This window comes from Salvelinus alpinus, chromosome 30, assembly GCF_045679555.1.
Source record: "Salvelinus alpinus chromosome 30, SLU_Salpinus.1, whole genome shotgun sequence".
Lineage (NCBI taxonomy): Eukaryota > Metazoa > Chordata > Actinopteri > Salmoniformes > Salmonidae > Salvelinus > Salvelinus alpinus.
Genome location: NC_092115.1, coordinates 8,840,141 through 8,984,319, shown reverse-complemented (window position 1 = coordinate 8,984,319; position 144,179 = coordinate 8,840,141). Strand labels below are relative to the sequence as shown.

Here is a 144,179-nt window from a genome sequence, read left to right as displayed (position 1 = left end):
AATATTTATAATCATGCAATCACAAGTGAAATATACCAAAACACAGCTTAGCTTGTGTTAATCCACTTATCGTGTCAGATTTTGAAAATATGCTTTGCAGCAAAAGCAATCCAAGCTTTTGTGAGTGTATCAATCAATGCTACAACAGCTAGCCCCAAATTAGCATGGTCACGAAAGTCAGAAAAGCAATAAAATGAATCGCCTACCTTTGATAATCTTCGGATGTTTGCACTCACGAGACTCCCAGTTACACAACAAATGTTATTTTTGTTCGATAAATATTACTTTTATAACAAAAAAACGCCATTTGGGTTGTGCGTTATGTTCAGAAAACCAAAGCCTCGTTTCGTTCGACGAAAATTCCAAAAGGTATCCGTAATGTTCGTAGAAACATGTCAAATGTTTTTTATAATCAATCCTTAGGTTGTTTTTAACAAACATAATCGATAATATTTAAACCGGACCGTAACCTATTCAATAAAAGAGAGAAAGAAAATGGAGAGCTACCCCTCTCGCGCGCAGGAACTAATCAGAGGACACCTGACTAGTTTTGAAAAATCTCGCTCATTTTTCAAAATAAAAGCCTGAAACTATGTCTAAAGCCTGGTCACAGCCTGGGGAAGCCATTGGAAAAGGAATCTGGTTGATACCCCTTTAAATGGAAGAAAGACGGGCCAGGAAACACAGATAAAAAAAATAAAAAAATCACTTCCGGGTTAGATTTTCTCAGGTTTTCGCCTGCAGAATCAGTTTTGTTATACTCACAGACAATATTTTGACAGTTTTGGAAACTTTGGAGTGTTTTCTATCCTAATCTGTAAATTATATGCATATTCTACGATCTGGACCTGAGAAATAGTCCGTTTACCTTGGGAACGTTATAAAAAAATAAAAAAATAATCTGACCCCTAGCGTCAAGAGGTTTTAAACAGTATTTAGATCACATAGCCCTCTTGGTGCTGTCTGGCTGTTTTCGAGGCTCAGTATTCAGCAAATCACAATCGATTCATCGCCTTTTGTTTTCCCTCAATCTAACTTCCTCTTTTGGTTAATGTTTGTAAATGACAAAGACGAGACATGACTAATGTCTTTGAGCCCCAAGATTACTTGGCGGTGAACAACGTTGCATAAAAAAACCCTCATCCATATTGGAACTGAATTAATAACACTGAAGCTGTCAAAAAATAATTCTCCAAAACATCACATGAAATCAAATTGTATTAGTCACATGTGCTGAATACAGCAGGTGTAGTAGACCTTACAGTGAAAGGCTTACTTACGAGCCCCTAACCGACAGTGCAACTTCAAAAAATACGGATAAGAATAAGAGATAAAAGTAACAAGTAATTAAAGAGGAGCAGTAAAAAACAACAATATATGCAGGAGGGTGCCGGTACAGAGTCAATGTGCGGGGGCACCGGTTAGTTGAGGGCCGTTATTGACATGAGTGGGCCTGACATGACAAGGTCGTTATTAATCCTCAAAACAAAAAATCACACGAGGTCCATTAGTATTGAAAGCGTCCAAGGGCCAATAGATTATGATTCATCCCTTTTCCCATAGATAAAAGCCATGTTGTGTTTCCTCGTGTTCCTCATTAGACGCAGTGAACTGCTGATTCGCTATCTGTTCCTGGTCTAGCAGGGTGTCAGCGTCACGTCTACCGTTGGTCTATCCGCAGAGTAATGGAAGCCCAGACACTTTCCATGGCTAGAGGTGAATTTACATATGGTAAGAGAGTAACAGAGACTTTGATGAATGGCCGTGTGGCAGTCCGATGACTTCGGTAGATGTCTGCACCACTTGTTCTGGCCCTATTATATTTAAAGCAGAGTAGAAGTATGTCTGGGTCTAGATACACCCGGGAGATACAGTGCAAGTGCCCACTCTGAGTCGAGGAAATTCTCTTTGCTCATCCAGATAATGACCTGTTTTTTCCTCTGAAAATGTGTGTCCACAGTCTACACACATGTCCTATGTATCGTATTGGAATAAAATGTATTTGAATATGTCTTTAGATTGAACATGCATGATGAATGAAGCTGTCTGCAATTCCAGTGTATGTTGGTTTTCCCTTCTCCTTGCTACATAACCAATCATTTATTTTATCGTCACTCATCAACATTATAATTATAATTCCTAAAACCAGGTCTCAAGCATGGATTACACTTGAGGCCCATGCGATTTCCACAGAGTTGGATATGGCTGCCTTTTCCTGTTCCACTCCTTGCCTATGGAATAGCCTGCAGACCAAACTTAAACTTGAGACTCTTGTCCCCCTTGCCAAATTTAAACATTTATTGGATGATTTTTATTTTTGTATTGCTTGTAACTGTTTCAGGTAATGCAAGTTCTTGTGCTGTTAGGGGAATAACCTGTTTGTAAATGTAATAATCTGCTGCTGTATTTTTGTGTGTTATCTGTGATCGTTTTGTTTGTCTTGTGTAATTTCTTAATCATTGTACCGTAACTGTATGTGTAAACATGTATACGCAGGGCCCAGCTGTAAAAGAGACCTCCTGCGGGGACGGGGGATGAGATTAAAAATAAACAAATTAAAATAATATAAATATAGGACAAAACACACATCACGACAAGAGAGACAACACAACACTACATAAAGAGAGACCTAAGACAACAACATAGCAAGGCAGCAACACATGACAACACAGTATGGTACCAACACAACAAGACAACAAAATGATAGCAACACAACATGGCAGCAGCACAACATGGCAGCAGCGCAAAACAGGGTACAAACATTATTGGGCACAGACAACAGCACAAAGGGCAAGAAGGTAGATATAACAATACATCACGCAAAGCAGCCACAACTGTCATTAAGAGTGTCCATGATTTGAGTCTTTGAATGAAGAGATAAAACTGTTCAGTTTGAGTGTTTGTTGCAGCTCGTTCCAGTCGCTAGCCGTCTAAATAAGTAATTTACTTAAGTTAAAATACAGCAGGGCTATGAGACGTCGCTGCTCTTAAGGAGTGGAATTGTGTGCCCCCTATATTATTAAACAATAGGTGAAAAACATGATCAAATGGGACATAGTAACCCACGGCTAAGACTTGTGAGTGATAAGTGGAGTATCCAGGTCTTCAGAAAGCAGCATCCATTTTAAGCAGCCTGTAGCTGTACCGTATATATTCTAGTCATGCAAATAGGGGTTATGCTAGACGTACAAATGTTATTCATCAAGCTTCCTCCATATCTGACCTTTAACCTTTGACCTGTAACCCCTTCTCATTTAATCCAGATTCATATCAAATCAAATGTTATTGGTCACATACACGTGTTAAGCAGATGTTATTGCGGGTGTAGCGAAAATGCTTTGTGTTTCTAGCTCCGACAGTGCAGTAATATCTAACAAGTAATATCTAACAATTTCACAACATATACCCAATACACACAAATCTAAGTAAAGGAATGTAATTAAGAATATATAAATAATTGGACGAGCAATGTCAGAGCGGCATAGACTAAGATACAGTAGAATAGTATAGAATACAGTATATGACAAGTAATGAGATGTAAGATGAGTAAGATGAGTAATGCAAGATATGTAAACATTAAACTGACTAGTGTTCCGTTTGTTAATTAAATTAGCCAGTGATTTCAAGTCTATGTATATATAGGCAGCCTCTCTGTGCTAGTGAATGCTATTTAATTAACAGTCTGATGGCCTTGAGATAGAAGCTGTTTTTCATTCTCTCGGTCCCAGCTTTGATGCACCTGTACTGACCTCGACCTTCTGGATGATAGCAGGGTGAACAGGCAGTGGCTCGGGTGGTTGTTGTCCTTGATGATCTTTTTGGCCTTCCTGTGACGATGTCACGCTCCACCACATCAAGTTCTCGATAGCACCTTTGAAGATGGGATGTACTACAAGATTTATATGAAGTAGACGTTTGAATGACTAATTATGAAATGTACGTTGTTCCTGTTTATGTCACGAATGCGTGTCATTCTGTCAGCAGTAATTGGGGAACAATAGCAGCTGTTATGTGGTTGCTAGACATGGTCTCAGGTATATGTCTAAATACATGGCTCTGGTTTCAGTGTAACTCTGGCATTAATTTTCTCATCTTGTCTCATTTGTTCACATTCTGTCTGGCTTGATAACTGATTGCAACACGGCCAGAGGTGGATACAGGCTTGATGACTGATTGCAACAAGGCGGGGGCTGGCAGAGGCCAAAGGATATTATCGCTGGCTACGATTGTTAAGACGGGAACTATGGGAACTCTTTGTCAGGCCCACTCATTAAGATTATTTTTCTTGGTGGGGGGAGGGGGGGGGTTTGCCCTTATTTTACCAGGTAAAGTTGATTGAGAACACATTCTCATTTACAGCAACAACCTGGGGAATAGTTACAGGGGAGAGGAGATGAATGAGCCAATTGAAAGCTGGGGATGATTAGGTGACCGTGATGATATGAGGGCCGGAATGGGAATTTAGCCAGGACACCAAGGGTTAACACCCCTACTCTTACGATAAGTGACATGGGATCTTTAGTGACCACAGAGAGTCAGGACACCCGTTTAATGTCCCATCCGAAAGACAGAACCCTACACAGGGCAATGTCCCCAATCACTGCCCTGGGGCATTGGGATATTTTTTTTAGACCAGATGAAAGAGTGCCTCCTACTGGCCCTCCAACACAAACCTGCTTAGTTTCAGACAGAAGCCAGCAGTGGGATGCAGGATGGTATGCTGCAGGCATTTTAACGTCAGTGCCACTCATTCAGAAAACTCCCACTTACCCAAAAGTATCATTCAGAAACTCAGCATAACAGAGGCACACCATTCATACACTCCCAGACATAACACTGTCAGACATTCACAAAGTAGACACTATGGAACAGTAATGTAACTTTGCCATTGACCCCAGGAAACACAAATGTACCATTCCGATGAATAGCCAAACTATCAGTATCACCTATTCATGGGCTCCTATTAAAGGTATTCAAGTTTCTTCACAAACTTCGCTTAACTAGACCTTTTCACTTCTTATTGGCTGTTATACCCTTATGTATCAGACCGTGATAAGTAGACGAGCTGTTGCGTTAACGTCTGCTATCTGCCATAAGAGAATTCAGCTCACGCTCAAAGTAGGAAGCATAATGAACCGGGTCTTACTCTTTTCCATTCCTTTCCTTAGGAGACGGAGGCGTAATGTAGATGTAAACAAGGTCGACAGAAGAGGTCGCGCCCACTCTCAATCACAAGCCTCCACCGCACCTTCCGGACTCCTCAAATCAAATCAAACTTTATTTGTCACATGCTCCGAATACAACAGGTGTAGACCTTACAGTGAAATGCTTACTTACGAGCCCCTAACTCACAGTGCAGTTTCAAAAAATCCGGATAAGAATAAGAGATAAAAGTAACAAGTAATTAAAGAGGAGCAGTAAAAAAAAAATATATATATACAGGAGGGTGCCGGTACAGAGTCACCGGTTAGTTGAGGTAGTTTTTTTTACCTGGGAGGGTAGTGCGAACGGCCCAGTACACCACTGGGGCCAAGTTTCCTGCCATCCAGGACCTCTATACCAGGCGGTGTCAGAAGAAGGCCCTAAAAATTGTCAAAGACTCCAGCCACCCTAGTCAGACTGTTCTCTCTGCTACAGCCCGGCAAGTGGTACCGGAGCGCCAAGTCTAGGTCCAAGAGGCTTCTAAACAGCTTCTACCTCCAAGCCATAAGACTCCCGAACATCTCGTCAAATGGCTACCCAGACTATTCACATTTCCCCCCTCCCCTCTCCACACTACTCTGCCATCACGCAGCTGATAGGGCGAGTTTATTTGTGTCTTTCCTTCATTGATCACGGCGAAAAAGACAACGTCATGCCCCATAACTGACAAAGGTTGTGCCAACGTATCGTCAAGACCTCATTTGGCCTTGAATGCTAGGGCTCGTTCAGCGCTAGAAGAGGAGCTGTCTTTATGTAGCTTCTACACTGTGTAGGATAGTAGACCCTTTGATAGTAACAAGCTGGGTCATCATCCTGTTGCTTTAGATACAAAATCTGTCTTGAGAACAGAATACTTTTTTTTTCAAAAAGGGACCTTCAGGGTATATGCTTTGACCTAACTCAAACATTAGTGTAAATCATGCTTTTGTTGTGGAGGTAATTCATAGACAGCTAAATAGGGTAAGGTAATAAATAACAGCTAATAAATAACAGCTAAATATAAACAGAACAAGTTTTACTTGTCATGTTTTGTCATTTTTAAATTGATTTTACATGGTGCCAAAGTCAAGGGACAGCATTTACCACTGCAATTCAAGAATGACTCGGAGGTCCTTTATATAAAGAGTGGCCTTGTGCAGTGGCATCCCATGAGCAAATTCCTAGTTTTCAGTGAAAGTGTATTCATGGTTGAGTGCAGAGTGCAAGTAGATGAATGTGGTTGAATCCTTTCTTGGTTTGGGCTTTTACTGACAATAGAAGACTTTCACAAAAGTGTATGTAAGGTGCTTATTTTTCAAGTCAGAATTTGGCCTCCAAGTGTGCTTGATTGACCTTGTTGAGTATAAAACTGGATGCTGCTACCATACTGTATATTGTCCAAAGTTAGCTGACAATCAGAAACCCTTAGAACCAGTCAAACACTCCAGCTTGTGAAAATCACATTCTAAAGGTTTACAAAAGCTGTGATGCATACAGTACGTCCTGTTATCCTAGCTAACAAAATGACGTCCTGTTACCCTAGCTAACAAAATGATGACGTCCTGTTACCCTAGCTAACAAAATGATGACGTCCTGTTACCCTAGCTAACAAAATTAGCTAACAAAATTACGTCCTGTTACCATAGCTAACAAAATGACGTCCTGTTACCCTAGCTAACAAAATGACGTCCTGTTACCCTAGCTAACAAAATGACGTCCACTTACCCTAGCTACTATAATTAATTAACCGGAATGTTCTATTGCTGTTTAGGTTTGTCACTGACTGTTGACCTAATAGGGTGGTTCCCTCTCTCTGTTTTACTATCTGTCTGTTATTCCCTTTATTTTTGTCTCCCTCATTCCATCCCTCTGTCCCTGAGGACATGATTAAAAGTGTCAGTGGTCCCAGGTGGGAAATCACCCATGTCACTGCATGGTGCGTCGGTGGTGGACAGGTTCTCCGGCTCACTGCGGGCTAACTTACTGTTCAGAATGGGGTGGAGGTGGAGGACGGATGCTAATTTAAAGAGCTCAAAATATAGAACTGCACTAAATGCTTAACATTTCTCCGTTCCATCTCTCCACCATGTGCCCCTCCAAGGAGATTTTGCATGCTGGAAATCCTTTTAACAGTGTTTCTAAATTTGAATTCCGTGAGGTCTTTGAGTGCATGTCTGTGAGCGCTGTAGTACGTCGTGCCATAAGGGAAGTTGTGAAGCATATAAATTGGGCCTGCTTATTAAGACCGATTAAAATGTTGCTCTTATCGCCAAACGCCTAAGAAACTGTAAAGACTAAGGCCCGGGATTCAATCCAAACTGTGTTATAGCGCATATAGACACTTAAAGGTAATTTTAATTGAGCCGACAACTGCAGCATTCATCCTTGAATGTGATTTTCGACTGAGAATACGAGAACATCCCTGAGGAATGAATCCCTGCGTTAATGTTGTTACTAGCTCACTCACTAGCTCACTAACTCACAAGCAAGATATAGGGGGTGTCTAAAGCGCTCAAGGGAAATGATCAGCTTTAAGTACATTGTAATAAGCATAATGTCACTCATTCAGTATAGGGTGTATAGTGCAGCAACAAAGCATGCACATTTGGCACAGAGTTAAGGGGAAAATACCAACTTGGGAAAGATTTCTTTGCTTTTTCTCTGGCCTTTAATAAATCCTCTTAAGGATCCGCCCCTTTTTTTCAATTTTCACCTAAAGTGACAAACCTAAGTCTAACTCCCTGTAGCTCAGGACCTGAAGCAAGGATATGCATATTCTTGGTACCATTTGAAAGGAAACACTTTGAAGTTTGTTGGCCTTGTCACGCCCTGACCTGAGCGAGCCATTTTATTTCTCTATTTGGTTAGGTCAGGGTGTGATGTGAGGTGGGCATTCTATGTGTTGTATTTCTTTGTGTTTGGCCGAGTGTGGTTCCCGAGGCAGCTGTCGATCGTTGTCTCTGATTGGGAATCATACTTAGGCAGCCTGTTTTGCCACCTTAGTTGTGGGTAGTTGTCTTTGTTAGTGGCCTGTATAGACCTAGTAAGCTTCATGTTCGTTTTTGGTGTTTCTTGTTTTGTTGGCGACATTATTAATAAAGGAAAATGTATGCTCACCACGCTGCACCTTGGTCCGGTCATTTCCACCCTGACGACGTTCGTGACAGGCCTTTAAAAGGCCCAGTGTAGTGTAAAAAAATATGTTCATGTGTTTTATATATATTTCGACACTATGAGGTTGGAATAATACTGTGAAATTGTGAAAATTATGATAATTCAATTTTAGTGTGAAAGCTGTTGGAAAAGGTAGCCTGGAATTCCAGCCTGTTTTGGTGGGATGGAGTTTTGGCCTTCGATGATGACATCATCAAGCGATAAATTAGGTAATAGACCAATAATAAATTAAATCATCAAATCAAGCTTTATTTATTCTGCACATTTCAGACATGGAATGCAACGCAATGTGCTTTACAGGAAAACACAAATTCAAATCATTGAAAAGAAAAGAAAAAGCTGAAATATTTACTACACAACAAACATTAGATTATAAAAAACAATAATGACACAAACTGAACAACTAAAAAGTACCCTAAGGAAAAGCAAAGCTAAAGAGATGTGTTTTAAGATCTCCACAGTTATGGAGTCCACAGTGTCCACAGTTTCAGCCCCCCTCAGGTTCTCTGGCAGGCTATTCCAGAGGGCTGGGGGCATAGTAACTAAAGGCTGCCTCTCCATGCCTTTTGGTCCTAGGCTTTGGGAAAGTTAAAAGGCCAGTGCCAGAGGACCTGAGGGACCTACTGGGTACATAACTTAAAAGCATGTCTGACATGAATTGGGGTGCACAATCATGGATTGATTTAAAAACCAATCAATATCAAAGAGACTTCCAAATCTCTCTGCCAATAACAGCTGGTTTTCAGTTTTCCCCTCCCGACTCAGACCACTCCCAGACAGTCCTATCAAAATTCTTGCTTGAGAAATTGTTTTTTGCTAAGAATATTGTTTTGCCCATTTTAATTGTTACCCAGAAATTATTTGATATTGATATAAAAATGGCTGCATTGGGCCGTTAATAATCAGGGTGTTTTGATGCTTGTGTTTATTTGTGTCCAGAACTCCCTTGAACTAACACACTTTACTTAAACATGATTTACTAGCTCTGACTTTGCTACTTTATTGAGGAAAAATGTACTTACTATGACTTTGATATGTGTTTGTGCCACCTAGCTATCTTAAGATGAATGCACTAACTGTAAGTCTCTCTCGATAAGAGCGTCTGCTAAATGACTAAAATGTAAAATGTAATACATCACACCAGACCAGACTGCCACCCAACACAAAACTCCTCTTCCAAAGATTTATTCTCAGGGCCGGCCCTAGGCGCATAAGCAACCAAAACAAGTAGCATACAGTGACCTGACCTACCAGGTACAACTGTAAATCCATAACCATGGGCACCCTCCTAGATATCATCCTGACCAACTTGCCCTCTAAATACACCTCTGTTGTCTTCAACTAGGAAGTCAGCAATCACTGCCTCATTGCCTGCGTGCCTAATGGGTCCGCGGTCAAACGACCACCCCTCATCACTGTCAAACGCTCCCTAAAACACTTCAGCGATTAGGCCTTTCTAATCGACGTGGCACGGGTATCCTGGAAAGATATTGACCTCATCCCGTCAGTAGAGGATGCCTGGTTGCTCTTTAAAAGTGCTTTCCTCACCATCTTAAAAAAGCATGCCCCATTCAAAAAAGGTAGAACTAAGAACAGATATAGCCCTTGGTTCACCCCAGACTTGACTGCCCTTGACTAGCACAAAAACATCCTGTGGCGTTCGGCATTAGCATCAACATCGAATAGCCCCCGCGATATGCAACTTTTCAGGGAAGTCAGGAACCAATATACTCAGTCAGTTAGGAAAGCTAAGGCTAGCTTTTTCAAACAGAAATTTGCATCCTTTAGCACTAATTCCAAAAAGTTCTGGGACACTGTGAAGTCCATGGAGAATAAGAGCACCTCCTCCCAGCTGCCCACTGCACTGAGGATAGGAAACACTGTCACCACTGAAAAATCTACGATAATCGATCATTTCAATAAGCATTTTTCTATGGCTGGCCATGCTTTCCACCTGACTACCCCTACCCCGACCAACATCTCAGCACCCCCTGCAGCAACTTTCCCAAGCCCCCCCTGCTTCTCCTTCACCCAAATCCAGACAGTTGATGTTCTGAAAGAGCGGCTAAATCTGGATCCCTACAAATCAGCTGGGCTAGACAATCTGGACCCTCTCTTTCTAAAATTATCAGCCGAAATTGTTGCAACCCCTGTTACTAGCCATTTCAACCCCTCTTTTGTATCGTCTGAGATCCCCAAAGATTGGAAAGCTGCCGCGGTCATCCCCCTCTTCAAAGGGGTGACACTCTAGACCCAAACTGTTATAGATCTATATCTATCCTGCCCTGCCTTTCTAAAATCTTTGAAAGCCAAGTTAACAAACAGATCAACGACCATTTCGAATCCCACCGTACCTTCTCCACTATGCAATCTGGTTTCCGAGCTGGTCATGGGTGCACCTCAGCCACGCTCAAGGTCCTAAACGATATCATAACCGCCATTGATAAAAGACAGTACTGTGCAGCCGTCTTCATCGACCTGGCCAAGGCTTTCGACTCTGTCAATCACCGCATTCTTATCGGCAGACTCAATAGCCTTGGCTTCTCAAATGACTGCCTCACCTGGTTCACCAACTACTTCTCAGATAGAGTTCAGTGTGCCAAATTGGAGGGCCTGTTGTCCGGACCTCTGGCAGTCTCTATGGGGGTGCCACAGGGTTCAATTCTCGGGCCGACTCTTTTCTCTGTATATATAAATGATGTTGCTCTTGCTGCTGGTGATTCTCTGATCCACCTCTACGCAGACGACACCATTCTGTATACATCTGGCCCTTCTTTGGACACTGTGCTAACAAACCTCCAAACAAGCTTCAATGCCATACAACACTCCTTCAGTGGCCTCCAACTGCTTTTAAATGCTAGTAAAACTAAGTGCATGCTCTTCAACCGATTGCTGCCCGCACCCGCCCGCCCGACTAGCATCACTACTCTGGACGGTTCTGACATAGAATATGTGGACAACTACAAATACCTAGGTGTCTGGTTAGACTGTAAATTCTCCTTCCAGATTCACATTAAGCATCTCCAATCCAAAATTAAATCTAGAATCGGCTTCCTATTTCGCAAAAAAGCCTCCTTCACTCTTGCTGCCAAACATACCCTCGTAAAACTGACTGATCTTTGACTTCGGCGATGTCATTTACAAAATAGCCTCCAACATTCTACTCAGCAAACTGGATGTAGTCTATCACAGTGCCATCCATTTTGTCACCAAAGCCCCATATACTACCCCATATACTACATATTCGTTGCCAAACCCACTGGCTCCAGGCCATCTATAAGTTTATGCTAGGTAAAGCCCCGCCTTATCTCAGCTCACTGGTCACCATAGCAACACCCACCCGTAGCACGCGCTCCAGCAGGTGTATTTCACTGGTCATCCCCAAATCCAACACTTACTTTGGCCGCCGTTCCTTCCAGTTCTCTGCTGCCAATGACTGGAACGAATTGCAAAAATCACTGAAGCTGGAGTCTTATATCTCCGTCTCTAACTTTAAACATCAGCTGTCAGAGCAGCTTATTGTACTGTACCTGTACACAGCCAATCTGTAAATAGCACACCCAACTACCTCGTCCCCATATTGTTACTTATCCTCTTGCTCTTTTGCACCCCTGAAACTCTACTTGAACATCATCACCTGCACACCTATCACTCCAGTGTTAATGCTAAATTGTAATTATTGTGCCTCTATGGCCTATTTATTGCCTTACCTCCCTACTCTTCTACATTTGCACACACTGTACATAGATTTTTCTATTGTGTTATTGACTGTACGTTTGTTTATGTGTAACTCTGTGTTGTTGTTTTTGTCGCACTGCTTTGCTTTATCTTGGCCAGGTCGCAGTTGTAAATGAGAACTTGTTCTCAACTGGCCTACCTGGTTAAATAAAGGTGAAATAAAATGAAATAAAAACAGTAAAATACACAAAGTACAATTTTCGAAATGTGGTTGTGCATCAGCAGTTTTTATTATGTCTGTTACAGACAGTCACTGATTTAGCCATGCAACCGGGGAAAAAATGGATTGGTAAATTAGTCTAGCCAGCTATCTAAACTCATAGTAATCATGGTTGAATTATCGATTGGACATGCAGGGCATGTGCTCAGGGGCCCTGACTTCCAGGGGGGCCCCATTCATTTTGTTAGTCACTCTCCCTCAGATATTATATTAAGTCATGGTAAAATTAGTAGAATTGCATGAAATCAGTTATAAAATTGCCATTTAGGGGGGGGGCAAGAAAATTTATCTTAGGGCCCCCAAAAGGCTAGGGCCGGCCCTGCTTCTTCTTGTTTATGTGCTTCTGAAATGGCATTGGCTCCCTGAGGGTAAAGTCAGAGCAGTTCCGTTAATTGCTACATATTGTTTTGCCTTCTCCGCTGTGACTTTAACGTTGCATTGTTTCTAATTCCTCATTTCCCATTTCTTTGACGAAGAGTAATGACTAACCGTTGGGAGAATGATGCTCGCCACTCACCGCTCATTTGAAACGGGCTCATATCATATGACACATTTCAGGTGAAATGACCAAGTAAATAATTCTATGTCTATAGGTGACTCTTATGGGCTGTTACACACAGGACAGACTTGATCGTATACTCAGTATTGTGCAATTCTTGTTTTTACCTCATAACTGCTGGTACAGCAAAGGCACACACACACACACACAGTAATACAACAATGATAATAAATCTGTTTTTGTTGGACGCTTTGATGAGATTACACCATCAACAGAATAAATGTATCAGGTCTTGAGACAATGCTGTACTTGGGTTTACAGTAATATCCCATCATAATTTGATTATTAGTGTGATAAGCAATAGTGACCTTGTTGAAAACCCTGGCAAAGTGATTCTTTGCAGTGGTACCCAATATATATTTCTGCTTGCTCAGCTTTGACAAGAGAAGCAATGACTATGGGTATTGAGCCTTGATTGCACATTGATTCCAATAACCTTAACTTCAGTTTCACTGGTGATGAGTGATGGCTTTAGTATTTTACTTCCATAACAGAAGTATCCTTTGAGACATAAAATGGCTGTCAATGCAGTGACCTTGTTGTAACAGACAGGCTTGTGTTCCTGGGTTGAATTCTGACTTGAGATTCATGTGCAGGGACACAAATTGTTCTGTCAATCATGAATTGACACCCATGAATTACACACGTGTATTTGAAGTCAGGATTTTGGCCCATTTTTGTCAACACATAGAAGACACACTGTCATTACCTCTTAGATGTAAAGTCCTCTGTTTTAGGGACCTGCATGGTTCTTGTACCGGTTCCGACTGACATTTTGCGCTTATAAATTGATCTGTGGACATTATAGATCAAAAAGGCTTGCATTGAGCGGTAGCCCTGATTCTCACAGACACAGGAGTATGTCTCTTTTTGTAGCGCAGCAAGAGAGAGTGGTTTCATCACTGTAGCACATTCAGATCAATTTATAGCCATTAATCTAAAATAATTAATAGATTATTAACTAATTTGTTTATCATAGACGGACAAGATTAATATGAGATGAAAGGCGAGTTCCTAACGAGTTCAGGAAGCCAAGCTAGAGCTCTGTGAGAGTTTCACAGATTAATATGAGATGAAAGGCGAGTTCCTAACGAGTTCAGGAAGCCAAGCTAGAGCTCTGTGAGAGTTTCACAGATTAATATGAGATGAAAGGCGAGTTCCTAACGAGTTCAGGAAGCCAAGCTAGAGCTCTGTGAGAGTTTCACAGCGATGGAGTTAGACGTTTTGATCAAGAGAGACCGTTGGAAAATAAGCAAATGTTCTCTAACACTAAACACACAAGAATGTATTTTGCAGTTATAAGGTAGACCAATATCTTATTTTAAGCCTTATTCATACAGTTTTATTGAATAGGAAATACATCATAAAATATTGAATATTTTCATATTTTTATCATATTTGTACTGTGTATTTGAGCTTGTGTCCTCAAAAGTGACTCCATCTCAGCAATGTATAACTATTTTTACTATAAAGGTGAGATTTTAATCTTTCTTGGAGAATGTAGCATTATTAGTTATTGTTTATGGCCTCTCTGATGATAAATAATAACTTTTGGTAATGACGTAGATTACATTTTCTATTAAATTTAGATTACATATCCTATTACATTTAGATTACATTTTCTATCACATTTAGATTACATTTCCTATTACATTTAGATTACATTTCCTATTACATTTAGATTACAATCATCTGAAGCGATCTATCCCACATTTGTCGAAATGTTGGAACATCACAGGTTCAATCACAGACTTGAGACTAAGTTGAGCCAGGTGTTTCAAAATGTGGTACCTTCCAAATCCACTTTATTTCTGCATTCACACTGCGGACTCAAAATGGGTTTCTAAATGACTGGTGAGACAGATGTTTAGATAATGACAAGTCATATATATATATATATACTATTTTGATAGCAATGCCACTTGTTTTTGTTGTTAAAATGTCTGCCTCTGAGCTATGCCTAAGTGGCTATTTGTCCCAGGTCCTGTATGACTATGCCAGGTACAGGGCCTATAGAAGGTCTACAGCCCCTTGAACTTCGTTACAAAGTTGAAATGAAATAGATTTAATTGTCATTTTTTGTCATTTAACTACACCAAAAAATCCATAATGTCAAAGTGAAAATATATATATATATATATTTTTACAAATTAATAGAAATTAAATAACAAAAATATAGTTGTTGCATAAGTATTCACCCCCTTTGTTTAGGCAATCCTAAATTATTTGAGGAGTAAAATTTGGCTTAACAAATAACATAAGTCTATGGACTATGTCTGTGTGAAATAATAGGGGTTGGCATGTTTTTGAATGACTAAACCTTCCTCTGTCCCCAATACATACAACATCTGTAAGGTACCTCAGTCAAGTATTGAATTTCAAACACAGATTCAAATACAAAGACCAGGGGGCTTTTTCAAAACCTCATGAAGTTGGGCAGTGATTGGTAGATGGGTAACAATAACAAATTATACATGGGATATCTCTTTAAGCATGGTCAAGTTAATAATAATTATGCTGTGGATGATGTATTAAACCACCAAGACACACCATAGATACAGTCGTCCTTCTGAACTGAGCTGCAGGACAGGAAGGAAACTGCTTAGTGATGTCACCATGAGGCCATTGGTGATTTTAAAACAGCTACAGAGTTCAATGGCTGTGATCGGAGAAAACTGAGGATGGATCAACAATATTGTATTGACTCCACAATAATTACCTAAATGACAGAGGAATAAAAATAAATAGAATATTCCAAAACATGCAACTTGTATGCAACAAGGCACTAAAGTAATACTGAAAAAAAAAAAAACATGGCAAAGGAATACACTGTTTTGGCCTAAATGCAAAGCCTTATGTTTAGTTGCAAACCAAACACAACACATCACTGAGTAACTAACTGCCTCCTTATTTTCAATCATGGTGGTGGCTGCATCATGGTATGAGTATTCTTGACATCGGCAAAGACTGGGGAGATTTTCAGGAAGAAAAGAAATGGGATGGAGCTAAGCACAGGCACAATCCTAGAGGAAAGTTTGCTTTCCACCAGACACTGGGAGATTAATTCACCTTTCAGCAGGACAATAACCTAAAACACAAGGCCACATCTACACTGGAGTTGCTTACCAAGAAGACAGTGAATGTTCATGAGTAGCCGAGTTACAGTTTTGACTTAAATCTGCTTGAAAATCTATGGCAAAACCTGAGAATGGTTGTCTAGCAATGATCAACAACCAATTTGACAGAGCTTGAAGAATTAAAAAATAATAATATCGGCAAATATTGCACAATCAAGATGTGGAAAGCTCTTAGAGACTTACCCAGAAAGACTCACAGCTGTAATCACTGCCAAAGGTCCTTCTACAAAGTATTCACTCAAGGGTGTGAATACTTATGTAAATTAGATATTTTTGTATTTCATTTGCAATACATTTGCAAACATTTCTAAAAACATGTATTCACTTTGTTATTATGGGGTATTGTGTGTAGATGGATGAGAAAAATTATAAATGTAAATTCAGGCTATAACACAACAAAAGGGGTATGAATACTTTCTGAAGGCACTGTAGATAAGAAATAGGGATCAATCCATGTTCCTTTCCCAAAATGACATTCAATCATCTGTTCGGTTATCAATCATCAACTCTATCAAAGTTGTAATATGTCAGACAGCTACACTCCTAGAAATCCACTAGCACTTTTTAAACATTTCATTTCAACTGTCTAACACATGATTGCTTCCAGCGAAAATACTTCTAATACTCTATGTATTTCCCTTTGTTACTTTATATCCCAGCAATCAGCTGATATGTAGTCCTCTCAAGTGTTACTTGACAAACTGCACACCAAGCCTTTAATACATGAGCTCAGAAAAACATGAGTGTCCAGATAAACTGGGTGCCGTGTTGATCCCATTTATTAGGGGTGTTGACGTTAAAATCTATATGCTCCGTGGCACTTTATCCGTGCGTTCTGGCCCCTGACCCCTAGTCCCTGAGGCAAATTAAGTTGCAGCTACTCGCTGGAGTGGTGATGATTTTTCAACAGAGGGAAAGAGGTGAGGAGGTCAGGCAAACTTATTGGAAATGGACTCTATTGTCTATCGGTCTATCTCCCCATGTAATGTTCATACACAGGATACGCTCTCTTTATACATGTTAGTCATTTAGCAGACGCTCTTATCCAGAGAAACCTACAGGAGAAATTAGGGTTAAGTGCCTTGCTCAAGGGCACATTGACAGGCTCAGGGATTTGAACCTTTCAGTTACTTGCCCAACGCTCTGAACCTCTAGGCTACCATACCAGGCGACCACACCAGGCTACCGTACCAGGCTACCGTACCAGGTTACCGTACCAGGCTACCGTACCAGGCTACCGTACCAGGCTACCATACCAGGCTACCATACACACATTCTTCTGTTCGTCCATGCAGTTGGACTGGTAATTGATAATGCACAATTATCTACATATACTTGCTTATATTCGGTAATGTGTAATGTATGTATTGCGTTGAGTGTATAATGTAATGTGTCTATTTTATATACAGCAGTACTGGGTGTCTAAGACAATTCTCTCCTTGGGTCCTTAAAGTTCATCCTATCCTACCATTATCACTGAGTTAATCCTATACTGCTGCTACTCGCTGTTTATTATCTATGCATAGTTACTTACATGTACAAATGACCTCAACTAACCTGTACCCTCGCACACTGACTTGGTACCGGTACCCTGTGTGTATAGCCTCATTACTGTTATTTTATTGTGTTACTTTTTATTATTTTTTACTTTAGTTTATTTGGCAAATATTTTCTTAACTCTTTTTGAACTGCACTGTAGGTTAAGGGCTTGTAAAAGTAAGCATTTGACGGTAAGGTCTACACTTGTATTCGGCGCATGTGGCAAATAATGTTTGATTTGATTTGATTATACAACATTCCATGATCCTCCCCGAGCTGATACACACACAGCCATGTGAAGGCCTGGTTGCTGTGTGTTGTTAATGACTAACCTCTATGTGTTCCCCTCTCTGTCACTCACAGACGCAATATCTCTGCCTGTTGTACTCTTTACGTGTTCTCTCTCTCTTCTCTCCTGCTATTTGTTTCCGCTGACCCTCTCACCTTGCCTCTGTTGTGACATGTTATTGTCTCTGACAATATGGCAACGGAATGCCCACATACATACAGAGATCCAGAGATCATTTAAATGAAGTGCAACATCAACGGGTGACACTGTACCTTGAGTAGGCCTCTACTTCACAATGCAAGTACAAACATGCCACGGCTGCCACAATATTTTCCAGCCATGGCTAAAACAGAATTTTCATTATAATTAAGTAAATAAATGCCTAAAATAAGCAAAGTAAACCAGAAAAATATTATTTTTATTCAAACAACATGAGCTGCCCGGAACGATCATAAGAGGAATCATAGCAATCACTTATTACGGTATCATGGCACCTAAATATAGCCTAGCAGTGTATTTTGTGGTGTATTGGGGTTGTGCTGCAAAGCATCATAGCTATGTGTTAAGACTGAGCATAAATGGTTGAGCTGATTCCTGTCTGATTCCTGTCTCGTGTCATTATTGAATTGATATTAAGATGTGGTTATGAAACCCACGAGACATAACAAAAGATTGGTGACCGGTAAGTCTGAACCTACAGGAACAATTTTTACAAGTATAAAAATGTTATTTTCCATGGTACAGTGTATTGCTAGCTAAGAGAGAAAGAGTTAGCATCGTCATGGACGGCAGAAAAGGATTTGAGAAGGACGTTGGAGCGGGAAAACAACGTGATTAAAAAAGGAAAGGACAGTTATTCAACTTTGAACTTTGGAATTTAAAACTGCTAAATGAGTTTATGGATGAAACATCAGTGACTGAAGTGAATGAAGATCACGTGACTGAGGAAAATATTGTCATGGTTGAGGACAATACAATCAGGAGCCTATTGAGAAACAAAAAATGTCTGGTAATGTTGAAAATATTGGACAGTTTGATTTATTGAGCAATGGAGCTCATATACAGAACGGTTTGAGTATTTTGTCCTTGACATTGATGAGGACAAAATTGCGGCTACATTTTTTTTTTGTGTTATTTTTATTTATTTTATTTATTTCACCTTTATTTAACCAGGTAGGCAAGTTGAGAACAAGTTCTCATTTACAATTGCGACCTGGCCAAGATAAAGCAAAGCAGTTCGACACATACAACACAGAGTTACACATGGAGTAAAACAAACATACAGTCAATAATACAGTAGAAAAATAAATCTATATACAATGTGAGCAAATGAGGTGAGATAAGGGAGGTAAAGGCAAAAAAAAGGCCATGGTGGTGAAGTAAATACAATATAGCAAGTAAAACACTGGAATGGTAGATTTGCAGTGGAAGAATGTGCAAAGTAGAGATAGAAATAATGGGGTGCAAAGGTGAAAATTAAATAAATACAGTAGGGGGAGAGGTAGTTGTTTGGGCTAAATTATAGATGGACTATGTACAGGTGCAGTAATCTGTGAGCTGCTCTGACAGCTGGTGCTTAAAGCTATTGAGGGATATAAGTGTTTCCAGTTTCAGAGATTTTTGTAGTTCATTCTAGTCATTGGCAGCAGAGAACTGGAAGGAGAGGCGGCCAAAGGAAGAATTGGTTTTGGGGGTGACCAGAGAGGTATACCTGCTGTAGCGCGTGCTACAGGTGGGTGCTGCTATGGTGACCAGCAAGCTGAGATAAGGGGGGACTTTACCTAGCAGGGTCTTGTAGATGACCTGGAGCCAGTGGGTTTGGCGACGAGTATGAAGCGAGGGCCAGCCAACGAGAGCGTACAGGTCGCAGTGGTGGGTAGTATATGGGGCTTTGGTGACAAAACGGATGGCACTGTGATAAACTGCATCCAATTTATTGAGTAGGTTATTGGAGGCTATTTTGTAAATGACATCGCCAAAGTCGAGGATCGGTAGGATGGTCATTATGGGGCCAAATACATTTAATTTACTACACGGCCTGCTACAGCCAGACATGCCAGGTAATAAGACGTATGGGGATATTGTGGAAATACTGAAAGGACCCTTTTCACCAAAAAACACTAGTTATTGCTGAAACGTTCCACAGAAAAAACAGGAAGAATGAGAATCAGTGACAATGTTTGCTGCTGCGTTCAACAAGCTATCAGAGTACTGTGAGTTTAACGATGTTCTAAATGACACAAATTTTGATACAGACTATTACATGGGCTACGGAGTGAAGCTACACAAGAGACTATTGACTGAAAGTAATATGACTTTGGCGAAAGGCCATTGAAGTCAGTGTGTCCACGGAACGAGCTGCTGAAGAGGCTCAGCAGTTGAGTTCATCAGGAAAAGTGTTGCAACTGAAAATCAGAGACAGGCAAATCAAGGCACAAGCTTCCACTGTGGCAAAGTGGGACATCAGGTATCTACATGCTGGTGTAAGGACATGGATGGCCCAGCCAGTGGTAAAGGACATTAATGGCCCAGCCTGTGATAAAGGACATTAATGGCCCAGCCTGTGATAAAGGACATGTATGGCCCTGCCTGTGATAAAGGACATGGATAGCCCAGCCTGAGGTAAAGGACATGGATGGCCCAGCCTGTGATAAAGGACATGGATGGCCCAGCCTGTGATAAAGGACATGGATGGCCCAGCCTGAGGTAAAGGACATGGATGGCCCAGCCTGTGATAAAGGACATGGATGGCCCAGCCTGAGGTAAAGGACATGGATGGCCCAGCCTGTGATAAAGGACATGGATGGCCCAGCCTGTGATAAAGGACATTAATGGCCCAGCCTGTGATAAAGGACATGTATGGCCCTGCCTGTGATAAAGGACATGGATAGCCCAGCCTGAGGTAAAGGACATGGATGGCCCAGCCTGTGATAAAAAGGGTCATATCGAACGAGCCTGCAGATGAAAAAAAATCCTCAGAGAAAACGTCAAAGACTGTAAACAAGAAAAGAGTAATTCCAATGAAAGAAAAAGAGACACGTTCACGTTGTTGATCAGGAGAACAGAGGTGAGTGGCTCATCAGACGAGGAAGTTACACTGAATATACTGACTGCTGCTGGGAGGCCACACTGCCACTATGTCTCTCCTTTACTAGAGGGGCAGCCGGTGCCTATGGAGATTGACACAGGGACAGCTGTATCTCTTGTGTCAGACACAGTCTACAAAAAGACACTGAAACACCTTTCACTTCAGCCAGTTAAAGACTTACACAGGTGAATCTGTTGCCGTGAGAGGCATCACTGAGATCAGAGTTCAGTTCAACGGAAACAAATTGAAAAGCTGCCACTTTACATTGTGAAAGAAGACTATCCATCACTACTGGGACGTTCATGGTTGGAGAAAGTCACCCCTGGACTGGTACAATGATACATGGAGACACAGGTCTAACCTCCATCTTAAAGAAACATGGAGGAGTCTTTCTGTTGTTCTGCTCCTGAACAAGGCAGTTAACCCACTGTTCCTAGGCTGTCATTGAAAATAAGAATTTGTTCTTAAAACTTCTTATGGCTGCAGGGGCAGTATTGAGTAGCTTGGATGAAAAGGTGCCCAGAGGTGCCCAGAGTAAACTGCCTGCTCCTCAGTCCCAGTTGCTAATACATGCATATTATTGGTCTATGTTGGATAGAAAACACTCTGAAGTTTCTAAAACAGTTTGAATGATGTCTGTGAGTATAACAGAACTCATATGGCAGGCAAAAACCGGAGAAAGAAATCCAACCAGGAAGTGGGAAATCTGAGGTTTGTAGGTTTTCAACTCATCGCCTATCAAATACACAGTGGGATATGGTTCATTTTGCACTTTCTAAGGCTTTCACTAGATGTCAATAGTCTTTAGAACCTTGTCTGATGCTTCTACTGTGAAGTGGGGCCGAAGAAGAGGGGATTGAGTAAGGTCTATCATGAGCTGAACATGCGCTGACAATGCGCATTCATGTGAGAGTGAGCTCTGTTCTATCTCTTTTCTGAAGACAAAGGAATTCTCCGGTTGGAACATTATTGAAGATTTATGTTAAAAACATCCTAAAGATTGATTCAATACATCGTTTGACATGTTTCTACTGACTGTTACGGAACTTTTTGACATTTCGTCTGCTTTTAGTGAACGCGCTTCGTGACTTTGGATTTGTTTACCAAACGCGTAAACGCGCTAGCTATTTGGACATAAATGATGGACATTACCGAACAAATCAAACATTTATTGTGGAACTGGGATTCCTGGGAGTGCATTCTGATGAAGATCATCAAAGGTAAGTGAATATTTATAATGTTATTTCTGACTTCTGTTGACTGCACAATATGGTGGGTACATGTATGGCTTGATTGGGCTCTGAGCGCAGACCTCAGATTATTGCATGGTTTTTGCTTTTTCCATAAAGCTTTTTTGAAATCTGACACAGCGGTTGCATTAAGAACAAGTTTATCTTTAATTCTATGTAAAACATGTATCTTTCATCAAAGTTTATGATGAGTATTTCTGTTATTTGATGTGGCTCTCTGCAATTTCTCCGGATATTTTGGAGGTATTTCTGAACATGGCGCCAATGTAAACTGAGGTTTTTGGATATAAATATGAACTTTATCGAACAAAACATATATGTATTGTGTAACATGAAGTCCTATGAGTGTCATCTGATGAAGATCATCAAAGGTTAGTGATTCATTTATCTCTATTTCTGCTTTTTGTGACTCCTGTCTTTGGCTGGAAAAATGGCTGTGTTTTTCTGTGATTTGGCGGTGACCTAACATAATCGTTTGTGGTGCTTTCGCTGTAAAGCCTTTTTGAAATCGGACACTGTGGTGGGATTAACAAGAAGTGTATCTTTAAAATAGTGTGAAATACTTGTATGCTTGAGGAATTTTAATTATGAGATTTCTGTTGTTTGAATTTGGCGCCCTGCACTTTCACTGGCTGTTGCCATATCAATCCCGTTAACGGGATTGCAGCCCTAAGAATTAACTGACTTGCCTAGTTAAATAAAGGTAGAATAAAAAAGCCTGACAGCAAACCAACATTTTTGAAAAGCACAACCAGTACCTTATGCTATCAGAACGAAAGTTGAGAATGACTTGTACGCTTTACTCAAGAACAAAGTACCGGAGACGGTCAGTGTGAGTGAAGGGAAAACATCCCTCATACCAGTCCTTACGAAGGATGGTGGAATCAGGATATGTAGACCCTGTGTTGTCCGCTGAGCAGCATCCGCTACCACGCATCAACAACCTTTTTGCGGGCTTAGCTGGGGGTCAAAAGTTCAGCAAAATTGACCTCTGCCACGCCTACTTGCAGATGCACGTGGATGAAAAGTCAAAGGAGCTGCTGATCTTCGTCGTGACACACAAGATGCTCTTCAGGTACTGTCGTCTACCATTTGGAATCACAAGTGCGCCCGCGCTGTTCGATGGAGCAGATCTTGAGTTGATGGCTAGGAGAACAATGCTATCTGGATGACATCCTTGTAACTGGAAAAGACCAAGAAAACCATCTTCGAAACTTGGATGCGACCTTACAGATGTGGAAGGACTACAAACTGTGAGGTCGTAAGGACAAATGTGCATTTGGGGCGCTAGTGGTTAGAGCGTTGGGCCAGTAACCGAAAGGTTGCTGGATCAAATCTGTCTCGCTATAACGGATTCCTGTTTCCGGTCTCATCGTTATTGAATTGTTTGAAAGACGAGGTTATGAAACCAACGAGACATAACAGTATTCAACAACTTACATCATGGGACTATACATGTTCTTTATGGTCCGTTTCTATATGTGGATACAGTGTACTTTCCATTTCTCATAACCTTCAACACAGCTTTTCTGGATAGACGGCTTTCATCCTTTCACTAGACAGGCACAGAACCTAGGAGAGAAAAGATATAATCAAGCAGAGTAAAGACAGCCTTGTGTTTTACAAGGTAAAAATCTGTTGTTCTGCCCCCGAACATTGCAGCTAACCCACTGTTCCCCGGTAGACCGTCATTGTAAATAAGAATTTATTCTTAACTGACTTGCCTAGTTAAATAAAAGTTAAATAAAAAATTATTTCAATCAGCGGTTGAATACCTCGGACACGTCATTGACACCACAGGCCTTCATAAGGCTATCTTGGATACCCCAAGTATCGCAAGTCAGAGTTGCACTGCAACAATGATGGACTTTCCAGGTTAACATTAATCAAATCAGAGTCAAATCAGAGTCACGTCAAGTTGACATCTTCTACTTCAGACAATTGGAAAACGCACCAGTCACTTCAACCCAAGTTCAAAGAAACACCAGAAACAACCTGGTTGTTATCTGAAGTGATGGACATTATCATTAAAGGTAAAGTCGTAGGAGATGCTCCGGAACTGAAACCTTACCTTTCCAGGAGAACTAAGCTATCAGTACAGTTGTCTGCTGTGGGCGAGGAGAGTTATCATTCCGCCTTCGCTGAGGAAACCAGTGTTGCAACAGCTACACTCAGGTCATTGTGGAATGGTTTGCATGATGGAAATCACATGAAGCTATTTCTGGTGGCCTGGATTGGATGGAAGCATTGAGGAGAAAGCGAAAACATGTTACTCATGTCAGAAGGTTTGCAATGTACCTCAACTTGCACCTCTTCATCTGTTCGATTGGCCTGAAGAGGTGTGTCAATGCATACACATCAACTTCACAGGCCCATTTGAAGACAGAATGTTTCTCGTGCTCATAGCAAGTGATCAGAGTTTGTACAGACTATGAAACATGCCTTACAAATGTCCTAGGGTCAAGGGACACTGCAACAAGGCTTGAACAGCTTCTTGCTATCCTACAGCAACACGCCTCACACAACCACCAAGGCTTCGCCTGTATCGCTATTCAGGAAGAGAGAGCTATGCACAAGCGTTGACCTACTCAAACCTCCAACCGCAACGGAGACAGTGCGACGTCAACAGACGTCAAGTCAAACGTTGTGAACTGAAAAGCAAAAGACAGAACTTTCAAGCCATGACAAACTGTCTTAGCAAAGGACCAAAGTGGGTTCCTGCTACAGTCATTGGTCAGACTGGTCCTGTATCCTACACTGTCCAGACTGCAGAGGACGTCACCTGGAGAAGGCACACAAATCAGTTACTGTTGAAAATAGCCAAACCGACAGACCCCCCAGTCGTGAGTGGTCCAGAACTTTTCCTGGGTGACACCCTGACCCAGCAGTCGACACCTAGGGCCTCACCGTCACCATCTCAGGGCTGTTGTTCATAATGGTGACAATTTAACTTCTTCGGGAGCGGTGTCTCATCCACGCAACGGTTGAGATAACGTAGGCTAATGCGATTAGCATGAGGTTGTAAGTAACAAGAAAATTTCCCAGTACATAGACATATCTGATATTGTCAGAAACATTAAATTCTTGTTAATCTAACTGCACTGCCCAATTTACTGTAGCTATTACAGTGAAAGAATACCATGTTATTGTTTGAGGCGAGTGCACAATTTTGAACGTGAAAAGTTATTAATAAACAATTAGGCACATTTGGGCAGTCTTGATTAAAAAAAAATTGCAGATGTGCAATGGTTCATTGGATCAGTCTAAAATTTTGCACATAAACTGCTGCGATCTAGGGGCCAACATCTAAATTGCAACTGGGCTGGAATAATACATTATGGCCTTTTTCTTGCATTTCAAAGATGATGGTATAAAAAAAATACAAAAGAACGATTGGTTTTGTCTTTGTATTATCTTTTACCAGATCTAATATGTTATATTCTCCTACATTCCTTTCACATTTCCACAACCTTCAAAGTGTTTCCTTTCAAATCATACTAAGAATATGCATATCCTTGCTTCAGGTCCTGAGCTACAGGCAGTTAGATTTGGGTATGTCATTTTAGGCGAAAATTGAAAAAAAGGGTTGGATCCTTAAGAGGTTTTAAGTAGGGGGAGGAGATGTGATGTACTGGAGTTGTGTCGCAGAGCTTCATGAGGGTTCTATGTACTAAGACTGAGCACGTTCTATATAAATGGTGGAGCGGATTCCTGTTTCCGGTCTCATCGTTATTGAATTGTTTGAAAGACGAGGTTATGAAACCAACGAGACATAACAGTATTCAACAACTTACATCATGGGACTATACATGTTCTTTATGGTCCGTTTCTATATGTGGATACAGTGTACTTTCCATTTCTCATAACCTTCAACACAGCTTTTCTAGATAGACGGCTTTCATCCTTTCACTAGACAGGCACAGAACCTAGGAGAGAAAAGATATAATCAAGCAGAGTAAAGACAGCCTTGTGTTTTTTATGCAACCCACACAACTAGGCTCAGAGAATAGGTTCTTGAATAAACATTTACAATTATGAGACCATGTTCCAAGATTCCAGGAAATTGCCACGTAATCAGAAAACTAAAGATTGGGGACTCTAGTGTTTCTTCTATAATAACAGCTGGTTTTCAGATTACATATCCCTCCCATTTGGCCTCGCCACCGCTTTGGTGCCCTTCCCCTCCCCACTCAGACCATTCCCAGGCAGCCCTAGCAAAATTCTGTCTTGAGGAATAGTTTTTTTTTGTCTAAAAAGCTAAATGTATTATTATTTATTTTACCATTTTAATGGGAAACTATTACAGAAAGGTACTTAATTGTTACCCAGAAATGATTTGATACTGAGATAAATATGGCTACATTGGGGCCTATAAAGATCTCACAACTTCATATAGGTAGTGATTTAAGAGGCATACAATACTATTTCTAGCCACAAGAATGTAATCTGACCAATTTGAATAGTTGGACTACTGTTTTTTTTTTGTGTGTGACTAATTATTTTCAATAAGAAACACAGGAGAAAAACACAGCAGGACATTATTCCACCAACTCCATGGGCCTTTTCTACAAGTTGGTTTACTGGTCTACGGTGGGTCTACAGTGGGTCTACAGTGGGTCTACAGTGGGTCTACAGTGGGTCTACAGTGGGTCTACAGTGGGTCTACAGTGGGTCTACAGTGGGTGTACAGTGGGTCTACAGTGGGTCTACAGTGGGTCTACAGTGGGTCTACATGAACATACTGTCAATGGTCACACTGATTAGACTAATAATAGCCTAAGGTTTTGTTATTTGGGTTCTCATTGGACTCACAGACATGACACTGATTAATGGAACCACCCAACATCCAGTTGAGAATGTCCTGGATAAAGGTTAAAGGTTAAAGGTTAAGCCCAATAACCTTGTGACTTTAGTAAGGCCTTCTTGTACAACGATAGCTCTCTGAATTCTATCTACACTATTGACCTGAAAACCTTGTTGAAATACCACGGAAGGCCCACTGAGATTCAATGGAAATGATATTCAGCAGAGGACCTATAATGTCTTAATCCAACCCAATTAGAGCTGCATATTTGTCATCTTAAATGTCGCCATGCTATTTTCAAGGGTAATTAAGCTTTTTTTTTTATAAAAAAAAAAAAAATACAACGGAAGTGTGGATCCAAGGGAAAGTACTTTCCTTAGTGCAGGGGTAAGAATAGGAAAGATTATGGCCATGCATGTGACGATAGAATAGTGTTACATTACATAACTCCCAAACCACTTAGCGTAGTCTGTAGGCTACATGTGCAACACCGATGCACGAAATCTACTGACATACAGTATGCACATATATGCACAAAGGAGGAGAGGCCTGCCCGCAATGAATTTGTCTCATACTGGCGACATCTGGAAAGCGTCAATGCCATGTAATTCGGGAGTACTTATGTCATTATCAGCAGTTTCCAAGTTTATTAAGGAATATAATAGGTTCCTTTGAGTTTATGCAAAGAGCCACGGAAATGTCAGAATGTTGGCAAATAGAACTCACAGTTCTATTATATAAATATAGTGATGCATTCTAATTGTATGTGTTCTGCATGTTAGAGAGTGCTGTAGGTGCCATTCTAAATGCTGTGTTCTAAATGCTGTGTTCTATGCGTTCCGTCATAGGGCCCTTGACGCTAAGTGTTGCTTAATTAACACACCATTACATGCATATTCCTTTACTGTAGAATATCGTTTTTTTATGAGTGAGTTGTAAAATTAAGAAAATCATACATTAGTCATCAAGTTGCCATTTCTGCAGTTTTTCCATTATGTCGTCAAATCAATAGGCTACTAGGGGCTATATTTAATCTGCATCGCGGAAGTTCAGTTTTACAGCATGCTTGAAATGTAAAGGATTTAGCGGAGACTGCATTCACAGTAAACGTTGCATATGTCAGCTCAATGGGAAATGACCTTACATTTCTATCGCGGAATCCGCTTCCACTTTACAGACTGAATAGAGCCCTAAGGCTGGTTTTTTAATGTGTGTGATATATATTTTTTTATTATTGTAATGACCTGATTAGATCATAAAGGAACAATTGTCCAGAAAGAGGTTTGAGTTTACGCAATTATGGTTTATTAATCCAACTTCACACAGGCTACTGTTGGCGGTAGCCCACGCCAAATAAATGAAGAATACCCTGTAAAACAACCGTGACCTTCTCTTGTGAAGACCAAACGTAAGAGAGAGAACAATGGCTAAACCTGGTCCCAATCCCATCCCCCTGCCAGACCCCCCACACGCCACTCCACCAACCACCAGGATACCCGGCATCAGAACATTCCAGGCATTCACGTGATTGGCAGATAGCAGGTTGATTGGTATGGCGGACCCCGCGAACACTGGGTACTGGTAAGTACAACACAACCAACTAATCGCCTAACACATAACACACAGCTGTCTGTGCGGGTCACTACATTATTAAACATATCAATAAAAATAGGATTTAGACAGACAATAGGCAACATGCTTTTCAAATGTAAATACTGACAAGGATAATTCAAACAAATGCAAAGAAAGTAGCAAGGAATTCACAGCTCTCTCAGAACAGGTCAATTATAACTGTCCATGACATGAGAGTCGTGCTTCGTTCTCCATGCAGGCTAGCGGGTAATCTTTCAAGAGAGGCCGTTTTTTTTCTTCAATTCACAAGTCAGTCAGGGAGTCATGCGATTCCATTCAGAAATGCATTATGCCCATTATAGCATCAGTGGCTTTGAGGGAAACAACAAGGAATCCAAAGGAACTGTTTAAATCAAGCCTGAACCACCAAGTCTGCTCTGCCACTGTCTACAGTATATCTCATAAGCATCCTTACAACTCTACTTGTATGTCAAGTAAGAATGTACACAGAAACAATGGGATGCGACTTTGGAGAAATACAGCTCAAAATGGAAAACAAAAAGTTCGCAAATAATGTAATTGTGCACCACTGTGTGTCCGTGAGCTGTAAAAACAGTACGTTGTTAAGACCTGGTTGTTAAGACCTGGTTGTTAAGACTTGGTTGTTAAGACTTGGTTGTTAAGACCTGGTTGTTAAGACCTGGTTGTTAAGACTTGGTTGTTAAGACCTGGTTGTTAAGACCTGGTTGTTAAGACCTGGTTGTTAAGACCTGGTTGTTAAGACCTGGTTGTTAAGACCTGGTTGTGCATTCGGAAAGTATTCAGACCCCTTGACTTTTTCCACATTTTGTTACATTAGTATTTTTCTCAAATGTATTAATAATTGTATTTCTTCATCAATCTACATACAATACCCCATAATGACAAAGCAAAAACAGTTTTTTTCAAAGTTTTGCAAATGTATTACAAATAAAAAACAGAAATACCTTATTTACATAAGTATTCAGACCCTTTGCTATGGAGACTCGATATTGAGCTCAGGTGCATCCTGTTTCCATTGATCATCCTTGAGATGTTTCTACAACTTGATTGGAGTCCACCTGTGGTAAATTCAATTGACTGGGCATGATTTGGAAAGGCACACACCTGTCTCTATAAGGTCCCACAGTTGACAGTGCATGTCAGAGCAAAAACCAAGCCATGAGGTAGAAGGAATTGTCCGTAGAGCTCAGAGACAGCTCCGAACTACCAAGACTCTTCCAAGAGTTGGCCGCCCGGCCAAACTGAGCAATCGGGGGAGAAGGGCCTTGGTCAGGGAGGTGACCAAGAAGACGATGGTCACTCTGACAGAGCTCCAGTGTTCCTCTGTGGAGATGGGAGAACCTTCCAGAAGGACAACCATCTCTGCAGCTCTGCAGCACTGCAGCAGGCCTTTATGGTAGAGTGGCCAGACGGAAGCTACTCCTCAGTAAAAGGCACATGACAGCCCACTTGGAGTTTGCCAAAAGGCACCTAAAGGAATGTCAGACCATTAGGAACACGATTCTATGGTCTGATGAAACCAAGATTGAACTCTTTGGCCTGAATGCCAAGTGTCACGTCTGGAGGAAACCAGGCACCACTCATCACCTGGCCAATACCATCCCTACGGTGAAGCGTGGTGGTGGCAGAATCATGCTGTTTTTCAGCGGCAGGGACTGGGAGATTGGTGAGGATCGAGGGAAAGATTAACGGAGCAAAGTACAGAGAGATCCTTGATGAAAACCTGCTCCTGAGCCCTCAGGACCTCAGACTGGGGCGAAGGTTAACCTTCCAACAGGACAATGACCCTAAGCACTAAGCCAAGACAATGCAGGAGTGACTTCTGGACAAGTCTCTGAATGTCCATGAGTGGCCCAGCCAGAGCCCGGACTTGAACCTGATCTATCATCTCTGGAGACCTGAAAATAGCTGTGCAGCGACGCTCCCCATCCAACCTGACAGCGCTTGAGAGGATCTGCAGAGAAGAATGGGAGAAACTAACCAAATACAGGTGTGCCAAGCTTATTATTATTTTTTTAAATAAAATGTATTTAACCTTTATTTAACTAGGCAAGTCAGTTAAGAACAAATTCTTATTTACAATGACGGCCTACCAAAAGGCAAAAGACCTCCTGCGTGGACTGGGGTTGGGCTAAAAATATAAATAAATTAAATAAAAATATAGGACAAAACACACGTCACGAAAAGAGAGACAACACAACACTACATAAAGAGAAACCTAAGACAACAACATAGCATGGCAGGAACACATGACAACATAACATGGTAGCAACACAACATAATAGCAGCACAAAACAGGGTACAAACGTTATTGGGCACAGACAACAGCACAAAGGGCAAGAAGGTAGAGACAACAATATATCACGCAAAGCAGCCATCACTGTCAGTAAGAGTGTCCATGATTGAGTCTTTTAATTAAGAGATTGAGATAAAACTGTCCGGTTTGAGTGTTTGTTGCAGCTTGTTCCAGTCGCTAGCTGCAGCGAACTGAAAAGACGAGCAACCCAGGGATGTGTGTGCTTTGGGGACCTTTAACAGAATGTGACTGGCAGAACAGGTGTTGTATGTGGAGGATGAGGGCTGCAGTAGATATCTCAGATAGGGGGGAGTGAGGTCTAAGAGGGTTTTATAAATAAGTATCAACCAGTGAGTCTTGCGACGGGTCTACAGAGATGGCCAGTTTACAGAAGAGTTTAGAGTGCAGTGATGTGGCCTATAGGGAGCATTGGTGGTAAATCTGATGGCCGAATGGTAAAGTACATCTAGCCGCTCGAGAGCACCCTTACCTGCCGCTCTATAAATTACGTCTCTGTAATCTAGCATGGGTAGGATGGTCATCTGAATCAGGGTTAGTTTGGCAGATGGCGTGAAAGAGGTAGAGGAACGATAGAGGAAACCAAGTCTAGATTTAACTTTAGCCTGCAGCTTTGATATGTGCTGAGAGAAGGACAGTGTAACGTCTATCCATACTCCCAAGTACTTGTATGAGGTGACTACCTCAAGCTCTAAACCCTCAGAGGTAGTAATCACACCTGTGGGGAGAGGGGCATTCTTCTTACCAAACCACAAGACCTTTGTTTTGGAGGTGTTCAGAACAAGGTCAAGGGCAGAGAAAGCTTGGTGTACACTAAGAAAGCTTTGTTGTAGAGCATTTAACACAAAATAGCATCATACCCAAGAAGACTCGAGGCTGTAATCGCTTCCAAAAGTGCTTCAACAAAGTACTGAGTAAAGGGTCTGAATACTTAAGTAAATGTGATATTTCAGTTTTTTTGTTTTTTAAAACATTTGCAAAAAATTCAAAAAAACTGTTTTTGCTTTGTCATTATGGGTTATTGTGATGTCATTATGAGGTATTGTGATGTCATTATGGGTTATTGCATGTAGATTGATGAGGAAAAAACAATGTAATCAATTTTAGAATAAGGCTGTAACGTAACAAAATGTGGAAAAAGTCCAGGGGTCTGAATTCTTTCCAAATGCACTGTATGTAAAATACTTGCAAATACTTGAGGTTAGTTTGGAGCTTGTCCAGTATACAATGGAACGATTGAAATAGTCTCAAAAAGTATGTGCTAGTGTTTGTGGCAATGTATTACTTTCACCCATCTATATCCTAAACCACACTGGCTCTGTTAACTTTTTAAGAAGTGATTAAGTGCTACCACTTAAAAGGCAAGTAAATCAATAGGAACAGTCTTGGCCTGATACAGAAGACTCTTCTCTCATGGGGATTCTGAAATGGTCCGCACCGTTGATTGTTGGCAATTTCGAGAACTTTGATGTCAAATTGGCAATGACTTCAGGACACACAGGCTGCAGGACCATGGACAGCGCCCGCATCCAACAGGAACGTGTGGCGATTACTACCGCACAGAATAACATGAACCTAACACTGAAACTATCACAGCACTGCACTTAGCCTAAATGTTGTTAGATTTTAGTCAAAAGAAATTGAGAGTCGGGCAGCGTATGGATGGTGTAGCCTACTGTAGCCCACTTGTCCTGTAATGTCCCAAGGATCCGGGATAGCATAGCACAGACCCTGTGAGGACGTGCTGTTCACTGGCGCAGACGTCAGCTGTGAAAGTGGTACAGCAATATAAACACTGACTGAGGGACTTTAGTCCAGCCGTGTGTGTGGATTTTAAGTAGACTACCACACGGTGGAGCACAGCCCCGTCAAACGTTGCTGGTTTAAACCCTGAACTGGAAAACAAAGTTATAGATTCCCAACGAGGGGCTTAGCCTATTTTGATCCACTTTTAGAAAACAAATTCCTCAAAGCAACAAGTGACTCAGCCATCAACTTTAATATATTGTTAGCCAACTCAGAAGCCCACATTTTTCAACTTTCCTAAAAATGCCAAGCACAAATTAGCTCTTGTTCAATCCACTGCGCGCGCTTGTGTAGCGAAAACGGATTGCGATGATCGTGTCCAACGTGAGCTTCAGCGGCTGCACGAGGGCCAATAGCGCGCTGTGTACGGGTGCTGCAGAGAGGCACCTGGAACACAATTTATCCCGCACCACTCTCAGCCCGACCGGGAACCTGATAGTCTCAGTGTGTTTGGGCTTCATTGGCACCTTCGGGTTCCTCAACAACCTCCTGGTTCTCGTCCTCTTCTGCCGTTACAAGGTGCTGCGCTCGCCTATCAACTTGCTACTGATTAACATTTCATTCAGTGATCTGCTGGTGTGTGTGGTGGGAACTCCGTTCAGTTTCGCGGCAAGTACACAGGGAAGATGGCTCATAGGAGAAAGTGGGTGTGTATGGTACGGCTTTGCCAATTCACTATTAGGTAAGTGTACTGTAACCTTGCTTCATTCATGTTTGGTTATGTTTCAAAATGTGGTTTTAAAAGAGCTAGTCTACCCTAGATGTGGTGTGCACTTTTGGAATCTGGCCAGCACAATGCGTAAAGAGGGGATAGCCTATGCTTGGTAGTATTATTTTATAATTTCATTTGAATATTACAATTGCACGTCGATAGGCTTCTTACGGTGGTTTGCAGGTCGAGGTTAATGATGGATCAGAAATCTTGTCGCAAAATCCCTTCTGAAGTCTGTCACTCATTTATTTGTGATAGCTAAAATATTCAAAATAAATGAAATACCATAAGTTGTCATAAACATTTTTAAAACAGGCTAGTAAAAAAATATCTCTGGTCGATCAATCTGCATTATGTTGTTCATCATTGTAAGTATAGACTACAGTACATGAACATAGCTCTTCCGTCCACTGGCGTCCATATACATTAAAGGACATTTGCAATAAGCGTGTAGACATTTTATTTTGTCGTTATAACTGTTTAATGCGCCCCTCCGAACGCATCGTGAGTCATATACTGTATGTTATAGTCTGTTCTAATGGTTTTCAGGGACTGTCAGGAAGGCTACTATCAAAGTTGCCATGAAATATGTTGACTTCAAAGGATAACGAAAAGGCTTTTGAGGGCACCGGCAGGTCGCTGTCATGTACTCTCACCGACCTTGCATTTTTGTTGGGTGACTGTGCAAGGCATATTGTAAAGTCTTACAATAGACTCACCACAGGCCTCCTCGCCAAGAATCATATATAACATTATAATGCTCAGAAGATACGTAAAGCTTTAGTCACAATCAGCTGTGGGTGTTATAACTGTCTATTTAAGCAATACGGCCCGAGAGTGTGTGGTATATGGCCAATGCAAGTGCCTGGACACAGCCCTTAGCCATGGTATATTGGCCATATATTACAAATCCCAGAGGTGCCTTTATTGCTATTATAAAGTGATTACCAATGTAATTAGAGCTGTAAAAATACATGTTTTGTCATACCTGTGGTATACGGTCTGATATACCACATCTGTCAGCCAATCAGCATTCAGGGCTCCAACCATCCAGTTTATAATTACTGATACACCATGCTGTGTAATAGGTTCGCTGTCTACCAGATATTCAGGATACCCTTGATGTCATGTGATTTCAAGCGAGCTGAATTGTGCAATGTCATCAGTTCTGTGATACTGTTTCACTCCCTCACAAATGTCTGGAGTTTCCCTTGATTATTTGATTTAGATCTGCGCCATGCTGGCTTAGTCTCATGAGATAAATTGTCTGCTGATGTAAATACTCCAGTTTGGCTTATTCAGAGATATCAGTCGACCTCTTTGTGTTGTTGGTTTTTACAGTTGTTTTTGGAGTTGGGCATCCTCATAGCTCTCCCCATAGCCCAACTCTCTTGCTGCCTTGCACATTAAACTGTCCAAAGTGCATTAGTCCATCCAACCATGCCTCGATAGGCTGTACAGGAAGAATCATCTATATTCCTGCGATCTGTTTGCCGATATAAACACAAGTTTAATTCAACTGGCCATATTTGGGGCTGCTCACGTTGTTCTAGATCAGAGCCTGTCCACCTTCTCTTTTCATAACATCTCAGGCTCTCTGTTATCTTAATACAACAGTATTGAGCAGCTATAGCTCTCCTTAATAGTCTCCGTAAAAAAAAACCCACTAGCATACACGTTTTTATTTGTCCAGACCTGCATTGATATCAATTGGCACCATTTTGAATATAAATTTCATGTTTCAATCCAGTAGGGCACATCTAAACCAGTTTTTAGCTGCCCCAAATCACAGCCAATTACTAGTCCCTTTCGTGATGACCAACGATAAGGGCTGTACTGTCAGCCCGACATGCTGTCACAAAGAGATATACATGTTGGTTTTCCATCTGTCCCTTGTGATGAAGCGATGCAGGGCGGTGCAAAGACATTCAGGGGGGGCAAATGCTCAAAGTCTCAAAAATTGCACATTCAACTTTGTATCATGCATCCAGTTTTTGCCATCCAATTTAGATGAAATGTTCCATTAAATAAGTCTTCCACACTGGTTTGCCTAGAAATGCTTCACAGGTAGTGGCAGTGAACTACGGTGAACAACAGAATACAACAATCACTATTGGCCTGTTAAATATACAGATGTGTTTTTCATGAAAATTATTTTGAGCGATACTCCAGCAGGCTGTAATTAATGTGTTATTGGGAAATGAGAAAGAAAGTTGAATATATTTCGAAAAATTATGTTCTCCTGTCTTCAACAGCTTTCTTCTGACACTCGAAAGAAAAGTGGTTTTCTGTGGCGTTGTGGGCAGTATCAGAACACATTTACAACTTTCTTTGATATAGGAACATTGTTAGTACATCCCTTCAGGCTACATTGGTGGTTTCTTTGTGACATTTTATGCCTCCAAATTGAAAGGAAGCTCACACATCATCATATCAGCTCCTCAGAGATGCATTAGTAATTTTGGATGGGATTTGGTATTTCATTGTGATCATTTCAGACACACTGATGCACGTCTCTTAGTCTCGCTTTATTGCTTTCTAGGTTACCAACTATATCTCAGAGATATTCGTGGTTTCGCATCGCTTAAATTAGCCTCTGAAATGGTATCTCAGGCAGCGTTTACACAAGCAGCCCAATTCGGATATATTTTCTACAAATTGAGTTTTTGACCAATCACATCCGATCTTTTCACATAAGATATTTTTCAGATCTGATTGTTCCAATTAAAAAAATACCAATTATTGAAACAAATATAAACACAGCCACAGTGCGATCCGCAAGGAGCCAATTTACTAAAACTCTTTGACAAGTATTTGGCGTCTGAATCTGAGGCACGGAGTGTGATAGCTAAGCACTGTTGCTACCAGACATCAACAAGGCTCCTTATTCCATTAGCTGTGGCTAAGGAATTACTGTACAAGTCACAGAGTCATTGCTGAAGTGATTATTTCTCTGTTTCAGTGTTATGGACTCAGGCTGGTCTTATGCAGGCTTGTCAGGAAAATACTCAGAGAAGGAACAATGTGTCACACATCATCAGTATGTGTCATACATCATCAGTATGTGTCATACATCATCAATATGTGTCATACATCATCAGTATGTGTCACACATCATCAGTATGTGTCATACATCATCAGTATGTGTCATACATCATCAGTATGTGTCATACATCATCAGTATGTGTCATACATCATCAGTATGTGTCATACATCATCAGTATGTGTCATACATCATCAGTATGTGTCATACATCATCAGTATGTGTCATACATCATCATTATGTGTCATACATCATCAGTATGTGTCATACATCATCAGTATGTGTCACACATCATCAGTATGTGTCATACATCATCAGTATGTGTCATACATCATCAGTATGTGTCATACATCATCAGTATGTGTCATACATCATCAGTATGTGTCATACATCATCATTATGTGTCATACATCATCATTATGTGTCATACATCATGCTGATAAGAGAGAATCACTTTTGGGGACCAAAACAGAATGTATACACATAATGTACAACATTTTTTATATGTTAGGTATCAGGGATAAATATATTGACATGCACGATAGAGTGTGAAGCAAAAGTCTGCACTCGTCAGCACCCACACTGTTAGCTGTGTGACAGAAAATTCTGACCAGGGATAACCTCTCACATCAGAGCCAATTCAGAGTTGAGTTAAGCGTGCAACACTCAGAATTTTGCGTAAATCATTAATTCATGTCAATGGGAGACTTCCGCAGAAATGTGTGTTGAGGCTAGAATCCTTAGTTGCTACATACATTTTTGGACTTATAAATTAATTATAATATAGCCATTGATTCTTCAAAAATATAACTTCTAAATGCCTCATGAGCTTAGTTCAACTGTCACACCCCATCAAAACCTAAAATATAAGCTTGTTTAACTCCAATGTTTGTAAACAATGTAAATGTAAACAAATACCATAGTAGCACCAAAAGATGGTTAAAGCTGCCATATGTCACTTTTTTGGGTGACCCGACCAAATTCACAGAGACATGTATAGTTCGGTCATTCTCATTGAAAGCAAGTCTAAGAAGCGGCAGATCTGTTCTATGTGCTCTATTTCTATGCTTCCCATGCTTTAGTTGTCATGACATCTGCTGAAGTCGAAGCCTCTCCTTGTTCGGGCGGTGCTCGGCGGTCGACGTCACCAGGCTTCTAGCCATCATTGATCCATTTTTCATTTTCCATTGGTTTTGTCTTGTCTTCATACACACCTGGTTTCAATCCCATTCATTACCTGTTGTGTATTTAACCCTCTGTTTCCCCTCATGTCTTTGTCAGAGATTGTTTGTATGTCAGTGTTGTATATCTTTTGTATTGGTGCGCGACGGGTCCTCGTACCCATTTAGTTATTTGTTACATGTAGTGTTTGGAGTATGTTTCGCTCATTATTATTAAATAACTCCATTACACTCAGTTTGATTCTCCTGCGCCTGACTTCCCTGCCACCTATACACACGACGCTGACAGAATCTCTGACCCCCAAAAAATGAAGTCAGCAGGAGAAGGTACCTCGGCCATGGAGGTGGAGGAACGCGTCATGGAACAAACGGAGATGATTGACAGTCTGAGCGCCGCCATGGATCGCGTTGTCCAGAATATGGACCGCTGGGAGAAACAGGGAGTTCTACCAGCGCCTCCACCAACACAACCGGGGTCTCCCTTGAACGCTTTTCCCTGAACTCAGCAGGATCCATTTATCCCTGCCACAGGGGTACGACGGAGATACTGCCGGCTGCCAGGGTTTTCTCCTTAAACTAAGCTTGTATCTGGCCACGGTCCACCCAGCTCCATCGGACCGTGAGAAGAGTTACGCCCTCGTCTCGTGCCTCACCGGGAAAGCCCTGGAGTGGGCCAGCGCTGTGTGTGGAGAAGAGGATGCGGCGTTGGACCATTTTGAGGAGTTCACCCGACATTTCAGGACAGTATTCGACCACCCACCTGAAGGCAGAGCGGCGGGTGAGCGCCTCTACCATCTGAGGCAGGAGACGAGGAGTGCACAGGAGTTTGCTCTGGAGTTTAGGACCCTACCTGCCGGCGCTGGATGGAGCGACAGGGCCCTGATCGACCATTACCGCTGTAGTCTACGCGAGGATGTCCGTCGGGAGCGGGCCTGTAGAGACACCACCCTCACCTTCGACCAGCTGGTGGACATGTCCATCAGGCTGGACAACATGCTGGCTACTCGTGGATGTCTAGATCGGGGTCTGGTTGTTCCATCCTCCCGCACCCTCTCTCCCGTACCCATGGAGTTGGGAGGGATGGTGCGCAGGGAGACCGGAGGGGGTTCCCGCTCGAGCACCATATGTGGTCCCAGAGGTCACACTGCTGGTCAGTGCCGGGTTGGTTCCTCTGGGAATAGAGGCAGCAGGCAGGGCACTCTGGCATCACCCCAGGTGAGTAGGCACCATTCTCATCCCTCAGCCCTCTGTTGCACTTATGTTTGTCTCTGTAACTTTTCCTGAATTTCCCCCGCATTCCCAGTATAAGGCGCTAGTAGATTCAGGCGTGGCTGGGAATTTCATTAATACAAGTTTAGCTCATAGTTTAGGGATCCCCATTGTTCCTGTGGATATGCCTTTCCCCGTTCATGCTTTAGGTATTAGATAGTCGACCATTATGGTCAGGGTTTATCAGGGAGGTCACCGCTCCTTTGTGTATGGTAACGCCGGGGGGTCACAAGGAGAAGATTAGTATTTTCCTTATTGATTCTCCTGCGTATTCTGTGGTGCTAGGCCTACCCTGGTTAGCTTGTCACAACCCCACTGTTTCTTGGCCACAGAGGGCTCTCACGGGGTGGTCGCGAGAGTGCTCAGGTAGGTGTTTAGGGGTTTCCGTTGGTGCTACTACGGTGGAAAGTCCAGACCAGGTTTCCACCGTGCGCATTCCCCCAGAATATGCCGATTTGGCTCTCGCCTTCTGTAAAAAGAAGGCGACTCAATTACCACCCCATCGACGGGGGGATTGTGCGATAGATCTCCTGGTAGACGCTGCATTTCCCAGGAGTCACGTGTATCCCCTGTCACAAGCGGAGACGGTGGCTATGGAGACATATGTCTCTGAATCCCTGCGTCAGGGGTACATTCAACCCTCCATTTCACCCGTCTCCTCGAGTTTATTTTTTGTGAAGAAGAAGGATGGCAGTTTGCGCCCGTGCATTGATTATCGAGGTCTCAATAAAATTACGGTGAGATAGTTACCCGCTACCTCTTATCACTACAGCAATTGAGTCAATTCACGGGGCGCGCTTCTTCACTAAACTGGATCTCAGGAGTGCGTACAATCTGGTGCGTATTCGGAAGGGAGATGAGTGGAAGACGGCATTTAGCACCACCTCAGGTTATTATGAGTACCTCGTCATGCCATATGGGTTGATGAATGCTCCATCAGTTTTCCAATCATTTGTAGACGAGATTTTCAGAGACCTGCACGGGCAGGGTGTAGTGGTGTATATCGATGATATCCTGATATACTCCACTACACGCGCCGAGCATGTGTCCCTGGTGCGCAAAGTGCTTGGTCGCCTGTTGGAGCATGATCTATATGTCAAGGCTGAGAAATGCTTGTTCTTCCAACAATCCGTCTCCTTCCTAGGGCATCAGATTTCCACGTCAGGAGTGGAGATGGAGAGCGACCGCATTGCAGCCGTGCGTAATTGGCCGACTCCCACGGTAAAGGAGGTGCAGCATTTTTTAGGGTTTGCCAACTACTACCGGAGGTTTATCCGGGGTTTTGGTCAGGTTGCTGCTCCCATTACCTCACTGGTAAAGGGGGGACCGGTGCGCTTGCAGTGGTCGGCTGAGGCTTACAGGGCTTTTAGGCACCTGAAGGCTCTGTTTACCTCGGTTCCTGTGTTGGCTCATCCGGATCCCTCTTTGCCATTCATAGTGGAGGTGGACGCATCCGAAGCTGGGATAGGAGCAGTGCTCTCTCAGCATTCGGGTATGCCACTGAAGCTCAGCCCCTGTGCCTTCATTTCGAAGAAGCTCAGCCCAGCGGAGCGAAACTATGATGTGGGGGACCGGGAGCTGTTAGCTGTCGTAAAAGCCTTGAAGGCGTGGAGACATTGGCTTGAGGGGGCTAAACACCCTTTTCTCATCTGGACTGACCATCGCAATCTGGAGTACATCCAGGAGGCGAGGAGACTGAATCCTCATCAGGCAAGGTGGGCCATGTTTTTCACTCGTTTTGTGTTTACCCTCTCTTACAGACCAGGCTCCCAGAACATTAAGGCAGACGCATTGTCCCGGCTGTATGACACAGAGGAGCGGTCCATGGATCTCACTCCCATACTCCCAGCTTCTTGTTTGGTGGAGCCAGTAATGTGGGAGCTGGACGCAGATATTGAGCGGGCGTCACGTGCAGAGCCCTCTCCTCCTCAGTGTCCAGCTGGGCGTCTGTACGTTCCGTCTGCTGTCCGCGACGATTGATTTATTGGGCCCACACGTCACCCTCCTCTGGTCATCCTGGGATAGGTCGGACGATGCGCTGTGTTGATGGGAGGTACTGGTGGCCCACTTTAGCTAAGGACGTGAGAATTTATGTTTCCTCCTGCTCAGTGTGTGCCCAGTGCAGGGCTCCTAGACACCTGCCCAGAGGTAAGTTACAACCCTTACCCGTTCCACAACGGCCGTGGTCGCACCTGTCGGTGGATTTTTTAACTGATCTTCCACCTTCACAGGGTAACACCATGATCCTGGTCGTTGTGGATCGTTTTTCTAAGTCCTGTCGTCTCCTCCCTTTGCCCGGTCTCCCTACGGCCTTACAAACTGCGGAGGCCCTGTTTACACACGTTTTCCGGCACTATGGGGTGCCTGAGGATATAGTGTCTGATCGGGGTCCCCAGTTCACATCAAGGGTCTGGAAGGCGTTCATGGAACATCTGGGGGTCTCGGTCAGCCTTACCTCAGGTTTTCACCCCGAGAGTAATGGGCAGGTGGAGAGAGTTAACCAGGATGTGGGTAGGTTTCTGCGGTCTTATTGCCAGGACCGGCCGGAGGATGGGGCGAAGTTCGTGCCCTGGGCAGAGATGGCCCAGAACTCGCTACGCCACTCCTCCACTAACCTTTCTCCCTTTCAATGTGTATTAGGGTATCAGCCGGTTCTGGCTCCTTGGCATCAGTGTCAGACCGAGGCTCCTGCAGTGGACAATTGGTTCCGGCACGCGGAGGAAACCTGGGAGGCCGCCCACGTCCACCTTCATCAGCGCGCCATACTGCGCCAGAAAGTTGGCGCAGACCGTCACCGCAGTGAGGCCCCGGTGTTCGCACCAGGGGACAGGGTCTGGCTCTCGACCCGAAACCTGTCCCTCCGCCTGCCCTACCGGAAGCTGGGTCCGCGGTTTGTGGGGCCGTTTAAAGTCCTGAGGAGAGTGAACGAGGTATGTTATAGGTTACAGCTACACACTAATTACCATATTAACCCCTCGTTCCATGTGTCTCTCCTCAGCCCGGTGGTGGCTGGCCCGCTCCAGGAGGCTGAAGTGCGGGATGCCTCTCCGCCCCCTCTGGACATCGAGGGGGTCCCGGCGTACTCCGTTTGATCCATCTTGGATTCGAGACGTCGGGCGAGGGGCCTTCAGTACCTCGTGGACTGGGAGGGGTACGGTCCGGAGGAGAGATGCTGGGTTCCGGTGGAGGACGTATTAGATCCTTCCATGCTGCGAGAATTCCACCGTCTCCATCCGGATCGCCCTGCACCTCGCCCTCCGGGTCGTCCCCGAGGCCGGTGTCGACGCGCGGCTCTGTCACGACTTCTTCCGAAGTCGAAGCCTCTCCTTGTTCGGGCGGTGCTCGGCGGTCGACGTCACCGGTCTTCTAGCCATCATTGATCCATTTTTCATTTTCCATTGGTTTTGTCTTGTCTTCATACACACCTGGTTTCAATCCCATTCATTACCTGTTGTGTATTTAACCCTCTGTTTCCCCTTGTCAGAGATTGTTTGTATGTCAGTGTTGTATATCTTTTGTATTGGTGCGCGACAGGTCCTCGTACCCATTTAGTTATTTGTTACATTTAGTGTTTGGAGTATGTTTCGCTCATTATTATTAAATAACTCCATTACACTCAGTTTGATTCTCCTGCGCCTGACTTCCCTGCCACCTATACACACGACGCTGACATTAGTTTATTTTTTTAGTTTACTTTCGGGTTTTGTACACCAGCTTCAAGCAGCTGAAAATACAAGATTTTTGTTAATGGAAAATATATTTCACAGAGATGTCTAGAGGGTACAATGATTCTCTACGTCATACTTGCTTGTTTTGTCACATAAACTGAAATTAGGCGAACTACGGTATTAGAATTTTAGCAACCAGTAAAATGGCGGAGTGATTTCTGCATAGTTGTCATGATCGTCCTAATGAGTAGACCAAGGCGCAGCGTGCGTAGAGTTCCACATATTTGAATAAATTGAAACTCACCAAACAAAACAATAAAGCACAAGAACAAACGAAACGTGAAGCTACTGGTGTGCACACAGGCAACTATCTGTAGACAAGATCCCACGAAACACAAAGGGGAAATGGCTGCCTAAATATGATCCCCAATCAGAGACAACGATAAACAGCTGTCTGATTGGAAACCATACCAGGCCAACATAAATCATTAATCCCCTAGATCCACCCTAGTCACTATCACACCCCAACCAACAGAGAATAAACAGCTCTCTATGGTCAGCGCGTGACAATAGTGCATCTTTAAAACTATAATTTTTATATCATGGATGGTCAGTCCTTGCATCCATAGCTCTGTCTATGAATTTGAGAGTGCTTACATTTCGCCTATCCCTCAGCTTTTTTATCAAAACTAGCACGACTCAGGAAATTACCCAGATGCAGTCACAGGAGGCGAATAGTCCAGTTCTCAGAATATTTATTATAATAAAGGGCAGGTTGAGGGCAGGGAGAGGTTCGTAATCCAAGGTAGAGTCAATAGGGGACAGAACGTCAGGCAGGCTCAAGGTCAGGACAGGCAGAAGGGTCGGAACCGGGAAGACTAGAAAACAAGAACTTGAGAACTGGAGAAATGGGAAACACGCTGGTTAAGACCTGACAAAACAAGACGAACTGGCAACGGACAAACAGAAAACGCAGGTATAAATAAACAGGGGATAATGGGGCAAAATAGGAGACACCTCGTGGAGAGTGGAGACAAGCACAAGACAGGTGAAACAGATCAGGGTGTGACAAAAACATAGGCGGGGTGCCGGCTTTATTATAGTTTCAAGTAGAGACTCCAGCTTTAAGCGTGCAGATCTCAAGTCTGAATACCGTCCTTTAGTTGATGTTGTGAGTTGCTCAGCTTTAAGGGTTGGGGTCAATTCCATTTCATTTCCAGACAATTCAGGAAGTACACTGAAATTTAAATTCCAATTCTCTTTAATCGTTTTCAATTAGGAAAATGTTGAATTCAGTTTACTTTCTGAATTGACTGGAATTGAAATGGAATTGACCAACCCCTGCTAGCCATAGTAAGATTATTACAATTATTTTTAGAATCTGTTAAACAGTTGAATGTAGCCTACAGCCGTCTTGCCCCTGGACCTAAGCTGCCATTATTGTAGATAAGTGATGTCTGTAATGACTTTAGAACCTGCTGCCTCGACTTAATGGCCTGAGACCACAGCAGGTTAAAGACTGGAAAACATTATTATAGTCACATCTTTCCTGTGAGTTGCTTAGTTAGCAGCCCCGGCCTCCCATTTAGCCAGTCCAACTCTTCTCCTTTTGCTTAGTTAGCAGCCCCGGCCTCCCTTTTAGCCAGTCCAACTCTTCTCCTTTTGCTTAGTTAGCAGGCTGGCCTCCCATTTAGCCAGTCCAACTCTTCTTCTCTTGCTTAGTTAGCAGGCTGGCCTCCCATTTAGCCAGTCCAACTCTTCTCCCCCTCCTTAGTTAGCAGGCTGGCATCCCATTTAGCCAGTCCAACTCTTCTTCTCTTGCTTAGTTAGAAGGCTGGCCTCCCATTTAGCCAGTCCAACTCTTCTTCTCTTGCTTAGTTAGCAGGCTGGCCTCCCATTTAGCCAGTCCAACTCTTCTCCCCCTCCTTAGTTAGCAGCCCCGGCCTCCCATTTAGCCAGTCCAACTCTTCTCCTTTTGCTTAGTTAGCAGCCCCGGCCTCCCTTTTAGCCAGTCCAACTCTTCTCGTTTTGCTTAGTTAGCAGGCTGGCCTCCCATTTAGCCAGTCCAACTCTTCTTCTCTTGCTTAGTTAGCAGGCTGGCCTCCCATTTAGCCAGTCCAACTCTTCTCCCCCTCCTTAGTTAGCAGGCTGGCATCCCATTTAGCCAGTCCAACTCTTCTTCTCTTGCTTAGTTAGCAGGCTGGCCTCCCATTTAGCCAGTCCAACTCTTCTTCTCTTGCTTAGTTAGCAGGCTGGCCTCCCATTTAGCCAGTCCAACTCTTCTCCCCCTCCTTAGTTAGCAGGCTGTCCTCCCATTTAGCCAGTCCAACTCTTCTCCCCCTCCTTAGTTAGCAGGCTGGCCTCCCATTCAGCCAGTCCAACTCTTCTTCTCTTGCTTAGTTAGCAGGCTGGCCTCCCATTTAGCCAGTCCAATTCTTCTCCCCCTCCTTAGTTAGCAGGCTGGCCTCCCATTTAGCCAGTCCAACTCTTCTCCCCCTCCTTAGTTAGCAGGCTGACCTCCCATTCAGCCAGTCCAACCCTTCTTCTCTTGCTTAGTTAGCAGGCTGGCCTCCCATTTAGTCAGTCCAACTCTTCTCCCCCTCCTTAGTTAGCAGGCTGGCCTCCCATTTAGGCAGTCCAACTCTTCTCCCCCTCCTTAGTTAGCAGGCTGGCCTCCCATTTAGCCAGTCAAAGTTTTATCTTGCTTAGTTAGCAGGCTGGCCTCCCATTTAGCCAGTCCAACTCTTCTCCCCCTCCTTAGTTAGCAGCCCCGGCCTCCCATTTAGCCAGTCCAACTCTTCTCCCCCTCCTTAGTTAGCAGGCTGGCCTCCCATTTAGCCAGTCCAACTCTTCTCCCCCTCCTTAGTTAGCAGCCCCAGCCTCCCATTTAGCCAGTCCAACTCTTCTCCCCCTCCTTAGTTAGCAGGCTGGCCTCCCATTCAGCCAGTCCAACTCTTCTTCTCTTGCTTAGTTAGCAGGCTGGCCTCCCATTTAGCCAGTCCAACTCTTCTCCCCCTCCTTAGTTAGCAGGCTGGCATCCCATTTAGCCAGTCCAACTCTTCTTCTCTTGCTTAGTTAGCAGGCCTGGCCTCCCATTTAGCCAGTCCAACTCTTCTTCTCTTGCTTAGTTAGCAGGCTGGCCTCCCATTTAGCCAGTCCAACTCTTCTCCCCCTCCTTAGTTAGCAGGCTGTCCTCCCATTTAGCCAGTCCAACTCTTCTCCCCCTCCTTAGTTAGCAGGCTGGCCTCCCATTCAGCCAGTCCAACTCTTCTTCTCTTGCTTAGTTAGCAGGCTGGCCTCCCATTTAGCCAGTCCAATTCTTCTCCCCCTCCTTAGTTAGCAGGCTGGCCTCCCATTTAGCCAGTCCAACTCTTCTCCCCCTCCTTAGTTAGCAGGCTGGCCTCCCATTCAGCCAGTCCAACCCTTCTTCTCTTGCTTAGTTAGCAGGCTGGTCTCCCATTTAGCCAGTCCAACTCTTCTCCCCCTCCTTAGTTAGCAGGCTGGCCTCCCATTTAGCCAGTCCAACTCTTCTCCCCCTCCTTAGTTAGCAGGCTGGCCTCCCATTTAGCCAGTCAAAGTTTTATCTTGCTTAGTTAGCAGGCTGGCCTCCCATTTAGCCAGTCCAACTCTTCTCCCCCTCCTTAGTTAGCAGCCCCGGCCTCCCATTTAGCCAGTCCAACTCTTCTCCCCCTCCTTAGTTAGCAGGCTGGCCTCCCATTTAGCCAGTCCAACTCTTCTCCCCCTCCTTAGTTAGCAGCCCCGGCCTCCCATTTAGCCAGTCCAACTCTTCTCCCCCTCCTTAGTTAGCAGGCTGGCCTCCCATTCAGCCAGTCCAACTCTTCTCCCCCTCCTTAGTTAGCAGGCTGTCCTCCCATTTAGCCAGTCCAACTCTTCTCCCCCTCCTTAGTTAGCAGGCTGGCCTCCCATTCAGCCAGTCCAACTCTTCTTCTCTTGCTTAGTTAGCAGGCTGGCCTCCCATTTAGCCAGTCCAACTCTTCTCCCCCTCCTTAGTTAGCAGGCTGGCCTCCCATTTAGCCAGTCCAACTCTTCTCCCCCTCCTTAGTTAGCAGGCTGGCCTCCCATTTAGCCAGTCAAACTTTTATCTTGCTTAGTTAGCAGGCTGGCCTCCCATTTAGCCAGTCCAACTCTTCTCCCCCTCCTTAGTTAGCAGGCTGGCCTCCCATTTAGCCAGTCCAACTCTTCTCCCCCTCCTTAGTTAGCAGCCCCGGCCTCCCATTTAGCCAGTCCAACTCTTCTCCCCCTCCTTAGTTAGCAGGCTGGCCTCCCATTCAGCCAGTCCAACTCTTCTCCCCCTCCTTAGTTAGCAGGCTGGCCTCCCATTTAGCCAGTCCAACTCTTCTCCCCCTCCTTAGTTAGCAGGCTGGCCTCCCATTTAGCCAGTCCAACTCTTCTCCCCCTCCTTAGTTAGCAGGCTGGCCTCCCATTTAGCCAGTCCAACTCTTCTTCTCTTGCTTAGTTAGCAGGCTGGCCTCCCATTTAGCCAGTCCAACTCTTCTTCTCTTGCTTAGTTAGCAGCCCCGGCCTCCCATTCAGCCAGTCCAACTCTTCTCCCCCTCCTTAGTTAGCAGCCCCGGCCTCCCATTTAGCCAGTCCAACTCTTCTCCCCCTCCTTAGTTAGCAGCCCCGGCCTCCCATTTAGCCAGTCCAACTCTTCTCTCTTTGCATTTTTATCCTTATCTTTCAGAAAATTTGTTGTCCTCCATTGTACTGGAAAATACTTTCTTCCTCTTTTTATTAAACGTTCGTACCTTCATCGGATATCACGTATGCATGATCACGAAGCATTGCTGAAGGTAGGAATGTCTAAAAAACATGTATTGACTCAGTGTGTTGAATACTGATTGAATCAAGATATATTAGTGTTACATTTTTCATAAATTGTTTACAAATGTTAGAGTTTTTCTTCCACTTTGACATTACAGAGTACTTTGTGTAGATCGTTACCAAAAAAATGACAATTAAACAGTATTATTCTCAAAATTTGGCAAAAGTCAAGGGGTGTGAATACTTTCTGAAGGCACTGTGCATTTCAGTTCTATGTTCAAACCTTTAACAACGGGCCTCTATTTATTCTCTTGCTGATTATATTTTCCTTATGGTACAAAAGATGCTGACGCTAGGTTATGTATTTTGTACAGCCTTAATCTTCAAATATGAACCCATGCAGATTAGGGTTGAACTACAGATGTGTATGCATGAAAACCAACCCATACAGATTAGTGTTGAACTACAGATGTGTATGCATGAAAACCAACCCATACAGATTAGTGTTGAACTACAGATGTGTATGCATGAAAACCAACCCATACAGATTAGTGTTGAACTACAGATGTGTATGCATGAAAACCAACCCATACAGATTAGTGTTGAACTACAGTTGTGTATGCATGAAAACCAACCCATACAGATTAGTGTTGAACTACAGATGTGTATGCATGAAAACCAACCCATACAGATTAGTGTTGAACTACAGATGTGTATGCATGAAAACCAACCCATACAGATCAGGGTTGAACTACAGATGTGTATGCATGAAAACCAACCCATACAGATCAGGGTTGAACTACAGATGTGTATGCATGAAAACCAACCCATACAGATTAGTGTTGAACTACAGATGTGTATGCATGAAAACCAACCCATACAGATTAGTGTTGAACTACAGATGTGTATGCATGAAAACCAACCCATACAGATTAGTGTTGAACTACAGATGTGTATGCATGAAAACCAACCCATACAGATTAGGGTTGAACTACAGATGTGTATGCATGAAAACCAACCCATACAGATTAGGGTTGAACTACAGATGTGTATGCATGAAAACCAACCCATACAGATTAGGGTTGAACTACAGATGTGTATGCATGAAAACCAACCCATACAGATTAGGGTTGAACTACAGATGTGTATGCATGAAAACCAACCCATACAGATTAGGGTTGAACTACAGATGTGTATGCATGAAAACCAACCCATACAGATTAGGGTTGAACTACAGATGTGTATGCATGAAAACCAACCCATACAGATTAGGGTTGAACTACAGATGTGTATGCATGAAAACCAACCCATACAGATTAGGGTTGAACTACAGATGTGTATGCATGAAAACCTTTTGCAAAACAGTTGTGGTGAAATGTGGTGAGTATCTATTTGATAGGGAAACTTGTCTGAAAACATTGCACTGATTAAAGATCTCTAGATGTTTAGTTATTGGCCAAAATGGATATCAGAAATGACGGCAGTCAATTATTTGACAAATGTAGGTATCATTCCATCTTGTGTGCGACAAACCATAGAATACCAGAACATTTAATTTATACATTTTTTTTTGTGTGAAAAACAAACACATAATGCATGAGGGATTAACCCAAGATGGGTGAACTGCTCAAATGAATTTAATCCTATTATTAAGTTCATTTAAAAACATTTCAGATCACATTTATTTTGAGTTTATTAGATTTAGCTGGCCTCTCTGATTATACCGGAGTCCTAGTTTAAGAAGAAAAGACGTGAAGTCCTACAAGTTGGTGTCCCACTCCATAAGGCGCTATTTTGAATAATCAGTCCCATGTCAATTACATGCTAGCGAGCTGTCCCAATCTTGGGCAGAGGCATCTGCTTTGCCAACCAACATAACCTATTTATAAAAAGTCCAAATGAACCTTAAATAAGATTTGCGTTATGCCCTGAGGGCCAAAGACAGATGCCGGGTTGGTTACTCCACATAATGACGGGAATATTAGATTTCATATTCTCTGTCACTCTGTGTGAGTCATGGATAAAACACAAATTATTTTACAGTAATTCTATTTGATTTGAGTAATTTGATTGGCTGTATACAGCTCTCCATCAGCGGAGCATCAGTTTGATTAGATGGTTTGTAGTTTGATTAGATGGTTTGTTGTTTGATTAGATGGTTTGTAGTTTGATTAGATGGTTTGTTGTTTGATTAGATGGTTTGATTAGATGGTTTGTTGTTTGATTAGATGGTTTGTTGTTTGATTAGATGGTTTGTTGTTTGATTAGATGGTTTGTAGTTTGATTAGATGGTTTGTAGTTTGATTAGATGGTTTGTTGTTTGATTAGATGGTTTGTAGTTTGATTAGATGGTTTGTTGTTTGATTAGATGGTTTGTTGTTTGATTAGATGGTTTGATTAGATGGTTTGTTGTTTGATTAGATGGTTTGTTGTTTGATTAGATGGTTTGTTGTTTGATTAGATGGTTTGTTGTTTGATTAGATGGTTTGTTGTTTGATTAGATGGTTTGTAGTTTGATTAGATGGTTTGTTGTTTGATTAGATGGTTTGTTGTTTGATTAGATGGTTTGTTGTTTGATTAGATGGTTTGATTAGATGGTTTGTTGTTTGATTAGATGGTTTGTTGTTTGATTAGATGGTTTGATTAGATGGTTTGTTGTCTGATTAGATGGTTTGTTGTCCGATTAGATGGTTTGTAGTTTGATTAGATGGTTTGTTGTCCGATTAGATGGTTTGTAGTTTGATTAGACGGTTTGTTGTTTGATTAGATGGTTTGTAGTTTGATTAGATGGTTTGTTGTTTGATTAGATGGTTTGTTGTCTGATTAGATGGTTGGTTGTTTGATTAGATGGTTTGTTGTTTGATTAGATGGTTTGTTGTTTGATTAGATGGTTTGTTGTTTGATTAGATGGTTTGTTGTCCGATTAGATGGTTTGTAGTTTGATTAGATGGTTTGTTGTCCGATTAGATGGTTTGTAGTTTGATTAGACGGTTTGTTGTTTGATTAGATGGTTTGTAGTTTGATTAGATGGTTTGTTGTTTGATTAGATGGTTTGTAGTTTGATTAGATGGTTGGTTGTTTGATTAGATGGTTTGTTGTCTGATTAGATGGTTTGTTGTCTGATTAGATGGTTTGTTGTCCGAATAGATGGTTTGTTGTTTGATTAGATGGTTTGTAGTTTGATTAGATGGTTTGTTGTCCGATTAGATGGTTTGTTGTTTGATTAGATGGTTTGTTGTCTGATTAGATGGTTTGTAGTTTGATTAGATGGTTTGTTGTTTGATTAGATGGTTTGTTGTTTGATTAGCTGGTTTGTTGTCCGATTAGATGGTTTGTTGTTTGATTAGATGGTTTGTTGTTTGATTAGATGGTTTGTTGTTTGATTAGATGGTTTGTTGTTTGATTAGATGGTTTGTTGTTTGATTAGATGGTTTGCAGTTTGATTAGATGGTTTGTTGTCTGATTAGATGGTTTGTTGTCTGATTAGATGGTTTGTAGTTTGATTAGATGGTTTGTTGTTTGATTAGATGGTTTGTTGTTTGATTAGATGGTTTGTTGTTTGATTAGAAGGTTTGTTGTCCGATTAGATGGTTTGCAGTTTGATTAGATGGTTTGTTGTTTGATTAGAAGGTTTGTTGTCCGATTAGATGGTTTGCAGTTTGATTAGATGGTTTGTTGTTTGATTAGATGGTTTGTTGTCCGATTAGATGGTTTGTTGTCTGATTAGATGGTTTGTTGTTTGATTAGATGGTTTGTTGTCTGATTAGATGGTTTGTTGTTTGATTAGATGGTTTGTTGTTTGATTAGATGGTTTGTTGTTTGATTAGATGGTTTGTTGTCCGATTAGATGGTTTGTTGTTTGATTAGAAGGTTTGTTGTCTGATTAGATGGTTTGCAGTTTGATTAGATGGTTTGTTGTCTGATTAGATGGTTTGTTGTTTGATTAGATGGTTTGCAGTTTGATTAGATGGTTTGTTGTCCGATTAGATGGTTTGTTGTTTGATTAGATGGTTTGTTGTTTGATTAGATGGTTTGTTGTTTGATTAGATGGTTTGTTGTTTGATTAGATGGTTTGTTGTCTGATTAGATGGTTTGTTGTTTGATTAGATGGTTTGTTGTCTGATTAGATGGTTTGTTGTTTGATTAGATGGTTTGTTGTTTGATTAGATGGTTTGTTGTTTGATTAGATGGTTTGTTGTCCGATTAGATGGTTTGTTGTTTGATTAGATGGTTTGTTGTCTGATTAGATGGTTTGCAGTTTGATTAGATGGTTTGTTGTCTGATTAGATGGTTTGTTGTTTGATTAGATGGTTTGTTGTCTGATTAGATGGTTTGTTGTTTGATTAGATGGTTTGTTGTTCGATTAGATGGTTTGTTGTTTGATTAGAAGGTTTGTTGTCTGATTAGATGGTTTGATGTTTGATTAGATGGTTTGTTGTTTGATTAGATGGTTTGTTGTTTGATTAGATGGTTTGTTGTTTGATTAGATGGTTTGATGTTTGATTAGATGGTTTGTTGTTTGATTAGATGGTTGGTTGTTTGATTAGATGGTTTGTTGTTTGATTAGATGGTTTGTTGTTTGATTAGATGGTTTGATGTTTGATTAGATGGTTTGTTGTTTGATTAGATGGTTTGTTGTTTGATTAGATGGTTTGTTGTTTGATTAGATGGTTTGATGTTTGATTAGATGGTTTGTTGTTTGATTAGATGGTTTGTTGTTTGATTAGATGGTTTGTTGTTTGATTAGATGGTTTGTTGTCCGATTAGATGGTTTGTTGTTTGATTAGATGGTTTGTTGTCTGATTAGATGGTTTGTTGTTTGATTAGATGGCTTGTTGTTTGATTAGATGTCACTGGGGTCCTGGGGTCAGTGCACGGAGAAGATACTGGGCACTTCATTTTTAATGGTGTATCTGGATGTCTATGTATAGAAACCATGAGATACTGTAAGTATTTATTGGTGTCATTTAAAAAAATAAATATATATATATATATTGCAATTTCAGAACTCATAAATCCACAAATCTCACCAGCCCAGATGGGTCAAGAGTTAGTTTTCATTGATAACCTCATTGTAGCAAGCAAACCCACAATGTAGCAAGCAAACCCACAATGTAGCAAGCAAACCCACAATGTAGCAGCCGTGATCGTACAGTATGAGGTAAAATCTCAGAGCTTTGCCTGCGGCTCAGATAGTCAACAGCTGTATATTACACATGTACTCAGGCATGAATGTAATTTATTAATACTGTGAACCAGCGTTAACAACCTGCGCTGCCACAGCCCAAGTACATTATCCCCCATTGCGTTTATAAGCTGAGGAGAACTGTACAGCAAAAAAGGTCTGGTCCATATTTTTTAATTAGAGGACTGGTTGCGTCTGCTTCACTGCTATTGGAAATCAATGGCCATGAAGGACGTCCTCATGGATCATTTTCACTTCAAAGTAAATGACAAACAAGATAAAGAAGATGACGGGGGTCAGGTTTCGGGGTGCAGTTGCAGGAAGTGTGTGCATTGACAGGTTTTGTGGCATCAATTTGGCGGCAGGTAGCCTAGTGGTAAGAGCGTTGGACCAATAACCGAAAAGTTGCTGGATCGAATCACCGAGTTGACAAGGTAAAAATCTGTTGTTCTGCCCCTGAACAAGGCAGTTAACCCACTGTTCCCCGGTAGGCGTCATTGTAAATAAGAATTTCTTCTTAATTGACTTGCCTAGTTAAATAAAATAGAATATAAATCATCACTGGTATAATGGGCCCTTCTGCATAATGTCTAAAAGCAGAATTTTGCCCCTTTGCTACTGTATGTAGAGTGATCGACCTTACATTGGTACACTGGACTCTCTCTTTGCAAAGTAATAGCAACCTAAATGAATGCATTACAGTTGGAAGCCAGCATACACTCAAGCAATATATCGTCTATTATAAAATACAGTAGGTGGTTCGAGCCCTGAATGCTGATTGGCTGACAGACCGTATACCACGGTCTGTACAAAACATGTACTTTTTACTGCTCTAATTACGTTGGTAACCCGTTTATAATAGCAATAATTTACCTTGGGGGTTTGTGGTGAGATAAGAACAGGCCTTAGCCGTGGGGCGGCAGGTAGCCTAGTGGTTCGAGCATTGGGCCTGTAACCAAAAGGTTGCTGGATTTGAAACCCTGAGCTGACAAGGTAAAAATATGTCGTTCTGCCCTTGAACAAGGCAGTTAACCCACTGTTCCTAGGCTGTCATTGTAAGTAAGAATTTGTTCTCAACTGACTTGCCTAGTTAAATAAATAAAATATACCACACCACCTTGTGCGTTATTACTTAACTGTATAAGTACTCCCACTGTTTAGTCTGCCTTTTGTTCAAACCCCCCAAAGGTAAACATTTGTTTGAAGTCAGGAGTGTTGTCTGTGATGTTGTCTTGACCCCCCTGTATGAACTCCTGTATTGGCCCTGTTCAACATATTCTGAGCGCGTGTCTGTGTTTTGGTTCCAAGGAATCGTGTCCCTCATCTCCCTGGCCGTGCTCTCCTACGAGCGTTACTCTACCATGATGGGTCCAACCGAGGCCGACTCCACCAACTACCGGAAGGTAGCCTTGGGCATCGCTTTCTCCTGGGTCTACTCACTGATGTGGACCCTGCCGCCGCTCTTCGGCTGGAGCCGCTACGGCCCCGAGGGGCCCGGCACCACCTGTTCCGTGGACTGGATGACCAAGAACGCCAACAATGTCTCGTACATCATCTCGCTCTTTGTTTTCTGCCTCATCGTCCCCTTCCTGGTCATAGTCTACTGCTATGCTAAACTGATGCATGCAATCAAACAGGTGAGTAGGACAACAACACTTGTTTTCTTAATTAAATTCATGAATCAACTCATAAAACAGTGGCTATTGCACACATAACTGTGTTACAGTGCACACTATTAAATGCATGGAGTATTTCTCAGCAGTGCTGAGTTGCAGATACAGAGACATACAGTATGTTATCACCATCGTGGCCCTTTCTAGACCACCCCCTCCTTACTTAGAACGATACACACTGCGGGGTATTTTTGCAGCGACTTTATTGTTGCAGGAACTTTACCACCTGCCTTAAAATGCCTTCAAAAATATTTTTCAACCAAGTTCAGCAGTTAAATACAGTATATGGAATAAACCACAATTGTGTCTCGCCTGCAACCATTTACGTATGTTACGATACTTCCAACACACTAAATCATGATGAACTACAGCAAGTTCTGTTTTCACTTCCACACTCATCTCTGACCGGGGAAATATGAGCAGACAAGCTGTAAAGGCAGCGTTGTCGCTCCCGGGAGGTCTCTCTCTCTCAGTGTATCTCGCCCCGCTCTGATTTGTTCCCAGGAGTACAGTTCGCTCAACTGTCAGTGCATCATGTCTTAAAGTGATAAACACTCAGCGGCTCTTCAACAACCATGAGGAGTGACATGCAGCCGTGAATAATAACCACGTTCCATTATTTTAATAAGCAGATCCCTCCCTCGCTCCTTTCTTTTTTAAATGTTATTTCTTCTCAAAGTATTCCCTGTCAGGCAGGTACTTGACCAATAAAGCAGAGAAGCTGACAGCGTTCAATTCCCCAATCTAATAAAGTGCTTGTCTTTGGTCCGAGCCACACGAGGATAGCGAAATCGATTAATCTATTTTAAGCTGTGACAGGCTCCACCATCTCTACCTTATCAATGATAAATAGCCACTCACCGTAGGGGAGGTGAGGGAGGGACATTTGGAATGATGCAGCTTACCAATTGTCGGTGTTATTGCCTTTTCCCCCTCGAACCTTTGGGTTCCATGTCGAACCCTTTCCACAGAGGGTTCTACATAGAACCCCAAATAGTTCTACCTGGAACCAAAAAGGGTTCTACTTGGAACCAAAAAAGGTTATCCTATTGGGACAGCCGAAGAATCCTTTTGGAACCCTTTTTTTCTAAGAGTGTAGTACCCTGAAACCTACACCAAGTCACTCCGTATCATCGATTTAAATCAAATCAAATGTTATTCAAATCAAATCTAATCAAATTTTATTTGTCACATGCGCCGAATTCAACAGGTGTAGGTAGACCTTACAGTGAAATGCTTACGGGCCCTTACCAACAATGCAGAAATAAGTCGATTGAAAAGCATGAGGGCTGCTTTGTTTTTTTGCGCAGACTGTACACACTTCATCAGTCTCTCATTCACAATTTGACAAGCACTTGATAATGCCTCGAATTTCATGGCGGCATCCCTTTTGTGTGGCCGAAAGGCGCCTTTGGCACGGAGTGCTGTGTTGTTCCCTTCTCCCTGAGTGCTGAGCACTCCGGAGTATCTCTCACTCACATGGCTCTCCATCACGTGATATGGTCTTTCTCACAGGCTACAAGTGAAGACAGACACATCGAGGACGCAACTGCGAGTTTCCTTATCCAATTCCGAGGTGCATTTTGAAGCTATTGGAAGAACTGTCCACATTTACTTTTCGTCAGCCAACAAGATGAGTAGGTCTAACAACAGCAAACGCACTAGCCTATGTCAATTTACTATCCCCCATAGTACAAAAGTTGACCTATTCTATGTGAGAAATAAATATTCCAAACATAGTCTGGGACAATTGTGGGATGCGATAGATCCCAAATTAATACAACCACTAATATTTAAAAAAATACGTTTTCACGCAATGTGGCTGACGCAACAGATCTGAACGTTTAGCTTTAAATGTTGATAAACTATTAGGTTTTTTCTTCACATGTTTAAGTGGAGCAGTGCGCACATGGCAGTAGGCTATCAGCGTGAATGTTCCATTAGCGGGAAAACACCATTATCAAAAGTGACCGCAAATGTGATTTATGCATTTATTATAAAGGTGCATTTTTATGATGAAAATGATCTTCACGCGCTGCTTATGTATACTAGTTAGGCTCAAACCCATTGTAAAGCGGATTAAGGTCCTTCATTTTAAGAAGTTATTTGGCCGCTTTAGTACAAACCTTCTCAAAACATATAGGCCTATGGGCAAGGCTACATGAGGTGTGCGACTATGATTAGAAAAAGTTAACAAAAAAAAAGGCATTGTTTCTTGCCTTATGATGGGCATCGTTCACAAGTGATAATATATCATTTATAAGTGATAGGCTAATATTGTCACCCATCAGACTATTCTTGATTTAATATTGTCTTTACATATACTAAATAATATATGTGTGAAATATACATGTCATCTCTGCACTTAAATAGTGAATGGAGGACGCTTTTCCCATGGTTCATTTTCATGCCAGCCATGTAGGCTATACTCCTGTTGTAAATATAAGCAATGTGCTTAATATTAGGAAAGTTGAGAAATAAATATAGTAGCTGATGGGAGCCTCCTCTTTTTAATAGAGGCCATCACTCGCGCAATTGCATAGCCTATGGAAATGTTGCCTATAGAAGTGTTGCACAACATGAGTTCATGGGCTCTCATGAAGTGTTTAATTAGATTTTTGAATACATTTGCATTGATGTCAGAGTGATTAGAGGTACAATAGAGTGCTGAGTACCAGGCAGTTAGCAAGTTTGATAGGCTGCTAATGACCATCAGCAGCATCAGAGCTTGGAGAAGCCTAATTACCGTGACTAAACGGTCACTTGTAATTTGACCTCCTTCATGACTTGTGACCGCCGGTGTTGCGGTAATACAGTCACCTCAACAGCCCTAGTTGGAACCAAAATTATTTTTATTAGCAAATAAAAAATCTCTCTCCCTATCTTCTTAATCAAGCTTTTAACGTCAGTACCGTAGTCCATGCTTTGGAGCAGCAGGTAGCCTAAACGTTTTGTTGTGAGACCTGAAAAAAATGCCTGGAACGTAAAATAACATTATCAACCGGTTCCCATGCTTTTAAAATAACGGTTCTGTTCCGGAACAGTATGGAAAACTTTTGTTCCAGGTTCCGTTTCTGTTCCTTGAAAAATGTTCTTTCTCGGTTTTTGGTTCTGTTCCCTGAACCGGTTCCAACCCCTGCTCAAAGGGTTTTCCCACAGAGACAGCCGGACTTATCCGAAATGAACCTATATAACACACTGTCGTTGTTAGAACCTTAATATCACAAACAGAATTTGTTTTGTAAGTAGTTTTAAGAGGACATGTTATTTTTTCCCCCCTGCCCGTCATTCACTGCCATGTCATTCACTGGCAATTAGCCTGCACAGCTGATGATGGTCCATCGAAACTACAACTAAACTATATCGAAAAAACATTTTCACACATATAATAATAGAGTTTAGCCTAAAGACAAGATTAAATTGACCATAGACTGATGGGTGAGAATATAATCAATTGTTAAATCGTATATGAAGAATCTGATGGACAGCAGAGCTTGGAATTGACGCAGGGAAAATAAACAGGTAAGACATTTTTATAGTATCAGAAAGAGTATATTCTGCAGTTTTCAAATCACCTTGCCAAACACCTCTTACAATAAAAGGTGTTGTTGTAAGAGGTGACAATATTGAAACTCGATCTCCAGCTGTCCCATGGTAAATGAACGTGTCGGGACAGACAGGCAGCTTTTCTCAGCATCATTTTTATGGATCTATAGAAAGAAATGTCAATAGAAAAACAGTAAATGTAGCTAGTTTGCTGTCATGCCATCTTTAGTTTCAACCCCTTGAGCTCTATTTCAAAATATAATTACTGCCATTACATAAGCTCACAACACTCAAAGCACAGCAATGTTTCTTAAGACATGCATGTAACAAATAATAATACATTATCTTTGTAATGATGTCTATTTAATGGATTTGAATACTTGAATTGTGGTGTTTTAGAGATTTCTTTTTGCAGCTGTGTAGCATGTGAGAGAGATAGAAGGGAGCCAAGTCATGCAGGGATTTGTTGTTTGAGTAGAAGGATTTTAAAGTTGATCTGAATTTTGATTGGAAGCCAGTGGTGGAGGAGTGTGGGTGTAATGTGCTCTCAGGATTTAGGGCGGGTGAGGAGTCTCGCAGCTGAGTTCTTGATATATTTAAGCAATAGTCCATGTATGAGGTAATGAAGGCATGTATAAGGGTTTCAGCAGCTGGGTCTGTAAGGGAGGGGTGGAGTCTGGCGATGTTCTTGAGAAAGAAGGCAGATTTAGTGATGGTTTTAGTGTGGGCATCAAAGGAAAGATCCTTCACCTGAGAGGCAGGGCAGCAGTCGATGTTGAGGTCAAACTCCTCAACTCCTCTCCTTCTTCAGGAGAGATCTGGGTGCCAACAACATGGCCTCTGTCTTATTGCCGTTGAACTTCAGAAGGTTTGAGCTCATCCGTGATTTTATTTATTTTAGGAGGTTGATGAGTGATGACGGGTGGAGGTTAGTGGTGGGTTTGGAGTGAAAATAGATTTCTGTGTCATCAGCGTAACAGTGCAATTGGAGACCGCGTTGGCGGATGATTTGGCCGAGGGGCAGGATGGTAGATAATGAAAAGGAGAGGCCCTAGGACTGAGCCTTGGGGGGACAGGAGCAGACATGAGCATGGGTGGATTTGAAATGCCCCAGGGTCACAAACTGCTGCCGGTCTGACAGGTAGGACATGAACCAGGGCTGTTCCGGAAATTTCCAGAGTCTTTTCCATTATTCAAAGGAGGATAGAATGGTAAACAGTGTCAAAGGAAGCTTATAAGTCCAGTAGGATGAGAAAGCTAAGATTGCCAGATTCAGTCGCTAGTAATAGATTGTTGGCCACTTTGACCAGAGTTTCCCTGCTGTGATTGTGACCCTAAAGCCTGATTAAAGACCCTCAAATACGTGATGTGAAGTCTCCATTTGCTTTAGAGGGTGAGTCGTGTGTTCAATTTCAAATCTATCCTTTGCACCTACCACCGGACACTTCTTGTAGATCTGACAGGTATGAGCAATTATTAGGCTGGGTCCAAATGTCCCATCCAGACCTTTGTAAACCTTTGTGACAGCCAGTTGTGCAGACTGACGTCGATGTGACCAATGGTCAGACAGAGGTAGACCAGAGATGCCACATGTGTCAGTTTTGTCTCTGACAGGTGCACACGACGACCGACATGCACAGCCATTATCTGCTGCACCAGAACCAACCAAGCTCTCCACAAAGGCTGCTAGAGAAAAAAAACAGGGAAATTATCAGGAAGATTGTGGCTGTCTTGTTCTTTTTTTGTTCTTTGTCATTGGTTTATATCGCAGTTGTGTGGTTTGAGAAAGGGAGTGACAAAAGGCTGCAAGCTTTTTGATTTGATTAGATTTAATGTGATTTAGATTTACAGCTGTTATTAAAGTACTCTGCTGTTTCGTAACAGTGAGATGGAATGACGTTCCCAGTGGCCCCCAGCAATTGGGCCCCTTTCCACCCTCCATATTTTTTGACAGCATCACACTCACTTTGATTGTCTGAAATGCTGTAATTGGTCCCCCACTCACTTTGTGATACGTTGCTGAAGGGTTCGACCCCCTCCTCCACTTCCTCCTCCCTATTGGGTGCAGAGCTTCCAGTTGCTTGATAATATGGCTGTTATAACCAGAACGGGTCCCAGGACACACTGTGTGTGTGTGTGTGTGTGTGTGTGTGTGTGTGTGTGTGTGTGTGTGTGTGTGTGTGTGTCTCAGGGGACTAAACGAAAAGCAGTGAAGCAAAGAATATGTCTGTTTTGAAGGTGTGCAAGTGTATGAAATTGTACCTGCTTTGGGGGATTGGGTGAAGTGAACCCTTTGGAGAGCTGTGTGTGTGTTATTGGAAAATCAAACCTACTTTTGGACTATTTTGTATTAGATGAGGCATTAGTAGTGAGGAGATTCTTGATGCCTGATGCCATTTGCAAGCCATGAGAAGAACTGTCCTAGTGAATGTAATTCATTACTGATGTGAAATGACACGCACACGCACGCACGCACACGCACACACACACACACACACACACACACACACACACACACACACACACACACACACACACACACACACACACACACACACACACACACACACACACACACACACACACACACACACACACACACACACACACACACACACACACACACACACACACACACACACACACACACACACACAGTACTCATAAAAACAAATGACTACTTTTCCACGGCAAGGTGCCAGGCCATAATCATAGATGTCATTCCTTTCCATTCAGCCGTGGCCACTTATGACTGACATCAACCTCTGAAGATGAATCACTCGGCTATTAGGGATGTCTCTGATAATGTTCCTGAGTGTGGAACCGCCTAATATTTAATTGTCTGCATCGTCGACCTGACATCTTACATTTCAATTTGGCTGCCCCCGCAACTTGAATTATTCTTTATCTTGGCTCTATATTTGCTCTGACGAAATTGCTAGAATAAAAAATTGACAGAGGCCATCGGTTCAGTAATTTTGTCGGAGGTATCTGATTGTTTTTGTGATTGTTTTTGTGAGGACATAAAAAGAGAGTTGAGGTTGTATCATCTGAAACCTTATACTGTATGTGTAATTCTGTGTTATAATTAATGAATTCATTAGGTGATGTATTTGTCTGGAGGTACTTTCATGGTCACCATGAAACGTTCCATTTCCCTTATAATCACGTAATATATAATCCATTTGTGTTTTGATCAATGGAACGTTGTATCTCCGTGACTTCCACTAGAATAAAGTCAGAACCACTCTAAAGCTTATAGTGCCACAAGTTTGACAACAAATTAGCTCGGATTCAATGAATAGTTCACATATTTGGATTGATATTTGCAATGTCCTGTTAGTTTATGAAATTTGATTTATTTGAAGCTGACCTAATAGATTGGGCGAAACTTCAGCGGCCAATTAGATTTAGGGAATGTGCTAATGATCTACCTTGGAGAAACCTTTAGTAGGTCTGATGATCGACATGAAACTGCAGCTAAAGAACTAGGAACCATTTGATTATCAGACTGGCTAGGTTCAAACAGTTAGAAAGCATGCTCAATACATCTACTCATACTCACTGTTAGTGTGAGCGTTGGAACAGAACCCATATTCCTGACCCGTAGGTTCTTTCTCTGCAATTCCCTTTTGCTATTTTTCTCTTCTATGTTTGGTCATCGCTCTCTGTCTGACTCTCTGTCTGACTCTTTCTCTGTCTGACTCTCTGTCTGACTCTTTCTCTGTCTGACTCTCTGTCTGACTCTCTGTCTGACTCTTTCTCTGTCTGACTCTCTGTCTGACTCTCTGTCTAACTCTTTCTCTGTCTGACTCTTTCTCTGTCTGACTCTTTCTCTGTCTGACTCTCTGTCTGACTCTTTCTCTGTCTGACTCTTTCTCTGTCTGACTCTCTGTCTGACTCTCTTTCTGACTCTCTTTCTGACTCTTTCTCTGTCTGACTCTTTGTCTGACTCTGTGTGACTCTTTCACTGTCTGACTTTCTCTGTCTGACTTTCTCTGTCTGACTCTTTCACTGTCTGACTCTTTCTCTGTCTGACTCTCTTTCTGACTCTCTTTCTGACTCTTTCTCTGTCTGACTCTCTGTCTGACTCTGTGTGACTCTTTCACTGTCTGACTTTCTCTGTCTGACTCTTTCTCTGTCTGACTCTTTCACTGTCTGACTCTCTTTCTGACTCTCTTTCTGACTCTCGTTCTGACTCTCTTTCTGACTTTCTCTGTCTGACTCTTTCTCTGTCTGACTCTTTCACTGTCTGATTTTCTCTGTCTGACTCTTTCTCTGTCTGACTCTCTGTCTGACTCTCTTTCTGACTCTTTCTTTGTCTGACTCTCTGTCTGACTCTGTGTGACTCTTTCACTGTCTGACTTTCTCTGTCTGACTCTTTCTCTGTCTGACTCTTTCACTGTCTGACTCTCTGTCTGACTCTTTCACTGTCTGACTCTTTCTCTATCTGACTCTTTCTCTTTCTGACTCTCATTCTGACTCTCTTTCTGACTTTCTCTGTCTGACTCTTTCTCTGTCTGACTCTTTCTCTGTCTGACTCTTTCTCTGTCTGACTCTTTCTCTGTCTGACTCTTTCTCTGTCTGACTCTTTCTCTGTCTGACTCTTTCACTGTCTGACTCTTTCACTGTCTGACTCTTTCACTGTCTGACTCTTTCTCTATCTGACTCTTTCTCTGTCTGACTCTCTTTCTGACTCTCTGTCTGACTCTTTCTCTGTCTGACTCTTTCTCTGTCTGACTCTCTGTCTGACTCTTTCTCTGTCTGACTCTTTCACTGTCTGACTCTCTGTCTGACTCTTTCTCTGTCTGACTCTTTCTCTGTCTGACTCTCTGTCTGACTCTCTGTCTGACTCTTTCTCTGTCTGACTCTTTCTCTGTCTGACTCTTTCTCTGTCTGCCTCTCTGTCTGCCTCTTTCTCTGTCTGACTCTTTCTCTGTCTGACTCTTTCTCTGTCTGACTCTTTCACTGTCTGACTCTCTGTCTGACTCTTTCTCTGTCTGACACATTCACTGTCTGACCCTCTGTCTGACTCTTTCTCTGTCTGACCCTCTGTCTGACTCTTTCACTGTCTGACTCTTTCACTGTCTGACTCTTTCTCTGTCTGACTCTTTCACTGTCTGACTCTTTCTCTGTCTGACTCTTTCTCTGTCTGACTCTTTCTCTGTCTGACTCTTTCTCTGTCTGACTCTTTCATTGTCTGACCCTCTCTGTTTGACCCTCTCTGTCTGATTCTTTCTCTGTCTGACTCTTTCTCTGTCTGACTCTTTCTCTGTCCGACCCTTTGTCTGATTCTTTCTCTGTCTGTTTAATTCCTTGTCTGACTCTTTCAATATCCTTCATTCCCAATGGAAGCTTTTCTCCTCTCGGTAATTGCCATTCCACCATGTCTCTTCTCCGGTCCAATTTTTGATGATTTGGGCAGCCATTTTCTGTCGATAGGAAGGTGTGAGAGGGATTCACAGCTGTCAAGATGATACCACACACCTGTTGCATTAAAATAGAGGAACATTTAGCATGGACAACAGAGTGTAGTCTTTCATTAGTTCAGACAAAAATTGCTATTTACCAGGCATGGCTTTGTAGTGAAAGTGCTTAGAAGTCTTTATTACAATGACACCTCTTAATTATACTCTTAAGGTGTCAATGTGCTGTCTGTGTATTTGGTGTATGTTAGTTTGAGTGTCTGTTTGTTTGTTACATGTCCACTGTGTACTGTCATTTGTCAAAGACTTTGGAAAATTACAGGAGTGGAATGTTAGGTAAGGAGACTGGTGCCCAGGCTACTACATTTGGTGATGGTCAAAGCTTTTTTAATAATACAATTAGCTGTAAAACGGGTAAGAGCACCGATTTAGGAATAGAGTGACAGACATTTATCCCTTAACAGTGAATATCCGTTCAGATTTAGTCATTTTTCCTCAATCCCTCAGATGTCTGCCACATCTGTGATTTTCACTTCGCGAGGTCTGCCACATCTGTGATTTTCACTTAGTGAGGTCTGCCACATCTGTGATTTTCACTTAGCGAGGTCTGCCACATCTGTGATTTTCACTTCGCGAGGTCTGCCACATCTGTGATTTTCACTTCGCGAGGTCTGCCACATCTGGCCCGACCCGTAGGGAATACTTCACACTTATTACCACGTGTTGCTTAGTTACCAAAGTGTTTTTGCTTTCATGCTCAGTGACAGGGGAATATGTTAGCTTTGTTGCTAATATCTCCCTCCACCCAGTCCACTTCATACAAGCTGTCACCGTCCATCTGAGAGGGTTTCCAGTTACAGCACATTCAGTGGGGGTAGGTGTTATTTTAAATGTTTATTAATCATATTAATCTATGCATCAGATCATCCTCTGCAATAAACAGTTCCTAGAATGGGCGAGTTGATTCATGTTAATTCACTTAATTTCTTAGTGCAGCGGCTACAGCCTCTGACTCAATGACAACAAGATTGAGCATTGCCAAAACAAACTCATTTTACTTTCTGTCTTTAGCTACAAAAATATCAAATTTGGTGCCTCACACCAAAGCTCCTTCACCATCTGTCCATACAAAGTGTAGCAGCTCATCGAGTGCTGAGGCCCTGACATTCATTCAACTATTGTGAGTGATGAACGGTTTGCCCCTCTCCTAAATATCACTGTCATACTTTGGCATATTCAGGAAAGCCACTGTGAATCTTACTCCTGTCTCTACGTCTGCCTTGTGAGAGTAGACATCTTTATTCCCCAGAGAATTCTACATCGGAATTGAAGCACTGGCCTGGCTGATTATCAGATTTTTCTTGCCAACCTATTTCCATCTGTACACTAATTTTGAGTTTTAACCATGTTTTGAGGCTATGCAGCGTTGGTTTACAAACAAAGGAGAAAACAAGGGGTTTCACAGGGATGCTGGCCCATGTTGACTCAGATGCTTCCCACAGTTGTGTCAAGTTGGCTAGATGTCCTTTGGGTGGTGGACCATTCTTTATACACCCAGCAGAGTTGCCCATCCACCCTCTGAATGGCACATATACACAATCCATGTTCCTTCTTTAACCTGTCTCCTCCCCTTCATCTGCACTGATGGAAGTGGATTTAACAAGTGACATCAATAAGGGATCATAGCATTCACCTGGATTCACCTGGTCAGTCTATGTCATGGAAAGAGCAGATGTTCCTAATGTTTTGTATACTCCGTGTATAAGTTGTATTCTTCATGAATCAATGGGTATATATCATGAATTAAAAGTTTTTTTAAAAAGCGGATGTAGCAATTTCAGATTGCCCCTTAAAATGTTCCGTTTAACAGTGAAGCCATGCCACTTGCTTGTTTCTGGTTTGGAAAACTGAGGGTCTTTGCTAAATCAAAGAAGAAGATTCTAGAAGGATTCTAGAAGGATTTCTAGAAGGATTCTAGAAAGATTCTAGAAGGATTTCTAGAAGGATTCTAGAAAGATTCTAGAAGGAAATACCTTTACAGATGTTAGGATGGCTCAGCCTCCGGGAGATTGTATTATTTGACAGTCTTCCTGTCCTGAGTCCACAGTGAATAAATAAAGTGTCATTAATTAAAATAACGATAGCATGAAACATTCCATGAAAACGAAATAAACATTTCTATGGACACAATCCTAAAGATGTGCATATCTCCCATAGACATCAGGCGACATCCACCTATATGGAAACGATGGACGGGATTCATTCGTACTGCACTACCAACAAAGCACCTTTTATTAAAGGCAATTTCCACAATGTTTGCAAAGATCGCTTTCATGGTAAACACTGTGGTAAACTCTGTGGGATGCGTGAATGACATTTAAAAGGCACATGATAAAGCAGTGCACAAAATGTGGTCATTGTTCAATAGTTAAATATACTGTAGCTGCAAAGTGTGAAAGCCTCAATAACAACCTGAGATATTTAGAGAGCTACAGATATTTTGTGTTCTGCAGCAATCCAATGTCTATGATAAATAAAAGCCTTCCAAAAACAACTGACATCGCCAATCTATTATTTTGTTAAAATAAACAAACACAAATTGACAGATGTATAATTTCACACCTCTAATGGTTTGCTCTTTGTGTTATTTGAAATAAAATATTCATGAATACAAATAATTTGCTGTTGGAATGTAGCATCCCTACAATGCATTAAAACTGGAGCCATACTGGGACAATGAATAAGATTGATGGCATACTGAATGGGTTTAAAGCCCAAGGGAGGAGATTCTCCCTGTTCTGAGGTTGGGAGCTGTGTGTGTGTGTGTGTGTGTGTGTGTGTGTGTGTGTGTGTGTGTGTGTGTGTGTGTGTGTGTGTGTGTGTGTGTGTGTGTGTGTGTGTGTGTGTGTGTGTGTGCGTGTGCATGTGCACATGTGTAAATTAATCTCTGTCTAGTAGTGGGTGTCCTGGTGTTTGCTTAACCTGCCTATTATTAGTTTTTGTTTGTCAAGAGTAAAATTATTATATTATACTATATATTATATATTATATTATATTACTACAGTAAGAACTCCAATCATTTTTTCCCCTTAACTTTATGTTTATTTAAGAAATATCAGAGCTCTACCCGGTGGTTAAGAAGTCCAAAGTCATAATAGCAATGCCATATTACAATGGAAATTTGCATAGCATTTTTACTCATTTCAACAATAGTACAGTAGTAAGCATAGTTAAATAAGGACTGATAAATCTATTATGGTAATTCGTGTATGTCCAAATCTGAATAGTACATTTTACTGAACAAAAACATGTGAAATGTTGGTCCCATGTTTCATGAGCTGAAATAAAATATCTCAGAAATTATCCATATGCACAAAAACCTTATTTATCTCAAGTTTTGTGCACAAATTTGTTAACATCCCTGTTAGTGAGTATTTCTCCTTTGCCAAAATAATCCATACATCTGACAGGTGTGGAATATCAAGAAGCTGATTAAACAGTATGATAATTACACAGGTGCACCTTGTGCTGGGGAAAATAAAAGGCCACACTAAAATGTGCCGTTTTGTCACACAACACAATGCCACAGATGACTTAAGTTTTGAGGGAGCATGCGATTGGCATGTTGACTGCAGGAATGTCCAGCAGTGCTGTAGCCAGATAATTAAATGTTCCTTTCTCTACCATAAGCCACCTCCAATGTTGTTTTAGAGTGTTTGGCAGTACGTCCTACTGTCCTCACAACCACAGACCACATGTATGGCGTCATGTGGGCGAGCGGTTTGCTGATGTCAACGTTGTGAACAGAGTGCCCCATGGTTGCGGTGGTGTTATGGTATGGGCAGGCATAAGAACAACGAAAACAATTGCATTTTACCGATGACAGAGTTACCGTGATGAGATCCTTAGGCCCATTGTTGTGCCATTCATCCGTGACCATCACCTCATGTTTCGGGATGATAATGCACGGCCCCATGTTGCAAGGATCTGTACACAATTCCTGGAAGCTGAAAATGTCCCAGTTCTTCCATGGCCTGCATACTCACCAGACATGTCACCCATTGAGCACGTTTGGGATGCTCTGGATCGACGTGTACGGCAGATTATTCCAGTTCCCGCCATTATCCAACGGCAGAGTGGGACAACATTCCACAGGCCACAATCAACAGCCTTATCAACTGTATGCAAAGGAGATGTGTTGCACTGCATGAGGCAAATGGCGGTCACACCAGATACGGACTGTTTTTCTGATCCATGCCACTACCTTTTCTTAAGGTAACTGTGACCAACATATGCATATCTGTATTCCTAGTCATGTGAAATCCATAGATTAGTGCCTAATGAATTCATATCAATTGACTGATTTCCTTATATGAACTGTAACTCAGTAAAATCTTTGGAATTGTTGCATGTTTAGCTTATATCTTTGTTCAGTATACATTGAAATTAATGTGTTTATATTTTTCTTCAGTATACCTTGAAATTAATGTAATTTTCAAGTGCTGAATAGTGCAATGTCCCTCTCTGTGGTTTTCTTAAAATTTCCATTGATCTAGTTTCTTCCACCGTGTTTACCACATGTTCAGACTAATCTTAAAGAGTATTACTATTATAGGCATATATTTATAGGCAACCTTAAGTCTGAATATCGATTGATGGGTCATGGGTCATGAAATGTGGTTTAACCAATTTATGATACCTAATATAGTTGCCTTCAACAATTCAATTATATTTTTTCACCAAAATAAGTATTTTTAATACAAAATAAATCCACCATACTTTTTACTGACATATCAACCGCCTGGTTGAGCATTTTCTTTCTCAAAGAATTCTTGCTTTTTAGCCTTTTTACATTGTAACTATTTCTTTTCAGTATTCCTACTCTTCAAGGTCTCTACTAATGGTGCAATATGAATCCCTCACCAACTGAATTCCTGCCTTTATCCCAGATCTTTGGTGACTGATTTTGAGTTTTATTACAGCCTCTGAGTGGGTAAAGTTAGAGTGCCCCAACACTGAACTGCAAAAGGACACATATTATGTAAATTATTGCAGGAATGCTGGGGGGGGGGGGGGGGGGGTAGTTGACCATTAAAGATCTAGTGAAGATTTTTTTAATATCCACTTCTAAATCCATTGTCAAAACATGCTCTACCAGCCAGTTCAGAATAGGTTTAAAGGGTTAAGAAAGATCAGAAAGCCTCACGCTCGTGTTCACTGCAGCTCAAAACAACCACATGAGTAATATTGGTTAATTGAATACTAAGGTGTGTGACAGGCTTCTTGTCCTTGAATACAACAGCTGAAGCCTGTAGACTCTGACGCTCCTCAGGACCATTGTACTCGTGCATTATCTCAGTACATTTATCTAAATAGCTCATCTCCTTAACAACACAAGTAGTACCTAATTGGCCTTGACCACGAGTTCTTGTTCTTCAAACGTATGACTCTGTTTCTGGTTGGAATGAAGGCATGCAGACAGGCAGACACTTTGGCTCTCTGGAAGCTCTCCAGACGGTTGGGTTTGGTGGCAGCAGTGTAGCTGACCCAATATGAACTCATCAACCAGGACAACACTCACGTATAGTTAAACAAGACCCTTTAAGGTTTCAAGGCAGTTCATGAAAGAGTTGGTGGAATCTAAAGATTTTCCTTTCCTTTTTTGTCTTTCCACGGGTGTTTGCTGGAGCAATCTCGGATGCTCCATGTGTTACATTTTTTATTTATTTAACTAGGTAAGTCAGTTAAGAACAAATTCTTATTTACAATGACGGCCTACCCTGGCCAAACGCTCCCCAAACCCGGACGATGCTGGGCCAATTGTGCGCCGCCATATGGGACTCCCAATCACGGCCGGTTGTGATACAGTCTGGAATCAAACCAGGGTCTGTAGTGACGCCTCAAGCACTGAGATGCAGTGCCTTAGACTACTGTGCCACTCAGGAGCTCCAGTATGTCACTTCTGCTTTTTCATTGTTTATATTTTTATTTGCATAGAGCTGGCGCTCATGGTGCCGGAATATATCTCAGCACTCCTCAAAGCCTGAGCAGGTTTTCATCCAGTTCTACAGAGACTTCTAAATCCATCATCAAGTGATAAAACCATCTCACATTTGACCTGTTTGCCTCAGCATAGAGCCTCTTTGAGATTCTGAAAGGTGAAACTAACCGTTGCCTTCTGATTTAAAATCACTGCACCCTCCTGAACTTCACCTCCAATTGACTCTAAATTTCTAACCTCAACCTGCTTTAATAACACCTGGTGTTGCTTTGCCTCAATGTAATGCTTTAATAATGTCATGTTTTGTCTTTGATCATCATGTCTTGTCCCTGTGCTTCCCTCTGCTGGTCTTATTAGGTTCTTTCCCTCTTTCTCTCTCTCTCTCTCCTCCTCCCTCTCTCCCTCTCCCGCTCTCTCTCTCTATCGTTCCGTTCCTGCTCCCAGCTGTTTCTCATTCTCCTAACGACCTCATTTACTCTTTCACACCTGTCCCCTATTTTGCCCTCTGATTAGAGTCCCTATTTCTCCCTCTGTTTTCCGCTTCTGTCCTTGTCGGATTCTTGTTTGATGTTTGCTGTTCCTGTGTCCTTGTTCCGCCCTGTCGTGTTTTTGCCTTCTTCAGATGCTGCGTGTGAGCAGGTGTCTATGTCAGCTACGGCCTGTGCCTTCCTGAAGCGACCTGCAGTCTGTGGTCGCGTCTCCTGTCGTTCCTCTCTACTGACGAGAGGATTTCAGTTTCCTGTTTTGGATTTACCTTTGATATATCCAGGAGAATCATTGTTTGTTTGATACTGGAATAAAGACTCTGTTTCTATTACGTCGCTTTTGGGTCCTCATTCACCAGCATAACAGAAGAATCCGACCAAGATGGACCCAGCGACTATGGATTTTCTCAACACTGCCGTCGAGTTCCAGGGAGCAATGCTCGGCAGACACGAGCAGGAATTGTTTGCTGCTCGTCATGCCGTTGAGACCCTGGCCGCTCAGGTCTCCGATCTCTCTGGACAGTTTCAGAGTCTTCGTCTCGTGCCACCTGCTACTTCCTGGTCTTCCGAGTCTCCGGAACCTAGGGTTAATAACCCACCATGTTACTCTGGGCAGCCCACTGAGTGTCGCTCCTTTCTCACCCAGTGTGATATTGTGTTCTCTCTCCAGCCCAACACGTACTCAGGAGAGAGAGCTCGGATCGCTTACGTCATATCACTCCTTACTGGTCGGGCTCGGGAGTGGGGCACAGCTATCTGGGAGGCAAGGGCTGAGTGTTCTAACGATTATCAGAACTTTAAAGAGGAGATGATACGGGTTTTTGATCGTTCAGTTTTTGGGAAGGAGGCTTCCAGGGCCCTGGCTTCCCTATGTCAAGGTGATCGATCCATAACGGATTACTCTATAGAGTTTCGCACTCTTGCTGCCTCCAGTGACTGGAACGAGCCGGCGTTGCTCGCTCGTTTTCTGGAGGGACTCCACGCTGAGGTTAAGGATGAGATTCTCTCCCGGGAGGTTCCTTCCAGCGTGGACTCTTTGATTGCACTCGCCATCCGCATAGAACGACGGGTAGATCTTCGTCACCGAGCTCGTGGAGGAGAGCTCGCGTTAACGGTGTTTCCCCTCTCCGCTTCTCAACCATCTCCTCCCACCGGCTCAGAGACTGAGCCCATGCAGCTGGGAGGTATTCGCATCTCGACTAAGGAGAGGGAACGGAGAATCACCAACCGCCTTTGCCTCTATTGCGGTTCTGCTGGACATTTTGTCATGTCATGTCCAGTAAAAGCCAGAGCTCATCAGTAAGCGGAGGGCTACTGGTGAGCGCTACTACTCAAGTCTCTCCATCAAGATCCTGTACTACCTTGTCGGTCCATCTACGCTGGACCGGTTCGGCTGCTTCCTGCAGTGCCTTGATAGACTCTGGGGCTGAGGGTTGTTTTATGGACGAAGCATGGGCTCGGAAACATGACATTCCTCTCAGACAGTTAGGGAGGGCCACGCCCATGTTCGCCTTAGATGGTAGTCCTCTCCCCAGTATCAGATGTGAGACACTACCTTTAACCCTCACAGTATCTGGTAACCACAGTGAGACCATTTCCTTTTTGATTTTTCGTTCACCTTTTACACCTGTTGTTTTGGGTCATCCCTGGCTAGTATGTCATAATCCTTCTATTAATTGGTCTAGTAATTCTATCCTATCCTGGAACGTTTCTTGTCATGTGAAGTGTTTAATGTCTGCTATCCCTCCTGTTTCTTCTGTCCCCTCTACTCAGGAGGAACCTGGTGATTTGACAGGAGTGCCGGAGGAATATCATGATCTACGCACGGTTTTCAGTCGGTCCAGAGCCAACTCTCTTCCTCCTCACCTGTCGTTTGATTGTTGTATTGATCTCCTTCCGGGGACTACTCCCCCTCGGGGTAGACTATACTCTCTGTCGGCTCCCGAACGTAAGGCTCTCGAGGATTATCTGTCTGTTTCTCTCGACGCCGGTACCGTGGTGCCTTCTTCCTCTCCCGCCGGAGCGGGGTTTTTCTTTGTTAAGAAGAAGGACGGTACTCTGCGCCCCTGCGTGGATTATCGAGGGCTGAATGACATAACGGTTAAGAATCGTTATCCGCTTCCCCTTATGTCGTCAGCCTTCGAGATTCTGCAGGGAGCCAGGTTCTTTACTAAGTTGGACCTTCGTAACGCTTACCATCTCGTACGCATCAGAGAGGGGGACGAGTGGAAAACGGCGTTTAACACTCCGTTAGGGCATTTTGAATACCGGGTTCTGCCGTTCGGTCTCGCTAATGCTCCAGCTGTTTTTCAGGCATTAGTTAATGATGTACTGAGAGACATGCTGAACATCTTTGTTTTCGTTTACCTTGACGATATCCTGATTTTTTCACCGTCACTCGAGATTCATGTTCAGCACGTTCGACGTGTACTCCAGCGCCTTTTAGAGAATTGTCTCTACGTGAAGGCTGAGAAGTGCGCCTTTCATGTCTCCTCTGTCACATTTCTCGGTTCTGTTATTTCCGCTGAAGGCATTCAGATGGATCCCGCTAAGGTCCAGGCTGTCAGCGATTGGCCCGTTCCTAAGTCACGTGTCGAGTTACAGCGCTTTCTCGGTTTCGCTAATTTCTATCGGCGTTTCATTCGTAATTTCGGTCAAGTGGCTGCCCCTCTCACAGCTCTGACTTCTGTCAAGACTTGCTTTAAGTGGTCCGGTTCCGCCCAGGGAGCTTTTGATCTCCTCAAGAAGCGTTTTACATCCGCCCCTATCCTTGTTACTCCTGACGTCACTAAACAATTCATTGTCGAGGTTGACGCTTCAGAGGTGGGCGTGGGAGCCATTCTGTCCCAGCGCTTCCAGTCTGACGATAAGGTCCATCCTTGCGCTTACTTTTCTCATCGCCTGTCGCCATCGGAACGCAACTATGATGTGGGTAACCGCGAACTGCTCGCCATCCGCTTAGCCATAGGCGAATGGCGACAGTGGTTGGAGGGGGCGACCGTCCCTTTTGTCGTTTGGACTGACCATAAGAACCTTGAGTACATCCGTTCTGCCAAACGACTTAATGCACGTCAAGCTCGTTGGGCGTTGTTTTTCGCTCGTTTCGAGTTCGTGATTTCCTATCGCCCGGGAAATAAGAACACCAAGCCTGATGCCTTATCCCGTCTCTTTAGTTCTTCTGTGGCTTCTACCGACCCCGAGGGGATTCTCCCTGAAGGGCGTGTTGTCGGGTTGACTGTCTGGGGAATTGAGAGACAGGTAAAGCAAGCACTCACTCACACTGCGTCGCCGCGCGCTTGTCCTAGTAACCTTCTGTTCGTCCCTGTCTCTACTCGTCTGGCTGTTCTTCAGTGGGCTCACTCTGCCAAGTTAGCTGGCCACCCCGGCGTTCGGGGTACGCTTGCTTCTATTCGCCAGCGGTTTTGGTGGCCTACTCAGGAGCGTGACACGCGCCGTTTCGTGGCTGCTTGTTCGGACTGCGCGCAGACTAAGTCAGGTAACTCTCCTCCTGCCGGTCGTCTCAGACCGCTTCCCATTCCTTCTCGACCATGTTCTCACATCGCCTTAGACTTTATTACCGGTCTGCCTTCGTCTGCGGGGAAGACTGTGAGAGCCGCCAAGAAACGTAGGATTAAGAGTCCTAGGTATTGTCGCGGTCAGAGAGTGTGGCTTTCCACTCGTAACCTTTCCCTTACGACAGCTTCTCGCAAGTTGACTCCGCGGTTCATTGGTCCGTTCCGTGTCTCTCAGGTCGTCAATCCTGTCGCTGTGCGACTGCTTCTTCCGCGACATCTTCGTCGCGTCCACCCTGTCTTCCATGTCTCCTGTGTCAAGCCTTTTCTTCGCGCCCCCATTCGTCTTCCCTCCCCCCCCCCCGTCCTTGTCGAGGGCGCACCTATTTTCAAGGTACGGAAGATCTTGGACATGCGTTCTCGGGGACGTGGTCACCAGTACTTAGTGGATTGGGAGGGTTACGGTCCTGAGGAGAGGAGTTGGGTTCCATCTCGGGACGTGCTGGACCGTGCGGTGATTGATGATTTCCTTCGTTGCCGCCAGGGTTCCTCCTCGAGTGCGCCAGGAGGCGCTCGGTGAGTGGGGGGGTACTGTCATGTTTTGTCTTTGATCATCATGTCTTGTCCCTGTGCTTCCCTCTGCTGGTCTTATTAGGTTCTTTCCCTCTTTCTCTCTCTCTCTCTCCTCCTCCCTCTCTCCCTCTCCCGCTCTCTCTCTCTATCGTTCCGTTCCTGCTCCCAGCTGTTTCTCATTCTCCTAACGACCTCATTTACTCTTTCACACCTGTCCCCTATTTTGCCCTCTGATTAGAGTCCCTATTTCTCCCTCTGTTTTCCGCTTCTGTCCTTGTCGGATTCTTGTTTGATGTTTGCTGTTCCTGTGTCCTTGTTCCGCCCTGTCGTGTTTTTGCCTTCTTCAGATGCTGCGTGTGAGCAGGTGTCTATGTCAGCTACGGCCTGTGCCTTCCTGAAGCGACCTGCAGTCTGTGGTCGCGTCTCCTGTCGTTCCTCTCTACTGACGAGAGGATTTCAGTTTCCTGTTTTGGATTTACCTTTGATATATCCAGGAGAATCATTGTTTGTTTGATACTGGAATAAAGACTCTGTTTCTATTACGTCGCTTTTGGGTCCTCATTCACCAGCATAACAAATAACACCTGGTGTTGCTTTGCCTCAACATAATGCTTTAATAACACCAGACGTTGCTTTGCCTCAGCATAATGCTATAATAATATCTGGCTGTACTTTGTCTCAACGTAATGCTTTAGTTATAAGGAATGACGCTGGAGAATAGAAGCAGGTACGGGGAGTTGACATTTAATTAGGAATGGACAGGCAACAGGACAGGAACAGCTTTAGAACTGGGAAACACAAAGACAGATGACAAACAATGCAGCAGCGGGGAACAGAGCTGGGGAACTGACAAACATAGAGGAGGTAATAAACAGGTGATTGAGTGAGTCCAGGTGAGTCCAATATCGCTGAAGCGCGTGACAAGGGAAGGCAGGTGTGCGTAAATGATGGTGGCAGGAGTGCGTAATGCAGGGCAGCCTGGCGCCCTCGACCGCCAGGGGGGAAGAGCAGGAGCAGGCGTGACATTAATAATACTTGGCGGTGCTTTGCCTCAACATAATGCTTTAATAAAACCTGCCGTTGCATTGCCTCAACATAATGCTTTAATAAAACCTGCCGTTGCATTGCCTCAACATAATGCTTTAATAAAACCTGCCGTTGCATTGCCTCAACATAATGCTTTAATAAAACCTGCCGTTGCTTTGCCTCAACATAATGTTTTAATAACACCTGGCGGTGCTTTGCATCAACATAATGCTTTAATAACACCTGGCGGTGCTTTGCCTCAATGTAATGCTTTAAAAACACAGTTTTTTAATTTTCCTTCAGTTAAAGCAATAATCATTCCCTGTGTCTGACCTCTCACACAGAAGGGAAACACCTTGATGGTGTGACACAAAGGGAAGGAGGGTTTGGTGGGGTCCCGTGTGGCTCTGTTGGTAGAGCATGGCGCTTGCAATGACAGGGTTTTGGGTTAGATTCATCACGGGGGAACCATTACAGGGGTGGGGGGGGGATATGAAAATGTATGCCCTCACTACTGTAAGTCTCTCTGGATAAGAGTGTCACCTAAAATGTCAAATGATTGTGAGCGTTTGTTGCTGGGCGCAGTTGAGTGTTTAGTCTTCTTACTGAGAGAGCCCTTAACAAGTGAGTCTCAGCAGGCCACTATAGCCTCGTGTAGCCTAATGTGGGAGACCCTAAGTGTACGATCTATCACATTTAACAGGCTACAGCAGGACTGGCAGGGACTCCATGTGGACTCTGGAATTGTAATGCTGAAGCGAAACAGGCAGTCAAAAGTGCTGCGTGTGTGTCTTTCTGAGGTTGGTGTGTGTCTGGTGTGTGTCTTTATGGCGTTTGTGTGTGTCTTTCTGAGGTTGGTGTGTGTCTGGTGTGTGTCTTTCTAGGGTTGGTGTGTGTCTTTCTGAGCTTGGTGTGTGTCTGGTGTGTGTCTTTCTGAGCTTGGTGTTTGTCTTTCTGAGCTTGGTGTGTGTCTTTCTGAGCTTTGTGTGTGTCTTTCTGGGGTTGGTGTGTGTCTTTCTGGGGTTGGTGTGCATCTTTCTGGGGTTGGTGTGCGTCTTTCTGAGCTTGGTGTGTGTCTTTCTGAGCTTGGTGTGCGTCTTTCTGGGTTTGGTGTGTGTCTTTATGGCGTTTGTGTGTGTCTTTCTGGGTTTGGTGTGTGTCTGGTGTGTATATTTATCGGGTTGGTGTGTGTCTTTCTGGGCTTGGTGTGTGTCTGGTGTGTATATTTATCGGGTTGGTGTGTGTCTTTCTGGGCTTGGTGTGTGTCTGGTGTGTATATTTATCGGGTTGGTGTGTGTCTTTCTGGGCTTGGTGTGTGTCTGGTGTGTGTTTGGGAACATGTCATCGTGTGGCTGTTTGAGTCTGATTTGAAATACCAATGAATGTGCCTGTGTGTCTTTATTTGTTTTGTTGGGAGGTGTATGACCCTTCACCCCCTCTAATACTGTACAACATAGAAAGACCCTTAGATAAATATATTTTCAGGTGTGAAGAAGGAAACGAATCACAAAGCGGATTTAACTTCTTAGGAAAACAGACCTAAAGTTGTAAACAAACATCATTACTTGGTCATCCAAAGTCAAACATTTTTATTTTCCAATAGCACACAATATTTTACATACAGCAGGTTTTTAAAGGACTATAATGAATGAACAGATAATGTTGTGTGTCAATCATTAGAACTTCAAGATGGCCTGATTGATTCCCTTATGATTCCCATCCACAGATTCTTCCTCATTATACAGAATTTTAGGAAAGGAAACCTATCCAGAGGTCAGAATAAGCATCGCTATAACGCTTGATTGCGGCCTTGCCTTGGTTTCAGGCCTAGCCTTGGTTTCATGCCTTGCCTTGATTTTAAAAGCCTCTGAGAGAAACTGGTGTGGTTCTGGTCTCAGGATTATGAAATCCAGTTTTCACTCAGAAAGTTTTTCATATTTTGTAAACCATTCCGTTCCTGTTCATCTCTCCCAAGATTGTGAGGCGTAGACGATACATAATGGCAGACCTCTTTTGTTTGGCAGATGCTAACCCACATTGATCTGCCCTCTGCTTTATAAGAGTCTTCCGAGGGAAGCCATGCGGTGGTGCGGGTGGCAGGTTTGTGGGTTGTTGCTTGAGGCATGCAGCCCTAAAGGTGAAAGAGGCCTGTTTGTCTTTCCTCGGCTAACAGTACACAATCATTTTGCTTTCGCTTCACTGCCCAGTCGACATAGAGGCTCACCTATTCCAAGGCTGGCGAGCCACCAATGCTAATCACCTCCATCTAAAATATAGAGACGGTGGGGAAGGGGGCATATGAACATGTCATTTATCACCAAACTCCTCGGTGATACGACACACGCTGGAAATAGATTGGACATTACATGGGCATGAGAGGCCACAGGTTTCTTGCTCTCCCAGCACATCCCGCACCTTAAGCCTCTCTAGGATGAGAGTGGCGCTAGCGGCACTCCCCCCCCACCCCCACTGAAAAACCAGTGCCGCGAAATTCAATTTTTTTTTTTTTTTTTAAATATTTAACTTTCACACATTAAAGTCCAATACAGCTAATGAAAGACACAGATCTTGTGAATCCAGTCAACATGTCCGATTTTTAAAATGTTTTACAGGGAAGACACAATATGTAAAGATGTACATCTATTACCTAAAAACACATTAGCATAATCCACCATCTTTTATTTGTCCACCAACACCAGTAGCTATCACCAATTCGGCTAAACTAAGATATTTATAGCCCCTAACCAATAAAAAAACTCATCAGATGACAGTCTGATAACATATTTATGGTATGGGATAGGTTTTGTTAGAAAAAAGTGCATATTTCAGGTAGATGGCATAGGTTACAATTGCACCCACCGTCACAAATGGAATAGAAAAACTACTTAGAGCAACGTGTTTACCTACTTACTAATCATCAAACATTTCGTAAAAATACACAGCATACACGAATCGAAAGACACAGATCCTGTGAATACAGACAATATTTCAGATTTTCTAAGTGTCTTACAGCGAAAACACAATAAATCGTTATATTAGCATAGCACATAGCACATAGCAGCCCAGCATTGATTCTAGCCAAAGTGAGCGATAAAAGTAAACATCGCCAAAATATATTAATTTTTTCACTAACCTTCTCAGAATTCTTCAGATGACACTCCTGTAACATCATATTACACAATCCATATAGAGTTTGATCGAAAATGTTTATATTTAGCCACCAAAATCATGGTTAGACAATGTGAAATGTAGCTCAGCTGGTCAGAAAAAGTCTGTGCGCCACTTAGACAGTGATCTACTCTTATACATAAATACTCATAAACGTGACTAAAAAATATAGGGTGGACAGGGATTGATAGACAATTTAATTCTTAATACAATCGCGGAATTACATTTTTTAAATTATCCTTACTTTTCAATACAGCTTGCGCCAAGCGAAGCTACGTCAAAAAACATGGCGTCCGAAGCCACTAACACTTTTCGACAGAAACACGATTTATCATAATAAAAATGTCCTACTTTGAGCTGTTCTTCCATCGGTATCTTGGGCAAAGGATCCTTTCTTGGGTCCAATCGTCTTTTGGTGGAAAGCTGTCCTCTTGCCATGTGGAAATGCCAACTGCGTTCGGGATGAACTGGAAGCGTGCCCAGCAATTCACAGCGTTTCAGAAATAAATGTCCCAAAATCGCACTAAACGGATATAAATTGCTATAAAACGCTTTAAATTAACTACCTTATGATGTTTTTAACTCCCATAACGAGTAGAAACATGACCCGAGTAATATTACTCCCTCCACTAATGCTTGGAACAGGTGCGGGTCGGTGCCCTCTATGCGCATGACGCAGCTCCAAAAGAGTGACTAGCCTCAGGGTTTTTTAATTTATAGTGCCTGTGAACGCGCAATCGACCCGATTCAAATCGTCATCACGTAAAGACATCCAGGGGAAGACGTAAGCAGTGTCCGTATAGTCATAGCAATAACAGTGCCCTTTTAACTGACTCCAGAACAGTGGCCAAAATTTCTGGAATCTGACTCCATGTCAGGGAAATTGCTGTAGAATGGGCTCTGTTCCACTTAGAGACAAAATTTCAACTCCTATAGAAACTATAGACTGTTTTCTATCCAATAATAATAATAATATGCATATTGTACGATCAAGAACTTTGTGGGAAGCCGTTTCAAAAAATTACACGATTAGCATAAATAGCCACAACAGCGCCCTCATCCCCAACAGGTTTTAAGGGTAATTCATTACAGTAACCTGAGCATTACACTCAAATCAGAGGCCCCAGTTTTCACCTTCCACAAGGACATGCAGGCAACCTTCCACTAATCCAGTATAATTACCTGCAGGTCCATGTTGTCCCTGGCGCTGAAGGAAGCAGACAGCACGGGGGACGCGAGGTATCGACTCATTCCAGCATTAGGGGATTTTCACCGACCGGTGCAAAGTCGGCTGCACACGTTTAATCCATTTACGTTGTCTACTGCTTTAAATTGACTGATTATGTGGATTAATTAAGCCCATTAAGGCACTCTAATTTGTGGGCTGGTGCCGGCGCTGTGTCTGCAAAGAAAGTGGCTAATCGCAGTTGTTGGCTTGCTTTAAGGAGACACTGGTGTGGGGCAGTATAGACTTCCAGATTGATTGTTGGCCGGAGTTGAAAGGACGTCGCGTAGATGTACTGTAAACATTGCTAATGTTCAAATACATTTCAGGCAAAAAAAAAGTTGACCATATGGTATTCTCCCTTGCCTTTCACTGACATTACATTGTTTGACAGCTCATGTAATTCCAATTTAACACCCGGAACAACCTGCCATGTTCTGTTCACAGCACTATATGTAGTGTAGCTGGTCAGTCAGACTACTGAGACATGGCATGGAGACAGGGCTCTAGAATGACCCGTGGCTCTTAATACGTTTATGCAGGCCACAGTTTAAGTTAATTTTACATACAATTAAGCACGTATAGAAGTGCATTTGTGAGGTGGTGTCCACCAGTGTTTCCCCTCGCCTATGTTTATACCACAAGTCCTCATAAACATCGTTTTTGTTTTGTTTTGTGTGTAGCTTGTGAGGGCAACGGAGGTAAAAGGCAATCACATTCAGACCGTCTGAGGGTCCGTCATAGTCTTAACACGGGCCATGCTGTTATTAAAATGAAACTTCCAATGTGACCAGATTTCAGACTGTTTTGTCCCCAGAGAGGGACACTCATTTGACACATGCTAATTATTCTAGTTCATTGCCATTACAGTGTCAGCCAGAGTAAACCTGGCACACAATGACACAGCACCTTCATTATATTTAATACCACAAAAAAAAATATCTAAATCTAAAATCTAAACAATTTTTTTGCGACTGCATAAAATAAATGGACTGCAGTAGCTGCCGAGGAAATCCAAAAGACAATGGGTTCTTTGTTCACACTACAGAGAGTTTGAATACTCATTATGCTGTGAAGTTACCAACTCAGTGGTCTTGTGGTACTTGTACATCAAGCTGTCTCAGCTACAGAAACAGGAGATGCTATTACTACTACTGATACTGTAACAGTTTAACTTTAGAGCGTCCCCTCGCCCTGACACGGGCGCGAACCAGGGACCCTCTGCACACATCAACAACAGTCACCCACAAAGCATCGTTACCCATCGCTCCACAAAGGCCGTGGCACTTGCAGAGCAAGGGGAACCACTACTTCAAGGTTTCAGAGCAAGTGACGTAACCGACTGAAAGGCTAAGCTAGCGCGCACCACCGCTAACTAGCTTAGCCATTTCACATCCGTTACACTACTGCTGCTGCTATTACTACTGCTACTGCTACTACTACTACTACTACTACTACTGCTGCTACTACTGCTACTGCTGCTACTACTACTACTACTACTACTGCTGCTACTACTACTACTACTGCTACTACTGTTACTGCTACTGCTGCTGCTGCTGCTACTACTACTACTGCTACTACTGCTAGTACTACTACTGCTGCTACTGCTACTACTGCTGCTACCTCTACTGCTACTGCTATTACTACTACTGCTGCTGCTGCTGCTGCTGCTGCTGCTGCTGCTGCTGCTGCTGCTGCTACTACTACTACTACTGCTGATACTGCTACTGCTACTACTGCTACTACTGCAGGTAGCCTAGTGGTTAGAGCGTTGGGCCAGTAACTGAACGGTTGCTGGATCAAATCCCCGAGCTGACAAGGTAAATCTGTCACTCTGCCCTTGAGCAAGGTAGTTAACCCATTGTTCCCCGGGTGCTGAAGACCTCTCTGATTCACATTTCAGTTGAAGGTATTCAGTTGTACAACTGACTAGGTATCCCCCTTTCCCTTACTGCTGCTTCTATTCTACGTAGTGTTGTTTCACTGATCTCAGGCCACCAATACATCTTCCGTACTCCATATACAATGCCTTCAGAAAGAATCAATACACGAAGACAGTACAAAGATACAGGCATCCATCCTAACTCAGTTGCCGGAGAGGAAGGAAACTGCTCAGGGATTTCAACACGAGGTCAATGTTGACTTTAAAACAGTTAAAGAGTGTAATGGCTGTGATCATGTTGTGGGTATGCTTGTAATTGTTAAGGACTGGAGAATTTTTCAGGAAAAACAGAAAACTGAATGGATCTACACAGAATAGCTACACAAAATACCCCATAATGACAAAGTGAAAACATGTTTTTAGAAATGTTAGCAACTTATTGAAAATTTAATTTACATAAGTATTCACACACCTGAGTCAATACTTGGAGAAGCTCATTTGGCTGTGATTACAGCTGTGAGTCTTTCTGGGTAAGTCTCTAAGAGCTTTCCACACCTGGATTGTGCAACATTTGCCTATTTTTATTTGTCAAAATTCTTCAAATTCTGCCAAATTGGTTGTTGATCATTGCTAGACACCCATTTTCAGGTCTTTCCATACATTTTTAAGTAGATTTAAGTCAAAATTGTAACTTTGCCACTCAGGAACATTCACTGTATTATTGGTAAGAAATTCCAGTGTAGATTTGGCCTTGTGTTTTAGGTTATTGTCCTGCTAAAAGGGGAATTCATCTCCCAGTGTCTGGTGAAAAGCAGAGTGAACCAGGTTTTCCTCTAGGATTTTTCCTGTGTTTAGCTCCATTCTGTTTCTTTTTTATCCTGAAAAACTCCCCAGTCCTTAACAATTACAAGCATACTCTCAACATGATGCAGCCACCACTATGCTTGAAAATATGGAGAGTGGCACTCAGTAATGTGTTGTATTGGATTTGCCCCAAACATAATCCTTTGTATTCATGGTAAAAAAGTGAATTGCTTTGACACATTTTTTGCAGTGTTACTTTAGCGCCTTGTTGTAAACAGGATGCATGTTTTGGAATATTTTTATTCTGTACAGGCTTCCTTCATTTCCCTCTGTCAATTAGGTTAGTATTGGGAAATATCTACAATGTTGTTGATCCATCCTCAGTTTTCTCCTATCACAGTCATTAAACTCTGTAACTGTTTTAAAGTCACCATTGGCCTCATGGTGAAATCCCTGAGTGGTTTCCTTCCTCTCCGGCAACTGAGTTAGGAAGGACGCCTGTATCTTTGTAGTGACTGGGTGTATTGATACACCATCCAAAGTGTAATTATTAACTTTACCATGCTCATAGGGATATTCAATGTCTGCTTTTTTAAAAACTCATCTATCAATAGGTGCCCTTGCAAGGCATTGGAAAATCTCCCTGGTATTTGTGGTTGAATCTGTGTTTGAAATTCACTGCTCAACTTAGGGATCTTACAGATAATTGTGGGGGGTACAGAGATGAAGTAGTCATTCAAAATCATGTTTAAACACTATTATTGCACACAGAGTGAGTCCATGCAACTTATTATGTGACTTGTTAAGCACATTTTTACTGCTGAATTTATTTAGGCTCCTTGTCATAACAAAGGGGTTGAATACTTAATGACTCAAGACATTTCAGCTTTTCATTTTTTATTCATTAGTACAAATTTCGAAAAACATCATTATACTTTGACATTATAGGGTATTGTGTCTAGGCTAAATTAATCAATTTAAAATTTTGTCTGTAACACAAAATGTGGAAAAGGTCAAGGGGTGTGAATACTTTTTGAAGGCATTGTGTAAGCACAGGCAAAATCCTAGAGGAAAAGAGGTTCAGTCTGCTTCGAGGGTTCAGTCTGCTTCGAGGTTCAGTCTGCTTAGAGGTTCAGTCTGCTTAGAGGTTCAGTCTGCTTCGAGGTTCAGTCTGCTTCGAGGTTCAGTCTGCTTCGAGGTTCAGTCTGCTTCGAGGGTTCAGTCTGCTTCGAGGGTTCAGTCTGCTTCGAGGTTCAGTCTGCTTCGAGGTTCAGTCTGCTTCGAGGTTCAGTCTGCTTAGAGGTTCAGTCTGCTTAGAAGTTCAGTCTGCTTCGAGGTTCAGTCTGCTTAGAAGTTCAGTCTGCTTCGAGGTTCAGTTTGCTTAGAAGTTCAGTCTGCTTCGAGGCTCAGTCTGCTTCGAGGTTCAGTCTGCTTCGAGGTTCAGTCTGCTTCGAGAGTTCAGTCTGCTTCGAGGATCAGTCTGCTTCGAGGTTCAGTCTGCTTCGAGGTTCAGTCTGCTTAGAGGTTCCGTCTGCTTCGAGGTTCAGTCTGCTTAGAGGTTCAGTCTGCTTCGAGGGTTCCGTCTGCTTCGAGGTTCAGTCTGCTTCGAGGTTCAGTCTGCTTCGAGGGTTCAGTCTGCTTCGAGGATCAGTCTGCTTAGAGGTTCAGTCTGCTTCGAGGATCAGTCTGCTTTCCACCAGACACTGGGAGATTAATTCACCTTTCAGCAGGACAATAACCTAAAACACGAGGCCAAATCTACACAGGAATTTCTTACCAATAAGACAGTGAATGTTCCTGAGCGGCGAAGTTACCGTTTTGACTTAAATCTTCTTGAAAATCTATTGCAAGACCTGAAAATGGGTGTCTAGCAATGATTTTAACAACCGATTTCACAGAGCTTAAAGAATTTTTTATTTAATAATGGGCAAATATTGTACAATCCAGGTGTGCAAAGCTCTCAAAGACTTACCCAGAAAGACTCACAGCTGTAATTAGGTAAATGAGCTATTTATGTTTCAATGTTCAATATATGTACAAAAATGTCTAAAAACATGTTTTCACTTTGTCATTATGAGTTGTGGTGTGTAAATGGTGAGATGTTTATTTATTTAATCCATTTTGAATTCATGCTGTAACACCACAACATTAAATTACTGAGCTATACTGTATGCAAAAAAACATCAAAAAACGTACTTTTGAGTCATTTAGCACAGTGGTTCCCAAACAGTTGGGTGAGGGGGTCAGCAAATAAACTCAGTCCGGCTTTCAACTTTGCACAAGGTGCATTTTCTAAATTGGGTAGTGCATCATCATTTCCTCTTGTCATGCCAGTCATTGCAGACCTTAGAGAGCTATTTATAATTTGTCAGAAATGTCCAGATCAACATGTCAGCTGTTTTTTTAGTTCGTTTTTTTTTGTCCATAGATTTTGTTGTAATGAATGAGTCACTCAAATATTACATGAATACACATTAGACATGGCAAAGTGGATAGAATTGCAAGAAATAAGCTTTAAAACCTGTTCTCTCTGCAAATAAGAGAGGCGTAAACAGTTTGTGTCATGAACAGTGCTTTTGCCCATAGAAATAGACATGGCGGGGTGCGCGCGGGGGGGGGGGGGGGATGTTCCCCAATGCTGGAAGAGGGGCCTGTGTGAAAAAATGTGGGAACCCCTGACTTAGCAGACACTCTTATCCAGATCAACTTACAGTTAGTGCAGTCATCTTAAGACAGTTAGGTGGGACATCCACATATCACAGTCATAGTAAGTACATTTTCCCCCAATAAAGGAGCTATCAGCAAAGTCAGAGCTAGTGAGGTGGGGGGGGGGGGGGGCCCTCCCCTGTTATTGGTAATAGTGAGAGGTTAGCATGTCTTGGGGTTATGATCTTTGACCCTCTGTAACTTTCTCACTCATACATTATTTACCATTATTCTCTCTTGGGCACAAAAATGATCTGAAACACAACCAAAACGAACTGCAAATGCATCTAGCAAGTTTGTAGAGTAAACAGCTTGATGTAGTCAAATCAAATCAAATCAAATGTATTTATATAGCCCTTCTTACATCAGCTGATATCTCAAAGTGCTGTACAGAAACCCAACCTAAAACCCCAAACAGCAAGCAATGCAGGTGTAGAAGCACGGTGGCTAGGAAAAACTCCCTAGAAAGGCCAAAACCTAGGAAGAAACCTAGAGAGGAACCAGGCTATGAGGGTTGGCCAGTCCTCTTCTGGCTGTGCCTGATATAGTCATTGTGTGGTATGAATATGGGACCAAATACAAAACTATACATTACTTTATTTCTAAGAACCTTTAGGGATGTCAATAATGTTGACCTCTTCTTGGCTACAACACAATGCTCCTTGAGGGACATTTTCTTTTCTGTGTTTGTATCTCCCCTTACCAAGGCTTTTAAAGTCACTGAGCCAAGTCATGATTTACCCAATCAGTCTTTTAGTCGACTGTTTTGGGGGAAATCAAAGGACGCTTAATGGATTCAATCTAATGCTCTTTGAACCCATTTAGTCCCCTTTCCCCAGATGAACAGTTATTTTATGGCCCAAAGTGTTGTTTAGAGCCAAAATGGAGAGTGGATGAAAAGCTTTGCAAGCGTTGCTTAGAGCCAAAATGGAGAGTGGATGAAAAACCTAGCATCTATCGAAGATTTGACATTTCCTCTCCAATTCTGACCTTTTCCTGCTTAAAATGCTTTTGGTTAAATTGGTCTCTGCCTCTAGGCCAAACTGAAAAAAGTTGCTTATGACGCAGAGGCCTCAACAGCAGCATGAATAAAGAGTCCCAAGCAGTCCAAACTTTAACCAATTTACTGGTAATTCCCACTGTAAACATAATAATTATGGTCATGTTTGGGAATAATTTATATCAAAATACTTTGAAATGTGACAATACTTCCTTGTTCGTTAGTGTCTAGTTAACCCTAACCCACAATACATAGGGGAGTGGGAAGAGACCTCCAACATTTATCAAATCATCACAGGGTTGTCTTTGGAGAGACAAAGGCAGAGACGGATTGAGTGAATCTTGTGGTCATGATTAGCTGCCATGAGATTAGTGATTGATGGCTGAAACCTGGAAGTTGTTTGAGGCTTCAGTAATGTTTTTTTCTGATGTTGTTTGAGTGCGTCACGCTGGCATGAATGATTCGGGAGACAGGCGCAGGAATGAGTAATAGTTATTTTTATTAAGCCCAAATTACGGCGTGCCGTGTAAAGGCACGGGGACGTAGACCAAACAAACACGTAATAAAACACAGGGTAGAAACCCAAACAAAAAGAGCGAGGAGTACCTCGAATAAATAACACAAGCGCATAATGATTAACACATGGGACGAGACCCGTAATCATTGGCGCAATCCACAATGGCACGAAAGCCAAAACACACAGCACAGGTACTCACACGCACCAACGGACATTGTAACAATAATCGACAGCCCAATGGAAACCGAAGGGCACACTTATACAAGTACTAATCAGTGGGAATAGGGGACAGGTGTGCGTAATGAATGTTCCGGAGGGCTCCGTGACAGAGTGGCTGAAAACACTCCGGTCCTGGGCCTCCCAGGTGGCGCAGTGGTTTAGGGCACGGCATCGCAGCGCTAGCTGTGCCACCAGAGAGTCTGGGTTCGCGCCCAGGCTCTGTCGCAGCCGGCCGCGACCGGGAGGTCCGTGGGGCGACGCACAATTGGTCTAGTGTCGTCCGGGTTAGGGAGGGTTTGGCCGGTAGGGATATCCTTGTCTCATCGTGCACCAGCGACTCCCGTGGCGGGCCGGGCGCAGTGCGCCCTAACCAAGGTAGCCAGGTGCACGGTGTTTCCTCCGACACATTGGTGCAGCTGGCTTCCGGGTTGGAGGCGCGCTGTGTTAAGAAGCAGTGCGGCTTGGTTGGGTTGTGTTTCGGAGGACGCATGGCTTTCGACCTTCGTCTCTCCCGAGCCCGTATGGGAGTTGTAGCGATGAGACAAGAGATTTACTAACAATTGGATACCACGAAAAGGGGGTAAAATTTGAAATAAATAAATAAAATAAAAACACTCCGATCCCCTAAATCATGTCAGCACTGAGGCCTTTTGGACCCGGGTTTCTGTCGGTGTGTCTGTGTCCGTGGAAACTTGTTTGGTCCACGTGTGATTCTTATTTTTTTTTTACTATTATTTATCTTTGAATTCAGAATATCTCTGAATTGTTGGGAAGGGCCGTAAGTATGCATTTCACTGTTAGTCTACACCTGTTTACGAAGCATGTGACAAATAACATTTGATTTGATATGATGGGAAACAACGCAGACAGTGAAATAAAAACAGCTCATGTTTGTGCAGAGAAAGAAGTTCAGCGGGTACTGTGTGTGTGTGTGTTAATATAGTGTTTGTGTTTCTAGTGTGTGTGTGTGTGTGTTAATATAGTATGTGTGTTTATATAGTGTGTGTGTTTCTATAGTGTTTGTGTTTCTAGTGTGTGTGTGTGTGTGTTTCTATAGTGTGTGTGTGTGTTTCTATAGTGTGTGTGTTTATATAGTGTGTGTGTTTCTAGTGTGTGTGTGTGTGTTTCTATAGTGTGTGTGTGTGTTTCTATAGTGTCTGTGTGTGTTTCTAGTGTGTGTGTTTCTAGTGTGTGTGTGTGTGTTTCTATAGTGTCAGTGCATGAGTGTGTTCCTCAGAATCCAGCCATGTCAAGACATGTGACATGTATCCCTGATGTTGCATTGTGCCTAACAGAGGAGGCTGGTGGGAGGAGCTATAGGAGTACAGCTCATTGTAATGTCTGGAATGGAATTAATAATGGAAGGAGTCAAACGTGGTTTCCATGGTTTCCATATGATGTGTTTGATGGAACGGGGCTCCCGAGTGGTGCAGCGGTCTAAGGCACTGCATCTCAGTGGTAGAGGCTTCACTACAGACCCTGGTTCATTTCCAGGCTGTATCACAGCCGGCCGTGATTGGGAGTCCCGTGGGGCGGCGCACAATTGGCCCAACGTTGTCTGGGTTTTGCCGGGGTAGGGTGTCATTGTAAATAAGAATTTGTTCTTAACTGACTTGCCTAGTTAAATAAAGGTAGATATATATATACTACATTCAAGCCATTATAATGAGCCCGTCCTCCTATAGCTCCTCCCACCAGCCTCCTCTGGTGCCGACCAACTGTTTACAATTGGGGAAAAATCTATAAAAAGAGGACTCCTAAACAGTAGCTAAGCACTTTCTGTTTGTTTGTCAGAACATGCCTGTCTGGGTATAAAGCCACTCCATCTCATTCCCTTCATTGTCTTTCTCTGATTCCACTCTAATGCCAGTGTGTTCCCCGTGTCTGAGGAGCAAGAATGACATTCTAAAGGTTGTTCTCTCTCGCTTCCTGTCTTTCTATTCCCCCCCCCCCCTCTGTTACCTCTTTTTCCTTTGGTATCTTTCTCTTTCATCGACTGCACACGTTGTCTCTCCTTCCCTGCTTATTGCCTCGGGCAGGTTACCGCCATCAACACAGCTATGAGCAGGAAGAGGGAGCAGCGTGTTCTCGTCATGGTGGTCGTCATGGTGATGGTGTACCTGATGTGCTGGTTGCCGTATGGGGTCATGGCCTTGCTGGCCACCTTCGGACGCCCGGGCCTGGTCACCCCCGAGGCCAGCATCGTCCCCGCGATCATGGCCAAGACCAGCACGGTCTTCAACCCTGTTATCTATATCTTCATGAACAAGCAGGTGAGATAGATAATCGTGCTCATCACTGTTAGAATGGAATGGTCATACTTCCAAATCCTCAGGTTTTTCAGAAATCAAGGTTGGAGGATTCTGGGAATTTCTGGAAAACCTGAGAATTAGGGGAAAGGTTACATCCTTTTGCAACCCTAGCAATACTGTGGTTTACATCCTGACATAATTGTAACACAACACCATGGGGTCATCTACATCTTCATAACATAACATTACACCATGGGGTCATCTACATCTTCATAACGTAACATTACACCATGGAGTCATCTACATGACTGTCATAACGTAACATTACACCACGGGGTCACCTACATCTTCATAACGTAACATTACACCATGGGGTCACCTACATCTCCATAACATAACATTACACCATGGGGTCATCTACATCTTCATAACGTAACATTACACCATGGGGTCACCTACATCTCCATAACATAACATTACACCATGGGGTCACCTACATATTCATAACATAACATTACACCATGGGGTCACCTACATCTTCATAACGTAACATTACACCATGGGGTCATCTACATCTTCATAACATAACATTACACCATGGGGTCATCTACATCTCCATAACATAACATTACACCATGGGGTCACCTACATATTCATAACATAACATTACACCATGGGGTCACCTACATCTCAATAACATAACATTACACCATGTGGTCACCTACATCTTCATAACATAACATTACACCATGGGGTCACCTACATCTCCATAACATAACATTACACCATGGGGTCACCTACATCTCCATAACATAGCATTACACCATGGGGTCACCTACATCTCCATAACATAACATTACACCATGGGGTCACCTACATCTCCATAACATAACATTACACCATGGGGTCATCTACATCTTCATAACGTAACATTACACCATGGGGTCACCTACATCTCCATAACATAACATTACACCATGGGGTCATCTACATCTTCATAACATAACATTACACCATGGGGTCACCTACATCTCCATAACATAACATTACACCATGGGGTCACCTACATCTCCATAACATAACATTACACCATGGGGTCACCTACATCTTCATAACGTAACATTACACCATGGGGTCACCTACATCTTCATAACATAACATCAGTATTCCTTCAGTATTCCTTCAGTTGACCTTCAGTAGACCTTCAGTATTCCTTCAGTATTCATTCAGTAGACCTTCAGTATTCCTTCAGTATTCCTTCAGTAGACCTTCAGTAGACCTTCAGTACACCTTCAGTACACCTTCAGTACTCCTTCAGTATTCCTTCAGTACACCTTCAGTATTCCTTCAGTAGACCTTCAGTAGACCTTCAGTACACCTTCACCAGTAAACAGCTGTGAGACATGGTCGCTGAACAGCCCCGTAATGTCAAAGATCCACCACCATATTTTACAGTAGGTACGGGGCTCTTTTCTGCTGATGCATTCTCATTTCGATGCCAAACACACCACTGGTGTGCGTGCCCAAAAAATACCTATAATTTCATGTCATCTGACCAAAGCACCGGTTCCAATCCAAGTGCCAATGCCGTTTAGCAAACTCTATGTGTTTACATTTCATTGGCCACCCACACCAGCGGTGGGTTTGGTGTCCAAATGAAGGCAACGAAAGGAGCACATGCTTCCTGTGACTTGTGACTTCAATCGCTTCAATTCCTGTGACTTGTTCAATCGCATGCAGCTCAGATCATTTCTTTCAACAAAAATATAGTAGGTTTTTTTTCAGACAGGTTTAAAAAGACAGCTGTGTGTGTGTGTGTATGTGTGAGTGTCCATGTGTGTGTGTGCGTGATTGTGTGTGTGTGTGTGTGTGTGTGTGTGTGTGTGTGTGTGTGTGTGTGTGTGTGTGTGTGTGTGTGTGTGTGTGTGTGTGTGTGTGTGTGTGTGTGTGTGTGTGTGTGTGTGTGTGTGTGTGTGTGTGTGTGTGTGCGTGCGTGCGAGCGTGCGTGCGTGCTTGTGTGTGTGAGTGTGTGCGCGCGGACAAAGGATTTCTCTCCATCTGCAGCATCAGCTGTATAATATAATGCTTTGCTCTAGTGCTTCAATTAAAAACGGGTGTCAATCATTTTTACCCTTACCTTTTTCAGAAAAACTACATTAAACAAAATCTCTCTAAGCATTTGTAATAGTATAAAATAATATAACTTCCTTTTTAAAAACATTTTTTTTATACAACATAGCCCAGTATTTAAATTATCTTTATCAAGGGTGTCAATCATTGTGGACCTCATTGTATATTCCCTGCGGATCCATTTTGTCTACGACATTCAGCCCTTCATCAGAGCGTAACACAGTCAGTTTCTGTATTTCCTCATAAGCAAACAACCAATCAATCGGAGACAATTAACGTAATTAAAAGTCCTCAGTTGTAGTTTTGTCATTGAGACAGCATTATTCTCTCTCAATACGACCAACTGTCAAAACGGATTGGCTGATCTTGTGTGTTTAACAACTTGTGAAACATCCTTGTCACCCACTTCACTTTAAGTTATTTCTGATAAGATCGTTCTAATCAAATGTATTGTTACCACTTAGGCTATACATTCATGTGACGTTATCCGAGTGTTGTTCCCTAATCAGTCAGTAAAACGGACTGATGTTATCCTGGTGTTGTTCCCTAATCAGTCAGTAAAACGGACTGATGTTATCCTAGTGTTGTTCCCTAATCAGTCAGTAAAACGGACTGATGTTATCCTGGTGTTGTTCCCTAATCAGTCAGTAAAACAGACTGACGTTATCCTGGTGTTGTTCCCTAATCAGTCAGTAAAACAGACTGACGTTATCCTGGTGTTGTTCCCTAATCAGTCAGTAAAACGGACTGACGTTATCCTAGTGTTGTTCCCTAATCAGTCAGTAAAACGGACTGATGTTATCCGAGTGTTGTTCCCTAATCAGTCAGTAAAACGGACTGATGTTATCCTGGTGTTGTTCCTTAATCAGTCAGTAAAACGGACTGATGTTATCCGAGTGTTGTTCCCTAATCAGTCAGTAAAACGGACTGATGTTATCCTGGTGTTGTTCCTTAATCAGTCAGTAAAACGGACTGATGTTATCCGAGTGTTGTTCCCTAATCAGTCAGTAAAACGGACTGACGTTATCCTGGTGTTGTTCCCTAATCAGTCAGTAAAACGGACTGATGTTATCCTAGTCTTGTTCCTTAATCAGTCAGTAAAGCGAACTGATGTTATCCTGGTGTTGTTCCCTAATCAGTCAGTAAAACGGACTGATGTTATCCTGGTGTTGTTCCCTAATCAGTCAGTAAAACGGACTGACGTTATCCTAGTGTTGTTCCCTAATCAGTCAGTAAAACGGACTGATGTTATCCTAGTGTTGTTCCCTAATCAGTCAGTAAAACGGACTGACGTTATCCTGGTGTTGTTCCCTAATCAGTCAGTAAAACGGACTGATGTTACCCTAGTGTTGTTCCCTAATCAGTCCGTAAAACGGACTGATGTTATCCTGGTGTTGTTCCCTAATCAGTCAGTAAAACGGAATGATGTTATCCTGGTGTTGTTCCTTAATCAGTCAGTAAAACGGACTGATGTTACCCTAGTGTTGTTCCCTAATCAGTCAGTAAAACGGACTGATGTTATCCTAGTCTTGTTCCCTAATCAGTCAGTAAAACGGACTGATGTTACCCTAGTGTTGTGCCCTAATCAGTCAGTAAAACGGACTGACGTTATCCTAGTGTTGTTCCCTAATCAGTCAGTAAAACGGACTGATGTTACCCTAGTGTTGTTCCCTAATCAGTCAGTAAAACGGACTGATGTTATCCGAGTGTTGTTCCCTAATCAGTCAGTAAAACGGACTGACGTTATCCTGGTGTTGTTCCTTAATCAGTCAGTAAAACGGACTGATGTTATCCTAGTGTTGTTCCCTAATCAGTCAGTAAAACGGACTGACGTTATCCTGGTGTTGTTCCCTAATCAGTCAGTAAAACGGACTGACGTTATCCTAGTGTTGTTCCCTAATCAGTCAGTAAAACGGACTGATGTTATCCTAGTGTTGTTCCCTAATCAGTCAGTAAAACGGACTGATGTTATCCTAGTGTTGTTCCCTAATCAGTCAGTAAAACGGACTGATGTTATCCTAGTGTTGTTCCCTAATCAGTCAGTAAAACGGACTGACGTTATCCTAGTGTTGTTCCCTAATCAGTCAGTAAAACAGACTGATGTTATCCGAGTGTTGTTCCCTAACCAGTCAGTAAAACGGACTGACGTTATCCTAGTGTTGTTCCCTAATCAGTCAGTAAAACGGACTGACGTTATCCTGGTGGTGTTCCCTAATCAGTCAGTAAAACGGACTGATGTTATCCTGGTGTTGTTCCCTAATCAGTCAGTAAAACGGACTGACGTTATCCTGGTGTTGTTCACTAATCAGTCAGTAAAACGGACTGACGTTATCCTGGTGTTGTTCACTAATCAGTCAGTAAAACGGACTGATGTTATCCTAGTGTTGTTCCCTAATCAGTCAGTAAAACGGACTGATGTTACCCTAGTGTTGTTCCCTTATCATGTGGGCAGAGTGGATGACTATTGCTCTGTATGCAGTTGTTGTTAGGGACATTTTATTTATTCCCAGAAACATCAAGGCCGTGCCAACTAAGAGGCGGAAAATGTCTGTAACTCAATCGAAAGTACTGCCACATTGCAAGGGTTGGAACCAAAATTATTTTCCAATCGTTTCGGGTCTGAACGGAACCGTTATTTGTTTTGTTCCGGTCCACTATTCCCGACCAGCAAAATAAAGTCCTGAACCGGTTTGAACCCCAAACATAAACTTACAGTTCAAATCGTTCCTTTCTGTTCCTTTTTAAACCTCTGAAATCAAATATATATTTTTTAAACATTTAGATTGACATTAAATAACTTCACCAATGGATAGAGCAGCTTACTATGGAGCGTGCCAGCTATGTACTTGCATTAGACAGACAAGTGTAGTGTAGGGTGTGGCGTAGGACTGACATTTTGCGGGTAAGGGAGACCGCTGGGCATGAAGCGCTAGGCATCTTGTTGTTATGACGTGCATTATCTGAATTAGGCCCACAGTATTATACCTAGGGAGGAGCGGCTTCTATGGAGGAACTTGGAATGTCTTTGAACTTCAGAGAGTTGGCTTAACTAACGTTGGACCAGAGCTACCTATCGTTGGACCAGAGCTAGCCCCTGATCATGACTCTCAGTTGCATTACATTACACAGCCCATCTGTAAATAGCACATCCAACTACCTACCTCATCGCCATCTTGTTTTATTTACTTTTTTGCTCTTTTGCACACCTGTGTTTCCAGTATTTCTACTTGCACATCATCATCTGCACATTTATCACTCCAGTGTTAACTTGCTAAATTGTAATTACTTTGCTACTATGGCCTATTTATTGCCTTACCTCCTTACGCCATGTGCACATTTGTATATACACACACTGTATATAGACTTTTTATATTGTGTTATTGACTGTACGTTTGTTTACTCCATGTGTAACTCTGTGTTGTTGTTTGTGTCACACTGCTTTGCTTTATCTTGGCCAGGTCGCAGTTGTAAATGAGAACCTGTTCTCAACTTGCCTACCTGGTTAAATAAAGGTGAAATAAAAATCAAATAAAAAAAATGTACACATAGTGCCGCTTTGAGTTTTCAAGAGCTAGACCAGAGCTAGCTAACAAGCTGGCTAGCTAACAAGCTGGCTAGCTAACAAGCTTGTGTGTACAGTGAGGAATTAAAATAAAAACACGTTATACCTTTTTTGTAGTTAATAAATCCAATGTGAAACGTGATAACTATAGTCTCCTTAACTAGCATTGATAAAGTGAATCCATTGTTCTCTAGTAAAAAAATTATAATTTCTGAATCACATCTGTAAAGTCATTAACTACAGTAATATATGCATGCTTCGGGGAGAGGGGGAGGGACAAGTAGCCTACACACACACTGGCAAAGGCAGGCAGACACTGGAATACGTTTCTGAGTGACACAGGGATTTGTGTAGATACTTTGTTATGTTTTTTTGTTTGTTGTGAAACTGAAGAAAAAAAATCCCAGAACATTAAAGATCGTCATTAACTGATTCCCATGCTTTTAAAATAATGCTTCCCGGAAACAGTGTAGATCACTATCGTTCTCAGTTATGGTTCTGTTCCATGAAAAATGTGGTTATTCTCTGGTTTTTGGTTCTGTTCCCTGAACCGGTTCCAACCCTTGTATTGTGTGTGTTATTTTTGTTTATTATGCTCTTTGGACCAGTGAGTCAAATAAAGGGGGTTTGAACAGTGGTCAGGGCAAGGAAGTGAACTGTCATACAGAGAGTTGCTTCAGTATAGCTAAAATCCTGGAGTTGCCTCTAGGGGAGATCCCATTGTTGCATACCTATCAAAAAGGTGATTAATACAATATCCACAAACACCCAAATAATTGATCAGTACACATTCTGATATACTGTATCTTCCCCCCCTGTTTTGTTATCAAATGTATTCCACTCACGGACAAATAAAGCAGAGTGTATTTTTGTTGAGTTATTCTGTTAGGAGGTTTTATTTTTGAGGAATACGAGGAATAAATACACAGTGAATAATGAATAATAATGATGAGTAAAAATAAAATGGCTATTGTATATACAGGGAGTACCAGGTAATAACATGGCTATATACAGGGAGTACCAGGTAATAACATGGCTATATACAGGGAGTACCAGGTAATGACATGGCTACTGTAAATACAGGGAGTACCAGGTAATAACATGGCTACTGTATATACAGGGAGTACCAGGTAATAACATGGCTACTGTAAATACAGGGAGTACCAGCACCGAGTCGATGTGCCGGGGTATGAGGTAATTGAGGCAGTTATGTACATACACCTCCATTAACTTTTTCCTATGAGTCCAGCGTTGTGTGTATCAAATGCAACTTTTACTTAACAGTGAAACACCGGTGTTCAGAGTTGAAAGCCCTCTATGTCTTAAATGTAGGTTTATTGCTCACAAGCTCGCTATTAATGATATAATGTTACGCAATGACAGTATGAATGCTCCAATGTCTCATCGTGCCTCTTTCAAATCATTCATCCCACCCAATGGCTGACCTTACAGGAAGTTTTGAGCCCACTCATCGGAGACCGGAATGTCCTGTATGTCATTTTCAGTCTTCAATTCCTCCCAGCCCGTAACAATAGAAACTGTGAGTTGAGGCGAGTTGAAGACTAAAAATGCTGTACAGATACAAGTAGCGGTATGTGTTTGTCTCACTGAAGACCGTCGAAGACAACAGTATGGCACTGTGTATATGGTGAGTACAATTAGCTACTTCTCTCCCTCTTATTACAGTGAAGGTGGCTATGGATGTTGCAGATGGGCGATTGTTAAAATTGCTATAAAAACGAGCATACAGATGCAGGATCTTCATTTGATCACCCTGTTTTTCGCAGGAAATGTCCTGCACAGCAGATAATGCAAACATGTAGTATATTTGGGGTTTAAAAAGGCATCTAAAGTTTGTAATTTACAATTTAAAATGTCAGACTTCAATTGTCCTGACTAAACGTTTATCAACCCCATACAAAAATGTCCATTAATTATAATCCAAACAATAATTCACATTTCCTGTTGCTTATGAGGTAAGGAAACAAATATCCAAATTATTTTGCTGAAATATAGCATTTTGTTTAGAGTTACTACCTTTATAAAGGCCCAGTAAAGAGGTGCTGCCAAACAAAGTGAAAATAGTCTGCGGTTAAAAGAATGAAGCGCTTGAAGCGTTTTATAGGTTATACATCTGACATTTCTACTGGCAAATCAAACATGAAACATTTCTACCTACAATCACATATCAGTAGTAATGAAGGAGAAAAAACTGTTGTCCAGGTGTGTACATCTCCCTGCTTTATGATCAGTTCCTGTCAGCGAGGTCATTCACGTTACAACTATTGAGGGGTTTAGGTGAAATGCGAAAGACACATTTCAGTTGAAGGTAGTCAGTTGTACAACTGACTCGGTATCCCCCCCTTCCCATTCCCTTTCTTCCTCAAGTCCTTTCAACAGTTGTTTCACAACAGTTTTTGTGAATAAAATCATCTATATACAATGGCTATACCAAACATTAGGATCACCGTTTTGCCTTAAGAACAGCCTCAATTTGTCTAGGCATGGACTCTACAAAGCGTTCCACAGGGATGCTGGCCGATGTTGACTCCAATGCTTCCCACAGTTGTGTCAAGTTAGCTGGATGTCCTTTGGTTGGTGAACCATTCTTGATACACACGGGAAACTGTTGAGTGAAAAACCCAGCAGCGTTGCAGGTCTTGATACAAACAGGTGTGCCTGGCACCTACTACCATACCCTGTTCAAAGGCACTTAAATATTTTGTCTTGCCCATTCACCCTCTGAATGGCACATATACACAATCCATGTCTCAATTGTCTCAAGGCTTAAAAATCCTTCTTTAACCTGTCTCCTCACCTTAATCTACACTGATTGAAGTGGATTTAGCAAGTGACATCAATAAGGGATCATAGCTTTCACCTGGATTCACCTGGTCAGTCTATGTCATGGAAAGAGCAGGTGTTCTTAATGTTTTGTATACTCCGTGTATTTCCTTTAAAATTAGTGTGCAAAGCTGTCATCAAGGCAAAGTGTGACTACTTTGAAGAATATCAAATATAAATATATATTTTGATTTGTTTAACACTTTTTTGGTTACTATATGATTCCATATGTGTTATTTCATAGTTTTGATGTCTTCACTATTATTCTGCAATGTAGACAATAGTAATAATGAAGAATGAGTAGGTGTGGCCAAAATTCTGACTGGTACTGTATATGTACCCATTGATGTAACTTATAAATGCCTCATGAACTTAGTTCAACTGTCGTACGCCATCAAAACCCATAATATAAGCTGTTTTACTCCAATGTTTGTAAATAATAAGTATAAAGAAACACTGTATAGCCTCAAAACATTACAAATATAACTTTGACATCATGGATGGTCAGTCGTTTTGGGGCAGCAGGTAGCCTATTGTTTAGAGTGTTGGGCCTGTAACTGAAAGGTTGCTGGATCGAATCCCTGAGCTGACAAGGTAAAAATCTGTCGTTCTGCCCCTGAACAAGGCAGTTAACCCACTGTTCCCCTGTAGTCCGTCATTGTAAAATAAGAATTTGTTCTTAACTGACTTGCCTGGTTAAATAAAAAAAGTGGGAGTACGCTTTGTTATCGTTTCAACTACTGATTGCCGCTTTAAAGGTTGTTTTCAATTGAGCCGACATCTGCAGCATTTACCTTGAATCTCCATTGTCAACTAGAAGGTTCGGATTGACTCCCGGCCTTTATATGAACTGATGTGTTAGCGGCGCTAACCAACTCCTCCACCCCTCTTCGTGACATACCCCTCAGGTGTTTTTCATCCTGTGCCAATGAGACATCTAGATCTAGCTTCAGTGCACTGAACGAGACCAGAACAAAGTTCATTACAAACTTTCTCACAACTTCTCTCATTCCACCTACATATCTCAGTTATTTCCATCCTGGTCTTAGACCCACTATTTGATGTATCCCCCTATATCACCCATACAGTATATGGCTTTTTGCTGTCTCTTGCTCTGCTTTCCACCTCTCACTCATCTATCATATCCTCTCCCCAGTAGGGTTTGTGTTTTGACAGCTGACAAAAACCAGGGGATGCTCAACAACAAGATCATAGAGGTTCTATCCACCTCATGCCAGTCTCTAGCCTCTCCAATATGACATCATGAGATGGGAATTGTCTACTTTTGCCAACGTACTGTGGATCTGTGTTACTGTATCTTGCTTTTGTCTGGATTATCTTTTCTCTGTGTGTGTGTGGGGGGGGTCTCTGTTTTAGTGTTTTCCATCTGAAGAGGCAACAGTGTCGTAGGGCTCTCTACTTTTTGACTTCTCTTGAGGAAATGTAGTAGACTATAAGTATACATGAAATATGCTGAGTATACTAAGTACACTACGTTTTCTCAAGGGAGGTGACGTCAGTGCCCTTAAGATGGCGGTACAGGACCGAAAGGTTGTGAAAGTTCAGCCTGGGCCATAGGCTTTTTCTACTAAGGTCTCTGTCTCCATCTGTATGTGTGCATGCCTGGAATAAAAACAAACCATTGGCCTAATTGTTATGCTTTTAAAACAGGATCTGGAGTTTTTTAATAATTCATAAATTAAATATCTGAGCTTTGAGTTTTTGACTTTGGAGTGAAACGTGAGATAGATCATCTGTAGTTTCCTGATCACTTTGTGGGTTTTAAATATAGATGGCGTGTTCATGCAGAATCCAATCTATTTTTGTTGATAGGCAGAAGCATATGCAGAAAAGTACCTTATACCTACGGTAAAATATGGTGGTGGATCTTTGATGTTATGGGTCTATATTGCTTCCACTCGTCCAGGCGCTCTTACTAAGGTCAACAGCAGCATGAACTTTACCCAGTACCAGGAGATTTTTGCCAAAAACTTGGTTGTCTTTGTCAGGAGGCTGAAACTTGCCCGAAGGTGGATCTTCCAGCAAGACAATAACCCCAAGCACACATTCAAATCCACAAAGAAATGGTTAATTGACTACAAAATCAACATTTTGCAATGGCCATCTCAGTCTCCGGACTTGAACCCCATTGAAAACCTGTGGTTTGAATTAAAGAGGGCAGTTCATAAGCGCAGACGAAGGATATCAAGGATCTGGAAAGATTCTGAATGGATGAATGGTCTAAAATCCCTCCCAACATGTTTTCCAATGTCATAAAACATTTTAGAATAAGGCTCAGTGTTGTTACCCTCGCAAGGGGAGGGTGCTGCAAACAGGGGTGCCAATCATTTTTACCCTTTTTTAAAATATATATTTTTTTTAAATTACTCGTTAAACAAAATCTCTTTCTCTGAGCAATATTTCCACATTTTTTGAGAATACAATATAGTTCAGTATTTGTATTATTTGTATTATTTATTGTATACAATCTTTTTTGCTAATCTTTATCAAGGGTGCTAATAATTATAGACCTGACTCCATCTAGTCCCTTATTGTAATCATTGCTCATCTCTCTGGGACGGGACAATGATGTAGTGGTTAGGGTACGGTTGAGAAAAGAAGTCTCTGTTGTCCTCTTACCTCAGCAGGCTTTTTCCATTTAAGGTTACCAGCACCTCACATTAGCAAACACTTATCCAATTGAAAAAGCTGAAATTGTTCCATTCTTGATTGAGAATGTAATTAATTCAGCATTTAATTCCAATTGGGAAATGCACAAATAATTAGTGTCTCTCAGCTTTGTTTCACATGAAAAGGAAAAGGAGGTCTCCAATCAGACGGCTCCGAATTGCTCGTAATTATCGACCATTGCACTTCTCAAGAGAAAGAGAGCGGGAGTCATGTGTCACGGAGCGAATTAATTTCCCTGATGAGAAAGGCTCAACTTGTATGGACCCCTTGTTTGTCAGCAGGAAGTTGGAGAGTTTATGTGATTGTGCCTGCGGAGATGGGATTTTGTAGCTCAGTTGGTAGGGCATGGCGCTTGTAACCACAGCGTAGTGGGTTCGATTGCCGGGACCACCCATACGTAAAATGTATGCACGCATGACTGTATGCTAAATGGCATATATTAACCTCAAGCAGGTATACAAGTATCTCTAAGTAGTCTTTGTGGAGTTGGGGTAGGTAACAACTTGAAGTAGATACATTACGAAATGGTCCTTAAAGCTTAACACTGCTGTTTGCAACGAATAAAGGCTAATGATAGTACATACTCGCATAATTTGTTTTCCCCATATTAAGAAAGGCCATGACCATTCCTTAGTGGATCAATCTGATAATACACAGCCAACAGATGATCTACTGTCTCTGCATCTTTCCTTCTGTTTGTCCGTCTGCATGTTGGGTGTGTGTTTGAACGTGGGCATGCGTGTGTGTGTGTGCACTGGTATGCCAGTTCCACAGGTGCTTCCGAGCGCTGCTGAGGTGCCAAGAGCCTCAGAGGGGTTCCAGCCTCAGGAACTCCTCCAAGGCACCGCCCAAAGCCGTCCGAGGCAGTGCCCGCAAAACCAACCACCACAACTTAACTTTCATGGTTGCCTCCCTTGGGCAGCCCACCAGCGACGTCCCCCAGCTGGGGAATGCAACCCTGGACTCAGCCTTCCCTGCTTACTCTGACATGGTCAGGCCCACCATTGTGTCGCTAGTGGCCCACTACAACGGCGGCCTGGGACCGTCAGGGGTTACAACCCCTAGGAACCAATTACAGGGAGGGGAGGAGGATCCAGAGGGGCCGTCAAAGTGGATTTAGTGCTGCCAGGATGAAGGACAACAGGCTATAAAATCTGAATGCCTCCGGACTCTTTGGAAGTGGAGCCGCAGGAGCTGCTAGTGCATCTTGAGGAAGGACATCAACCTATCTGGGTCTGCACAAGCTCATACATTCTGTCGCCGTTTACTAGCTCAAATACGCCTATGGACCGAGAGTGGGGAGAGAATGGTGCGAAGAACCCCTATTTATTTTGTGCAATTTCTAATGTTTTGTCAAATATATTAGTTCCATGACATGTCAATGTGATTTCACCCTCTGTCAGTGTACCTTTATAGTGCAAAAAAACAGAGAGAGATGAAGAGTGTATTTTTGTATTGAGCGGAGATTGGAGTCACAGTTTGAGGGAACTCATGTATTGTATTTCAAGTATTTTCAGGAGACACGTTTCAAAGGTGTGAAGATGACAAAGTGCTCAGAAAAGAAAAACAAAAACACAAAAAGTAATGAGGAAATTGAACTGTTAATGAATTTTGAGCATTGATCTATTGCTGAATTCCATTTTCTATCAAATATCACTCGACACTTAAAACGTATTCAACTGTAGCTAGTCACACGTTACTTGTTGTATATCATTTGTCATAAACACAGGTAGCATATCTGGCATGTATATTTCTTCATTTTATGTAAATATGCAAAAAAGTACAAAAAACTACTTAAAACGTATCACCAGGTGATAAAATGTGGAGACTGGTGGTGTTCTTTGGCAGAACCCTTTTTGGTTCCAGGTAGAACCCTTTTGGTTTCAGGTAGAACCCTTTTGGTTTCTATGTTGAACCCTCTGTCTGAAATTTCAGGCTGTCTTTTCAAACAGCTCTTACACCAAACTTGGCATTATCATCAATTTCACAGTATTATTCCAACCTCATAGCGTGAAAATCACGTTTTTCATTGCACTGGGCCTTTAAACAACTTTACAGCAATTATGATACAATAGTTTGTTCCTTTTCATGTGAAATATGATTGCAGCTTTTATGATTTAGGCCTACGATTAGCTAGGTGTCGAGACAGAATGTGTCTTACTGTAGACAAGGTGTGATATCAACCCACTAAATTAGAATCGTTAACATGGGCGTTACTCGCCACCCTTCATCTTGATTGGCGATCAGAAATGACCCTTTTTATCACTACCACTACATCCCTGATTATTATTTTTTGGCCAGTTTGTGTCACCCACATTTGGTCAAAACAAGGGACTTCCCGGTTAAGCCTACAATGACGTGAAATGATTGTAGTACACTTCTGTCGCATTGTAAAATGCTTCAAACAGTGCAGGCCTCATCTATATAAAAAGGACTTTGAAGTTATCAATAAATATTTATGACAGTAATTACCTGGAAATTATACAGTGATCATCTATGAATTACTGCTAGCTACTTGTACTGCTAGCTAGTTTGTTTACTTTGACTAATTGGTCTAATTTGAATATCAGTTAAGTACTTTGGGACATCAAACTATGAAAATAATCACGTTTACATCATACCCAATTGGGTCTGAAGAATGTCAAAGTGCATGGCTTGTTATGCCATGACGGTACAAAGAGAAAGTAGAGAAGTCGTAAGTGCATGTGATCATATGAGTTTGTATTACTGGCCTTGAGTCTTACATCATTTACTATAGGTGTTGGACTCCAACTTTTGAGGTTATACCCAGGGCTTCTGGTGGAAATTAAAATGTGGATTGGCGCACCAGTAAGGAAGCCCAATGGCCCACTTCATGTATAGTGAGTGCTGTATGAACAAAACACACTTTCTGAATTATTTTCATTTTAACTGGAGCACATTGTTGTTCAAATCTGAAAACCCCCCCTGGTAAACATATATATATTTTTAATTTAACCTTTATTTAACTAGGCAAGTCAGTTAACTTATTTACAATGAGCTGACAGGAGTCATACATTTGCATATTGTATGAAATGTGTTTGTTTTCTTTGTGTTGAGGGTCATAATAAAATCAGAGTTGATGTTACATGATGTTACATGATTTTTTATTAACAATAGAATGGTTACGTAGGAGTTATTAAATGCTTGAATTGCCCACGGTGAATATGTGTTACCATTTGTAGTGTAATGTTATCTCACTGGGAAAAAAATACATTCAACACTGTACATAGATGTGTCCTCAACTAACTGACCACAGAGACTGTTAACTATGGACAGACCAGTTACAGGTCGTAAATACTGTCACACCAAAGTGAGAGGAATTTCATACTGTTTTGACGGTTGCGGTTTTAATAAATACTTTTTTTTCTTTTTTAAACAACGTCTTCTGTTGTTGATGTTTTCTGTAGAGAGCTGCTGTACACACTGGGCCCATTGAAAGTACAAAGAAGTATCTGGTAACGGCTTTCTTCCTGGGATGAAGGAGAGGACCAAAACGCAGCGTGGCTAGTGTTCAACATGATTTAATAAAGAATATAACGTGAACACTACAAGCAACAAAACAATAAATGTGAAAACCGAAAACAGTCCTATCTGGTGCAGAACACAAAGACAGGAAACAATCACCCACAAACCAACAGTGCAAACAGGCTACCTTAATATGGTTCCCAATCAGAGACAATGACAAACACCTGCCTCTGATTGAGAACCATATTAGGCCAAACAACAAACCCAACATAGAAACACAAAACATAGAATGCCCACCCAGCTCACGTCCTGACCAACTAAACAAAGACTAAACAAAGGAAATAAGGTCAGGAACGTGACAATCTGGTAACTGTAAAATAAAGTGATATAGAGGAGTTACACAATATGCAGACCAATGATAATGAGGTTGCCTTATCTAAGCTGGAACGAGCCATAGGACAGAAGTCTATCTCTGTAGTGTGAGGTATCTTGATGAAAAGTACATCCCCCTGGACAGATCTAGTCTATCGCAAGGCCTTAACCCTAATTTGAATAGCTTAAGGTAAGGGCTAGGTTACAGGCAATGAACAGTCTGGCTCTACGTAGTTGCTGTCTTTGGGCCCAGTGAACAGCCCGGCTCTACGTAGTTGCTGACCTTGGACCCACTTAACAGTCCCCGGTTAGAGGAGGCTAAGGCAGCTCCAGAGTTAACACACACAGTAAACTTTATTTAAACACACTGAGGAAGACGAACATGGGGATGAAAAGTGGGAATGGTAGTGATATTGTAACAGAGGTAATGAATAAACACATACCCAATGAATACACCCGGGCACAAATGCACAGATACAGAATCTTACAGAATAAATGGCTGGGGAATAAATAGATTGCATATGCCACCTGCAGTGTATTACATCCCACAGTAAACTCAGAGGGACAACAGTAGTAACTAACTACGAAGAACAATATACTAATGTCACACAACTCCCTTTGGGCACGGAACACCATCCCGCCAGTCCAGAGATTTACACCTTCCTGATATTGAGTTGCACCCTCTTTCGTCCTCAGAACAGCCTGAATTCATCGGGACATGAACTCCACAAGGTGTCGAAAGCCTTCCACAGGGATGCTGGTCCATGTTGACTCCTATGCTTCCCACAGTTGTGTCAAGTTGGTTGGATGTCCTTTGGGTGACGGACCATTCTTGATACACATGGGAAACTGTCGAGTGTGGAAAAAAACAGCAGCATTGCAGTTCATGACACATTCAAACCGGTGCGCCTGGCACCTACTACCATGCTCTGTTCAAAGGCACCTCAATCTTTTGTCTTGCCTATTCACCCTCTGAATGGCACACATACACAATCCATGTCTCAATTGTCTCAAGGCTTAAAAATCCTTCTTTAACCTGTCTCCCGCCCTTCACCTACACTGATTGAAGTGGATTTAACAAGTGACATCAATAAGGGATCGACGCTTTCACCTGGATTCACCTGGTATTTTTATATCATGGAAAGAGCAGGTGTCCTAAATATTTAGTACACTTAATGTAAATGAGTTTCGTTGTTGATGGGCAGAGATAGAGATGTTGCTCTCTGCAACTGCTTGAGGGAGACAACAACACCTCACAATCATGAGCTGTGGAGTCAACAGTAAGGGCAGAACCCCTAGTAACCCTGGCAACCTGTCAGGGCACAGGTCACGCAGGTCAGAGAGAGTTTGAGAGGCAGGTTTATGGTTCCTCCTAGACTCTCAGGTTCCGGTTGTGGGGAATGGATCAAAAGCTCAGGGATGTGTGGTGCTGATAACAGTAGGGAATCCGTAACAAGCAATATAATGTACCCTATACTGTATATGGCCTTCAAAGCTTAAACCACCAGCTTAAACCACAGGCTTAAACCACATGCTTAAACCACGAGCTTAAACCACGAGCTTAAACCACGAGCTTAAACCACATGCATAAACCACATGCTTAAACCACACGCTTAAACCACAAGCTTAAACCACATGCTTAAACCACATGCTTAAACACGAGCTTAAACCACATGCTTAACCACGAGCTTAAACATGAGCTTAAACCACATGCTTAAACCACATGCTTAAACAACGAGCATAAACCACATGCTTAACCACAAGCTTAAACAACATGTTTAAACAACGAGCTTAAACCACGAGCTTAAACCACAAGGTTAAACCACATGCTTAAACCACATGCTTAACCACATGCTTAACCACATGCTTAAACCACATGCTTAAACCACGAGCTTAAACCACAAGCTTAACCCACAAGCTTAAACCACACGCTTAAACCAAAAGCTTAAACCAAAAGCTCAAATCACAAGCTCAAATCACAAGCTCAAATCACAAGTTTAAACCACACGCTTAACCACAAGCTTTTCTGGCAAAATGTTACATATTGATGTAACCCTCAAGCTATCAACATACAGGTAACTGCCAAAATAAAGGAAACACCAACATAAAGTGTCTTAATAGGGCGTTGGGCCACCACGAGCCACCAGAACAGCTTCAATGCACCCTGGCATAGATTCTACAACTGTCTGGAACTCTATTGGAGGGATGCGACACCATTCTTGGTGTTTTGTTGATGGTGGGTTGGTGTCGCTCCAGAACGTGTTCAATTGGGTTAAGATAGGATGACTGAGACGGCATATGGTTTATATCGTTGTCATGTTCATCAAACCGTTCATTGACCACTTATACCCAGTGGATGGGGGCATTGTCATCCTGGAAGAGACCACTCCCAACAGGATAGAAATTATTCTTCATAGGTTGAAGGCGATCACTCAGAACGGCTGTGTATTTATTGGTATGTTTGTGTTTTCTTTCAACTTGCATTTTGTATCTGTTTTTTTCTGTGAGTGTTTCTGTAATTTCTGTAATTCAGGTATCATCTGTAAAAGAGTCTTTGGTCTCAGCATGACTCCATACAATTTAAAAATATATATAATCTAGCCCCCATTAGATCTAATATAATCTAGCTCCCAGTAGATCTAATATAATATATTCCCCAGTAGATCTGATAGAATCTAGCCCCCAGTAGATCTGATAGAATCTAGCTCCCAGTAGATCTGATAGAATCTAGCTCCCAGTAGATCTGATAGAATCTAGCTTCCAGTAGATCTGATAGAATCTAGCCCCCAGTAGATCTAATATAATCTAGCCCCCAGTAGATCTGATAGAATTGAACCCCCAGTAGATCTAATAGAATCTAACCCCCAGTAGATCTGATAGAATCTAGCCCCCAGTAGATCTGATAGAATCTAGCCCCCAGTAGATCTAATAGAATCTAACCCCCTGTAAATTTGATAGAATCTAGCCCCCAGTAGATCTGATACAATCTAGCATGACTCCCTGATAAAATAAAGGTTAAATAAAACTGTATAAAAAAAATGTTACGTTAACAAAGGGAGGCAGAAGAGTATGCCAGCCAGACTCTTGAGAAGAGGGACTTATCCTCCTTGGGGCACTGTGGCCTGGGCCTCTGTAGATTGTACTCCTTGTAATATACCTTGGGGTTGATGGAATCAGGACCCAAACTGATGCTATCAGCCTTGAGTGAAGTAGACATTTGGAGTTTGCGGTGTGGGAGTATAATTTGGACACTAGTGTTCAGAGAGGCCTTAGCGGAGTAGAGATAAGAGCCACTTTAATAATCCACATGGCTGGCCCGCATTGTCTTAGGTCTTGTGATTTCCCCCAGAAGGCTGCAGGTACTTGCTTATTAACCTTGTGGACAGCCTGATGGTGTCCTCACATCCTGAATGGGCAAAGAAAATGATGCATTCAGTTGTTTTGATAAATAACTGCACTGTAACGACACAGGTCCTGCGTCATATCTTTACCTTCCCGCAGTTGTAGAACATCAAGGACTCCTCGATGTGGTTAAAGAAGAGGAAAACAGAAACAGGAGGGGGAAATGAAAAGCTGCTCTTGAACTTTGACCTGACAGAAAGTTAACTTCTTTTGAGTAACGAGGACCGTTTTCCACTTAGTTATTTCCCCCTCCCCCACAATTTACTTGCCTTCATTCCATCATGTTGCCGTTCATTTTTAATTCACAGTTCACACAAGGTGCCACTACGAATAATTAGCATTGTTTTAAATCAATATTAGATTTTAGATTACTCTAATAAATGTTGATTACTCGAGTGTTAGTAAAAGTAATTGGTAACTGATTTTTATAATTATTCATAATTGTTTTTGTGATTTCGTTTTTTCCTTTTGGGGCAATTATCTGTCCAAAATGCATGTTCTTCTTATCCTTAACCACAGGTTAGACCACTGATAAATATTCTGTGAGATTTGAAATTGCATTTAAAACATGCATATGGCTTGGAGGCTGTTGATGTTTTCTATATTCTGCTCCTGTAAATGAATACCTGTAGTGCTCCAAATCCAACAGGTGGAATTTATCTTCCGCTCATGCCAAATAACACTCACTGCTATGGCGATTGGCTGTGTGCCCAGCTATCAGTGGATGGCCAGCAGTAAAATGATGAACCACTGAGTAAATATACAGAGAGCTGGGGCAGGAAGTTCAATAGCTAATTGATTCATTGTATGTATTATTACAAGAAATTGCTTTCAAGACGATTATTCCATCTGACCGCCCAGGATGTGTTTGCAGCAGCTCTCACGTCCCCCCTTTAGATTACTCTTGAAATCAGTTCCGGAACACCTTTTTGGTTGGCAATTCGAAGGAGTCCACCAATGTGGCAATCATTATTTTATTGCAGAAAGCACATGGGTAAGGGTTCGTCAAACAGGTTAAATTAACGTACTGCTTACTTCACCTTTCTCTTATCGGTTCTGTAGTGATACAGAATACATATGATGACATGATGGGTGCACAAATCCAATTTCACCTCTAAGGGGTAGTCTGAACACAAGCAAATAGCCATGGTTATTGGTATCATTGTTGTGGTTATTTAATTAATAAGCTCATTGTTTTGGCATTGTAAAAACACAATTGTGTACTATATCATGACACAAGGCGAGACCCAGACACAGGAGGCAGATGGTTGGAGTCTTACAATGTTTATTAATCCAAAGTGTTAGGCAAGAGAATGGTCGTGGACAGGCAAAATGGTCAAAACCAGTTCAGAGTCCAAACGGTACCGAAGGACAGGCAGAATCAAGGTCAGGGCAGGCAGGATGATGAGGCAGGCAGGCAGGCAGGCAGGAACGTAGTCCAGAGTCAGGCAGGGGTCAAGACCGGGAAGACTATCAAAAAGAGAATAGCAAAAGGAGTACGGGAAAAACACGCTGGTTGACTTGACTAACATACAAGATGAACTCACACAGAGAGACAGGAAACACAGGGATAAATACACTGGGGAAAATTAGCGACACCCGAACCCTCCGAGCGACACCCGGAGGGTTCACAGGAACAGGTGAAACAGATCAGGGTGTGACATATTATAAGAAATATATGTGATTATTTATTGACAAATTGAGTACAAAAAACTTTTGTATTTGTGAAATTGTATTATGTTTCTAATAAAGAGTGTGTAGTGAGCAGCAAAAAATGGAAGCTAAATGTCACAGCAAAATGGCCCGATGTGTTTCCAGGGATGATTTCTGGTCCCAGTCCATCCATTTTGAAACCCCACACACTATTCCAGGCCTAAATTCAATCAATTCAAGCTTTAACACGTGATAGCCAACAACCGCAGACCTGTTTTTTTGGCAGTGTCGGAGATGTAACTGCGTTAGAGCTGTCAAATTGGTGAGAGGCTGTTCGTGTGGTCATTGCCACAGAGCCACACCCGTCCCACTCGCATTAGAACTTCAGAACAAGAAAGTGAAGGCTATATAGAAATAATGACACCCAAATGGAAAATCATTCAACAAAATAATGAGTATTTCTATCAGCCTAATCGAGGTGTTGATAATCTCACATTCCAGTGTTCGAACTTGTTAACAAGGCTGTATGGGATTCCTACTAATGCGACTCCATGCAACCAATGGCTATGTCCGCTTAGCAATGTCCTCTTAAGAGCGTTTGCTAAATGACTAAAATGTAAATGTACAATGCCGAGAGCCACTGGTGGATCTGACAGCTCTAACACAGTTCCGGCTCCAACACTGCCAAAACAACCGCTATGTGAGTGTCGGCTAGTAGATCTGATAGAATTGAACCCCCAGTAGATCTAATAGAATCTAGCCCCCAGTAGATCTGATAGAATTGAACCCCCAGTAGATCTAATAGAATCTAGCCCCCAGTAGATCTAATAGAATCTAGCCCCCAGTAGATCTGATAGAATCTAGCCCCCAGTAGATCTGATGGAATCTAGCCCCCAGTAGATCTAATAGAATCTAGCCCCCAGTAGATCTGATGGAATCTAGCCCCCAGTAGATCTAAGCCCCCAGTAGATATAATATAATCTAGTCCCAAGTAGATCTAATAGAATCTAGCCCCCAGTAGATCTGATAGAATCTAGCCCCCAGTAGATCTGATGGGATATAGCCCCCAGTAGATATAATAGAATCTAGCCCCAAGTAGATCTGATAGAATATAGCCCCCAGTAGGTCTGATATAATCTAGCCCCCAGTAGATCTGATAGAATATAGCCCCCAGTAGATCTGATAGAATCTAGCCCCCAGTAGGCTATACAGCCTTTTTGTTAAGCAACATTGCAGACTTGAGCTCAGAAAAAAAATGTATAAACAGCCCTGCTAGAAAACCTTCCAAAACCCTGGAGCCAATTACCACTGGAGTCTGGAGCAGATGTAAGCTTCCTCTCCCCCTATTCACGACTTCCTAAATTGGTACTGGAGATGAGGGCTCCCCACTGAGGATGATAATGAGAAAATTAAAAATAGATAAGCCTAGTTGCCCAATATCCTTGCTTTCAATCAATTAATTTTGGCTGGTTTTCATATATATATTCTTTTTTTCCAAATGCACTGGGAAGTATCCTATACAAACAGACAGACAAACTATTTCTTCTAGTTTTTTTATCAGTCCATGATTTTTAATTTAATTTTTTACCTTTATTTAATATTTAGCTAGGCAAGTGAGTTAATTAAGAACAAATTCTCATTTACAATGACGGCCTAGTTGTTGTCGAGAGGGACTCAAACACTTGGGATCTTGTTTGACCCACTCATATAACTACTGTTGTTGTGCTGACAGCACTGCAGACTACAGCCATACCTCCAATTTTGTACAGGCAGTTGAATGTTTTCCATCTTTCTTTAGCATAGCGTTAGCTAGCTACATCAGACTGCATGAAGAGCACCAGAGTTTAGCAGACTTTAGGCTTTTGATGACGATAGGCGATAGATAAGGGTAACATAGCCATCTAAAGTAAACCTGACGACGTCATAATAATGACAAACGGATGATTTACTTTAGAAACGCCGTTCTAGTTCCAAGACACGTTCTGGCATAAGTCGGTTATCATAACAAGCATAACATTGGAGTGACAGGCTGTGAAATCCATGACTAGAAAGCTCTACGGGGGGAGTGACAAACAGGGTCAGGATTAGAATTCCAGGTGAATTAACTCTAAGTGCTGATCTAGGATCAGTTTAGCCTTTTAGATCACAGTAAATATGATTATATGGACACGGGGAGACCTGCTCCTAGATCAGCACTCCTCCTCCGAGACGCTTGTGAAAACAGGCTAAACATAATCCAAAACACAATCAAAACAAACCGCAAATGCATCTAACAAGTTTGTAGAGTCACAAGCTGTATGTAGTCATTGCTTACAAGGAATATCGGACCAATTACAAAACTTTTGACTACTTGATCTGTATACTAAAGTAAACCTAGTGAAAATGTCTTGACTACTTATGACTTCTTCAAATGAGGGGACTAGATGCCTAAAGTGCTTTTTTCTCTCTCGAAACGGTTATGATATGTATGAAAATACACAAGAAAATGTGAGGTGACATTCTATACTCAAATCTAAGAGGGGAGTGTATGTAGAGTAATCTGTGAAAAAGTGTGAGAAAAAGTGAGAAGTTTCTCAAAGATCTCAAAATAATGGACACTAAAGAACTTTTTAGCTAATAATGATCCATTAAGGAAAGCGTCATCCAATTCAACAACACAGATGAAGCGTCTTATGACTGACATGATCACGTAGCCTATTCTTATACTTTAACATCTCTACACACTGTGGGTCTGCCTTATCACCACAGAAGACAAAAAAGTCTGTGTCGCAAATGGCACTCTGTTATCTTCTGGTCTAAGGTAGTGCATTATAAAGGACGCGCACTAGGTCACGGTTGGAAGACGGAAGCCACGGTGACACAAAAGCTCGTACAATCATACAAGGCGGCCAGTCATTGTGACAGAGTGATTTATATTAAGGTCACACTTTGTCTCTGTAATGTTCCACAGTGCAGAGTGGGTTGATTATAGAATTGAATTGCATAGACAGTGGTTGATGGGAATTAGCCGAATAATAGACAGAAAAGGGAGATGATTATGCACGGACATGTTTAATTGCCCCATCTAATATGATGAGACCCTCTCTCTAAACCAGGCCTGGGCATTTTCCAGTCCTTGGATTGGTGTTACACTTTTCCCCCCATCTCTAGCAAACACACCTGATTTAAACTAATTGCATTCTAAACTGAAGATCATGATTAGTTGATTATTGGAGTGAGGTGTGTTAGCTGGGGCTGGGGCAAAAGTGTGACACCAATCAGGCCTCCGATGAGTTTCCCAGGCCTGCATTAAACTCTAAATCTGAGGGAGTGACAAATTAAAACTGTAATTCTAAAGTGTTGTAACATATTGTATATATTTTTAGTTTGTTTATTGTTGTAGCATGAGAGCTTTTTCAGATAGCAATGAGCTTTTCAGTGGTATCACACTTTCAGGTAATGATTGATACAGAGGGAAGAGAAGGATGAAATAGCTATCTGTTTTTAAACTTCTTTGGGTTGGAGTCTGTCTGGTGGTGAAATGAGCTGAGTGTCTCGGTCAAGAGAATCAGAGTAGGAGGAGACTTGCACTAGAGGGTGAACAGAGGTTAGGAAGATGGGACATTACAGAAGATATTTGGTAACACTTGAAGGTAAGTTAAATAAAAGGTATATTTTGTATTATTTAAAACTATATATTTTATTAAACTTCCAATTTCCTTAGAGTGGCTGACCACCCTCTGTAGATCCAGTTTGTTACTCATGTCATGCACCTTGGTTGAACTGAGAGCTAGCAAACAGGGTTAGGCTTTGCCTGAAGAGGTCATGCCCCAAACTTAATATGGTCATCTTTACTGTTGGATTTATTATGGTTATTTGAAAATATTAAAAATATATTTTAGAATGATATATGTATGTAAGTTCTATGTACATTTGTCTCTGATGCTTGTAAATGTTAGATATGAGCATTTCTGAGGCTGCTGAATTTCAGAAAATGAGAGTGATTGATTGGTTGTGAGATCAAGTTGTTTTTGAAGGTTTAGAAATGGTTACATAATCTAAATTCTAGCGGGCCATTAGTAAGCGTGCTGACATTCGCTTCTCGATCACAACTATCCTCACTAATTTGACTTGTAAAGCACAGGCAGGTAGATGGTATATGGACAGCTGCATTGCAAAACCACTTTAGCTGAAACAAGGGAGTGCATTGATGATTTTAGCAGCATTTAGTCTTAAACATCTATTTTGTCAATGTTCAAGGTACATCATTTTATTTCTAAATATTCATAACAGTGTACTTTCCTCAAACTATCACTGTTTGGATATTGACAATGCACCACTTTTAAGGCATTGCATAAGTTTATTATTAAAATGCACTTTTCTATTCACCTCATAGACAGAAACCTCGACTCAAATCATTCCAGTTGTCATACTATTAAATTCACTTCACACAACATTGTGAATCTTCACAAAAGCAAACAATTAGAAACAAAACAATTTAATGCAGCATGAAATTTTATTTGGAAGTTTATGGGAGTTCAACAAAGTAATGTGTGTTTTGTCTTTTTTTTATTTTTCTATTTCTATTTTATTTAACCTTTATTTAATTAGGCAAGTCAGTTAAGGACAAATTCCTATTTACAATGACGGCCTACTCCGGCCAAACCCCGACGACGCTGGGCCAATTGTGCGCCGCCCTACGGGTCTCCCAAACGAGGCAGGATGTGATACAATCTGGATGCAATGGTGTTAAGAAACAACGTGGGGACAATGTGGATATTTCCTTTTTCATAACTCAAAACACTTCTTCACAGTTCAATGCCAGTGTGAAAGAACTGGATTTACGTTTTGCTAACACAAAAAGTACCACAAAAAAAAGGCTGAAATGTTAAAGGGTCGGTAAACCATGGCAGATGTAGTTCTGTAAGTAGGTTTTAAGCGCAACATGCGTTTGACATTATCTACCTCTGTCCTAACTCTGCTCATTATTTAATTTCTGTGATTGACCCTAACGTCATTACAAACACACTCTTCCTTCCTCTTCCATCCCCTTTCTCTTCCACTGAGAAGAGGAAAAGGTCGAGAGCCGTGCGTCCTACGAAACACAACCCAACCAACTGCTTCTTGACACAATGCCCACTTAACCCGGAAGCCAGCCGCATCACTGTGTTGGAGGAAACGCCGTACACCTGGTGACCGTGTCAGCGTGCGCTGAGCCATTTGTGCATGGGTCTCCCTGTCGCTGGACCAAGAATCTATAGTGGCGCAGCCGGCTGCGACAGAGCCTGGACCAAGAATCTATAGTGGCGCAGCCGGCTGCGATGCAGTGCTTTAGACCACTGCACCATTTGGGAGGCGGCACATATCACATTTAACTGTTTGTTGTCTTCATCGAGCCAATTTAGTTTCTATTCCATTCACAGAGGAAGTTAGGAGCTCTGCTCCTGATTCAGGCTTCGCTGTCTGGACGGGACAAATGCCTGCAGACACTGCAGCTCTCCAAGGGCTGGGACTGCAAAACTTCCGGGGTGAACCCGTTTCATCCATGTCAATAGTAAAATTACCGTAGTAAAATACCGGCACTTTTTAGCCGCCCACAGAAAGTATCGTTCAGGTCAAAAGGTCAACAAAGAGGCCATTAATCGCTCACTTGATTTTCATTGTTTAGCCTGCCAACATGCACTTGGCTTTCCAAAATCCTTGTCTATTCCATTTCCCCTTTTCTTCTGTAATAGCAACTGACTATATTGTCAATCAGTACAGTTGGATAATCTTCTTGGGCTCTACGCTCTACACTCTACACGCTTCTTGGCACAATTGCTCAATCATTGTCTCCTTTGTCTAAAATTAACAGTGCAATTTGTCAGCTTTTCCACTCAAGTATTATAAGGGCTCCATCAATTATTTTAAACAAAAGTTATATAAAAGCAACAACAAAAATGTCTACTCATACCAACCAAAATGACAGAGGCAAATGATGGAAAATAATCCAAATGATACATTTTGTCTACATTGTTTGTATGTTTCTGTATGTACAGACCAGAGAATCTTGTTGAATCTTTAGGCGCCTTTTGGCAAATTCCAAGAAGGCTGTCTTGTGCCTTTTACTGAGAAGTCGCTTCCGTCTGGCCACTCTACCATAAAGGTATGATTGGTGGAGTGCTGCAGGGATGGTTGTCCCTCTGGAAGGTTCTCCCATCTCCACAGAGGAACTCTGGACCTCTGTCAGTGACCATCGGGTTCTTTTTCACCTCCCTGACCAAGGCCCTTCTCCCCCTGTTAGCTCAGTTTGGACGGGTGGTCAGCTCTAGGAAGAGTCTTGGTGCTTCCAAACTTCTTTCTTAAGAATGGTGCAGGCCATTGTGTTCTTGGGAAACTTCAATGCTGCAGAAATGTTTTAGTACCCTTCTCCAGATCTGTCTCTCGACTCAGCCCTGTCTCGCAGCTCTACGGACAATTGCTTCAACCTAATGGCTTAATTTTTGCTCTGACATGCACTGTCAACTGTGGGACCTTATATAGACAGGTGTGTGCCTTTCCAAATAATGTCCAATCAATTGAATTTACCACAGGTGGACTCCAATCCAATTGTAGAAAACATCTCAAAGATGATCAATGGAAACAGAATGCAATTGATCTCAATTTCGAGTCTCATAGCAACGGGTCTGAATAGTTATGCAAATAAGGTATTTCTGTTTAAAAAATGTAATACATTTGCAAACATTTTCACTTTGTCATTATGGTGTGTTATGTGTAGATTTGATGGGAACATTGTTTTAAAATCCATTTTAGAATAAGGCTGTAACAATTTTGGGGGGGATAAAGTTGAGGGGTCTGAATACTTTCTGAATGCACTGTAACTGTAATGTATGCGTGTCTGCGTACATAATTTGTTTATGGAGCGTATATGTCTAAGTTGTTACGCCTGAGGGAAAAAATCACCTCTGGTGCTGTCTTGGTTGGACCAGGGCTCTCTTGAAAAATAGATTTTATCTCAATAAGACTAACCTGGATAAATAAAGATTAAAAAATACAAAAAGTATATACTTTGAGTTTTTCAAATGGTCTCTTGTTCGTTTTGTTACCACAATCTTTTCTATCTACACTTCATGGGTTTCCCCAACTGAAATTGGATTCCTATTGCAGAGATAAATTAAACCCCCTTTTGCCCCAGTTTGCTCATTTTAGTCACATATCTCTCCTTTAAAAAGTCCCTTTGGATTTTGCCAGTGACATTTACGATAACTAATTTCAGCGTATTCTCCCTTGTGCCCCTTGACCACGACTCTGACACTAAGGTTTCATCAAGACTCTCTCTCTTTCCTCTATGGTCGTCATCCCCCCTCTTCCTTTCCTCTTTCCCCTCCACATTTGTCACTAAGCACCACTGCCGGGCTCCCAGGCCCAGCAAGTGGAATGGAATGGAATGATGGAACGATCTTAAATCATTCCGGGGCCTTGTAGGAGTGGGAAAAACTGGAACGAGTGAGAATATCAGGAGTTGGAGAGTGATAGAGTGGAGATAGCAGCAGTTGGATAGAGTGAGGATATTAGAAGTTGGATCACTTTCCACTCGGCAAAAACTGGTTGAATCGACGTTTCAATTATGTCTGTGACATGGTGAAAGTAGAAATCCAATAACGAGGAGGCACAACGGTAAGTTTAGGCTATTTAGTCCATGGCGCAGGCAATGAATATGAACGACGTGTCTGCAGGTGACTGTGAACTTTAACACCAATGGGTGCCCACTACCACTATATCCAAAACACTCCAACCCCCCCCCCCCCCGGCTGCAGCCGGTCTAAGACAGTTGTCAATCGCCTGTTCATTAACAGCTTGGCTGGACTCTTCTCAGTAGAGATCGTGGGCGTAACATGCATGAACCTTGACAGTCGGGTCTGCCAGTCACCCACTGAGATCCTAGACAGAGCCTCCTTGGCTGTCTGAACCATATGTTCAGCTTGGCCATTGGAGGATGGATGTTATGGGGCTGTGGTGACGAATCTGATTCCGTTCCGCCCAGTGAGCTCCTTAAACTCAGCAGAAGTGAAGGCAGCTTGGCATGACTACTGACAGATGACGCAGCTGCGCACCACCGCCTCAACTTCCATGTCCATCCCAGGCCACCACACATTGCTCCGTGCCAGTGCCTTCATCCTCACTATTCCAGGATGCATATCATGCAGCATGGAAAGGACCCCCTCCTCGCCAGGCCAGGAACCACCACCCGGTTGCCCCTTAACACAAAGTTCTTCCGACGAGACCAGTAGGGCCCAAACTGTCTGCTAGGAACCTCCCAGAGGCCCATCCATACAGGATCCTTCAAGGTCAGTGCAGCTATCCTAGAAGCATGGAGAGGGGCATCAGGCACCACCTCTCCAACAGCATTACTTCCCAGGGAGGTGGTGGCTCAGACATAGGTGTAGCTAGTGGCAGGAGACTAGCCAGCTGCTTTTGTTGGATGACAGCAGAGCTCATAACTACGGGGTCCCAGTAGCAAGCTCTGACTTCATATGATGGAACAGGCCCAATAAGGGCTTGTGGTTGGTGTAGACCACAAAATGGCGACCTGACAAATACTGATGGAACTTCTTGACAGGAAAGAATTATCACCAGGGCTTCTTTTATCCAGCTGCGCATAGCTCTGTTCAGTGGCAGTTAGGGTCCTAGATGCGTAGCACACAGGTGACTCCCGACCATTATATTCCACATGACTCAAGGCACAGAGACCATATGGAAACACATCACAGACCAGTAACAGGGGTTTTCACAGTGGGCTAGCAGCCCATCTGCTAGCAGCATCCTCTTAGCCTCTTTTATAAGCTTCCTGTTCCAGTAGGCCAGGGTTTCACAAACTAGCCCCCCCCCCCCCCCCCCCCCCCCAGGCACAATGGATGTAACCCACTTAGAGTGCTTCACTGGTTTGAAAACCCCTGAGCCAGCAGTGTATCCAGAGCCTCATCTACCTTCAGCTGGACAGTGAAGGATACTGGGTGACCTTTAAGGACTTATGGGGCTACTTAGGGTTGATAGCTATGGACAAAAGGGGCCCCTCTGCAAAGTCCAAGCCTCTGGAAAGCTTCTTCATGCTGCTTGATAATCCAATCCAGAGTTTTGAGTGTGATTAAACCCCGTGACCTCGATGGTCAAAGGTACAAACCAATCGCAGCCCAGTTATCTGGCTCCAGTGGCCTGAATGAGGATCAGGGGTAGCCTGCTGTGGTCCGTTCGATAGCTTACGTCCACAACATCTTACCCGGAACTCTAACTGGGCCTGGGACCATTGCCTTGTAAGAGCTCTGTGTCCACAACATCTTACCCGGAACTCTAACTAGGCCTGGGACCATTGCCTTGTAAGAGCTCTGTGTACACAACATCGTACCCGGAACTCTAACTGGGCCTGGGACCATTGCCTTGTAAGAGCTCTGTGTACACAACATCGTACCCGGAACTCTAACTAGGCCTGGGACCATTGCCTTGTAAGAGCTCTGTGTACACAACATCGTACCCGGAACTCTAACTAGGCCTGGGACCATTGCCTTGTAAGAGCTCTGTGTACACAACACATGGAGAGTTTCCTCGCTAATCAGTGAACATCCAGAGCCTGAGTCAACTTCCGCTTCTGTTATGGCTCAGTTGATAGAACATGGTGCTTGCAATGCCAGGGTTATAGGTTTGGTTCCCAGGCCACCCATAAGTGAAATTGTATTGACTCTAAGTCACTGGATAAAATCGTCTGCTAAATGGCATTTACTGTATATATTTCCACGACGTGCTTTTGGCCATTTTGCAGCACTGTGGCCGTACAGGCTTTCTTCCTCTCGGGCTGTGGCTCTCCCATGAGTACTATAGACAACCTACTCCTCAGGGTCTGGTTCACAGTTTATCAAATGTGTCTGTGTGGCCCTAGTGGGCATGGGTCAGCTGCCAGAGACTGGGACTTTTTCAAACATACTCGAGCTACAGTGGGGAGAACAAGTATTTGATACACTGCCGATTTTGCAAGTTTTCCTACTTACAAAGCATGTAGAGGTCTGTAATTTTTATCATAGGTACACTTCAACTGTGAGAGACGGAATCTAAAACAAAAATCCAGAAAATCACATTGTATGATTTTTAAGTAAATAATTTGCATTTTATTGCATGACATAAGTATTTGATACATCAGAAAAGCAGAACTTAATATTTGGTACAGAAACCTTTGTGTGCAATTACAGAGATCATACGTTTCCTGTAGTTCTTGACCAGGTTTTCACACACTGCAGCAGGGATTTTGGCCCACTCCTCCATACAGACCTTCTCCAGATCCTTCAGGTTTCGGGGCTGTCGCTGGGCAATACGGACTTTCAGCTCCCTCCAAAGATTTTCTATTGGGTTCAGGTCTGGAGACTGGCTAGGCCACTCCAGGACCTTGAGATGCCTCTTACGGAGCCACTCCTTAGTTGCCCTGGCTGTGTGTTTCGGGTCGTTGTCATGCTGGAAGAACCAGCCACGACCCATCTTCAATGCTCTTACTGAGGGAAGGAGGTTGTTGGCCAAGATCTCGCGATACATGGCCCCATCCATCCTCCCCTCAATACGGTGCAGTCGTCCTGTCCCCTTTGCAGAAAAGCATCCCCAAAGAATGATGTTTCCACCTCCATGCTTCACGGTTGGGATGGTGTTCTTGGGGTTGTACTCATCCTTCTTCTTCCTCCAAACACGGCGAGTGGAGTTTAGACCAAAAAGCTCTTTTTTTGTCTCATCAGACCACATGACCTTCTCCCATTCCTCCTCTGGATCATCCAGATGGTCATTGGCAAACTTCAGACGGGCCTGGACATGCGCTGGCTTGAGCAGGGGGATCTTGCGTGCGCTGCAGGATTTTAATCCATGACGGCATGGTGTGTTACTAATGGTTTTCTTTGAGACTGTGGTCCCAGCTCTCTTCAGGTTATTGACCAGGTCCTGCCGTGTAGTTCTGGGCTGATCCCTCACCTTCCTCATGATCATTGATGCCCCACGAGGTGAGATCTTGCATGGAGCCCCAGACCGAGGGTGATTGACCGTCATCTTGAACTTCTTCCATTTTCTAATAATTGCGCCAACAGTTGTTGCCTTCTCACCAAGCTGCTTGCCTATTGTCCTGTAGCCCATCCCAGCCTTGTGCAGGTCTACAATTGTATCCCTGATGTCCTTACACAGCTCTCTGGTCTTGGCCATTGTGGAGAGGTTGGAGTCTGTTTGATTGAGTGTGTGGACAGGTGTCTTTTATACAGGTAACGAGTTCAAACAGGTGCAGTTAATACAGGTAATGAGTGAAGAACAGGAGGGCTTCTTAAAGAAAAACTAACAGGTCTGTGAGAGCCGGAATTCTTACTGGTTGGTAGGTGATCAAATACTTATGTCATGCAATAAATTGCAAATTAATTACTTAAAAATCATACAATGTGATTTTCTGGATTTTTGTTTTAGATTCCGTCTCTTACAGTTGAAGTGTACCTATGATAAAAATTACAGACCTCTACATGCTTTGTAAGTAGGAAAACCTGCAAAATCGGCAGTGTATCAAATACTTGTTCTCCCCACTGTATATGTCCCCTGCGTTTACGATAGTGACAGGTTGCAGCACTAAACCTACAGCTGTTGGAATTATGGCCATCCCCCCCCACATATGAAACAGGCCCCCCTCCGCGTGCACAAGCCGACTACGTACAGTGAGATGAATGTCAGTGTCGGAGAATCTGGTCTCTGTGTAAAGCAGTCAGCATTATTTGCAGCAGTCTAAGCCGCCAAGGATTTTTTCCCTCAGCCACTCTAAATGTCAGATTGGGTTTAGCCAATAGGTGCCGTTGGAGAGACTCATCTGATACCCCACAAACAATTCTGTCACGCAGCATCGGCTCCAGCTGATCTCCAAAGTTACAGTGCACCGAAAACCTACGCAGACCAGCAATGAAACTGGAGACATTTTGATTTGCCTTGTGTTTACAGTTATGCAAATGAAATCTCTGCACAATTTCTGACGGAGCTGGTCTGAAATGCCACTTCACATGCCACTGTATCATCATAACCCTTTGCAGAAAGCAGGGCTGGAGACGAGCAGAGAATGTCATGTAGAATATGTCACCCCCCACCCTGCACAAACTCAGCCACACAGCGCAATTCTTTTCGGCATTATCAATGTCATTAGCAATGAAAAAACATTAGGGCTCTTCAACGTACTCCTCCCAGGAGCCATCCTTTTTCATCATGAACCCAATGAACATGAACTGATTGCCAAAATCCTGAAGTATCCCTTGAACCACTATACTTAATACACAACAGTTTCATTTCAACAGAACAATTCTATGTGATGTTTAATAGTCAACATGGAAAACTGATTGGATTTACAAAAAGTCATCACCCACTGCACACAGACTGGTTGAATAAACGTTGCATCCACGTCATTTGCAATTAAATTACATTGAGCCAACGTGGAATAGACGTTGAATTGATGTCTGTGCTAATGGGCAACGTAAGGACATTTCATATTTCAACTTTTAACCTAAATCCAATGATATGGCAAAATGTTTTTTTGAATTCACGTTATTGCAAACTCAACCAAATGTAAATCAAAACTAGAAAGTAAACTAACATCTGTGCCCAGTGGGTTGGGCCGGAGGGGAAAAACTGGAGATAGAGTGAGGATATCAGGAGTTGAATCACTCAGGCCAGAGGAGAACATTTCCAGGGAAAACCAATAGTGTTCCATTCTCCATTATCTCTCACTGGCTGACGGCTGGTCTAAATTGTTGAAGCAGAGGCAGTGATTTACCTTCCTCCTACTCCTCTCCTCCACTGCTCCCTTGATCTTCATCAGTCTCACCCTACCCCTATCTCCCTGTATAGACGCACCCATCAACACGTGATTACACCCCTCACGTGATGGATTAAGAGTTGCCATGAGTTTTGGGGTACCCCCTGAACCCAAGCCCCTTTATCATCCATCAGTGGAATAATCCATTGACCTGGGCAGGAATCAAGTCTGGACCATAGTGGTGTGGTTTCATCTATCATGGGGAACAAGACATTGTCATACAATATCTATCCGGACATGTTTCTTATATACACTGAGTGTACAAAACATTATGAACACCTGCTCTTTCCATGACCTGGACTGACCTGGTGAATCCAGGCGAAAGCGATGATCCCTTATTGATGTCGTTAAATACACTTCAATCGGTGTAGATTTAAGGGGAGGAGACAGGTTAATTAAAGAAGGATTTTTAAGCCTTAAAACAATTGAGATCATGGATTGTGTATGTGTGCCATTCAGAGGGTGAATGGGCAAGACAAAATATTGAAGTGCCTTTGAACAGTATTGGAAAAAGTACGTAATTGTCATACTTCAATAAAAGTAAAGATATAGAAAATGACTCAATTAAAAGTGACTATCTTGTTTTTTTCTGTATTTACGGATTGCCAGGGGAACACTCCACATAATTTACACGTAAAGCATGTGTGTTTAGTGAGTATACCAGATCAGAGGCAATAGGATGACCAGGGATGTTCTCATGATAAGTGTGTGAATTGGACCATTTTAATGTCCTGTCAAGCATTTTAAATGTAACCAGTACTTTTGGGTGTCAGGGAAAATGTATGGAGTAGAAAGTACATTATTTTCTTTAGGAATGTAGGGAAATAAAAGTTGTAAAAAAATATAAATAGTAAAGCAATGTACAAATACTCCAAAAAATGACTTACGTAGTACTATAAACTATTTTTACTTAAATATCACCGCCTTTGAAAGGGGTATGGTAGTAGGTGCCAGGTATGGTAGTAGGTGCCAATTAATATATCTGTACCCCACACATGCAATCATCTGTAAGGACCCTCAGTCGAGCAGTGAATTTCAAACACAGATTCAACCACAAATACCGGGGAGGTTTTTTCAATACCTCACAAAGAAGGGCACCTATTCGTAGATGGTTAAAAATGTAAAAAGCAGACATTGAATATCCCTTTGAGCATGGTGAAGTTATTACACATGCACATTTGTGGCCTGCTGGAGGTCATTTTGCAGGGCTCTGGCAGTGCTCCTCCTTGCACAAACGCGGAGGAAGCGGTCCTGCTGCTGGGTTGTTGCCCTCCTACGGCCTCCTCCACGTCTCCTGATGTACTGGCCTGTCTCCTGGTAGCGCCTCCATGCTCTGGACACTACGCTGACAGACACAGCAAACCTTCTTGCCACAGCTCGCATTGATGTGCCATCCTGGATGAGCTGCACTACCTGAGCCACTTGTGTGGGTTGTAGACTCCGTCTCATGCTACCACTAGAGTGAAAGCACCGCCAGCATTCAAAAGTGACCAAAACATCAGCCAGGAAGCATAGGAACTGAGAAGTGGTCTGTGGTCACCACCTGCAGAACCACTCCTTTATTGGGGGTGTCTTGCTAATTGCCTATAATTTCCACCTTTTGTCTATTCCATTTGCACAACAGCATGTGAAATTTATTGTCAATCAGTGTTGCTTCCTAAGCGGACAGTTTGATTTCACAGAAGTGTGATTGACTTGGAGTTACATTGTGTTGTTTAAGTGTTCCCTTTATTTTTTTGAGCAGTGTATAACTTTGTGGCTGTGCCAGCTAGTGACCACTCTGCAGAGCTGCCTCCAGAATGGGATTCCTGACAAAAAACGCTAACCTGCTTTTAATCAGTACTTTTGCAATTCTGGCTGTAAGGGCAGCTCACCTAAGGTTTGAAAAAAAGAATAACTATTATTCTCTCCATCATTGGCTGACAAAGCCTTGACGTATTTAATGGTGGCTTGCTCCCTCAGACTAGCCACTGTGATGTATTTGTATATTTACGTATTTCTCTAAAGTACAGCTAGAAGAACAGCAGGCAAGGCAAGATGGATGTTTTTTTATTCAAATAATATATATATATTTTTTGAGCTTTGAGTCGAGATATTGAAATATTCCCAGTATATATATGTGTAAGGACTCTTTACCGTAAATTAAAAACACAGTACCAATATATTTATTTCACAAAAATTATTAACAGTTAATCACTATTCTGATCAACTGAATATTTTTGTTGTGGTTTTCGCATCAGACAAACCCACATGAAGTCCTTCCTATACTGCAGCCTATTACAAGTAAGCTACGCAGCAAGACAGCATCTTAATTGCGGCCACTACAGGAGTCCTTCTTTTGTTGGGTGACCTTCCTCCATGAGCCAGGGAAAAAACAATAAAAAAATAGGGAGGGTATGCCTAGGGAACGGCGCTGTGGGTTATTGAAGGGCCTTCACTGACAGTGACTGTTTGTGTGTTCCCTCCTATCCGCCCTCCTATCCGCCCTCTCACTCTTCCTTCTCTCTCTATCCCCCCCCCCCCTCAAGCTAAAAAAACTTCCCCTGGAAGACATGGCGAGAAAATTAGACAGCGGGGAAACCAATGTGTCGTCCCTGGGGCCTGAGGGAAAAGGACAGTTGCTGGGGCGAGTTGGGAGAAAGAGAGCCTGTCATTTTCCCTCGTTTAATTAATTTTCTGGGTCCCTGAGGCTGAAGGCTAGAGGGAGGGAGGGAGGGGAAAGACTGATAACAGAATGAGAGTTAAAGTGCGAAGGTGAAGTGAGTTATAGTGGTTTATATGGTTTGTTGCTTCTTGCTACAAATATGATTATACAACAGCAATTTAAAAAATACCAAATACATTTTCACAGCTGAGAAACTATTTGCATAACTGTCTGTATTTCCAACTGAAAGCTAACTTAAGTGTAATTATTAAAGTTTTGTAAGTGTACCTTATAGAAATTCATGGATTCAAAATGTTATGCTTCCACCCGTCCTTCCGGTTGTTAAACTTCTGAATGTTAGAGATCTCTCCTCCTGAACTAGGGAGGGATCTGCCATTGGTTTACTTTAACCAATTACATTCTACGTTCTGTGTCTATTACCATAAAATGACAGGACATTCTGGAAATTCTGGTTTTGGAAGGAAGCAGTCTAGCTGACGTTGTACAGATCAACTGAAAGTACTATAACGTGCTATACCAATCGAGAAATCGTGCAATAAAGATGTCCATCACAGTATCCATACCATCAAATCATCACCACTCTTAGGCTGTTGTGCATTGCTTTAGACAAGCTGGTCCTCTAATACAGGGGAAGGCCACCCTGGTCTTTGGAGAGCCCCAAGTACAGGGTTGTGTTCAGTAGGCACGAAAATGAAGAAACGGGAAGTTGCTATCTGAACATGTCCACTAAAAAAACAGTAATTTCTATTTTCCATTGTGTTGTGCCCTAATGAACACGACATTACCCTCTTTGCCTTAGACCTGAGAGATCAGATGGGTGGAATTCAACTAATCATTGAGATGGATAAATATGTTAAGTTGGTGTGATAGGTCAATTAGTTAAGTTAGTGTGGTGATTAGCAGTCAGGAGTGGTTGCCTGGTTGGAACTGAACTCTGCACTATATCACTGAAACTCCAGGACCACAATGTGTTACTTTAGAATCAATCGACGTAAGACTGCCCACAACTCTCAATTCAATTCCGTGGGCTTTATTGGCATGGGGAAATATATGTTTACATTGCCAAAGAAAATGGAATAGACAATAAACAAAATATTCCCTCTGTGAACGTCTCAAGAGCTTCTGCAATTCCTTTGTGTGAGATCTTTTTGCTATGATACTTGGAGGTCTCTCTTATCGGCAGAGATGTTCCGAAAGCTTCGTTTGTGAGATTTTATTGGACGTCAAACTCAATTTCTCTCAGTGAGATAATGTACTGAGTATTTTTATTTATTTTTCTAAGGGAGACAATTCTGATCTCCGGTGCACTACTGGAATGTGAGATGAATGCTGGAACCCTTCTCTAGTTCCCCAGTTCCCCCTCTAGTTACCCAGTTCCCCCTCTATTTACCCAGTTCCCCCTCTATTTACCCAGATCCCTCTTCATGATAGCTCTAAAGAGGATCGTATATGCTACAACGGGCTAGTTATAAGACCTTATCAAAGGGATGCATCATTTTATTTATTGGCCCAAGATAACCCCAACTCTAGAAACAAATGACTCTGCAGTGTTAACTTGATTTAACTGTAAAACATTTTAATTGACTTGGTGTAAGGTCTTCCTTTCATAGGCTGTACCATTTTGATAGCCAGTTTAGTCACCAAAAGGTAATTATTTTAAGCAAGTAGCAGAGCGTACCAGTTGTACCATCTAATTTCTGAGAAAAGAATGCATCTGTCTTGGGACAGATCATGCTCTTCAATGGAGAAATCATAGGGCCATCTCAATATGACCCTATTTTCACTGCATTTTTTTTATTTTATTTATTTATTTCACCTTTATTTAACCAGGTAGGCTAGTTGAGAACAAGTTCTCATTTGCAACTGCGACCTGGCCAAGATAAAGCATAGCAGTGTGAACAGACAACACAGAGTTACACATGGAGTAAACAATAAACAAGTCAATAACATGGTAGAAAAAAAAGAGAATCTATATACAATGTGTGCAAAAGGCATGAGGTAGGCAATAAATCGAATAATTACAATTTAGCAGATTAACACTGGAGTGATAAATCATCAGATGATCATGTGCAAGAAGAGATACTGGTGTGCAAAAGAGCAGAAAAGTAAATAAATAAAAGCAGTATGGGGGGTGAGGTAGGTAAATTGGGTGGGTAGTTTACAGATGGACTATGTACAGCTGCAGCGATCGGTTAGCTGCTCGGATAGCAGATTTTTAAAGTTGTTGAGGGAGATAAAAGTCTCCAACTTCAGAGATTTTTGCAATTCGTTCCAGTCGCAGGCAGCAGAGAACTGGAAGGAAAGGCGTCCAAATGAGGTTTTGGCTTTAGGGATGATCAGTGAGATACACCTGCTGGAGCGCGTGCTGCGGGTGGGTGTAGCCATCGTGACCAGTGAACTGAGATAAGGCGGCACTTTACCTAGCATAGCCTTGTAGATGACCTGGAGCCAGTGGGTCTGACGACGAACATGTAGCGAGGGCCAGCCGACTAGGGCATACAGGTCGCAGTGGTGGGTCGTATAAGGTGCTTTAGTAACAAAACGAATGGCACTGTGATAAACTGCATCCAGTTTGCTGAGTAGAGTATTGGAAGCTATTTTGTAGATGACATCGCCGAAGTCGAGGATCGGTAGGATAGTCAGTTTTACTAGGGTAAGTTTGGCGGCGTGAGTGAAGGAGGCTTTGTTGCGGAATAGAAAGCCGATTCTTGATTTGATTTTGGATTGGAGATGTTTGATATGAGTCTGGAAGGAGAGTTTGCAGTCTAGCCAGACACCTAGGTACTTATAGATGTCCACATATTCTAGGTCGGAACCGTCCAGGGTGGTGATGCTAGTCGGGCGTGCGGGTGCAGGCAGCGAACGGTTGAAAAGCATGCATTTGGTTTTACTAGCGTTTAAGAGCAGTTGGAGGCCACGGAAGGAGTGTTGTATGGCATTGAAGCTCGTTTGGAGGTTAGATAGCACAGTGTCCAAGGAAGGGCCGGAAGTATATAGAATGGTGTCGTCTGCGTAGAGGTGGATCAGGGAATCGCCCGCAGCAAGAGCAACATCATTGATGTATACAGAGAAAAGAGTCGGCCCGAGAATTGAACCCTGTGGTACCCCCATAGAGACTGCCAGAGGACCGGACAACATGCCCTCCGATTTGACACACTGAACTCTGTCTGCAAAGTAGTTGGTGAACCAGGCAAGGCAGTCATTAGAAAAACCGAGGCTACTGAGTCTGCCGATAAGAATATGGTGATTGACAGAGTCGAAAGCCTTGGCCAGGTCGATGAAGACGGCTGCACAGTAATGTCTTTTATCGATGGCGGTTATGATATCGTTTAGTACCTTGAGCGTGGCTGAGGTGCACCCGTGACCGGCTCGGAAACCGGATTGCACAGCGGAGAAGGTACGGTGGGATTCGAGATGGTCAGTGATCTGTTTGTTGACTTGGCTTTCGAAGACCTTAGATAGGCAGGGCAGAATGGATATAGGTCTGTAACAGTTTGGGTCCAGGGTGTCTCCCCCTTTGAAGAGGGGGATGACCGCGGCAGCTTTCCAATCCTTGGGGATCTCAGATGATACGAAGGAGAGGTTGAACAGGCTGGTAATAGGGGGTGCGACAATGGCGGCGGACAGTTTCAGAAATAGGGGGTCCAGATTGTCAAGCCCAGCTGATTTGTATGGGTCCAGGTTTTCCAGCTCTTTCAGAACATCTGCTATCTGGATATGGGTAAAGGAGAAGCTGGGGAGGCTTGGGCGAGTAGCAGCGGGGGGGGGCGGGGCTGTTGGCCAAGGTTGGAGTCGCCAGGAGGAAGGCATGGCCAGCCATTGAGAAATGTTTGTTGAAGTTTTCGATTATCACGGACTTATCAGTGGTGACCGTGTTACCTAGCCTCAGTGCAGTGGGCAGCTGGGAGGAGGTGCTCTTGTTTTCCATGGACTTTACAGTATCCCAGAACTTTTTGGAGTTAGAGCTACAGGATGCAAATTTCTGCTTGAAAAAGCTGGCCTTTGCTTTCCTGACTGACTGCGTGTATTGGTTCCTGACTTCCCTGAACAGTTGCATATCGCGGGGGCTCTTCGATGCTATTGCAGTTCGCCACAGGATGTTTTTGTGCTGGTCGAGGGCAGTCAGGTCTGGAGTGAACCAAGGGCTATATCTGTTCTTGGTTCTGCATTTTTTGAACGGAGCATGCTTGTCTAATATGGTGAGGAAGTAACTTTTAAAGAATGACCAGGCATCCTCAACTGACGGGATGAGGTCAATATCCTTCCAGGGTACCCGGGCCAGGTCGATTACAAAGGCCATGCTTGCAGTAGTGTTTTAGGGAGCGTTTGACAGTGATGAGGGGTGGTCGTTTGACCGCGGACCCGTGGCGGATACAGGCAATGAGGCAGTGATCGCTGAGATCTTGATTGAAGACAGCAGAGGTGTATTTGGAGGGCAGGTTGGTCAGGATAATGTCTATTAGGGTGCCCATGTTTACGGATTTAGGGTTGTACCTGGTGGGTTCCTTGATGATTTGTGTGAGATTGAGGGCATCAAGCTTGGATTGTAGGACTGCCGGGGTGTTAAGCATATCCCAGTTTAGGTCACCTAACAGAACAAACTCTGAAGCTAGATGGGGAGCGATCAATTCACAGATGGTGTCCAGGGCACAGCTGGGAGCTGAGGGGGGTCGGTAGCAGGCGGCAACAGTGAAAGACTTATTTCTGGAGAGATTAATTTTTAAAATTAGAAGTTCGAACTGTTTGGGCAGAGACCTGGAAAGTATGACAGAACTTTGCAGGCTATCTCTGCAGTAGATTGCAACTCCTCCCCCTTTGGCAGTTCTATCTTGACGGAAAGTGTTATAGTTGGGTATGGAAATCCCAGAATTTTTGGTGGCCTTCCTAAGCCAGGATTCGGACACGGCAAGGACATCAGGGTTGGCAGAGTGTGCTAAAGCGGTGAGTAAGGCAAACTTAGGGAGGAGGCTTCTGATGTTGACATGCATGAGGCCAAGGCTTTTTCGATCACAGAAGTCAACAAATGAGGGTGACTGGGGACATGCAGGGCCTGGGTTTACCTCCACATCACCCGAGGAACAGAGGAGTAGTAGGATGAGGGTGCGGCTAAAGGCTATCAAAACTGGTCGCCTAGAGCGTTGGGGACAAAGAATAAAAGGAGCAGATTTATGGGCGTGGTAGAATAGATTCTGGGCATAATGTGCAGACAGGGGTATGGTGGGGCACGGGTACAGCGGAGGCAAGCCCAGGCACTGGGTGATGATAAGAGAGGTTGTATCTCTGGACATGCTGGTCTCAATGGGTGAGGTCACCGCATGTGTGGGGGGTGGGACAAAGGAGGTATCAGAGGTACGGAGAGTGGAACTACGGGGTCCATTGCAAACCAAAACAATGATAATGATAACTAGCCTGAACAACAGTATGCAAGGCATATTGATATTTGAGAGAGACATACAATAAGGCATAAAGTGATTGCAGGTCTTGATTGGGAGAGCTAGCTAAAACAACAGGTAAGATAACAGCAGCAATAACAGGGTGCTAGTCTAACACAGCAACAACAGGTAAAAATGGCGACGACTAGGCAGAGAGGGTCGGATTAACTACACACAGATCCTGAGTTAAAGCACAGAGCCGACAGATAAAACACAAATAAACAGAATGGAGTACCGTGAATTAATGGACAGTCAAGCAGGCATCAGCTATGTAGCCAAGTGATCATAGTGTCCAGGGGGCAGCTGTAGATGGAGCAGGGAGGCCTCCACTAAGCTAGCACGCGGCGTTTAAAGTTAGTAGCCCGGGGGGTGGTCTGCTCAGACGGAGGGGGTCTGCTCAGACGGAGGCCGGTTGAGGGCACAGCGGGTGGGGTATTCGTCTGCAGACCAGACGTGGTCGTGTCGACAGAGAATCCAAGCCGGATGGCGATGGCGAAAGAGAGGTTGTGAATTGTAGAATTGTGTTTGCTAACTGGTGCTAGCTTCGTGGCAGTGGCGCTAGCTGCGCTAGCTGCAAGCTAGCTGTGAGGATCAGAAGTAGTGGCTCAGGGATTACGGCAGGAATCCGGCGTTGTTGTCGAGAGACAGTCCGATGCTGGTAAATTGGTGAGTAATATCCAGGCTAATAACAGGGCTGGTGTCTGTGCAGAAGGTAAAAGCTGCTAGCAGCGGCAAAAAATGGCTAAATTAGCTTGTAGCTGATTTAGACCAGTTGTGATGGATTGGCAGGGCTCTGTGTCGGCAAAAAAAGGTCCAGGCCAATTGGCAAAATATGTATTGTAGCACAAGAATTAGCCGGAGGACCTCTTCGGCTAGCCGGGAGATTGGCCTAGCTCGAGGCTAGCTCAAGGCTAACTGTTGCTTGCTTCGGGACAGAGACGTTAGCCAGGAGTAGCCACTCAGATTGCAGCTAGCTATCTGATCCGGTGTAAAGGTCCAGAGCTTGCGGTAGTAATCTGGAGATTTGGTAGAGAAAAAGCAGTCCGATATTCTCTGGGTTGATATCGCGCTGTGCAGACTGGCATGTATTGACCAAGCTGAGGCTGGCTGGTGTCCGAGTTAACGGTAAAGACCACTAGCAGTGACTAACTGATAACTAGCTAGTAGTTAGTTAGCTGGCTAGCTTCTGATGGGGGTTCCGGTTCTAAAGTATAAAAATAGCAGATCCGTACCACATTGGGTGTTGGGGGTTGCAGGAGAGTATATTCAGTCCGTAGATGGAAAGTGAGATTAAAATATAAACGGAAAAAACGAGGAAAACGATTATTTACACGGGACAAGACAAAACACACGTCCGACTGCTACGCCATCTTGGAATCGAATTTCATAGCGTTCCAACTGACCTTTGCACTTTGTTGTACTGGTCTTTTTTTTATCACAGTGCATGGATGTTGACTAGTCTTGTTTGGGAAAATTACCTCCCCTAAACCAGGTTAAAGATATTATTTATTTATTTTACCATTTATTTTATCAGGGAGTCATACTGAGACCAAGGTCTCTTCTTAATAGATGAGCCCTGAATTACAGAAAATACACACGTCAATATAAATCCAAAATGCAAGTAGAAAAAAAAACACGGTCATAAAAAACAAACACATTCATCAGTAATAAGGTCCCCAACTAGCTTTCTGAATTACCTTAAAGGAGGTATTCCCAACCTGGGGTACGCGTACCACTGCCTTCAGGGGGTACGCCAAATAAAAGGTGATTCATTTTTTTTTTTTTTATGTCCCCAAAGAATTCTAACACTTTTTTTTCCTTAAAATTTTCAAACAGTCCATTTATATTTTTCAAAGGGCTATACATTTGGGTGTGTTTAAAAAAAAAAAAATCTCTCGCCTGAGTAGCCTCGTTTCACTGCCAAAAATAACATTAATCCATCTAGTGTTCAGCGAATTAACAACACAATGTCAAATACAGGTAGCCTAGTCAAATAATTAACATCCAACCACATCAACCGTTACTCTCTCGTGGGAATTCCACTAACGGTCCGTATGTAGCCAAATGTAGCTGCTGCTTATTTTGCTATCTGTACTGATGGCGCAAAAGCTATGACAGGGAGACATAGTGGAGTGGTAACATGCGTGCAAGCAGTTGCCCCCTACGCCACTTGGATACACTGCAGCATCCACAAAGAGGCTCTTGCTGCCAAGGGAATGCCTGACAGCTTGAAAGACGTTTTGGACACTACAGTGAAAACTTAACTTTGTTAAAGCAAGGCACCTGAACTCTCGTGTATTTTATGCACTATGCAATGATATGGGCAGCGACCATGTAACACTTTTACAACATACAGAAGTGCGCTGGTTATCAAGGGGCAAAGTATTGACACGTTTTTTGGAATTGAGAGACAAGCTTAAAGTTTTCTTTACTGACCATATTTTTCACGTGTCTGACCACTTGCATGATGATGAATTTCTCACACGACTTGCCTATCTGGGTGAGGTTTCTTCTCGCCAGAATGATCTGAATCTACGATTACAGGCACTCTCCGCAACTATATTCAATGTGCAGGACAAAATTGACGCTATGATTTAAGAAGTTGGAGCTCTTCTGTGTCTGCATTAACAAGGACAACACACAGGTCTTTCCATCATTGTATGATTTTTTGTTGTTGTGTGTAAATGAACTCAAGCTTACGTACAATGTCAAATGTGATATAGCAAAGTACCTGAGTGAGTTGGGTGCGCAATTAAGCAGGTACTGTCCCGAAATGGATGACACAAACAACTGGATTCGTTATCCCTTTCATGCCCTGCCTCCAGTCCACTTACTGATATCTGAACAAGGGAGCCTCAACGAAATTGCTATAAGCGGTTCTGTGAAAATTTAATTTAACCAGAAGTCTCTGCCAGATTTCTGGATTGGGCTGCGCTTAGAGTATCCTGCCTTGGCAAATCGTGCTGTTAAGACACTGATGCCCTTTGCAACCACGTACCTATGTGAGAGTGGATTCTCGGTCCTCACTAGCATGAAAACTAAATACAGGCACAGACTGTGTGTGGAAAATTATTTAAGACTGAGGCTCTCTCCAATACAACCCCCTTTCAAGCACACCCTTCTCATTAACCTGTGGTGAGTTATTCACAATTTCGATGAACAAATAAGGTTTTATATGTAAGATGGTTTAATAAAAAAATATTGACTATTATTATTTGTGCCCTGGTCCTATAAGAGCTCATTGTCACTTCCCACGAGCCGGGTTGTGACAAACTCACACTGATTCTTATGTTTAATAAATGTATCGTATACTGTGTGTGTGTGGCAGGCTTGCAATGATGGCAAAAAACAACATTTGAGAGTGCGCTGACCCTGGTGCTAGAGGGGGTACTCAGCTGGAAGTTGAGTGTTTTGAAGGGGTACTGGACTATAAGAAATTTGGGAACCACTGCCCTAGAGGCACCACAACATTAAATTTAAGAACATTTTGAAGATTGTTCCACTAATAAGGTGCAAGAAAACTCATATGTCTAAAGTTTCTAAAATATGTTAGGTACAGTGGGATGTCTAAAGTTTAGTGAAGATTTTAGGTACAGTGGGACTTTTTGTAGAAGGGTTTTATAAATGAAAACATAGCAATGTATCAACCTACGTGACATCGAAGAGGGCCAACCAACTTTCTGGTAGAGAATGCAGTGATGAGTACTAATATTGTCACCCGTAATAAAGCGCAGTGCGCTATGATAAACAGCATCTAATGGCTTTAATGAAGTGGCAGTTGTGTTCATATAGATGATGATGTTGCCGTAGTCTAGGACTGATAGGAACGTCGACGTTCCTAATCTGCTTTCTACTATTTATTGAGGCAATACCTATTTCTTTAGAAGAAGCACATTTTTATTCTCAGCTTCTTAACTAACTCATCAATATGCTTTTTAAAAGACAGCTTTTCATCTATCCAGATGCCCAGAAATTTGTAAGCAGGGACACGGTCAATATGGACACCATCACACATATGTTTAAATCAGAGTTATTTTTAAGCGCTCTAGAGAACAACATATACTTAGTTTTACCTGCGTTCAATACTAATTTCAGGTCAATAAAGTTTCTGTAATACAATGAAGGCAGACTATAGTTAGAGCCTGGTCAACCGTGGGGGCAATAGCATACACAACAAAATCGGCATACAAGTGCAGGTTAGAGTTTTTTTACAGACAAGTCGATATTGCTCATGTTAACAGTAAAAAGTACAGGACCCAGAATCAACCCCTGCGGGTCACCTTTTCGTAATATCCAGGAAACCTGATTTAACACCATCAGTAGATACACATTGAGTTCTATCTGTCAAGTCATTTTTAAACCAGTTACATGAAGCCTGGTCTAGGCCAGTTGAAGAAAGCCTCTGAATTAGCAGTGAGCAACAGTATCGAAAGTGCTATGACCTAGGCTAAAACACGACTGATGTACATTTAGAATACATTTCAAAGATAAGAAAGATCTTAGCTGAGAATTAATCAAGGATTCTAATATTTTAGCTAGTCAAGAAAGTTTAGAATTAGGCAGATTTTTATTTTATTTTAAATTTGTGTTTAATTTAGGTCACAAGGATCACCACCTTTGTGAAGGGGGAGTACATGGGCCGCCTTCCAAACCTTGGGGATAGTACCAGCTATTATTGTCAGGTTGAAAATATGGGTTAATGATTCATCAATCAGGGAGGAAAAGAGCTGCAGCAAAAATAGATCAAGCATATTAGCCCCAGAGGATTTATTTTTACATCAATCTTAAGCAAGGCATCTAGCACATCACAGTAAATTGTTGAAATGAAAACAAAGATTCACTAGACGGATTAACCGTTGAGTCAGCTAGAGGCTGACAGAAGGAGGAGCAGTCGATTGACTGACCAGGGTCAATTAAACCACCGTTTCTCTCAAATGCCGAGATAAAATGATGATAAAAGCATCACTTATCCCGTTCTTCGCAGTTATGATATCAGTCAGACAGAACTTGCTTAGGCAGGGAAGAAGAGGAATTTGTCCACTTCAGTGCATTTTGATCTGTTTCACCTGTCTTGTGCTTGTCTCCACCAAGTGTCTTCTATTTTCCCCGTCATCCCCTATGTATTTATACCTACGTTTTCTGTCTGTTGCCAGTTCGTCTCGTCAAGTAGTTTTTCCTTCTCTCTAGTTTGTGTTCTAGTCTTCCCGGTTCAGACATGTTTTTGCCTGACCTGACCCTGAGCCTGCCTGCCGCTCTACGCCTACTTGACTCCTTCTTAGGATTACTAATCTCTGCCTGTCCTGGACCTGCCATTTGCCTACCCCTTGTATATATTACATCTCAGACTCTAACCATCTGCCTCCTGTGTCTGCATCTGGGTCTCATCCTGTGTCGTTATAGTGCGAACTGGTCATGACTGACCCAGCAGACTCGGACCAGCTCTGCAATGCTGTCTGCCTGCAAGGAGCCACTTCTGAACCTTATGGTAGTACTTCATACCTTGGCAGAACGCCTTGACCAGGGTTTCAACTCATTACTGGAGCAATCCCGCGGACTATCTATCAGGCAGCAAGCCACAACGGAAACCTCCCGGATTCTCAGCTAACAGTGGTGCTTTTTCCCAGCCTACCCCGGCTTCCTGAGAACCCTGCTTACCTCCCCGGAGCGCTATGTTGGGAATCCTGCCCGGGCGTTTATCTCCCAGTGCTCCCTCATCTTTGAGCTGCAGGCTTCTTCATTTCCTTCAGATTGTTCGAAGATAGCGTATCTCATAACGCTGATGTCTGTAAGGGCGCTCGGTTGGGCTACGGCGGTGTGGGAGCAACAGTCTGCCGTGTGCCTCCGTCTGGAGGATTTTGTAGCGGAGGTGAGGAAGATGTTTGATTCTCGGTGTCCGGGAGAGAAGCGTCTCAGAAGCTACTTCAACTATGTCAATACTTCCATAGTGCGCCAGTGGAAGAGGAATGGATAAATCCTGCAGCTAGGGAGTCCCCAATGTAGGTCTCCATAGCCTTGGTCTCTGGTCCCGACAGATAGTACAGACGTCCCTGGGGCGGCGTGGTGCTAGGGAGAAGGTCAATCCCGCAGTCATAGGTTCGGTGGAAGGCAAGTGGCACGGGACTTGCTGAACACCTCCCAAAGGTCCTGGTACTCAGTGGGAATGGAGGAGAGGTCTGGAGCAACTTCCAAGGTGCCAGGAAGACAACCCAGGGCAGGTTGCGCCGACTTCAGACAATGGGCTTGGCAGAACGGACTCCAGCCCATGATAGCACCCGTAGACCAGTTGATGAGGATTTGTGTCACTGGAGCCAGGAGAATCACAAAACCACGGCAATCTGGGGAGACTTGATGAGCAGGAATTGAATGGTCTTGCTGTGATTCCCTGACACACATAGGTCGATGGGAGTGGTGTTATGAGGTACCCAACCTATAGAGCACCCATCCATCCCTCTAACATACATGGGAATAGAGAGGGGCTGAGTGGGGATGTTCAGCTCGGAAGCCAGTGTGGCGTCCAAAAAGCTCTCATCGGCCCCAGAGTCAATGAGGACCCAAAGAGATTTGGGCTGGTTTCCCCACAACAGAATGACATGAAAAGGGGTGTGAGTAAGGGAAGCAGAAAAGTTCTCCATATGGCCCACCAGAGTACTTGTTCCTACTGGTGAGCCTGGTCTTTTACCGGGCAAGAGGACACAAAATTACCAAAAGTCCCGCAATACAAACAGCTCCTTGTGTTGATCCTGTGTTGCCGTTCCGCTGGCGACAGCCCAGCTCTACCTAGTTGCGTAGGCTCGGGAAACAGTGCATCGGCTGCCTTAGGTGACACTCGGGAACCCTCGGGTTCTCTCGGCAACGGGACCGTCGGGGACTTCCGGGATGACTCAGAAGCGAGGTGGAATCCCTGGATGTGCAAGGGAAATCGAATTTCCTCTCCATCCGTCGTTCCTGCAATTGTCCATCGATGTGGATGGTCAAATTGATGAGGGAGTCAAGATCCGTGGGTAACTCCCGAGCAGCAAGCTTGTCCTTAAGCACCTCCGAAACGCAGTGCAGGAACATGTCGAAAAGTGCTTCCTGGTTCCACACACTCTCCGCTGCCAACGTGCGGAAATCCCCCGCATAGTCAACCTCTCTGCCGGAGCTGGATTAGCTTCCGGGCAGCTTCTCTCCCAGAGAACGGGGCATCAAAAACCTTCCTCACCTCTCCCACAAACCCCTCCAGACTCAAGGAAAAAACGGCTGGCTGTTGTTTCCAAACGGTGGTAGCCCAGGTGAGAGCCCTCCCAGACATCAGCGTGATGAGGTAGGCTATCTTGGAGTGATCCGAGGGGAAAGAGGAGGGCTGAAGCTAAAAATGAGGGCACACTGAGCTAAAAATGCCCGACAGGTGATCGGCTCGCCATTAAAGCGTTCCTGGTGGAGGTAAACGGGGCTCCTGAGAAAGTGGAGTGGCCGGTGGGGCGGCGCTGCTAACCGCCGATTTACTGAGTGGCGGTGGGGTTACCACCATGGCAGACTGCCCCCCCAGGCAACCCGCGGAATTTTTCCAGCAGCATGTCCAACGTACGGTCATGGCGCTCAACCAACGTTTGGACCCCCTCCATAAGACCACGAAGCAATTCCTCGTGCCTACCAATGGAGGCTCCTTGGGAGGAGATGGCGTTGCGCAGCTGGCCCGGGTCTGCTGGGTCAGTCGGGCCAGTTCGTACTATCAGGTAGGAAGGTAAGACCCAGATGCAGACAACGTCGAATTAACAATGGTTTAATAATCCAACAGGGGCAAGCAATAGACAGGTCAAGGCAGGCAGGGGTCAGTAAACTGGAGGTGGGGCAACAGTACCGGATGCCAGGCAGGCTCAGGGTAGGCAGAGGTCAATTATCCAGAGGTGGGGCAAAGGTACATGTTGGCAGGCAGGGTCAGGGGCAAGCAGAGTGGTCAGGCAGGCGGGCTCAGAGTCAGGACAGGCAAGGGTCAAAACCAGGAGGGTGAGAAAAAAAAGAGAGACTGGGAAAAGCAGGAGCTGAGAAACACCGCTGGTTGACTTGAAAAACTGCAACAGACAAACAGAGAACACAGGTATAAATAGACAGGGGATAATGGGGAAGATGGGCGACACCTGGAGGGGGGTGGAGACAATCACAAAGATAGGGGAAACAAATCAGGGTGTGACAGATTGCCAGTCTACTACAGAGTCAGTTTTTCTTGCTTTGGGCCAGGCCTGATTTCTCATCTGAATGAGCTCAGATATCTCAGAAGAAATACAATTCTAACCCTTGGTTTTCTGCCAGGAATAAATATGGAGGAGAAATGTTCTAGAGCCAACTCATGTCATGTAAAAAACCCTTGGGGAGAAAGATTTTTACATTTTCTCTTTTTTAATTAAACGAGGATGCTGTTTCGTATCTCTACGTACAATGGGACAATGATCACTGAGATCACATGCAAATACTCCACTTGACAAATATTTATGGGGGTTGTTAGTAAGAATTTAATAAATCAATGAGGAGTTAAAAGGGTTTTTCCACATTTAGCCGTGTGGGTTTTGAGATCAATTGAGTCAGATTAAATCAATGCATACACTCCTAAACTGATTTTAGGCCAGGGATAGCCAATCCAGATTAAAATCCCCTAAAATGACCAGAACTCCGAGAACAAAAAAGGTGTTAAACCCTCGGATAGAGCACCAATAGCATCCGCCATGGCAGCAGGGGGGCGGTAAATCCCAGCAACAAATAAACAAAAATGTATTGGGAACAGAAATATTTAAAGATTGGGACACCATGAAATTTGATTTTAAATATATGGCCACTCCTCCCACCTTAATGTAATATTTCACATCTAAATACATTATAATCATTTACTTCAATGTCTTTATCAGATACAGAACCATTTAACCATGTTTCCGAGAGAACCAGCATGTCAGGACATGAGTCCTGTACCCAAATGTCAATTGTGTCCATTTTTTAATAACGACTGCACGTTTAGGTGCATTAGCCCAAGCCCCCTACGAGATTTAAAGTCAGAGAGGGTATTCAGCTCATTCACATAAGAGCTAACAGGCACAGGGTCATCTGCAGCTATTTGTTGAGTGAGCTGAGACTTTGCCAAGGCCCCTGGTCAACCATGTGAGAGCAGAGTAGACTGAGCATTTGACAGACTTCCCTCAGATCGCTGGATGCTGGGGCGGGAACTGGAAGAGCAGTGTTGGCAGAGCTCAGTCCACCTTGATGAAGCTCCAGTCAAAGGAGTGGAGCTGCTGCAGGGGATCGGAGGGGCTGCCAATGCTCCATACTGGGTGTGCACAGGAGGCCTTGGTGTGGCTCCTTTTGCAGGGTTGGAGTTTCCCAGGCCTGTCCAGGGAATGGGAGTAGGGAGGGTAACCAAAACTAGAGGGAGGTTGTGGGGGGAATTGAGGAGGGTGGTGTGGAGGGCAGTGTGGCTAGCGAAGCTCCAAAAGCTCAGCATATGAGGGCTGATGATGTGAATGATACATGGTGTTTACTGCATCATGTGGTGCATTACCGTCGTTGGGCCATAGCACACAGTCCTGAGAGAGGCTGGCATTTACCCTCTGGATGGTGTCAGGGTGGAAGTCTCTAAGGGTGAATGATGATATGGCTGGAGACTACATATTGGGGAACAGAGGGAGTGGAGACTGTAGTAGATAGTGACAGTGGAGAGGTTTTAAGTTCAGCAACAAGAGGTATTACTTGGTCGAAGTAGTGGACAAATTGATCCAGACTGGCCTCCGAACCTTGAACCATCAGTGTCGTTATTATAGATATTCATGTTAAATATGGTGGTGGAACCAATGTACAGTTGCCTCATTGTTCTGTTTTTGGACATTTTAAGTTAATTGTTGGTCTTATGGAGAAGCATTAGGATCATCCATGAAGAACAGAAGGACTCCTTTTATTCCCTTGTTCGCTTTTACAGCAGGATGAATTTTTCTTTTTTTTTTTTTCCTGACTCACTTGTAACATTTTCAGGATACGCGATGTCAAGGTCTCTGAAACAATGCTTGAAGACTGCATCCGTCTTCATCTCCATGGCGACCTCTTTAAACAATGCACTCTGTTCTGTTATGATGTGCATGTGCCTCTTGATTAAAGCACTTGTTTAAATAATGCATCTATAGATAAATGCACTTTTTAAACAATGCACTTTTATGAATAATACAAATAAAGATATTAAAGGTGCATTCGTAAATTCGCTCTGGCTATCTAATCCGATTTCAGAGCATTCTTGTCTGAGTGTTTTATTTGTATTTATTTTATTTAACCTTTTTAATTTATTTAACCAGGTAGGCTAGCTGAGAACAAGTTCTCATTTACAACTGCTACCTGGCCAAGATAAAGCAAAGCAGTGCGACACAAACAACATAGAGTTCACATGGAATAAACAAGTGTACAGTCAATAACACTAGAATAGAGGGTTAGAATAGAGAGAAAAAAAGCAAATGAGGTAAGATAGTGTGCCAGAGTGCAGAATAACTGATGAATTTATGAACGCTCAATACCAGTTGAATATGGCCGGTGTACATGTCGGCAAAAAAGCGTAATTAAATTGTTATCAGCAGCACAGTTACAGACACCAACGCTCCGAGAGTGAAACGCTATGAATTTATGAACAGACAATCTGACAATGCTCTGAATTTACAAACGCCCAGAGCGCACTCTGAACACTCTCTGGTACACCAGAGTGAATTTACGAACGCCCAGAGCTCACTCTGAACACTCTCTGGCACACCAGAGTGAATTTACGAACGCCCAGAGCTCACTCTGAACACTCTCTGGCACACCAGAGTGAATTTACGAACCCACCCTAAATGTGTTTTTCAACAAAACAACACATTACAGATACTCTCTCAGTGTTCAGAATGTTTCTACCTCCTTTCTAGTGTCACTTTTGGTATTTTTATTAGGATCACCATTTACTGTTGCAAAAGCAGCAGCTACTCTTCCTGAGGTCCACACAAACATGAAACATGACATAATACAGAACATTAATAGACAAGAACAGCTCAAGGACAGAACTACAGTTGAAGTCAGAAGTTTACATACACTTAGGTTGGAGTCATTAAAACTCATTTTTCAACCACCACAAATTTCTTGTTAACGAACTATAGTTTTGGCAAGTCGGTTAGGACATCTACTTTCTGCATGACACAAGTAATTTTTCCAACAATTGTTTACAGACAGATTATTTCACTTATAGTTCACTGTATCACAATTCCAGTGGGTCAGAAGTTTACATACACTATGTTGACTGTGCCTTTAAACAGCTTGGAAAATTTCAGAAAATTATGTCATGTCATTTAGAAGCTTCTGATAGGCTAATTGACATCATTTGAGTCAATTGGAGGTGTACCTGTGGATTAATTTCAAGGCCTACCTTCAAACTCAGTGCCTCTTTGCTTGACATCATGGGACAATCAAAAGAATCAGCCAAGACCTCAGAAAAGAAAAATGTAGACCTCCACAAGTCTGGTTTATCCTTGGGAGCAATTTCCAAACACCTGAAGGTACCACGTTCATCTATACAAACAATAGTACGCAAGTATAAACACCCTGGGACCATGCAGCCGTCATACCGCTCAGGAAGGAGACGCGTTCTGTCTCCTAGAGATGAACGCACTTTTGATGCGAAAAGTGCAAATTAATCCCAGAACAACAGCAAAGGACCTTGTGAAGATGCTGGAGGAAACGAGTACAAAAGTATCAATTTCCACAGTCAAATGAGTCCTATATCGAAATAACCTGAAAGGCCGCTCAGCAAGGAAGAAGCCACTGCTCCAAAACCGCCATAAAAAAGCCAGACTACGGTTTGCAACTGCACATGGGGACAAAGATTGTACTTTTTGGAGAAATGTCCTCTGGTCTGATGAAACAAAAATAGAACTGTTTGGCCATAATGACCATTGTTATGTTTGGAGGAAAAAGGGGGATGCTTGCAAACCGAAGAACACCATCCCAACCGTGAAGCACGGTGGTGGCAGCATCATGTTGTGGGGGTGTTTTGCTGTAGGAGGGACTGGTGCACTTCACAAAATATATGGCATCATGAGGGAGGAAAATGATGTGGATATATTGAAGCAACATCTCAAGACATCAGTAAGGAAGTTAAAGCTTGGTCGCAAATGTGTCTTCCAAATGGACAATGACCCCAAGCATACTTCCAAAGTTGTGGCAAAATGGCTTAAGGACAACAAAGTCAAGCTATTGGAGTGGCCATCACATAGCCCTGATCTCAATCCTATAGAAAATTTGTGGCCAGAACTGAAAAAGCGTGTGCGAGCAAAGAGTCGTACAAACCTGACTCAGTTACACCAGCTCTATCAGGAGGAATGGGCCAAAATTCACCCAAATTATTGTGGGAAGCTTGTGGAAGGCTACCTAAAACGTTTGACCCAAGTTAAACAATGCAAAGGCAATGCTGCCAAATACTAATTGAGTGTATTTCAACTTCTGACCAACTGGGAATGTGATGAAAGAAATAAAATCTGAAATAAATCATTCTCTCTACTGTTATTCTGACATTTCACATTCTTAAAATAGTGGTGATCCTAACTGACCTAAGACAGGGCATTTTTACTAGGATTAAATGTCAGGAATTGTGAAACTGAGTTTGAATGTATTTGGCTGAGGTGTATGTAAACTTCCGACTTCAACTGTACATAATTTTTTTTTTAAAGGCACACGTTTTGCTTGTTTGTCTGTTCGTCTGAATGCGTGTTTCCCTCAAGGCCTGAACTATCCTCCAGAAATCTGTTCGTCTGAATGCTTGTTTCCCTCAAGGCCTGAACTATCCTCCAGAAATCTGTTCGTCTGAATGCGTGTTTCCCTCAAGGCCTGAACTATCCTCCAGAAATCTGTTCGTCTGAATGTGTGTTTCCCTCAAGGCCTGAACTATCCTCCAGAAATCTGTTCGTCTGAATGCGTGTTTCCCTCAAGGCCTGAACTATCCTCCAGAAATCTGTTCGTCTGAATGCGTGTTTCCCTCAAGGCCTGAACTATCCTCCAGAAATCCATGAGATCCTTCCTCTTTCTCCCTCTGATTTTGTTTATCTAAACTCAGCAAAAAAAAGAAACGTCCCTTTATCAGGACCCTGTCTTTCAAAGATAATTCGTAAAAATCCTAATAACTTCACAGATCTTCATTGTAAAGGGTTTAAACACTGTTTCCCATGCTTGTTCAATGAACCATAAACAATTTATCAACATGCACCTGTGGAACGATCGTTAAGACACTAACAGGTTACAGGCGGTAGGCAATTAAGGTTACAGTTATGAAAACTTAGGACACTAGAGGCCTTTCTACTGACTCTGAAAAACACCAAAAGAAAGATGCCCAGGGCTCCTGCTCATCTGCGTGAACGTGCCTTAGGCATGCTGCAAGGAGGCATGAGGACTGCAGATGTGGCCAGGGCAAGAAATTGCAATGTGAGATGCCTAAGACAGCTCTACAGGGAGACAGGATGGACAGCTGTTCATCGTCGCAGTGGCAGACCACGTGTAACAACACCTGCACAGGATCGGTACATCCAAACATCACACCTGCGGGACAGGTACAGGATGGCAAGAACAACTGCCCGAGTTACACCAGGAACGCACAATCCCTCCATCAGTAATCAGACTGTCAGCGAAAGAGGAGAGGCTGGACTGAGGTCTTGTAGGCCTGTTATAAGGCAGGTCCTCACCAGACATCACCGGCAAACCCACCGTCGCTGGACCAGACAGGACTGGCAAAAAGTGCTCTTCACTGACAAGTTATGGTTTTGTCTCACCAGGGGTGATGTTCGGATTCGCGTTTATCGTCGAAGGAATGAGCGTTACACCGAGGCCTGTACACTGGAGCGGTATCGATTTTGGAGGTGGAGGGTCCGTCATGGTCTGGGGCGGTGTGTCACAGCATCATCGGACTGAGCTTGTTGTCATTGCAGGCAATCTCAATCTCAACGCTGTGCATTACAGGGAAGACATCCTCCTCCCTCATGTGGTAGCCTTCCTGCAGGCTCATCCTTTCATGACCCTCCAGCATAACAATGCCACCAGCCATACTGCTCGTTCTGTGCGTGATTTCCTGCCAGACAGGAATGTCAGTGTTCTGCCATGGCCAGCGAAGAGCCCGGATCTCAATCCCATTGAGCACATCTGGGACCTGTTGGATCGGAGGGTGAGGGCTAGGGCCATTTATGCTGCAGTAGTTTATATGTCGGGGGGCTAGGGTCAGTAGGTTATGTCTGGAGTACTTCTCCTGTCTTATCCAGTGTCCTGTGTGAATTTAAGTATGCTCTCTCTAATTCTCTCCTTCTCTCTTTCTTTCTCTCTCTCGGAGGACCTGAGCCCTAGGACCATACGTCAGGACTATCGGGCATGATGACTCCTTGCTGTCCCCAGTCCACCTGGCCTTGCTGCTGTTCCAGTTTAAACTGTTCTGCCTGCGGTTATGGAACCCCTACCTGTCCCAGACCTGCTGATTTCAACTCTTAATGATCGGCTATGAAAAGCCAACTGACATTTATTCCTGATTATTATTTGACCATGCTTGTCA

General features: G+C 42.9%; 1 protein-coding gene across 1 annotated transcript; it reads left to right on the top strand.

Annotated features, from left to right (window-relative positions):
• Positions 1 to 32,780: 32,780 nt before the first annotated feature.
• LOC139559963 (pinopsin-like) lies at positions 32,781 to 103,182 on the top strand. Its single transcript, XM_071376452.1, has 4 exons — positions 32,781 to 33,395; positions 53,865 to 54,193; positions 88,359 to 88,592; positions 100,565 to 103,182. Exons 1-4 carry the CDS (start codon positions 33,023 to 33,025, stop codon positions 100,916 to 100,918), a joined length of 1,290 nt encoding a protein of 429 aa, XP_071232553.1. The 5' UTR covers positions 32,781 to 33,022; the 3' UTR covers positions 100,919 to 103,182.
• The last annotated feature ends 40,997 nt before the right edge of the window (positions 103,183 to 144,179 follow it).

Bases quoted from the DNA above. Each gene is read 5' to 3' on its own strand.
- LOC139559963 (XM_071376452.1), top strand. From the start codon at position 33,023: ATGATCGTGTCCAACGTGAGCTTCAGCGGCTGCACGAGGGCCAATAGC. The intron at 33,396-53,864 runs GTAAGTGTACTG...TTTGGTTCCAAG, and splicing joins CTTTGCCAATTCACTATTAG to GAATCGTGTCCCTCATCTCC. The intron at 88,593-100,564 runs GTGAGATAGATA...CTGGTATGCCAG, and splicing joins ATATCTTCATGAACAAGCAG to TTCCACAGGTGCTTCCGAGC.